This window comes from Balearica regulorum, chromosome Z, assembly GCF_011004875.1.
Source record: "Balearica regulorum gibbericeps isolate bBalReg1 chromosome Z, bBalReg1.pri, whole genome shotgun sequence".
NCBI classification, from domain to species: domain Eukaryota; kingdom Metazoa; phylum Chordata; class Aves; order Gruiformes; family Gruidae; genus Balearica; species Balearica regulorum.
In genome coordinates, this window is record NC_046220.1 from 57,816,595 (window position 1) to 57,928,364 (window position 111,770).

Sequence of the window (111,770 nt, forward strand, 5' to 3'; positions counted from 1 at the left end):
TAGTGGAAACAGCCCTGCCCTGTAAACAAAACATTCATACTAAAATTTTATAAACAGAATGTCTGGTTTTGCCAAAACAAAAAGTTGAAATGTTCTTTCCATAGGAAATGGCTATGCTTTCCTATGCCTTATTTTATACTTACATGAAAAAAAACCCCAAACCAAAAACCCCAATATTTTTACTGAAAAGAAGCTTTGGCTTGTAGCAAGCACTGTTCACAGCACCTGCCTAAGCCTGACCAGAGGAGGACTACGATCCCCCTCCTCTCCCCCCTCCCCGAATTCCTCCCTGCCATTGTGGGATCTCACACAGAGAGGGGCTGAGAGGGGCAGGGCTGCACTGCTGGGAGTATCTCCCTTCAGGGGCCTGGGGTGCACTTCTGCCTGTGAGGGACACTTTGAAGTGCTGATCACTGCCAAGGAGCTGCACTTGCCAAAGCAGAGCAGCAACCTAAGGAGTTAAGTAAAACCCAATTTTAAAAGCACTGAATATTTTGTAAACCATTGTGAAAAGGCGGGGTAACACATTGCACTGGTGTGAATGAACCCACACAGTGGGCATGGCAGCTGAGGGCCAGAGTATTCCTCTCCGCTAGCAAGGCCATAAAAGCCCAGCTTCTTCCCTCTGGGCATCTACTGTTCTGGCTTGCTGTTGGGGAAACAGCTGTTTCAGTAGGTGTACACACTGTCACTCTTTCTTGGCGTAGCACACCACTAGCAAATCACAGCGCACGGCTTGTTTCCGAGCACCACCTGCAAAGGAGGGATGTTACACAAACACGAAAGAAGGCAGAGGACTTTTTCCTGCCCTGGTTCAGGACTCAGTTCAGTGGCAGCCTGGAAATTGTACCACATGCCTGCCTGCCAGTCCAAAGTGAAATGAAATGATGCAGCATGTGGCTGAGTTTCTACCACCTGAGTTTTCAGTGCTGGAGGGTACATGTTGCTGTTTGCCGCACATTGCCTTGGATCTCACCGTTAGGCCTATGGATATTTGAGGCACAACAGTGTTCTTGATTTGTGCATGAATGCACAGGAATGCAACTCCAGAAATCATTTACTAGATGAAATGTAGCACTTGCCTTTTCCCTTATCTTCAAAGGACTTGTGTCAAAATACTGTACTCTGCAAGGTTTGACCAGCTCTAATCTAGAGGAAAAGCTGCCATAACTGCCTTCTAGATTTTATCTACCTTTTATGATGGAAATATTTTAAAGAATGCTTGATTCTCCTGAACTCCCAGACCTGTATTTTACCTCCGAGTTGGGTGAAAAGGCCACTGCCGTTTAAGTTGAATCAACAGCATCATGCAGTTGTATTACCAACCTTAGTCTCCACAAAAAGCTCCACTTGGACTTGATGTCTGTCATGACTTCTCTGAGACATTAATACAATAATTTCCTTAATGCGTATGTGCATACAGCAACTGGGGTCTAGAACTACATTGGGGAATCATGCTAAAAGCTAAAATTATCACCAAAGGTCTATTCAGACACCTGTGTTGGGGGAGATGAGCAGGTCCACATGCCAGTTTATGAAAGGGAGAGTTGGCTTGGATGAGTTCATAGGATACCCTTCTCATAGGTGAGAGATAGGATACCCCTGTGCCAGGGCAGGCAGAAAACATTTCAGAGCATCCTAACAGCAAACGAGACGAGACCCATTGTAAAAGACAAAAGCAACAACTATAGGAAGAAAGCAGGCGATAAAAAGCTTTGGCAACTTCTTGCTGGAGCAAGGAATGTGTTAAATGAGCTCCCAAAGTTAGACTCAGTGTGATCCGAAATTTGTGCTTGTTCACCCCAGGGAATGGCAGAATCAGGAAATTAATGACGCCAGTATTTGTTTCCCTGATGCGAGGCTCCTTGGAGGAGTTCCTCCCTCATCGAGGATTTTGGCTCCACAGCAGGAACTAGATAGGACCTGAGGGACAACTTTGAAGGACGCCTGCATTTTACATACAAGACATTTGGAGTTTTCTTTCTGTCTTTCTATACTGCAAATTCTCAAATTAAAATGTGCTTTGTGCCAGAATTGGGCTAGCAAGGACCACTGTTATGCACATATGTGCTTACTTTGTATAAATGATGATTTGTTTTCTGTGATGATGATTTGATTTCATGAAATTCATTAGTCAATTGTCCTCTTAGAATGGGGTTTTTCAACCTTTGTCCTAGTTTCAAATTCAAAAGGGGATTTTAACTTAGAGGCATGGTACCTTTTTTAAAAAAAAATGTGATAAGGATATGGAGGGCCTTGACTACAAAACTGCCAGTGGAAAAAAATTATGTACTTGGGCATTTTATTGAGAAGGGTGGTCAAGCTATCTTCTCCTGTTTTTCTTGCCTGCTGACTGACTTAACATCTGATAGTTATTTAGTGACAACTCTGAACACTAATGCATCACCTTGACCAATGATGAAGCTGAGGAAGAGAACAGGTTCTTCATTCCTGTTTTGCAGACATCAGCATGAAGCTGCTTTGGCAGAGACTGGGGAAAGTTTTAGCTGTTCTTGAAAAGCATGCCTTGCTGATTAATCTGTGATTTATAGCACTGGAGATGGGTGTAGATCCTCTCTCATAGCTCACAGAGATTCTTCCGCCTGAAGCATCTGATACTGGCTGCTGCATGGGTAGGCAACTGGACGAGCTGAACGGCATGCCAGATCTAATAACACTATATTTATGTTTCAACAAACTCATGACTACCAATGGAAGTCTTCAGCCTTCAAATGTACTTCCTGACAATACAGCCTGGCACAGGCAGTAAGTATGGAGTCCTCCATAAACTAAGCTGATGTATCGCTTTATTTTTGCTAGCCAGAGGCTTCAACTGGGATCAGGCAGTTATTGCAGAGACGCAAGTACCCTCTCACTGTTTCAGACCATCCTGGACCGTATGAAGAGTCCCTGTTTTTAATGCATGTTGTGTAATTCCCATCTCTGCGAGTGCACTTTAGTGTTTTCAGAGATGCAGAGCACTGCTGAGGATTCAAAAAAAGGTGTTAATTCCCAAAGCATTTCTTGGGTTTGGACAGTTTTCTGCCCTCCTTCCAACAGTGTCATTGAGCAGTCCCCTCAGTGGCATGTGCTGGTATGTCCCAACTCTGCGGTGCAGTGCCCGCAGCACTCTCCTGCAGCCGTGCCTGCAGAGCTGTGACCCACACTGACACCTTCATGGCTGCTCCTTCCTATGCTGGACTGTCCTACTCAACCCACGTGTAGGTTCACAGCAGTTGGGTACAGGGGTCTTGGGCAGGGTTGAGTTACAGCAGCATCGTGGAGAGCGGAGATGGGAACGGTTTAAAAGCGAGCTGCTGAAGTTAAACAGAGGATTAAACGAGCACGGGTTTTGCAGCCACGAATACCATGTGTTAAATGCTTTTCCTTACCAGGCTGTGGGAATGATCAGCAGTGGAGGAAGGCTTAGCTGGCCTTTCTAGGGAGATTGCCTCTGTCAGTGAAACTCTCTGAGTGCCGGCATGGCAGCTGATGCCACAGGGTCAGTACCCCCGTGGTGGTGCCTGGCTTATGAGTGGGATCCCAGTAACTGTGAAGCCACTGGTGGGTGCATTTGGGTGCATTCTCCATCGGTTAGTAAAAGAGAAAATGAGCAGTGAACCAAAACTAGCAGAAATATCAGGGTATTCTGCCTTTGCCTTCTGTTTCCTCAAACTGTGCCTGTCTGTGGCTGAATAATTTCTGTCTGCAGCATCCCTTTTGTGCACAGGCCATGGAACCAGTGGTCACTCTTGGCACCTGTTGCCGCAGGAGGCGTGCGGGGCCGTGTGCTGCTCCCAGCCAGCCTGGATCCCACTCTGGAAGTAACAATTCTGACACTTTGCCTCCTTCAAAGGAGCGATGGGAAAGCACAGTGTGCCTTTTGTTTGCTGCTTTTGCAGTTCCCCAGTTCTGGATGGAAAGTAGCAAAATGCAGGCAGTCAGCATTAAAAAAAACCAAAAAACCTCACCCCCAAAATCCATTAAATCCCCCCAAAACCTAAGAATATTTTTATTAGAAAAATTAGAGGTTTTCCTATTTTATTATTATTTTTAAATCTTGTGTGATTACTTTTTGCATGATATTTTCCATTAAAGCACAGCAGTCCTCAGTTTGGTGCTGAGTGCCTCACATGGTCTAGAAAGTGAGATGCATTCAGCACTTTAACCTGCCCTTAATTCCATTTCCATGGTACTACTCCCTTTGTTCCCCTCAGTGTGTTGGGTTTTTAATCTTTTGCTCTGTGATTGCTTATTTATTTCTTTATGGACGGATTTCTTTCACTCAGCTGCAGCCTTTGTCCCAGGCTGCAGCAGGCCTTGGGGGCAACAGGGTTTCTCTACAACCTGAGCTGAGCAATCCTTTCTATGCAGTCACAGAGGGCTGGTTTTATTCTCTTTAACCTGCCACAGATTGCAAGAGTTTTCTTCTTCCTAGTTTAACCGATGGTTGAAGTCTGTTACATAAGCCAACATCTTTGAAATCTTTTAGACCCCGTTGTTTTAATATTATTCTCCCAAAGTTAAAAGCTGGCAGCATGAAGTTACAGTGAAAATGGCATCCTTCCAGGCTGCTGAGAAATCTCCAACCTCTGAGGTGAGCGCTATCAGCTTAATTTTTGTAAAGCTGTTCTTGCTGGCAGTCCTTTCCCCTTCCCCTTGCCTTTCCCCTTGCCCTTCCCCTTCTCCCCCCCCCCCCCCCCCCCCCCCCCGGGAAAAATGCCACCCCAAGAGTTTTGAGCCCAGGACTTTATGCCTTAACTCCATAAGGAGCACACTCCTTTGTGAACACTTCCAACCTCTCTTTGATACCTGAGAAGGGATTGTTCATTTCTCTTAAAGCTGACCTGCAAACAAAGGAAAGGATATGGTTTTGTGCCTACTTCCTTTCCTCACTGTTCATTAAGTCCAGAAACACTTGTTTGCTTGAGGTTTTCAGATAGCTTTCTAGCACGTCCAAGTTCTAGATGTATCAGCAATGCTAAGCTTGCTTTTTCTCTTTTTTTTTTCATGGAGGTCTCCCTGGGGAACAGAAATTTGTACAGACATTCACATTTGGGAAAGTTGGAAATGTGTGGTAGGAAATCTTCCCTTCCAGTTGTTTTATAGGTGTTCGTTATATAGCGCAAGACATAGTCCTCCTGCCATGCAGCTGAAATACCCTGTACCGTTGGTTATTTGAGTTTAACTTTCTTTGTAATTTGGATTTCACTAGTCCTAGTAGGCATCCAATACATCTTTATAAATATTCCATGAATACAGACAGATAAGGAAAAACCTTATTCCTGTAAAAATAAATAGTTCTAAAGAAAGTGTTAGATCCACAGATAGACAGAAATATAAAATCAATTTTATAGCATAGGAAGAAAAAAGTGTGTAATGATTTAGAGCATTTACATTTGCATTTAGGTATCTTTTCATTCTGTACATGTGGCATTTAAACAAGTACGTACCAATTTTTCCTCTCACAACTGTTTCCATTGAGAAGATATATAGCTTATAAATAGTGCAGCTGTGTAGCATTTGGGACTAAATTCATGCTTCACTCTGGACACCACAGCATATGCTGTGTAAATTCATTAAGGGCAGTTAAAAAAAAAAAAAAAAGCAACTTTGCATTTTTTTCCTAAAGGGAAAATTTTGTTTTGAAGGGTGCAAAGCAGCAGATTGTTTAGAACAGACAAGCAGAACAAAATGTTACAACTTTCAAGGCTTTCTAAACTAAACCTAGAAAAACTACTCTTGAGGGTCTTTGGGTTTTTTGTTTGTTTGTTTTGATCAGCTAAACATTTACTTTGATATTTTCAGGATTTTTTACTGAGCAACATTGTGACTACATTATTTGCTAAAAAACTTCATCAAGGTTAGTTTTTAATTCTTGAATACTTGGAAAATGGTCAGTTTTTAAATAAAAATGCTCCATTTAAGCCAATCCCTCACTGAGAATACAAGGAGTTTCAGAAACATATTCAATTCACTATGTCAAGCACTCAATGCCAGATTTTACCTTCCCAAACACCAGTTGAGCTCTACTGTGAGTGTACATTGCCTTTATTCATGTAATCAAAAAAGACTTTTTCCAAAGGGGCCCCTTCTCCTTTCAGTGCACTGATTAGACCAGAGCATTACCCAACCTGAGATGACTTATTGAGACCTGTTGATTATTTTTTAATCACACCGTTTAACTGGTTTAAAAGATGGTTAAAACATAGTCAGCTGAGCTACTCCCCAAAGTACCCCGCTCCCGAATTCAGCACTAATGGCAACACCCTATGAACGCTACTTGTATGCGTTACCGTCTTCCAGAAGGCAGCAGCACTGTAGAGGAGTAAAACACAGTAAAACCCTGTTATCGTGCTTCATTTTCATAACAAGCATTGTTTTGAGAGATTATAACACCTTAAAGAGTCCTAGCTGGCTCTGTGTCAGGCTGTCTGCTAAGCTTTGATTCCCCTTTCTGAAATATTTGAGATGATGATACTTCAAACAGCCAAAAAGGAAAAACAGAAAAAGGAATTAAAATGTTCACTTTCCTTTTTTTCCAAGTCTTCACATTGGTGGGGAACCTACTGAGGAAGTGTTCAGCTTCTAGAGAGAGGTCGTGTAAGCCAGACCTGCCAGTTGCAAATGACTATGCTGAATTTCTTTTTACTTGGCGTAAGTGTGGCTACAGCTACTCACAGTCATACGCCTGTTCAGCCCATCACCTGCTGAAGCCTCGAACATGTGATTGTTTGCACGCCATCTGAAAGCTGTTCTCCCTTTACAGCTGCTGTTCTGCAAACCAGCAAGTCTAGCATCAGGGCTGCCCATGTAGGATCAGGTGTGCTAAGCAAAAGCACCCACCTGGACTGTTCAAACGTGTTCAAAATGTGCTGACAGGTCAATTGCTACTTCTGGGCATTGTTGTCGGTTTTCTCACAGACATCAGGACTCCTTATATATGTGTTGTCTGCACGCTGGCAAACGCATGAGTGTGCGCTGACACCTGATTTCGATCAGCTGTGCTCTGCTGGGTGATAGGGCTATCTACAGACTTGAGGTTCTGTGCTTCACATGCTGGTTCCCCTGTGACAGCCTCACAAGTTTAGCCCTGGACCTAACTAGTGTGGACACGCACAACTCTTCCTGGTCTGGAATCACCCAGATAGCGTGTCATTTAAGAATTGGTCATGTTTCTGCTCTATGCCTACACACTAGAGGAAGAAAGGAGGGCACTATTGTCACTAAGCTTCCCACTGCCATTTTTCACGGATACTGAATGAAAAAAGTTAGGAAGCAAGTTGTTGTCTGTTACCTCTATAACAGACACAATTTATCGTAAAGACACACTGACACCTCCCCTGCCCAAATCTTTGTATTTTCTACTGAATGATGCTCCTGCAAGGAAAGGTTGTTCCTACTGAAATTTTCTTTCCAGCTGGATTCTATTGAGGTATAAGGTGCAACACAAAGGCACTCCTGAACATCCTGTGAAAGTCACTTTATTGCAAAACAAGTATCGTAAGATAGGAAATTTACATTTCACATAGTTCAGCTCTTCAAAGAAATGTGCAAACCATGTTTCATTTGTAGAAGGGGCAACATGAGCTACAAACCGAGGGCAAGACTGGCCAACTGGTTGAGGAGCACTCAGCTTATAAAACGTGAGTGAAGTGTCCTTCAGTATTCATATTATCCTGAGTATTGTTTCAGTTCAAGGACTGCACATGAAAAGGAAACACTTGGTTACTTTTACCTAGTATATTGTACACCTGTAGGGGTTTTTTGTTTACCTGACGTTTTTGTTGTTTAGGCTATAAAGGATAACCATCTTGTAAACAATGAGGTTGGATTATGGGGGTGGTAAATGACAGTATTCTGACCTTCCTCCCCAACAGGCTGTTAAAAACAATAGATAAGGGCTAGGTTCTGATAGGCAGAGATCTCATAGCTTCAAAGCTTTCGGAAATTAATCATCTTTTCAACTTAGAACTGTTTTAAAGCAACTTGAATACACAGGAGCCACTCCATGGGGGCATCTTTTGAGCTTTTTATACCATTTGCTTATGTACTTTGGATGCACTTCAAAATCAGAGAGTACTTATTCCTGATTATTGCATTTAACAATACTATGAATGAGGAGGGAAATGCTTTCTTACACTCTGACTGCTGTATAAATACAGTGTTTATTTCACCCAATTCCACACCTCATCTTGTTCCATCATCCTTGTGAATCTTCTACATAGCACATTCAAAATCTGACTTGCTCAGATGTCAATGAAGTTCTGGAAAATTCCTATTATCAAATGGCAAGGCTGCAGATGACCATAAAAAAAATCAAAATTTTTCCACTAAAAGCAGCAGCCTCAATCTCCCTTGTACTTTCAGAGCAAAGAGGCTTTGCATTTAGAAACATGTGGCATCAGCTCTGAGAAAGTTCACCATAATTTTCTAAAATGAAGTACAAAGGAAAAAATTTCACTGTTTCATTTAACTTCAACATTAAATTGTGTTTGGGCAAATGGGATCAGTTATTTTAATCAACATTAAACTATAATTTCCAAAACACTGAAAAGGTGGAGGGAAGAAAGTAATATTGAGGGATGCTTTCATGAATCTTTGTTTCAAAATGCAAACATTACATGGTAAGCATGGTCACAACACAAATTGTGGCTCTGCTTTTGCCTCGCTAAATGAGTTCCAAAGACCTAATCTCTCTCTCTCTCTCTCTCTCCATATCCTCATCTGCAAAATTGCAATAGTATTTTCTTACTTCAGGGAAGTACTGTAAAGATTGTCTAGTAAAATGTTTGCTCAGGGTTCAGAAAATACTAAGCATTAGGTATTATAAATTATGTGCTAGTTTCTCTTAAGTTGCAGTAAGGCCTGAGTGAAGTGCTGTGTACAAAATTCTTGCTGTGTGCTTCTGTAGTTAATTTGGGATAAGGTTATCTACGTAAGAGCATTGTATAATAAAAGAATCACTCATAGCTTAGCATCTTCTTTTTAAACTATTACTTGTTAGCTCTGCTAAACATTACACTGATTATTAAGAAATCCAACTGCATGTCAAGTAGTAGTCCCTATACTTAGAAAAAAAATCAGAATTACTCATTGCTACTTCTTGCTTTCCAAGCTTTGGTTGAGAAAACTTGTGCAGAACTCTCCCTGCAGTTAAGGACCACGATAGAAACTGATAACAGAAACTGACTGAGGAAATTATTCTTTCCTACAGCTCCAGCTCAGCAAACACTGAGCAGGGGACCATATCCCTCCTCATTAAGACAGCATTTAAGCATGTGATTAACTTGCAGAATGTGGTCCATTGCCAAAAACACATGGATAAATGCTGTCTTGGAAAAGGACCATAAATAGACATAATTTGTCACCGTACCTTAGACACATTATTTAGTTTCATGTAACACCTCAACCAAACTGCACAGAGTTCTGTGCCTGTTAGCTAGTTGTGACTGACCTCATGCCACTAACTACTCTAATGGTCCACCCCTCCACATTATGTAATTATTTTACAATATATGCAAAAGTATCAAAAAAGCATCCCCTTCCTTCCCAAGCCCTCACGAGCTGTGGTTGATTAGGAGTCATCCCCTGGTTTTTGTTTAGTGATCTTGTGTAAATGCTTTACTGCATGCTGTCCAGAAAGCGCACATGCTGTCTTGTGACAGACTTCTGATTTCATAGATGTTGAATACCCCATCACTTCTGGCTTGCAGCAGGAAGCTCTTCCTTGGCCAAAGCAGCTAGTCCTTAGGTGCTTTGTGAAGAAGTTTGGGCATCGTATTTCCTAAAACTGTGGTTACGAAAAGATTCCCTGCAATGAAACGGATCCATAAATAAAGTTGGCAAATGAAAAAGAATCCAAGAAATACCTGCCTTGTGAAAAGGAGCTGCTGACAAATCATCAGATGAAACACATTATGTGTTGGCAGGTCAGAGGCATATTCCTTCTTCTGCTCCCACCCCACAAGACACAGTGGCTTTGTGAAAAACCGTATATTCGTTAAGTAAAGAACGTAAGTTAAACTCTTCTGTCTCAGCCATGGGACTAAACCAGACTATGTTATCTGGGCATTAAAGGATCACTCTTACGTCATGCTGGCTAACACCACATGGTGCCATGTGTTCAAAAGAAACACATAGCTAGTCTATCTCCTTCCTGGCTTCAAATATTGAAGAAATGGCAAGATGTTTCCAATATCTTTTCATTAGGGTGAGGGGGGAAGTATTCTCTAACGATGCATTAAAATGACATAAATCCTCTACCCCAGGAATGAGCAGTTAACACTACATTCACCTCCAGCGGAAGTCAGCAGACTTCTTTAATCAAGTATGAAGTTGGCAGTGTATATTATGGCCTGTTTTTACCTGCCAGTAAAACTGCCTTTCTTCCTTGCAAAAATGTCATCTTTTTGTATAGCTACAACAGATAACCTTCCCCTAACTGTACCTTGTGCTATGGACTTTCACTACAGGTTTGTACAGCTCTGGGATCTTCCTCTCAATCATGGGCCTCAGGTTCTCCTTCAGCTTCCCATAGTTCTTTCTGAGCTCTTGCTGATATTCCCGTTGGTCAGCAGTAATAAGGCGCTTGTTTTTCTCCACTGCTTCACCACATCTAGGCAAAAGAAAAGAAAAAAAGGCATGAGATGTATCACCTACTTCAGTTAAACTCATTAACTTTGTGTTAGATAATCTGAATGACCAAGGATCCAGCTCCTCTGGGCTAGGCGTTCCTCTGATAACTTGTCAAGTCCAAAATGATAATGAACTAATAACAATTCTCTATCTTTTCCATGCACAGAAATTGAGGTGGTATTTTTAAGACATTAGAAATGCATGAGGGAGCTAATAAAAAACCCCCCATGACTGCAGAATACTGAGCTACCTGCCTACTTACTATCAATGATGCAGTGACAATAGCAGAGAGTAAAGGCTGTATCTTTTGCACAAGGCTTGTTTTTATTTAACTCAAACTTATCCTTCAGCAATTATGCTTTGTTTGGACTAAGGAGATGAATATCTTGCTATGTGAGTATGCTTGTTAAGATTTACAAGCATATCTAAAGCAAAGGCCATATGTGTCTACCACTACCAATGTGTCTGCTTGATGGATACGGTCAAATGTTTTCTTATGAACATCTTCCTACTAAAAATGTCATTTTATTAAAAATAAAATCAAGGCATTAGTCTGAAATGCTTGATTTCTGTAAAATGTCAAAAGAGAACACAAATGGAAGATCTCAATTTCTACATAATTAGTTTGAAGTGCTAAAATTTGCTCCCATTTGGGATGCACAGCCTACCAAAGCATTGACCATGAAGCAGGTATAACAAGTCTGGACCAAGTGTCTAAAGCATGTGATGCCAGGATTCATGATGCTAACTGGCATAATTAATTACACAGTCATAGTATCATTGCCTTATTGCTATTATTTCCTTTATTGATGCAATTCAGCGTTTCAATTTTGTTTTACTGACCTCATTATAAACTCTTTGAAGCACAATCTCAGCTTGTTATGATGCCGATAAAGTTTGGGGTCTGCTGGAATTTCAGCCAGGAACACTTGCGCTACCTCTAGCGGTCCCTTATAGGAAAAACACAGGAAAATGTCAAAAACACCTGCTTAGACTGAAAACAGAGCACACGTTTGGTTAAGCTGTTTGTTATTTCATGAGCAGAATTATGAAAGAAAAGAAAACTATGCATAGTCACCATAACAGGATGGTTTTTTGCCCCCCTGCCCCCGATTTTTCCTTTGGCAGGCAGAATTTTTGCCCATTATATTTTATCATGTCCTGCTTTTCTTTCTCCTCTAGCCCCACAAAAAAGGGAACAAATTCTACTCAGCAGAGAAGAGCTGGGATAGCTCTACTGCCAAACCTGATTACATGAGAGAAACACAGCTCCTATGTGTGGCATTACAAGACCCCAAGGGAGTTAAATAAGCCCAGCGCAGAAAATGACCACACTTTCCAAAGCTTACAACAACTTGAGACAAGAGGCTTTGGTTGATGAAGAATCTGGAGAAACTGGGAGTATTTAGGCTTTCAGCAAAGAAACCAAGCTCTGTGCAACTGTGGATAATGCCAAGGTTTAGTACATATACTTATATTATAATTATTGCATTTCAACTTTCTTTTGGGGTACTCAGGTCTTGACCTCATGTATTTTCTGTGAAACAGAATTTTTTTGTGGTCCTACAGCAGAATTATTATTATTCCCATTCCCCAAGGATACAACTGGAGTGAACAAAATGTCTGAGAAAGCTAGTGTGCTAGAAATGGAAAATCCTTGGATACATTCACAAGGCTTCTGTGAGTTTCTGCACCTACAACCAAGACCGCACTTCCATGAGCTCTTTTACCAAAAGCATAGCTGATGAACAATATACAATGACTATATATTAAAGGATGAAGTTTAAATGCACATTGTGACTAAATGTGTATGATTAGACATACTTCTAGTGCAAGAGAAGAGAGCAAAAAAGAAAGCACAATAAGAAATGTATGCAGAAACTCTTCATCTGGCTTATTTGCATCTCTTACCTGATTTACAGTGGCTCCAACTGAGCCCTGCAAAACCATCTGGAGCATTTTGGCATCTGGTGGTTCTTGGTTGGTGGCTGCAGTTAGTTCCTGTGTTTTTTTCCGCATATCTTCAATAGCAACTTCAATTGGGGTTAAAATAAACTAATGAAAATGGAAGAAAAAATGCTTCATTACCTGAATCATGCATGCAGTTGACCTGTTCTAAATCTGGCTATACCACTATCATTTTTTCATGCCAAAACCAGTAGTTGTGAGACCCAGGAAGACAGCTGAATCTAACTGGCACCTTGGTAGATGCTGTATCTGATCCAAAGCTCTTTGACATCTTATGATTTGCAAGAATAGACTGTGGATCTGACTCCCTGCTTGCATAAATTATTATTATAATAATTATATTATTCTAAGTTACTGACTTCATGTCTGAAATGGTTTTGCACTTCCTACTTTTATAAAGCTTCCCTGTCTCTAAACCAGCTCTGAGCCCAGTTAGTTATTTGACTGTACTATCAGCTACAAGTACAGCCATAACTAGAGCTCCATGCATCCTCCTACATAGCACTACAACTGTGAGGTCAAAAGAAGAATATACACTTGCTATCCTCTCTTCTCCTAGTACATGTTGCATTTGTCTACCCATTCTACGCCATTCCTATTTATGAGTAACATGTCTGAGAAATTCAGCTTGCTTTTTTTCTGCCAAGCATAGAGTTTGAAAACTTTCCCACCCAGAAACTCCTGCAGCCCCTGAGAAACTAGTTTTGTCCTCAAAACCCAATTACCTCTTCTTTTTGGATGACATTGATTCTAGTTTTGATGTAGGGGAAAGCATGCATTGTGGTTAGGATGGTGTTCCTCTTGTACTGCTCGCTAAGCTCTCCTCTGGGGCGCCCATCCATGGTGAAAGGTGTAGTGTACATGAACCGACAGAGGTTGAAGTTCTTCTCAAAATAGGTTACCCTGTCTTTCATCTCATACTCATCAAAATATGGCTCCACAAAAGTAATTTGTATGTATGCCTGAGAAAAGAGGGAAGAACCATTATAGTGCTTTATAAACCAAGAAGTGTAAAAGGAACGGCATATGTGAAATATCCCATAGTTCATGCTGGCTAAGCATGGTCTGGAAGAGCACAGAGCTGCAAATCCTTCAGGATTTGTCTTCAGAGCTGACAAAACTTGCCTCTGGGGAGGACACAGCTTAATCCTAGAGATCAGATCCATAGCAGGGACCAGAGACTGGAACTTCTAATTTCCACACTCTCTGACAAGCTACCAAACTAAGCCTTTCACAGAGGACATCTTTGGAGACAGAGATCCAGTACATTGTGGGATTTTTGGTGCCTTAAAGTTTGAGCATAAAAGCTTCAAGGGAATCCCCCTCTCTTCCTTTCTCTTCTGTAACAAAGCACTCAACACTCTCAGTAGTACTTTCCCTACCTTATTGGGATCCAGCTTTCTTTTGTCTACAGGAGCAGAGTCCTTAATCACTTCCACAGCATCCTCCCCAAAACACTGGCCATAAAATCCCTGAAAGGAAATAGAATTATCCTGAAGTGGTTTTAGTCCTTAATATAATGCTAATGATCTGTATGACTCTAGGACACAGGAGTAACCATGACAATTTCTGGGCTCCGTACAGTCAGTATACTGCTTCATGAATCACAGTTGGCCAGGTTAAGGCATCTTCTGACAAAGATCAGTGTAAGTTGCTCACAAAAAAGCACAAAACTCAAGATAAAGCGATCAGAAGGGAACATTGCAGTTCCATGAAAAAGCTGAAAAGATACCAAAGCAAGTATCTGGCATGCTCAAATCAAATCATTCAATATATTGCAGGCCTGCCTCAAGAGAATGGATCACTTTCACCATTATGCTGTAAAAAGGGCTACAATGGAAAGGATGTATACAAAGGAAATAACCTATGGTACAAATCAGTTTGTTACTGATTTTTATATAGCAATAATACTATTAGAACTGTGTGTGTTCATTAGAAAGTATAACATAACATCAGAGATCATATTAACAAAATGTTTTTTTCTTTACCTCTAACCTGTGAGAAATCTCAGGAAGTTTGGTAATTGCAGGCTCCTTATAAACAAATTCCTGTTCATCCAAGTCCCCGAATTTGGATCCATAGAAACCAACACGGAAGTAAGTTCCAAACATTCGCTTTTGACCCTAAATGATAAAAGGAAAGAGGAAACTTTCAATTACTTATTTTTCTACGTCAACATTGTAGTATTTGGATGCCTTTTTTTTTCCCCAACTGATGTACAAGAAAACCCACCACTCCTACATTTTCCCATATTTCAGAGCCAGTTTATGTATCATCAGTGCTGATGGATTACAAGCACATATTCATAAAGGAAAGCATACAAATTAAGGGGACACTTGACTGAAATCTAACTTAAGACTTAGGCTAATCATGAAGTGACTTTTGTAAAACAAAATAACTTACTATTTTTTAATTCCATTGGATACACGTTAACAAAATTAAAATTTTGCAATGAAAATTGGTAAGAATTTGAAACTGACTAGAATCAGCAATAAGATTCTTCTGGAGAAAGAGAAGAAAAGGGACAGTATGAGTGCTGAGAATTTAGCCAAGCTTTGGTATTCTGTTTTATAACTGAAAACACTAGTTAATTGACAATAAAGTTATTTGTCTTAGATGTGGTCAAATGGAATCATGCATGTTCGTATTCTAGGGTTGGCCTGTTCAGCTATTTTTCTGTAACTCTAAACCAGTTTTATATTAATATCTGCTTTTTCCTACAGAGAGGACAGAGCCTCTTTTCATTTGTAGACCCCTTTGTAGGTAGGCCAAAGCAGATGGAAGTTTTTGTTAGAAAAAAGAAACAAATCTATTTCACATGTACAGTTTTATTATCACCAGTCTTAAACAAACAGTGCAACCCAGCAATGTGTTTTGCTAGCAGTGTCTTGCCTCACGAGTACCTTATTAATAATGCTGTCAAAGGCCTTCTGTAGCTTGCTGTGTGTCAAGGTAAGCTTCCTGAAGTCTCGATGTGCTTCCAGTATGGGGATGACAATTTTGTACACCTCGTTCACAGTTTCATACAACCCCCCCTTGGGAGAAAAGAAAAAGAAAAAAAAAAAAGAAAAAAAAGAAAAAAAGGAAAAAAAAGAAAAATAGAAAAAAGAAAAAAAGAAAAAAAAGAAAAAAAAAAAGAAGAAAAGAAATGAGTTCTCATGCACTCTGAAAAGAAACTAGAACTCCATTAACAGCCTGGCTGAAAAAGGGATTTATGAGACTCATCTTTTATGAGACTCATATGAGACTTTTATTATGACTTATCATTTATGAGACTCATCTGCTATGTTGTTTGTTTTAGCTTTCTAAAAAGTAGTAATAGTAAATGAGTAGTTTGTAGCTGCAAACAACAAACTGGATCTAACTTGGATCTTTGATCTGTTAGGTTCTCAAGCCCAAATTCCTGTGTAAAACACATGGTTTCTACTTAGCAGCTAGAAGAGTTAGAACCACAGGTGAGCAGAAGGAAATGGATTTGTTTAGCATGTATGGTTCAGCGCAACCAGAGCTGCATCTGGAGAAAAGGAACCCAAATGATATCTTCAGAGATGCTAAATCATATATCTTCTTTAGCACTACTGTAATATGATGAGCTAATTGATATTAACATTATTACTCTTGACATGGTTAGTGTAGATTATGAGGCTGGTGATTGTATGCTGTGAAAAAGTACAGAGGTAACTCTCACATGCTTTCTAAAATATACAGTTTAAGCAAGATTTCTTTCTTAAATGTACTATCCCATGAAAATACCAACCAAAAGGCTTGGTTCATGCCTGGGACAATCTCTGCTGCTGCTGCCTGTAACCTGCACAGTAGAGACAGATATATGGCTGAGCTAGGCTACCTGAAAAGCCTTGCTAGCTAAGCTGTTTGAGGCAGGGCTGGGTCAGCCATAAGATGTGTCTCTGCCTCTTGCTGTTTGCAGTGGGGCAGATCTGTGGAGTCTGGTTTACCAGTAAGACTTCGTTTCCTCATGTGCAGGAAAATAAGCCATGGATCTGTCCCAGATATCCCCACTCCATCTCCCAGTGATTTTGGCCCTCACTCACCGTACTGAAGAGCTCTGCTGCTTGTTCCAGCAGCCCTACCAGGCCACTTTCTGAGAAATACCTCCCAGAACATATACCATCTTCATCTGGAGACAAAACGTCATCTGAAACAGCAGATTCCTCCAGCACATTGGACGAAATGTTCTAAAATACATTAGAGTAGAGAAATCAGAAACCTAGATCAACAGGATATCATAAAGATTGAGGCAGAAACAGTTTCTACATATTTACATGATGGGAAGAAGAATGAGATTATACAAGTCCAGCCAGGGGATACACAGTTAAATTCCATTTAGAAGCAAATGTAACATCATAAATCTCTGCAGATGGCAGATCAGGAGTTTTGCTACAAGAATCCTAAACTTTCTTTCTCGCCTCAGGTTTAAAAGACAGGCTCCAGTAGGTCGCAAATTGCCCCCCGCCCCTTTGCAAGCAGAGGAGAAGTAGGACATAGACAATACTCCTCTAAAAACTGCAATAAGTGAATGCTGCTTCTTATTTCAGCCTCTGCCATTACACCTTGATCCTGCAGAATTTACTTGGTTTCTTCTTAAAGTTACTGATCTTATCGTGCGTTTAAATAAAACTAGATAAAGTACACAATGTCAGGCACTCGTTGAGATTCTAGACCATGAAATAACATGTCCACAGTTCTTCAGGATCCCTTTGAATAAATGACACTGGGTAGAGTCAACATTAAAACATTTCTAATACGTAGAAATACATGTAAATGAACATTAAAATATGTGTACATTCAGTATGGAGCTAGCATGTGTGATGTTCAACAGCAGCAGAAATGCTAAGCTTCAATTTGCTAGTAATTAAAAGGAGTTAAATTAGTGTCATAGTGTCTCACTTCAGCAGAGACTGGCAATGACAATCTGTCTGAGTGCAGGACAGATACCAGCTGGCTAGCTAGCCGAGTCCTTAAAGACATCTTTATAAAATGGCAGAGACACTGAGGGCTGTTACTATTGATCAGATTTCAGATAAAGAATTGGCACTACACATCACTAGCAACACGGGCCTTTCGCCCTTAGGTTTTGTCAATGTATTTATTTCTCCATGGATGAAATTCACTCCAATCATGCTGCCACCACAGCGCCTAGTCTACACATCACATCAGCTCTACTGGAAGGATGAGCACAAAGCTCAGGACAGCATTCACAGGAGTTAAGAATATGTCTGCATTTCAGCCAGATGGAAAACTGCGGCATGTTTTAGCATACCCCTACCACTTTCTACCTATCAGTCTCTGTCATGGTTTAACCTGGCAGGCAGTTAAAACAACCACACAGCCTTTCACTCACTCCACCCAGCAGTGGGATGGGGGAGAGAACTGAAAAGGAAAAAAAACGGTAACACTTGGGGGTTGAGACAAAACAGTTTAACAGGACAGAAAAGGAAGTGAATAATGATAATAATGATGACAAAAGAATATACAAAACAAGTGATGCACAACACAATTGCTCACCACCTGAAATGAATGCTCAGCTATTTCTTGAGCCAAACCACCTTCTGGCCCACATCTCCAGTTATATACTGAGCATGACATCATATCGTATGGAATATCCCTTTGGCCACTTTGGGTCAGCTGACCTGGCTGTGTCCCTTCCCAGTTTCTTGGGGGTCCCCCCCCTTCTGGTTTGCAGGTCAATATGAGAAGCTGGAACATCTGCTAAGCAGCTGCTTAGCAACAATTAAAAACATCAGTGTGTTATCAACATTGTTCTCATCCTAAATCCAAAACACAGCACTCTACCAGCTGCTAGGAAAAAAATTAACTCTATCCCTGCCAAAACCAGGACAGTTGTATTGAAGAAAGTTACTTCCATCAGAGTTAGCCTCCCTGGAACATAGCTAGGGCAACTCATGCAACCCTTGCTGCAGCTCAATTTCTGGTTTTCCCTTTCTGTAACAGCAGCCATTAAGGACTGTTTTTACAGAATGGCTTGTGGCCTCTGGTGGATTATTTTTTTTTTTGGTAGCAAAGGGAAAAGAGTCCAGAGGAGTGATTTATTTATGAAAGTAACCAAGAAAGTCACAGACACCAATTATCTCTTCTTTGCCTTTAAACTTGTAATAACTATGTCAGGCATGTATTTCCATGTTTTACAGTCCATGCATTCTAGTAGTAGAGAGCCTTCCTGACATACTCCTGGTGCTTGCATGATCTTTTGCAAAGTGGACATGCCTCACCCACCTTTTGCCTTGATCTGCCTTTCATATTGAAGAATTTTATACTTCTCTTGCATAATAAAGACAATACATAAGTTACCATGTATATCATCAGCAATTCTTTTTGACCTCACAAGCCTAGTTTTCTTTAAGGGAAAGAAACACTTGTGTAAACTCAAGGAACTTTACCATCATCCCCAGCCCTTATCACATTAGGTATGGCTAGGGTAGCCTCAACCTAGGTCCCCAAAACAGTCGAATTAGGCTACCGCTGTGCCCAAGCTAGTTAGCCATGTGCCTCAGCAGATAGACATAAACATTAAGTCCTTGTCTGTCATAACATAAAGTGGCTTTAAAGTCAGTCCCTATGCAATTCATACTCTAAGTTTGCCTTATCTCTTGAAAAGGTAATTTAGTTTAAGCACAAATTAAGCTCAAAGGGAATTTCACTGAAAGTGATTCCGTTCTGATTTCAAGGGATAGTTTTGATTGCACAGGAGGAATAATATATAGTTTTGTCTGGCACAGTATAAGGAAAAGTGTTACTCTACTGACAGTTTTCAGACACTAACAGATTCACTGCAGAAGACCTAGGCCAACTGATTTAATCCTTTACTCATGTGTAAAAAGAAGATAACACTTCTGTTCATCCAGAATAATTTTTTTTATACACATTTTTCTCGCACTCAATTCCACAACTAAATGTATATCACCAATATTAGTTAATTTGATATCTGAGCTAAATGAAGAAACAGACACAGAAAGAGTCAGTAAGCAAGACCTGGAACTCCAGGTAAAGCCAAGGCAGTCTGAGTAGTGTTTCTCTCTTTTAACAAGTTCATCTGAACAAGGTCTTTACAGGTGCTACAAAACACAAACCTGTTTGTAAAGAAAGGGAGCTCTTCCCTTGAAAGGCTTTGTAAAAACACAAAGTGGTATTATAGTTAATCATCGTTATTGAGCAAACTGAAATTCAAAATTATGCTGTCAGATAAAGAGTTGTGTAACTTGGTTTCTGGTCATTAAGGCATTTCATTACTTCTCTCCTACGGAGCAACTGTTCCTTTGGCAAACGTGTATTTACACAAGCATTTTGATGACAGAGATTGATTTGTTGCTTTTAAACTTCTACTTTTTTGCTTGCCTAGTGCCCTGTTAGAATAGTTCTCTAAAATAACTGGAAACATGCCCATTCATGGCAATCTTCATAATCTGGGAGCAACTGAAGCAGGAATTGCATTAGGGTCAAGTGTGTGAGATTACAAGCATTCAAGGAAGCCTGGGAGCAGGACAACATTGGGAAGGGAATGCAGATTTCACCTGTATCTAAATGATGATAGTATGTAACAAGTAGGGAGAAAAGAAGAAAGAAGTAGTGAATGGCAGTTAAAAGTTAGGAAGAATACAAAACTGATAAGGGATGCAAAATGGCAGAAGCACAAATCTGTGACCAGAAGTTTAGCCAGTAAAAAGAGTATATACACAGCTATCTTAAGAGTAAAGGAATTTAAGAATAACAATAATCCATCACCTGATTGTTAAAATGCAATTGCAAATACTAATGCCCAACATACTAAATTCAATGCAAAATGCCAAGTGGTTCAATCAGGTTCACATATATGTGCTGGTTTTGGCTGGGATAGAGTTAATTTTCTTCATAGTAGCTGGTATGTGGCTGTGTTTTGGATTTGTGCTGAAAATGGTGTTGATAACACACAGATGTTTTTGTTACTGCTGAGCAGTGTTTACACAGGGTCAAGGGACCCCACTTGACCAAAGGGATAGTCTATACTATATGACATAATGCTCAGCTTATAAAGCTGGGGGAAGAAGAAGGAAGATGGGGACATTTGGAGTGATGGCATTTGTCTTCCCAATTAACTGTTACACATAATGGAGCCTGGCTTTCCTGGGGATGGCTGAACACCTGCTTGTCGGTGGGAAGTGGTGAATTAATTCCTTGGTTGGCTTTGCTCATATGTGCAGCTTTTGCTTTACTTATTAAACTGTCTTTACCTCAGCCCACAAGTTTTTTAACTTTTACTCTTCCAATTCTCTTCCCCATTCTGCTGGGTGGGAGTGAGCAAGCAGCTGCATGGGGCTTAGCTGCTGGCTGGGGTTAAACCACAATAATTAACTATTCTGAAGGGAACCTCTGCTCCGCAGGCGGTATAGTTATTTACTATTCTGAAGGAAAAAAAACCCACAGGTGGTATGGTTATATCAAGGGATGATGAATGTACCCAACTAATAGCGTTAGCCATTTCAAAATCACCTGCACCATAAAATGTGCTCCACATCAGTTTAAAAGAGCTAAGCAAAAGGGTATTCAGGCAGCAAACACTGAGTTTTAGAAACTTTTCTGTGTTTTAGAAAACTGGGGCAGTTCCAGAGGAGGAAATATTCTTTTGGGACCACATGTTTTTAAAAGTAAACAAAATAAGCAGATAGTGGTAGGTTTATCAGTCTGTATCCAGGACAAAGTGGTTGAAATACTGACACAAAATTTTGCTAAAGAAAAAATTAAAGGTATGGTAATTAATGTGAACCAACACCAGACTACAGAAACCTGATTTAAAGAGATTGCAATCTCATAAAGTCAATAATGCCCAAAACAGTAGATTTCTATACAATGTCTGAGTTTACTCTGCAAAACATTTCCACTAATTAGTTGGAATGATTCATAACCATTGCAGCAAACACTCTGTAAATGAACAACGGTCTTCACTAGTCTTCAAGAATAAAGGAGTCATCGACACATGGGAATATTTTAAGAGTTCAGCCATTTCTATTTTTAATAATGTGTGAAAAAAAGCAGTAAAATCACTGAATTTGCACATGAAGTCAGTTCAGGTAAGGAGAGCCAAAACTGCATTATCTGATAAACTATGTATAAATATCTACATTTCAAAATATCTGTTTGTTGTTGGAGTTATGCTTTCATCTATGTGATGCAGAAAAGAAGATGAAAAAAAAAAACCCAAGAAAACTCTCTGGAAAAGATCAACGTATTACTGAACAAAGAGCTCAACAACGCAAAAAATAACCAGTGGAGTCTGTGGAGACATAAACTGAGAGATACTTCCCAGGCTTAAAGAAGTTACGGGACATTTTTACTCGACTTTGATGTGACTGCATATAGATAACAGTGATTGTGTCATTCATAATCAAAAGGGTGTTGGTTAGTAACTGGAGGACAGTCAAAGAATTGGAGAACATGCCTAAAAGAACTGAGTAGCTCCAATTACCTAGACTATGAGAAAGAAGTTTGGAAGATGTGTCTGTCACAGTTGATAAGTAACAGCCCTAGGAAAAGGCATGTGATAATAGAGGGGTTCTACTTAGCAAACAAGAGATTACAGTATCCAACTGCTGGAAGTAGAAGCTAGAGACAGACAGATACTAAAGTACCGGTTTTCACTAGTAAACATAAATCATTGGGACAACCTACCAAGAGTGGTGATGGATACTCTGCCATTGTAACTTTTCCTGCCCATACATGCACTTCTACTCTGGTTAACACAAGAAGGAATATACACACCAGAACAGGCCATCCCAGCCTTATGCTGTCAGAGCTTGGGATTCTTTTCTTACCTGAAAGCTGACACTGCCCACTGGGAGATAGCTTCGATCTTCAAGCATGCTGAGGTACTCTGCCACAAGTGCTGCAGCATGGACCAGACACATGGCTGCTTCTGTGTAGCACTTCCTCTTGGTGTGCTTCTCTGCCATGTTCTGCAGCCAAGTCAGCCTCAAGTCAGGCGATGTCTGGTATCCTTTGGCAATTCTAACAACACAGGGCAGAAAGGAGGTATGAACGATTACTTCTTCTCAAACAACAGAAAGAACATTTATAATTCTCCAACTGGGTTGAATGGAAGGAGACATGCCTGTCTTTATCCTGTATGATTCACTAAGCACAGGGCAAAAGAAATGGTTAGGCAGGGATAGGCAGGACACACACGGGCTATGATGAGAGTAAAACTGCTGAATCCAAGACTCTTAGGTGTTCATCAGTCTCTGACTCCCATCCTTGCCCAAGTCTATGCCCGCTTCCCAGTGACTCCACTGCAACATGCTCACTCCAGCAGCCTGGGCCCCCTGTGACTGATCAGCTGTGCTAAGGTGGGAATGTACTAAACAGAACAGCTAGAGGGTGTGTCCACAGCTTGTCCCTAAAACACACAGTTCTTGTCCTCACCTCACTGCAGAATTCCCTCAGTAGCAATTCTAAATGGATTCACCTGTACATGAGATCCATAAGCATCTCTGGATCTTCTTGAAATTCCCTCATTTTCACTGTATCCGACAGGATGCTATTCAGATTACACAGCAGCTCCTCTACCTGCAGTCACACAAAGATCAACATGCATTTCTCAGGTGTTTATTTTTTCCCTTCTAGAAAAATAACAGCATCTGCACCAGATGATGTTAACTCTGTTATAGTCCCTCTTACCCAAGGAAATGTCAGGCTGCTACAAGTTACATTTTCCCAACTCTATTCAATGCAGTAAAGACTGCTGACATAGCAAATATTAGACACACATTTTCATTAATCAAAATTAGCTGGAATACTTTGATCTGTTTACTTCTGAAGGAAAAAATAATCAAACCTATGTGCTAATGGGGTTCAGCTTTAGTTGATTTGCGATCTGATAACAAAGCAGATGTTTTTGTAAGTTTTCAGCACAAGCTGAGTTACTGTAATAATTTTAGCAAAGCATCTGACAGTTGTCTGAAATGTTTTTCATTATTGCTTCTGCCCCATTATGAATTGACAAAGGGAGAGAAGTTTCCATGATGCTACCTGTCTGAAAAGATAACGAATCAAATTCCATCTTGGGAAACTCTTACAGGATATGGTTCCTGCTGGGGTCTAGAAGAAAGTGGCAAACAAAGCTAAGAGATGATTCTCCTGTAACGTGATTTCAATGGAACTTCTTAAGTTTATTCTATGGAATTATGTCCTCCACTTCTTCCCCACTTATTGTTGTGTTAGAAATAAACTCACACAACAACCCCTGCATCTTTATTTTCATTGTTTTAGAAGACCAAGATTCTAGGACTTCCTCCAAGCACATTCCTATGTGAAAGCTCCTAATAAAAACCACAGGTGTCATAAAAGATTTGACCTGAATGGGAAATGGAGTTGCCTGCATATCTGCATCTTCCTCTGCATAGGCTAGGATGGTTCTTAAGGACCGTCGAAGGAATTCCTCATTAAACTCGGGTGATTTTCCAACCAGAGAGGCTAGTGACATGGTCACCTGCATCTTCACTCTTGCAAAATTCTTTCAAAAGAAAAAGCAAAACCATGAAAGAATGATGGCTGCACTGCACCATACATATCAGTTCACATACCTTTGTCTACTGCACAAACCAAACCCACCTTCTCCTGCCCACACTGAGTGCATTAAACTCACTGCTCACACGAGCGGCCTCTGGTGCACCAAAGCCAGTCCTGTTTTACCTGGTTAAGTCAAAGTTCCCTAATTCTGACATGTCTGTACTTTGGGGCAAGAATGTTCCTTGGAATACATATGCTTGCTTGAGACAAGGGGAAGACCTCTTTCCCACTCTGCACAGGCCAGTGGGTGTGTAGATCAGGCCACTCACAGAGGAGAAGAGGAGGAAGCAGAACTGGGAAAACATTCTGGAAACAAGTCTGGGAAGCAAAAGGCCTCTGAGGGCTTCGCTTGGTAATGTACTATGCCTTGCTGATATTTTCCTCCTGCAAAGCCAACACTTTTTACATATTCAAGGCTTTTAAAGTAACAACTAGGGAAGAAAATGCTGTGCAAGATCAGATGCTATCCAAAATGCTAATGCATGTCCTTTTGTGCTAGAACATTGTGAATCTACATGCACAACATAAGTATTTTGTTTAGTATGTGTGGTAAGAATCAGAATCTAGTTCTGAGACCAAGGGGCTAGCAAAGAATTCCCATTAATACAAGCATACAGTAGTTCTAATGAGGTTGTAATTGCATCAGAATAGAACTCGTCTAAGTTTAAGTAGTTCTGACACGGGAATGAAAAAAAAAAAGGGACAAAATGAAGAATATTGCTTATGCGTAGTATCAGAGGCCTAATGCTGTTGCATTTGAAGATGCTTGTACAGATGGTGCAGAAAAAGTCACATTTTTCCTAAACAAAATCATGAACAATAATTAAAACAACTTTCCCCTACACTTCTAGTACTTATTCTAGCTCAAATGCATGAAACAGCATAACATATAACTATTTATCTGCAGATGCATTCCTTTTGCTATAACAACTTCAATTCCAGTTTCAATTGATCACAAAAAAAGGTGTTGCAAAACATACGGCTGTTCTTAAAATCTTACACTGGTAGAGCTGAAGCTGTATCTCATCAGGAGATAAAGAGTGGCACAGGCTTGAGTCCGTGTAATATCTATGCTGCTGCTACAGTGATGGAGAACTCTTTGACACAGGTCAGCACACTGTTCGACCTCCTCTTCAAACAGGAAATCTCCAAACTAAGGGAGATAGAGAAGAAAACATTCATTACTCTCATTTCTGGCCATTAAACCATCATTACTGCAGTGCACAAAAATCACAGAACTCAGACAAAGACTAAAATTTGCAAAAACTACATTTTATACTTCTTTTTATTTGGACTTCTGTTTCCTGTGATGCTATAGGTTCCATTTTCAAGCTTTTCTACAGAGAAGAAGGGTTTGAAACTAGTCTTTGTGTTTTGAAAAAGAACAGCAGAAAGAGAGAGAATAAAAAATTTCTCAGAGTCCTATGGCTCCAGGAGCTTTTGAAAACATCAGATATTGCAAAATTCTTAGAAGCATGGAGAGTTGCTATTTTCACAATACATAATGGTTGATGAAACATGCAAATACCTCCTTAAGCATAAGCAGCAATTACTAGATTTTTACATCAATGCCCTACCCTTCCCCAGCCCTCCAGTGTGTTCTTCCTCCTGCAGTGTCCCACAAAACTTCCACTGCCCAGCTTTCATGCCAGACCCTCCTTTGCAGTGTCTCCACAACACACCTAGCAGATAACTAACCCAGGGGGCAGGATGTCTGTCCTAAGTAATTCTCATTGTAGACAGCACAGATGCATCAGCACCATATGTACATACATAGGACTGATAGTGTGTGAGAAAACACAGGATATTATTTCTCATTTGCAGGCTCATTTCCCAGTTCTTAACCTTTCTTCACTCCATTATCTCAATGTTTTATGTCTAATTTATATTACAAGCCTGCTGGCACAGGGTTCTATCATTTTGATTTGTAAAATAATATCTATATACCTACAGTGTGATACATATAATTGGAATGATTGCTTCATAAAATGCAGAACTGAGTCAGCTTAACTAGAAGATCTATTTCAATGAGAATAATGATTGCTTCCCAAAATTCATTATTGTAATTGGAAGTTAGCTTTCAAAGATAAAGTACAATGCAAACATAATAATGAGTTTCATAACTACTCAGATATCTACCCTGTAATTAGGCTTTGTCAGCCAATCTGCATTTAACAGCAGATAGGCATTAATTGGACAGGAGTATCTTGTTTATTATTTGCATTTTAGAATAGTTTGGAGAAAAAAAATAATTTAATGGATTTTTCCTTTGTGGAACTGCTTTTCTTTGCAGGAGAATGAATCTTAAACAGATTTTAGAGTGTCCTCATGAAGCACCTAACCCATTATGACCCATATTATAAAAATGTTGGGTCGAATTCTGTCCTCATATACAGTTTGAAATATTTATTTTACTGGTGATACAGAAATGAAAGAGACATCAGGATTTGGCTTAGTTTTCAGGCAGAATGAAGATGAAATCTGCCAACATCTTAGATTCTACTTAGAATTTTGGAATCTATCTTAGAAGTAGAAACCTAGAATGATCCCCCTGATCTCTGGTGAGTTAGCTTTGACTTTTCTGCTGCCCAACTGGTTGGAAACTAGTCCTGATGATACAATAATTTAAATCTTGCAATGCCTGGCATTAAGATACCTAATTAAAAGCAGAATATATTTGAAATATAATGTGTGGCAATTTTTACCTTTTTATTAGTAAATCTTCTATATTTAAGAGTAGACTGCTAAACCCATAAGATTATTTAGAATCAGTTATTCCATCTTGTGTGGTCAATGAAATAACCTTGCAACAGCTGTAGAAGTCCCTTAACATCCCTACAGACAGGCATTTGTATTTAAATATGCAAAACATATTTAACAAATGCCAAAGGAAAAGTGGTAAGTGAATGCACACAGCTCTGCTCTAAAAATGCTGCTCTAATAACTTGATTGGAAGCATGAATACAGAAGTATGTCAAGAGCATACCTTAGCAATGAGCGCTCTGAGTGTAGCAAAGCAATGAGTCAGGTAAGTGGTGCTCTGATCACAGCCAAGAGAATTTACCAGGACCTTCAAAACTCCTCCCAAAAGATTATCTCTGCACTCTGCCGCAAAGCTTGCCTACACATGGAAGAGAAAAACAACAATAATTGCATGAGGTAATTCAGCAATGAACTGGCATACAGGAACTGAAGTTCTACTCTCCTGTCCATGAGACACATTCAGGAGTTTAGAGACTGCAGTTTTTTCATTTGTTAATATCTGCTTCAGAGGAATTTCAAAATATTTTTGTAGTGATCAGGAAGACAGAGGGGAAAATGTCCTATCTGCAGACCCTCCAATGCATTTTCAAGCTCAGCCAGCTTCTGCAGTGACTCTTGAAGCTTTGTCCACCTTCTGTCCAATCTTTCATGTACCTTGGATCAGGAAGTGATCCTGCAGTGAGCAAGCACCATCCTTCCCCTTGCCTCCTCATGCTCTGATTTCCTGGTAATATAGGCTAAATAGGCATACTGGTACACTTTGATCAAATCCACAACACAAATAGTGGGGAGACTAGGTGCTATGAATGGTGTCATGCAAAAATCATGCCTAGTAGTACATGAGTCTTGTAGCTAAATGCTTTTTTGCTAACAGGTTTTCAAGAATGAAGTTTTCTCCTTGCTATCAATGAATATGCATCAGGCTCAAACAGTAGTATTCCAATACCCTTGAATTTGGACTGTCTCTCCTAAACCAGGAGACGATGTCTAAGCAGAGTCAATTGTCTTGGTTCCACTGCTGTCAAAGGACCTGTGAAATTTTTCTGCATCTGACTCCTAGAAGTTAAGTTCTGCACATCACATTGCTCTAGGGAGCCTATCTCTTTTCAGAAGGAGAGGAAAATACAGGTGGAAAATACTTTCCTGCACTGAACGCTCTGTGGGAGTCAAAGTTAAATCTTGTCTCACAGGGTCATACTTGCAAGTATGACCAAAAGCTACCCAGAAGTCCAGTTCCAAATTACTAACATCTTCAGACACATTCCTAGCATAAATGAAGGTTTTTCTTCCTTCATCCTTTCCAAACTCCAGGATCATAGTAATACAGTGGAAATGGCTTTCAATGTGTACTGACAAAAAAGGTGATAGATTTCCCTTTCATTCGCAGTAGTGTAATGCCCTACAGTAGAAGGGGCTTGTGGCAACAGTGTAAGGCAGGCAGCAATTTCATCTTTGGATTCATTCTTCTTCATCTTTTTTTTTTTTTTTTCCCTTCAAGATTATACAGGTTTACAGAAGTTCTTTTATTAAAACATTTTGCACTGCCTAAGTAACAAAAGGAGAAATGAGTCTTGCTTCCACTGGCTTCTGAGGGAGCAAGGATTGGTACCAAGCCAGCTCTGCCGTTTCCCACCTGGATGATGTTCTCTTGCATATCAAGAATGATCAGGTTAGCTTCAGTTGCCAGGTTTCCACTGATCAGAGCTTCTTGATCTAGCTCAGCTTTTGTCCTGCAAAAAGGAGTTCTAATTAAAGCACACAGAGAGTACCCCAAGAGTCAGACAACCTGCTCTTTAAACAAAGCCAAAATACAAATTATACCATTCTGAACAATTCTGTAAGGGCAAACAATGAAAATAGTGTTCAAAGGTGTTTCTTAAGAACTATGGAGTCAAATGAGGAGAACTGATTCCGTAGTACAGAAATCTCAAAGGGGACACCTGAAACTAGGCCTCTGGATTGTTCAAATAGATGCTTCTGCTTCTTTAATAACGATATGTGTAATGGCTACTCTGCCCTCAATATCATGTTCTATTGTTGTTGTCCTGCTTTCAGCTGAGATAGAGCTAATTTAATTAAACCATGACAATTGTTCAATAAGCTATGCAGCAATTTCTGAATGCATTGGCTGTCACAGAACACCAAAACCCCAAATGGGATAAAAGGCAACTGATCTAACACTTCTAGGAAAAATAAAGTAAAAATAGCAGCCTTGGGCAAAGGGGAAATTGCTTCAATGCCCTAGCAGCAGTATTTAATGTAGGCAATTTAAAATGTTGATTCCTGAGACTGTTGACAACTTAAGACAGCAGGTCCAACAGCTGTGGGGTCAATACAGCAGTGCCCCAGGCCATTTAAGAGAGGACTGAAACATTTTTATAAAAGACAGAAGGTGGTGGTAAAGCAATGCATGATACCCTCTTAGGTAAGACTTAAGGACAAGGTCTGGAACACAGCTCCTCTGCAGCTGAATGCTCTAACCATAGTTGCAGTTCCTAATAAAAGTGTATTTTCAGAGATCCCTTCTATGCCAGGAACACAAAGAGGAGGCTTTGTTCTTTTTCCTAAACTGCTCAGAAAAAGGCTGTTGCATGGCCAGTGCTTGACATGGAGATTACAGCGGCTCTGACTTGGGCCAGAGCTCCTAAGGTGCATTTCTGTGGCTGGAGCAACACCCTTACAATCACGTTTCTGAGTGACTTCAAAATCTGAGGCTTTTCTGCTATGTTCACTTACCTTTTCTGCCCAGTGGAGTCTTACCCAAAAAGAAAACCAGAAAAGTAAAGTCAGGGCAGTCGTATGGTTACTAATTACAATGACTCAAAGCAATGAAGAACAGAAGGGTCTGCCAAAAGGCTGGTGCTATAATCAAGCCAGACATCGCTAAATATGAGTAAGAACTGAACAAATTAAGCAAACAGCACAGCTGTTGGAACCACTTCCAGCAAACACTCAGCCTTGCATGTTAACCATGCTGACTGGATCCTTTCTGACACCACATGTAGCTTGTAACTGCAACTACAATCCCAAAGCATGCTGGACTCAAGGAGAAGCAGGCTGAGTGAGGCTGAGTGGTGACCTGGGCAAGCCTGCTGTGCCACATACTAACTGCAAAGGCTGTATTTATGGGATCTATACACTAAAGGGATCCAAAACCAATGACAGCAAAGATCTTGCATACCACAGTGATGAACACTGGGTACAACAAAAAGGCCTGGACAACATGCAGAGTTTTTCTTATGTAACCAGAAGTTTTATTTTAAGTGGTTTAACTGAACTACTGTGGAGAGATACTGCAGAGCTGCTGCTTGAAGACTCTTTTATTCTGATTGCAATGAAACTGGCTGGGAGAAAGCAAGCTGCTTTCAGGGTGAAATAAAAATATCCACACAGGATCTGCACCTCTTCCAATCTAGCACAGAAGGTGGAAGGATTTTTTTTTTTTTTTTTAAGTTTGGATAAATTCCAAATTAACAATCCTATTTTCAAAAATGTATGTGAGAATCATGAATGAGTCACTGGCTACAACAATGTAGTTGCCACATAGCACAAGCCAGTGTTCTCAGCTCAAATTCACACATTTTAAAGGATATCATGGGAATTCAAAGCAGCTGGACTGGTGAGAGGCCCTGTCTCTATCTGATACACTGTGGTCCATTTAGGTAGTCAAAATTCAAGTAAGTATCTATGGACAAATGACACATCTCCTTTGCTTACAGAAACTTAGCACATACCACATGAAAATGCTGTTAGTAACACAAGCAATTCCTGAAAAAATAGTTTTCCATAAACCTAGACACTGACTTGTCTACTAGCATATAGTGCTTATAGGGTGAAATCTACCGAGACATCATAACTAAAACCTGCAACAAGAAAAATATTCACTACAGAATCATCTTCCCCTACTCCTGCTAATAACTCTTCTCAATTTTAACATAGTATATCAAACCCAGCTCAACTGATTTAATATGGGAAAACTTACACCACAGTGCTGTATACAGTGAGAAGCCATAGCAACACCAAAATACATGCTGTAGCAAGCCTCTGTGGAGTATTTGATACAACTTGTATCGATAACTAGTGTTTACCACATTGCTACTAAGAAGGAAAAAATGTGTAGATTACTATTTAAACTTCTCATTGAAGTATTTGTGATTTCTTTGTTATGTCATAGCAAGAGTGGGATACTTCTGCTACATAAACATTTTCTATTTCATTCTCTTTCACAGAAGAGGGAAAGGATGGAAACTGCTGGTTTTGTAATAAAACATCCTAGGAAAAAGAACAAAACATAAAACACCCAAACATCTTGGTTCTAATAAAAGCAATATATACTCATTAAATGACTTACTTATCTTGTCTCTCATTTGCCTGTCGCCAGTGAGTCTGCTCCTTTCTCCAGCGCAGGTTTTCATTTAGACCCACCGATCTGTCATTCCCTAAAAGCGCAACATATATCAGTGAGATTAAAGCAAAAGGGGACACCTGAAGTCTGATAGTTCACCAAAAGAAGGAGTTGTATGTCTGTAGCAGTCTGTCAGAACTAAACCCATTCAACTTCACAGCCTCAGGGCTCTAGTAAAAGGACAGGACCCCATAATTTTTTCATCTAGGATTTTTAGAACATTAGCTTGCTTAATGTCTTTGAAGACCAAAACACAAATTATTCCATTTATTAAATGAAACAACCTTTTCTGCTATGAACAATTTGCTCTTATTGATAGTTTTGACACAATTTTTTGAGTCTCAATTAGACACTAACACAATTTCTCAGAATGTCTTAGTTGGCCTCATATCATTCATCTGAGGAGAGCTCAGTCCTAGCTACACCTTGGACAGCTGAAAGCTAATGATATTTTTATCAAAATCAAGAAAGGCCTGCAAGGGAAAGGACTGTGGGTGAAAAATATAAGGATGAAAATGGGGAGTGCACATAAAACCCAACAAACTCATTTATGTCTACAACGTCTTGAGATCCTCTCATAATACAAGGGGGGAGACGAGTATGAAGTACCAGCTGGTATTCTGCAGCGCTTCATCATTTCTCCTCTGGCTCCTTCACCTCTCAGTAAAGCCTCTTCTAATCGGGCCTTAACATCTCGTGACTTCTGGAGTGCTTGGGTGCTAACTTTATCCGAGCTTTGTTTGCCCTGAAAGTAAAGTTAAAGCAATCAAGACCAACACCTCCGTCTTTGGACATGAGTCTAAATTACATTTCCAGAACCAGACACAACAGGAGAGATCTGTAGAGGGGGCAGAAAGCAATGAATATGATTGACTAATATATGAAGGCTAATTAAATGTGGCAGATGAGGAAAGAGGTAGTATACATACTGCTAATAAACACAAATATGTAGCTCAGTGCTACATATTAAAGTTAAGAGAGGAATTAAAGTTGAGAGAGAAGGTTATTTGATCCTTTTCAGAGAGATCCTGTCAGAGAGTGGAGTCCTAGTGTCCAGTCCCAGCTCTTAACTAAAGGGTCATCCTTAGTGTCCTGTCCAGTACTTGCAGGAGCTGTCTACATGTTGCCCATCAAAAATAGCCCTCAAATGCCCAGGAAAAGGAAAATAATAAAACAATTTAAATCAACTTCATAGGACTTCCTCAAAGGTTTTGTCTGCATTTTGCTTGAAGGCTAGTGTCAGTTATTTTTCTGAATTATTTTGTTGATTTGTAGTATAGATTAGGCAAAAGCTAATTTAACAACTGTCAATAACAAATTTCCCCTGGACAGCCAGAAGGTAAGGGAAAGAAAATTAAAACCAAAACAAGACAACAAAATCAGGCCATGTTTCACTTACCTTATACTCGAAGCATGAGACACAAATGAAGAGGAGGTCTAAAATCCTGTTCAGCTGCATGGATGGAAGGTCTGCAATCCATTTCTGTATTAGAGTCTGATCAGCATTTTTCATGATCCAGAGGTAACAGATCAAAAGGTTGCGAGTAGTATCAGGACCTAATGTGGCACTCTGTCTGTATGGCTTGTAGTAGATAAAGTAAATGTCAGTTGAAAGAAGAAAAAGGAGAGGGAGTTCATTCAGGTGAAGTAATGTTATTTCAATTTCAGTGAAATCAAATCTCAAGATTGGACTTCAGTAAGTTTAACTTCTTCCAGGTTAGAAGAAGCTATACTTATACTAATTGTATTTTTTGAATGTATGTATGTGTAATTAGTGACAGGACTTGTTGTATGCATGTGAAAGACAGAAAGAAGCACAAGAGCATTGTTTGCTAGATGCTTCTATTTTGATTTCCTTATAATAATGTAGAAAAAGAGTCTATAACTGTTTGGTCCCCTCTTGCCATGCAGTTGTGTCAGCCAAATTGTATAGAAGATAAAAACAACCATGAAGATATATAGAGAAAAATAAGGATCTTGAGTCCTAGATCCATGGATTCAGGTGAGACTGGGAGGCAACAGCAGTCATAGTGGCATTTGCTGATCTGGAAATCAGCAAACTAGGTTGGGTGTGGAAATGGAAATAGGTAGATGGGAGAAAACATGGAACTATGGTAAAGGAGTAAATAAATGACTAGAAGGGAAGAGGAGGAGATGACAGGAGGAATAAAAGGCATTCTTTGGGGCTGGAGGAAACAAGAAAACGCAGTTTCTCATGACTGTAGTTATTAGTGGCAAGAAAGGGTAAAAGGAGAAAACAAAGAAAGAGGAAAACAGATACAAGAAAGGAGATTGGCAGAGCACTGGACATACCAGGGACACCAGAGATATTCCAGAGTTCCGGAGGTTGAATTGATTTCCTGCAATGGCAAGGGCCACATTTTGGTTGATTGCACCTGCAGACTCTTGTTCTTCTTCTGGGTTTCCTGTGCGTCCCTTTCCGCTGCGGGCATCTGAAACTAGATTTGAAATATCCCATTGGAAATTTAGGAGCAATCCAGTTGTTGTTGCTCACATGTCACAGTCTTCTGTTGGGCTGTAACCTAACAAAACAATCAGCACCTCCATCCCTGAGACTATTGGTCTTGTTGATGTACCAAGCAATGACAGAGGTGCAGCATTAGCAAGACAGATTGCAGCCATCTGCAAAAGCTGCGAAATTGTTCAGATAAACACAAGGAAAGGAGATGTGTCCAATAAACTGCAGGTATTCAGAGAAGCTAATTTAAAAGCAAAGGCAGTAACGAACATGACATTGTCTGTGAAATTCAAAGCTAAGTCAGCACTTCATAAGACTTGGAACCATCCAGTTCCAGTCCATTTCAGGCAAGAGGATCAACGCAAAAGCCATATGTGTGTTTGGTGATACTCAACAAAGTGTGTAAGTCTGTTAACAGCTGACAGAGGCAGTATTGCCTGCTGGCTAAAGAACAAGTTCAATTTTAGGTATCTAACTGCTTCCATTCCCTGCTAGTTCTTGACATCACTTTCAGCAAATAAAGTTATCTATACCTAAGTTTTGTAAAAATCTCCTCTGATTCTGAGTGTCCGTTAAGTATTTTGCAAGTCCTGTTTTTCAGAGAAGCTGAATGACCAGCCAGTCCCAGTGTGTTCAGGTCAAGGTCAACAGCCTCTTGTAACATATACTCAAAAAGAAAAAAACTCTAAAATCTAGACATACTGATACACCTGGGCTTCCTCACAATGTCTCCTTTTCATTTGTGGTATAAAGATAATATTCAGATTAGAAGAATGGGGTGAGATCTGATTAGCCAATGTATAATAAATGCTTCCATCCTATTAGACTGAAAGTGCCAAATAATACTTCCATAGTATAAAGATTTTTGTCCAGACATGTAAATGAAAAATATTTTCAGAACCAGTGACAAAAGTATATTCTTCAAGGATTATACCTTTTTTCTTTATAGCCTTTATTTTATTTGTGGAAGTGAAATGTAGTTTTCCAAGTAGCAGAGATCTACTACCTTACAAAAAATGTGAAATAGCTACATATGAACACACATGTAGTAAAATGCAAGGAAACAGCTTAGATAATGCTATTTTAAAAGGCTTGATAATGTAGAGCAAAGTTTATAGTTATGATAGATGCTAAAACTATATTTCCTGTGTGATGAATACATTTGCCCAAGATTAATTGCGGTATCATGTTAAGAGCACTAAAGATCAACAGAAAAAGATAAAAAGAATACAATCCAATTTCTTTAATTGTGATGTAACACAGTGTCAGCATCAGTCTTGTTTTCTTCCCTACTGTCTGTTAAACATATCTACATCTCAATATTTCTCACAGATCTTGCAGGCTTTATTTGCAGGATCATAATAGTTACACAAAGAGACAAGGAGGAGTACTTATAGATACATCTCTAGTCTATCATTTGCTCAGGAAGTGAGGACACTGAAGTTTTTCCTGTCTTTAAAAATCCAGTTTACTTCTAAGTAAAGAAATATTCAACCTTACTAGACTGTGGGGAATTTCTGCACTTAGCACAATCTCTTTTATGTTTGATAGATTGTTTAGACAAGTCATTCTAAGAAGCTGAAAAATACAAAGAAAAAAGGTCTTACTTGTAAAATCATGGAGTTGTGGCAGTGAATCCAAAATGATACCAACCAAAGGGAGGTAGAGAGCTGCAATTTTAATCTTCACCTCTTTTTTTGAGCAACGTGGGTCTAGGTCATGGGAACTCAGCAGGCTAAGGATAGCACTGACAGCTTTTCTTTGCACCTTGCTAATCCTGTTAACACAAAAAACCACCCATGAGCTCCATTAATGGGTCATCCACAAATTATTTATAAATCAAAGATTTAAGAAACAGAGTGGAGGTGAAAGAAACAAGTTAATATGCCAATATTTGCTTGATAATCTCTTCCGTTCTGAGCAGAGACTCATGTTCTTTGCAAAAGATAGCTATCTTACATCTCCAAGCCACTTCACCACAATCAAAGATTACCCAAGTATTTCAAACTTCCCATAAAAATTGAGTAAGGTGAAGAGAGGTTCTTAAAGAAAAGCTTCAGACTCTGGCCAAAGTTTAGCTAAACTCTTAAGCTCAGACAAAGGCAGAGGTGTTTTAGAGAGAAAAGCAACTGAAATTTTAAGTTGTGTTCTCAATTCATGTATTTATCCAACATTGCTGTAACAAATAGTATACTTTTATTCACTGGAACCAACATACTGCAGATGAACCAATGACTGGGTTATTGCTATGTTACAGAGTGACTCACTGAAAAGAGTGGGGGAAATAGGACTGCCCTGGAATCAAACTATGACCTTGCCAAGAGTAATAGTGTGACTCAATCCCATTCTAAAATCTGCAAACTGGGATACCCACCCCTCGCTGTCTGCGTCCAGCGCTGCTGCCAATTCAGTGAAAAGTAAGCCGGTCAGGAAGTGCTGCTGACGGTATTCGGCTGAGAGGTCAAACATACCAGCAATTTTCTGGTCCTGGAAACTAGAGCAGGAACTAGAGTTCTGCAGAAGTATAATAGAAGTGTTACAGAATGATCACTGAAACCAAAGCTTCTTAAAGAGGTTGTAGTCACAGTCCATGTAGCTAACGGAAAAACTCTACCAGAGGAAAAGTACAGACTTTGAAAGAAGGTTGGACATTTTGGATGAAAACATCTGAGTGTGAAATAAAAAGCATCTAGTTTCAAATAAGTTGCTTGCTAGGATGCAATCTCATAATTTTCATTCTGTGTGAGCAACTCATTTGACATTTTTTGGGACATAAAATTAATTAATACAGTGATTAATTAATAATCACTGTATTAATTAGTATGGACAAGATACAAAGTCAGAATTTTCTCCATGTTTACAACACTTTACATTGCTCCTACTGTTGCAGAGCAGCCATCAGGCACCATACAGCAAGAGGCTACCCCTACGTTAAGAAGGACCTTGATGTGAGAAGCTCTGCACTGTGCCTTCTTCAGCATCCGTGATGTTTTGCATGGAAGTAAGGTCAGGAAAGACATACGAACAGTGTTTCCTTTCACCCTGGAAATCCTTGGCTGAGCTTGCTGGCAGCTGGCATAATTTAGAGCAGCCTTCAAACTGCTGTAACTTATGGCTATGACTGATATACAGCCAGCCCAGGAATGGAAAGTTGCTGCTATATATGTGTTGTGAACTTCTTAGCTTCTCCAATCATAGGTCTGTGCCACAGGTCACCTGGAATGTTTTTGTCCCCTGATCTGGTGAGCATAAGTCTTAGACTCTACTCCCCAGTGCAGCTACTGGGGTTTATGAGTCCAAATTTTGCTTTTAATTTATATTCTTCAATATTCTCTCCCAATATTTCTGTCAGTCACCTGGGAATAGTCCCAGAAAACAAACACATGAAGTAGCAGTATACCACACTGTGGCAGCTGTCTTCCAGCATACTGGGTCAAATGAAACTCATGTCTTTGAGCAGCCCCATATTTTGGATTCATATTCTTAAACCCACTCCCATTTCAACCTCAAGCAGACAGGCATTGGCTGTACTATGTGTGGAATAACGTTTAAAATGTAGAGCACCCAGCTAAGTGAATTTGGCTTCTCTCCAGGAATTCCAAAAGATTTATTCACAAGGCCACATTTCTTCCTGAAAATCTAACTCTAGCTGGGCAGCACTCCTGCGGACAGATCAAAATTACTGCAAGGGTGGTCAGCTAATGTATTAAATCATCCAAGGGCCACAAAAGCCTTATTGATTTGCGCAGGTTGCACTTCATAGGTTACTCCTAAAGGAGAAAAAAGTTGATGAAGTTGCTTGAAGGAAAGAATGATTAAACTGGTGTCTACCCAGCGCTGACTTGCTAGAACTAGTTGCAAGAGCTATGCTGAATTCTGTTTTTCCCCATAAGCAGAAGAGTCCCATTTCTAATTCTTTGGCATCCAGGATTAGCATTAAGCAAAACTATTGAGAAATCCTGACTCTAAAAGACCTTTATGCTTTGCTTTTAAGACCAGGAAAAACTTCAATAAAGTATTATTTACCTATCAGAACCCTTAAGGTTCTTAGCATCCAACCAATTCTTTGGCAATGACACTTGAAAATGAACCTGTGAATTTGAACTACTCCGTTACTCAGAGTGTTTTTGTACACACAACCATTCTTAGTCTCAGTTCCATTCCCCTGCATCCAAGGACTGTGGCAACTATGGGGCACTGCACTGAAATGCTTCATCCCAGTCCTAACCTCTGCAAGACCACTGAGGTGGAAAGCAGGCAGGCTAGCACCCTTTGTGAGGAGGTCTGCCCCATGGTAAAAGCAAGATACCATCTAAGTAGAACGTAGAGAAGAAGAGCACAAGACTGTAAAAATATAGTGTGTGGCACACCAGACAACAATTTCTTTATTGAATATGTTTGTGAACTCCATGCCCATGATGATGGATGGGAGGTCCTGACATTCAGGAAGTCTAGAGTTGTGTAAGCATCAGGTCAAGTCTGGAAAAATCTGCATGTATTGGGAATGACATCCTGGGAGAAATGAGAAGTGATGAGGAGGAGCATTCACAAAAATTGTGTGGAGAGTCTACTTAGGATACCTGAGTGTCTCCACATAGAAAAATCATAAAGTTAAAATAAAAGGGAAAACATTGTCCAGAAAACACAGAGAAATCATTGGCAAACTCATAGCATCATCTGTACCACTGGGGTGGGGAGGAACCTAGAACAAAGAATGCTACTAATGCTTATTTAAAAATGAATGCTTATTTAAAAGGAAAGCATGATCCTGCTCTGAACAACACTAGAGCTCAACAGGATATTGATTCCATGGCTCCATGATTCCAGGATATTGAAAATGGTAATGTTTTAGCCACTAACTTACATAGTGGTAGCATGTACATCCACTTGGAGAGCAAGAAGTTCAGCTAGAAGGCAAACACACAGAAAATTTGCTGTGCACTGCAGCATGGCATAATTCTCCAAAACAGATATTGAAATACGTATTTGTGGTTGAGTATGGATGAGATAAAGGTGTGCCTGTAAATTAGCCTTCAGAGCCATGTTCCTTTTAGACCTTGTATGTCTGCCTTAACAGTCACTTTCTGTTTGCCTCTTTCTAGAGGGGCACATATCTGTGTCATGTTACGTTTTAACTTGTGTAGATGCAGTTTTGCAGTAGTACTCCCTTAGCCTTTATTCTTCTGCCCTTTTCTTTCAAGGGGGAAGTTGTTCTTCCTGATCCAACAGTGGCTAATTCTAACCTAAGTATCTGAATACAGAGCAACATAAGTCTTTCTCTACATGCGTGCTTCATGTGACGTTCATGCAATATCATCTAATGGATGCCTACCTGGGAGGATAAGGAGGGAGAGGGGGATGCTGGAGCAGACGCGGAGGTCATGAAGAAGAGGTTCAGATTGAGGTAGTGCTCATGGCTGCAGAGAATTCTCAGGAACTCCAGTCTCATGGAAATCAGGGTGGAGAGTGAATTCAGCTTGTTTGAGAGCTAGAAAAGCAAACAAAAAAAGTGTCACGTGGTGGGCATGCACTATTTAAATTACCACGCAGTGAAATATCCTGCTTCCTGAAACAGAAATAGATGAATAGCTGAGCATGCATTAAAATGCTTACTGGTTCCTTGTACCTAACTAGTTTCCATCCCTTAGCTGCTCTTTGGCAGTGGTGGTGTCTCTCTCCCCCCTCCCCAGCTGACTTACCAACTTCACAAGAGATAATAATCAGTTGTGGGTTTTTTTTCCTCTCAAAAGAAAAACTTACAATATTTTTTTCCCTTTTGCATAACACAAAGATTAAAACGAAAGAAAACTCTGCTGAGTCTGTGGTAAATGCATAAGATGTCCTGCTAGGCAAGGCAGAGCATCAGTGGTCTTGTCATTTTCCTTCATATCAACGACATCAGTGGAGTATTGCATGTACTGTAGGAAACCAGGATGGTGGCCACCTTGCATTTTCCTACCTACTATCAGCTAAAGAGGGCCTGCCTTTGGCAGAAAACCTACAGCAGGTATATCAGGTCATAACCCAGAAGGAACACTTTACCCTTCAAATACAAGAAACATTTTCATAGCAACATCCTGCATCATCATTTATTTTTAATTTCGGAAGACTTGTAGAACAAGAAAATAGAGATGGATCATTTTGACTGAATCCCCCAAATCTAAATACTGTCCTCACAGCAGTGCATTGGAAGAGTCAGAGACCAAAAGCTGCTCTGTATGGTCTGCAGACCCTGCTGCTAGGGGATGTAAAAAAGTAAGGGAAGAAAAGTGGCTCCATGGATGCTCTGCAGCAGTGCAAGGTATGACATTTCTAAAAGAGTCTTAACCTCCATTCAATTTTTTTCTGCAGACCACAAATCAAAACAGGTTTAAAGTCTCTGCATATGCAATAGGAAATAGGAAATTTACCTGGCCCTTTAATACAGCTCAAAGGATCTTGATGGATAAATGAATCAAACAGAACACAACACCGGACTGGCCATAAGCCAAATGCAATCCCGATCATGCATGGTGCCTACCTGATTACAGTAATGTTTGATGAGATTAAACACAAATCCTCGGTCCATTAAAGAAAGAAGATCATACAAGAAAAATGCCAAGCTGATATTAATTTTTTCTGCTTGCTCACTTTCCTTAAAAAAAAAAAAAAAGGAAAAAAAGGAATTGCAGTTATGATGTATAAAACTTATATAAAGGTGGAAGACTTTTTAGAATCATTAAGAAATAGTGTAGGGGACAGGTCCCAGAACCATCTCATGGAACATATTGGACAAGATTTTTTCAGTTCTCCATTTTACAGGGTCTTCTTAAAAATATACAGAATCACTCCTCTAAATTATTTCAAGTGGTGTAGATTTCACAGGGGAATATCACAGGATGAATAAGTTTATCTACACAAACTTTGGGCTGACCACAATGAAACAGAATTTGACACCTGTTATGAATTCCCTATGGGCTGCAATCCTGCATATGACTTTTTTTTTTTTTTTTTTAATTGAAGCTTTAACATTAGAGAATGCTGGTTTAGGTACTTAAAAGAGGAAATATTGTTTTCAAATATTAATAAAAATTGGCATTGGCTCTGCTGATGGCATGCCAAGTATTTTGTTTAGAATTTTTAAATGTAAAACTGATAGTAAAAAAACCCTGGTAAGATAAATCTGTGGGTTTCACCATTCAGCAGCTAAGCTCTTGCATGCTTAGAATTGGACTGATTACCAGAGGTACGCAGCCCCCAAGTAAAAATCACAAAGAACTTCTCGTGCCCTCCAAAATGAGGCTACAGTTACTTCAATCACACCAATTTAAATAGTGAAATCTCAGTAGCATATGTAGCTCACCAAGAGCAATTTGTCGAGGTGCCTAAGGGATCTGCACACATTTAATGGTCAGAGCCCTCAGGTGGGTTCACTCAAGACTGACAGAGGAAATGACTGAGAAAAATGTTGTCCCTACCTGTGTCTCTGACTAGTGAGAACAAGTGTGCAGCACCTCGGGGTAGTTATGATTTAATTTTAAATTTTTCAACCTTTATGTTGCTGTTCAGGAATATATATATATATTTGCTATGATCTGGAATTTACACAGTAAAACATTTTTCTACTGTGAAGAAAAAATTAGTTTTCCACTACCTTATTGGGTAGGCTAAAATATGCCAGACATATCACTGTAGAATCCCAGGGCAATCTGACATGTTCAACCATGTACTGAAACATAGTTTATTATTGCTTGAATTTAAAAATCAGACACACATTACCTTCTGCTGCTCTGCACCACTAACCAATGGGCCTATTCTGCAAACACTGCAGGGGGATTTTCATACATAATCATGTTCTATATATTCACTCCATCAAAATCAAATTGAATTAACAGCCTATAAAACTCTGTATTTCTCATGAGGAAGCCATAAATACTAATCTCTTGGCAAAATGTACGGTTTCATTAAAACATTTTTAATGTAACAAATTTTTATTACACAATGTATTTTAAAAAATGATGATGCCTTAAATAAACACTTCTGTGGAAACGATTCCTCTGCACGTGGCTATCACAGAAGCACACCAAAGGATCCAGCAAAGGGTAAAGCTTCAGGAACAACTTTTTGGTGGACAGTGACAATCACTTCTGCCATTCTCTGCCCTCAGTTGTGTGGTCTTGGCACTTTCCCAGTTTCTGCTCCTCAACAGCACAGCAGGGCACACATGCAGAAGCGGATCACGAAACTGAGCGGGTTGAAGAGTGACCCAGTAGGCCAGCTCTCCAACGTGGTCTGCCCTGTGGCAGAGCACACTGCTGGGCTAACATGGTGCATTTGGCAGCTCTGAGGTGTGAAAACAAGTTGGTTGCAACAACTGAATGAACAAGTCACCCAGTGCCTAGATGTGGCCTTAACTTTATTTATTGGAGTGATGTAAGCTGACAATTAAAATATAAATCACATTTTGTGATCCTTTCAACTTTATAATCTGCTATACCAGTGCAACTTGTTAAAATATATCAGGAGAAAGAATTTCATGGGATTTAGGGCTTAGTTCTTGTCTTTAATTTTCATATGGCCAGTGCCTCTTTAAAGAGATCTGGGGTCAGATCACTCGTGGCTGGATTTTGCAACCCTCAGGAGGAATACTGCCTTCATATTGCATAGCCCACTACCGTCAGAGAAGTCAAATGTGAAATAAAACACTATGCAGTAGAAATGAGGTTAACAGGAAAGGGGGATAAAAGAAATAAGCCCTGCTTGGGCTGCAGTTTGATACCCTGGCTAATCTAGTATAAAGCATCACTGCCACTGAAAATAGGTGTCCAGCCTTTCCCGTTGATGTGAAAGGGGATTCTCTCCCTGCACTGTGCAGCCACACTGAAAAGCAGGCTGGGGAGCTGAGCTGAATAAAACCAGTCTGCCAGCAGAGCACAAGGCTGGCTGCCCCTTGCTCAGCTGGAACTCTTGCTTAAGGTCCATGTGAGAATACCACCTCAGTTTTGGCCTAATTCTAATGACACTGCTAAAGGTGAAATGAGATTAAATACAACTCAGTGTAACACAGTGCTTACGTCATGCGTTTACCTTCTGTGGTTTGACTAAAAGTGCAGCAATCTCTGAAGTAACCACATTAACTATAGTGGTGATATCATCTTTGAAGCGATCAGAGAACCGGCTTCTTCGTGGGTTGTCTTGCTTCTCTATGTTGTGAACATACTGAGCCATACTCTTGATCTAAAAAGCAGAAAAAAAACCTCATTAAAAAAATGCCCAAACTGAAGGTAAAACTACTGCTATAGATTAGTCCATGGGAATAAGATTCCTTACTTGTTTTTCCCTGAATGTAATTACTCTCATCTTCTCAGAGCTGCTCTGATAAATCCTACGTGTACTGGCAATGACAACAGAGAGCTTAAGACTCAAACACAGACTCTGACTCCTGTTCATGTTCACACAATTGGCTGCTCTCAGCACCCAAAATCAGAATCACCCTCCCCTGTACCTTGTATCTGCAGCTCTCAAATGCTGCTGTTTGCAACTCTTGCCCTTCATGATGACAGAGTCACACTTCTGGAATTAATTCTTATTTCTTGCCCTGCTACTAGGTTGCTTATATGCTGCCACTGACATCCATCCATCACCTCAGGGGTCTGTGAAACTGTGAGTTCAGGGAGCCTTGTCACTGCTCCCACGTTGTTAACAAGGTGAAAAAGACAAGAACAGGTATTCACAGAAAAGGACGGGCTCAGTCTGATGTCCGTCTTTCAGCCTTTTGCAAGCTGTGGACCACTGTGCATGTAGGACTTTGCCACCACAGGCTGTCAGTGGGGAATGGGGGTGAATATGGAGAATTCTGTAGTTGTACTTCCATTATTTGGGACCTCTCCTTTTCACACTGGGGGTGAATAGCTGAAGAGATCACCACCCAGCTCAATCTGTGCCTGGAGCACCTGCTACATTTCACCATTAACTTACTATAAAATACCACTGTCAAATCTTACCAGGAGCTCAAAGAAGAACCAGGCATACTTGAAGACAGATTCTCTCACCATACCCGTGCTGACCACCATCTGCAGTGCCAGCTCCTCATGGAAATGCTAGATAATAAACACAGAGTGTTGAGAAACGGCTTTTCTGTCAATTCATCTTCCAGTCTAAGCATTCCCCCTCTTCCCTGTGGGAAACTGCCCCATACTGAAGAGTCAGCAGCTGGATGGGGATGTGTAGACATCCCTGTGGGATCAGAAGGCAGATTTAACCAAGATGACATATAAGGAAGGTTGGTGGTAAACTGATTTTGGGACCCATTCTTCTGTGGATCCAGAACCCCAGATAACTAAACTAGGAAATGCCTTTGGTCTACCCTGAGGCAATTGGCTGTGTGCATGACAGGGAGCAGTCACATTCCCCACTCCCCGCTTAGTGTTTCCATTTACACATCCATGTTTTTTGAAAGAAGGTAGAAGTAAGATTGTCTCTATGGTGGGAGAGGACACAGCAATAACTACAGCAGAGCTTGTACAGAGGTTTGTAGTTGGAGACAATATTCTTTGCAGTGAGATCTGACCATAAGACACCCAATCCCAATGATCTAAACTTTTATGAAACTCAAACCTGGACTAAAAATTTATTGCAATGACTATTTTCTAGTCCTGACACAAACAACAAAGCTAATGAGCATCTTAAGCATATTTACGTTGAATAGGACATATAAATCCATCCAATATTCAGCTGGGTATAAACCTCTATGCTTTTTGGCAGAAATCAAACCAATAAACAGGAGTAAGAAAGGAGAGTTTCTTAACTGTAACTCAGATTCTTAACTGCTTGTAGCAGGGTTTTCCCCTGCTTCTTCATCCAAAGCCACTGCTGCTGATCAATACTGAATACAAGATACAGCTCCGCAAAAATTATCTATGGTATCTTCTATGTTGTTAAAAAGATATTTGGGAATACACAACCAAGATAGGAAGGAATTTCTTGGTTCTAACAGCTACAAAAAGGGGGAAATAAAAACATTCTTTATAAAAAAAAAAGAGATGGCAAACATTTCTGAATGCAGTTTACTGTAACATGTAAAGACAGGTATCCAAGGGTAAACAGCAGCAGAAAAAGACAGAGCCCATAACACCTTCAGAAAGAGAACAAAGGGAGGACCCAGGCAGGCTATTACTTGTCTAAATCTGTCCTGGAAAAAGAATCTAAAGACTATGGAGCAGAAACAGAAAGCTTTGTGTAATATTTACCCACTGATTCAATATTCCATCACAAACTCTTTGTTTGATAAAACTAGTTGTTATTTTGTTCTCTCTCCCAGCTCTCCTCATTTAGAAACACCAACTACCAGCACTGCCTCAGGAGGCTGCAAGCTCTGTTAATGTGCTCCCTCACACTTAGTGGTAGGGTACCTTTTTATTGGATGGCCGTGGGCTTGCACAAACGCTTGGCACATCATTTGTTCCTTCAACATAGAAAGACATCCGACTGGAGCTGTGATCCATAGGCTGGAGGGCATAGCCAGAAGAAATATGTAATAGTAAGTTAATACATATCTTAAGCTAATTAACAGAGAAGAAAGCAGCAGCGGCGGAATTTGTTTGAAAGGTCTGCACAAATGCCCACCTAAACAGCTCTTCTCTTCCCTTGTGCCCATCCCCCTTCCTAGCGGAGGCCAAGGACCACGTGAATGCAGCAGCAAGCGCGTACAAATGCCAACCCTGCCATCACGCGTCCAGTTTCAGCACTGCAGCTGTATTTTGGAAGCACTACAATTCACCCTTTCCAAGGTAACTGTCCTTTAACTTTATCCGGTGGCTCTACATCCGAAATTAACCAGCGTCTGGGAGTCTTCCTTCCATTAAAAGTAATGCCATTTTAAAAGGCAGTGAAATGGCGGCAGCTAATTATAAATTGCTACATTTATCAATGTGATGAAGCTGTAATATCAACCATTTAAATTTTGTATTAATTTGTGAAAAAAATGCCTGGTGCTCTGTTTTTTCATGACACAGTACATTAGAGTAAAATTCATAAAGCTCTTAAGTTCAAATATACATCATTAAAAATTGCCATGGATGAATATATATGCCCACATAAACAAATCAAAGATTGGCAACACCTGTGCATCTTACTAGTTCTGATTTAACTTGCTGAAGACAAGTACCCATTCACTTTAACTGGAGAGGCATGTGATTGTTCAATAGAGAAAAGACTTCAAAATGTTTCTGAAAATAACCTACTTCAGAAGCAGTATTTTACATATGTAACACTCAAAGAAAAGGGAGGGAGGATACAGTTCAGACCTCAGCAGACATGCTGCTGTGGAGCTCTGCCAGGGCTATAGCTAGGAGCAGGAGAAAAATCCTGCTTTTGTCAGAGGCACAGCTTCACAGCTTCTACTGAATGGGCAACTCTAGATTTTGGATTCCCCAGAGAGGAGCTGAGCACAGCCATTCTCATAAAGCTCTGAGATGAGCCTGGGATGCTGTAGACCAGCAAGCACCAGGTGTCAATCAAGGAAGCAAAATCCTGTTTCTTGGCTGTCATCATCCTTTCTATCCTGCAAGCTGTTGGTGGCATATGTAGTTGTGGATGAGAAAGACAGACAAAGTTTGTTTCACTTGGTGGTGGAATTAAGTATTGGGAAAGACCCCGTTACAAAATATGCACATGGCATCTGTACTATAGCTGACTCAAAATCATGGGGCTGCTGTCATATAAATTGCCTACTTTTTTTTTTTAAACAAGAAACTATTTAGGACCAAACAGGCTCTGTGATTTAAAAAAAAAAAAAAAAAAAAGTTTACAGGAGCAAGAATAAATTATCAGTGCATTTTAGGAAAACTATTTCCCCTTCGAGGACTCTTTTGTCCCTTTCAGAAAGTGAATCTGTTCCCAGTGAAATCAATAGTAGTCTTTTCTCACACTGACTCTGTGCAACTTGGACGAGCCCACATCACCAGACATGAACAGAACCTAAATGTCAGGAAGAACAGGAGAGTGAGGCACGTCAAAAAAGCAAAACCCTCTGTGGAGTGTCTAAGCCTCAAACAAGAGACAGAGTTCTTAAACCTCTTGCTTTCTTCATCGATAAGAGACATCAGAATTTAGCAATGGGATTTATTGTACCTGTGCCAAATCAGATAAACAGTAAATGCTTCTGGTGATACATACAGTGCATTTACAAGAAGCAAATCCAACTCTCAAAGAAGAAATCTAGATAGGTTTTGGCCCATACAATTCTCCAGATATTTGGCTTTGTTCTCTCACCTTGGATGACATGATGTTTTTGACCTCCTCATCATCAGCAGTTTGTGTAACAGTGATGTCAGGATTGCTGCAGCTTATTACACGGCTCTGCAGGAGTTTAGTCCCAACAGACGCTGCGGAAGTGCGTCCAAATGTGTAATAACGAGACTCTGTCAAAACAGCACTGCTGCCTGCACCTGCCAATAGCGAGATGTTTGAATTACGACTAAAAGACATATATGTGAGACAAACATGAGATCCAAGCCAGCTTTGCTCAGTGCTTTTACAGCATCAGCATTTTGAATAGCATAAAGCTCTTGAAAATCTCACCACCAACTGCTTCATTAACAAATTACACAGGCATTGAATGACAAGGTGCAGATGTTTTCCCTAACAACAACTCACAGAGTGATTGCACAAGCAGTAGCAAAAGATTAACAGGGTTTCCTGAGCAACAGCACTATTACAATAACTCTTTCTTCTCCCCATCAGCTCTTTTTAATTTGCTGTAGATTAAAACAAGATTCACAGGCCTAAACACAAAATACCACCTTCAACACATAACATTTAACACTATGTTCAAAGTATCCAGGGAAGCAGAGAGTGCTGCCAGCAGAAATTTCACTAAATGATTACATAGTTTTCAGCTTTCCCATGGACCTTAGTTTTCCAGGACAAAGAATTTCCAAGTGTAGGCAAGATCAGAGATTTTAGCATATCCTAACATAAGTCTAATGTCCCTCCAGGGGGATTTAAATGAATGTTTGAAAGAGAAAAGGGCTTACCTTTTTTCCCACAGCACAGCTGCTTGGTGGTAAGTCAGTTAATATGTAGCAATTGATCAAATGAATCCTATAGCCTTTAGGACAATAGGCTGCAGCAGAATAACAAATGGCTGAGGTTGGAAGGAACCTCTGGATGTCATCTGGTCCAACTCCTCTGCTCAAGTAGGGCCACCTAGAGCCGGTTGCCCACGACCACGTCCAGACAGCTTTCTAATACCTCCAAGGGGGGAGACTCCACCACCTCTCTGGGCAACCTGTGCCAGAGCTCAGTCACCCTCACAGGAAAAAAGTGTTTCCTGATGTTCAGAGGGAACCTCCTGTGTTTCTGTTTGTGCCCATTGCCTCTGGACCACTGGAAACAGCCTGGCTCTGTCTTCTTTGCACCCTCCCTTCAGGTCTTTGCATATATTGAAGATCCTTCCCGAGCCTTCCCTTCTCCAGGCTGAACAGCCCTAGCTCTCTCAGCCTTTCCTCATCGGAGAGATGTTCCAGTCCCTTCATCACCTTTGTCACCTGTGGCTGGTCTCTCTCCAGTAGGTCCATGTCTCTCTCGTACTGAGGAGCCCAAAAGTGGACACAGCAGTGCAGGTGTGGCCTCGCCAGTGCTGAGTAGAGGAGAAGGATCATCTCCCTCAATCTGCTGGCCAACATACAAGATTTTATCCTCTGATTACATCCCTAATGTGATGGAGAAATTGGCAGAGCTTGACCCTATGCCACTTGGCAGTAAGTTAGTTTGCACAGAAAGTATTTTACTGATGCAAATTCCTCTAAAGAAAGCCTCAGTTTAGGAGATGTCTCTTTCATCTTCATGAAGCTAGTGTTGTATACAGCTGTGGAGTTCTCTCACCTCAACCCTGCATCTGAAATGAATGACTGAGAGATAGAGATTGTGGGGGGCAAGTCCGTGTTGCTTTTTCCAGCACTGATATCCCTGACCTTCCTCTGAGAAAAATGATACATTGGATCAGTGCTGTGCTGAAACAGTATGTAGTCTGGGTCTGAGAAGTTGTGTTTGTTATTTTACAGGCCAGTTCCCTAAGTCCTCCTCTCAGAAGCACCATGCTGAATAGCATGTACCAAGAAAAAAAGAATACTTTTGCAACCCTAGCACCAATATTACCTGGTTTGACTACTTCTCTTTGAGGATCTGGCAGATGAAATACATAGTAGACATAAGACGCCAGGAGGCAGTTCCTCCCATGCTGGTCTTTGCTCAGGTCTTTGCTGTTGTGGAGACTGTTCACTATTGCAACCACAGATTCAAAGGCAAACTGTGAGAAGTTGGCTGTGAAACAAAGGCAGGAATTAGTCTCAGCACTGAAGGGTATAATATAATAAGGTAAGGGCATTCTTTGTACCAACAACAACTAATCCTGCGTGTTTTAATTCAGTTCTTAACAAATTCAGAGCTCGAGACAGCAATTGCTGTACCTGACCAGACCCAAGATCTACACAGGCCAATAACCACTCTTCACTGACTTTCAACCTCATCACTGCTTCTCCATCACTTCGTGTTACATAGAAGCAGACCATATCTGTTAATTACCATTTCTAGCAGCCTTCACACATTTCTTATAAAATACCTACTTGAAGAACACTTAGACTCATTATTCTCCACTTGACAGGCAAATACAAGCTAGCAGGCTTTTCCACAAATATTATAGTGGATGACAAGTATTGATTACCAAAATGAGATAAGAAATAAGCCACACCACTGTCTCCAACTATGCCTTCCCTCCAGAGTTAACATATGTGATGGGCAACTGGCAGGCTCAGTAACAGAAAAATCTGTGTGCCTTACTATATCCTCTCTGGTTTTGTGCTCACTCAATTCTGTCTAAAGATATTTGGGCAAAGGATATGGTGGAGTCAGCAATGTCAGCTGTAGGATAAGTGATTTTGCTGATTAAACCACAACCCACTTTCTGACCTATAGCTCTTTCTGAAGTAGACTACCCCAGATACTATACCTAAGCCTGGATATTTAGCAATTATTTCCCCCCCCCATTTCTAGGTTGCTTGCACTACCACTCCAAAGCCATGCACCAGTAAGTACCTGTCTGGCCAGCTATGACCATGGGCTGTACAGCCAGCTGGAAAAGTTTATCTAGTACCAAATGTAAAAACAAGACAAGAGGTTCAAGGCGTGAAGAATTCAAACAGATAATGCTGAGTTTCAATTCATGTTCCAGTGTAGCCTCTGTAATCTTGTGGTCCATCAGTCGAATGGGGAATGTCACTTGACTTTCCAGAGAATGGCACAGAGTGAAGAAGTTCTCCAGGTGATTGTCCTGCAAATACAGTGCACTCACAGTTAACAAAGCTGATACACCTGAGGGGATGAGAGAAATTATTTTCACCATTCTGGCTTGCAGTGGTGGCTAACACTGGAGATCAATTTGTAATGCAGCTGTCACAGCCTTTTGTTTGTTCCTTTTCATCTGGCTCAAATTCAGAGACTGGTTAGATCACATTAAAAGCAGAAAAATTAAAGGCCTCACTAAAGTGATTGCTTCATTTCATGAAAATACTGTTCCCTCTCTCTGATAAAACTCTGTCATGCTGTAGGTCTATAGGCCCTTTGCCATCCACACCTAAGTTCTGCTTCGTACAAGTTATGTGCCTTATGAGTGTGCCCTACTTGTATTTAAAAAGAATGCTGCAAAGGGGTGATGGACCTGCTTCAGACATAGGGCCTCCAGTTGTTAGGACATAGCTACCAGGGTTAACTAGAACAGGGTGCTGGGTGCACTGTAAAGCAGCAGAAACAAAATAAAGCTGCTCTGCCTCTAACCAGTGTCCCAGTAAGATGGGTGAAGCTCCCATTTCCTATCATATTTAAATCACCAGAATCATAGAGTCCTCATTCAGCACTAAGTTTGTGTCCGCACACCACACGGCATTGACGGTTGAGCTGCCTAAAACATTCTGGCAGTATAACCTGTCCCTGGAGGCGGGGAGGTCTCTGCAGATGTGGACACACTGTCTGAACTAACCTTGCAGAATAGAAGATGCAGACTGCAGAAACTGGCACTGTGCCCTGCCAGTGTCTTTCAAACACAGACTAAGCAGACCCCTACTGAGCCGAGAGGACACCAGGCTCCCTATTGCTTGATGTGACTCGCTGCTGAGAGTCCTCATTTGTTTACTTGTACCAGTGGATTTTATTTCACCAAAGGATATCATTCTCTGAGGATATCAGGTTATTTCCATAGCTGTTTGTTAGTTGTTTTTAAATCTATATGGGCTCAAACATCTCCATTTCATAAACCTCCTAAGTTGGCCTGGACATCTGAATTCTCTTTGAAATGAAACTATAGCTGTGTGTTGCTTCTGATGCATTACCTGAGTGTGAACAGATGAAACAGCTTGCACTTCAACACTGAAAACACCCTTGTGTCCTTCAACCCACTTAATAGGTGGTATCTGAGATGGAACTTTCTGTGATGGAAAAGAAATATAGGAACCGTTATCTTCGTTTCAATGATCAAACAGAAAGTCTGTTTACATAGGCTTCTACAGGTATTTGCACTATTCACTTCATTTTAGATATCCAAATTCAGTGCCATACAGAGGACCACAGCTAGGCATCTTCTTGTTCTCACAGACTAGATGGAGAGAAGTTGATGCATTGAACTGGGAAATTTGGAGCACTTCAGCTGGATGTCTAGCACAGACAGCACAAATACACATCTTCTGATGGGATATTTTTAAGGTTAGAAGTTCCCAGTTAAAGCACTGCCAAAGGCATTCCAGAGTGATGTGGTGCAGTTTTAAGCCTCTACTTGCCATATTTATTCAGAGGGCACAGTTTTCTGTTCCAGTATTAGCACCTGGTTCCATTTCTCCTCCCTCTCCCACATAGCCACAAAAAAAATGCGCAAATCATCGTATAGAAGAAAGCAAATTATTGACTTGACACCCTCTACAATTGTACAAATGTATCTCTGATTAGACAATTTACAAGGATTTGCTTGGATAACTAACTTTAACAAACACAATATAACAATATAAAATAATACTAAAAATAACACCAGTGACAATAATAACAACATTTTTCTCCAGTGCTTTCCCCTTTTAAAGTACAAAAACAAGGCATTGTCTACAAGCAGTCAGCAACATTAGTTTGTAAAACACTTATGCTGTTCTTCTACATCAGGAAAATATTATCTTTTCATAATTTTCTTTGTTACCTCAGGAGAGTGAATTGAATAGTGGAAAGGCAGCTTATCCAATGCAACAGGAAGACAATAATGTCCAGTTTGAAGACGATCATTTAATAGCATTGGCAGCCACTGAAACAAATGAAGAGAAAAGACAGCAATATTCATGACTATATATGATTAGAGCTATTTATCTAATTTGTTATGTATAGTCAACAAAACAACAAATGAGATATTGACCCAAGCTTCTCTGCTCTAACCCATTCAACAGTAATTTCTTTGCATTTTAAATTCACTGATAGCTACTGTAGAAAAATGTACAAGACAGCCTTACAAACCATCCTTTTTTGAAGAAAACAAACACAGAGCTTTTCATGTGTGACATATATTTTTCTAATAAATCCTACCAGAAGGATTTGGTAGAGCCCACATTTTATTTTAAAAAATCACGTATCTCAAATACACTGATCCTTGGCTTTGAAGCAAATCAACAGAGTTAAAGTTTTGCTAAGGATAAATTGAACATCTTGGTCATTGTGACCATGAGGGTTAAGGCCAGAATGACTCATCATAACTCTGTATTGATATTTGGAGACACTTAATTTTCTCCTATTCAAGTCTGAAAGAGGCTGTGCATCTGAGTATCACAGGGCAGAAACATTTTGTATTTAGTTGAACAGAAGCTTGATAATTAAGTCCTCACCTATGTGAACTCTTGCTCCTGAACTACAAACTAATTTACTTCTTACCAATCCCGTTGACATTGATTGGAGTATATCTGTCCATAAAAGAAAGCCCATTTAAAGGGATTCTCAGTATAGGGATCAAAACCAAATACAAACATCATAGCAAGAACACATGGAAAGCATGTGTCTGGCCCCACAGCTCAATTTCTGACAACAGCACTAGGATGTTTTCAAATCTGAATATTATCATCATTTATGCTTTCATCTTATTTTAAAATTTCTCCAGTTAAAAATATCAATTGATAAAAGAAAAGGTCAAAGAGACTATGCTACAATATTTATTTCTTAAGCTAAAACAACACAAAGGTAATGAATGCAATAGAATTACATTTTACCTTCTAGATACTTTCTGGTTTTTAATTTTGATGTAAAAGACACTTTAGAACATAAACCTAACTGAAAATATTATATTAGTTGTTACCTCATGTATGGACATGTTTGATACCAGTAAATAATTGTAATTGCATATATTTTAGTGGTTTATTATTTTTTCAATAAATATATCTAACAGAATTAGGCGATATGCTATAAAGCATTGCTATTGCAAATATTTAGGTGCATACTTAACTTCAGTTTCATCAGGTGAATTCATTAACTTCGAAGACACTTAACAATGAAAAATTATAGGACAAGGATGTAACATAGCATAGGTTGCATCTGGTTTCTGTAAATTAACATTAAGAACTTCTACTGGTTTTGATGTATTACCATAACCAGAAAGGGAATATATGACAAAATTCTCAACAAGCAAAGAGTCTGTTTGCATGGGATGTAGATACATATGTAGATACACATACATACGCTTATATATAACCTACTGAATAACCGAGGAGGGTTTCTACAGATGCTCCTTGCTTTGGCTGGCAGCTGATATGATAGAATGTGAACAATAGATGGTGTTTCTCTGTGAGTTTTGCAGGCAGCTTAATTTTCACTTCTTCATAAAAGTCAGGGGACCTGTTAAAAAAAAAAGCCAAGTACACTTCCAATGTAAATATAAGACTGAGCAGAAGGCAAATTTTCCAGTAGGCTTTTAAACACTATGGTTATAAAAACTGTATACATCCTGAAAACAGCCTCAGAGCCAAGTTAAACAAAGTACGTATGTATGTACAGCTATATTTATGAACCATCTACAGCTTTGAAACAGGAAGACCATAGATGATATCAGCTGGAATGTGTCAGCTTTCACCTATCTCTATACTTTCAAAAACATTCAGTCTTAATTTTGAGTTCCAGCGTATTTATTGTGTAAGTCCTAAATCCCAAGTCCACATTCATGAGAATGACAATGTCCCTTCAGCTCTTTCGGACCTGTGAATTCATCAAAGTGAATGCTCTTACAAAGGTGTGCCACTGCTTCCTGCTCCTGCTCTTTGATCTTCATATTAGGAATATTCTCAACTAACCTCTGAAAAGTTCCAAAAAAGAAAGGCAATGGTCGCTTATGCAATGTTCACTTATGCAAATGCATGTAGGAAACCAAATCAAATATGACAAATCTACATAAAATATAAATGTTTAAAATTGATTAGTACCAGCATTCCTTGATGAACTATGTAGGCTAAGAATTATGTAAAGAGGTCATGATTAATATTTCTGAAGTCATATAAATAGTAACAATACTTACTTATTATGATATGTGATAGCTGTGTACATTTCTTGCACAAATTCTGGACCTGAAGATTTCCCAAAAATTACCTACATTAAGAAGAAAAGAAAGTAACAGCAGTCAGGTCTAAAGCATTTAATTGTCATAATCTTGTATAAATTCTAAGACCGTATCTGAAGGCTGAAAATGACTTTTCAATTTTATCTTAGCACGTTGACACAAATGTCTTATTACCAAGCATCTTCCCCACACACCAGTCAGAGTAAAAAACATCAAGAAAATGGAGCAGAGGCCATTTCCAGAGCCACTGACTACCACACCTCATTCTCCAGTCATGCACTAAAAAGTTAGCAATTGCAGGAATAAAGTTATGGTGAGCCTCTTAAACATTATCACATTGCCTTTAAGTAAATGCTAAAAAGTTAAATTAAAATTATCTGTAGAAGTTTGTTTTTCAGCTGCAGCCTGCTCATTTAGGGTGAGAGTTATCTCACCTTACCTTAGAGGTCCAAAGTTTCTTTACAATCAATGAAGAAAAATAGGCATTTTTGGTGCTTGATTTGCTTTCCTCATTTCAGACACAGCCTCATGGTAAGGTCCTCAAATCCAGTAATTTTAAATGGAGCCCTGGCAGATAAGCTTAGACAAGGATATCTGTACAGCACAAGTCCATATGTATTGAGATAAAGCTCCCTTACAGTGGAGAAGGGTGCCAGATGAACTGTGTCTATCCTAAGCATTTGTCAAAACCTAGTCATAACACGGGCAGATTTTAAGGAAACCAACAATGCAGTATTGTGTAAAAGATGGTGTTACATTCACATGGCACAGCTCCAGCTCTGGATGAAACATGGCTTGGGAAAACACTGTGTCGATGCTCTGATTTCAATTCCAGAGCTCAGGTGGAGGAAGGCAGCGAAGTATGCCCTGTGCAGTGTCAGCATGCTGATAAAGGCTGGTCAGGTGTCAGTCCTTGCTCCAACATATTGTTCCTCAACAATATGTGCTCCAACATATTCCTCAAAGTAATATTTCCACTCACTTTTTCCCCCTCTAACACATAAAATCACAAAAGATTTTATCCCAGTGTCATTCTCAAACAGCCAGTTACACTGGCTGAAAAATTCCCCAAAAATTCAGGCTGAAGCAGATGTCTGGGTCAGAACACTTCAAGCAGAACATGTGAAGCTAGTTAAAGCTGAAGAGAGGATCTTAAAATGAGACAATAACCTGAAAATAGACAGTGCTGCCTGCTCTGCTAGTAGTGCACATATATGCCCCAATACACAGTGTGTTTCAAACATGGAAAACTCTGCCCACATTGCATGATTGTGCACCTGTACAGATTCAGGCAATGCAGATCCCAACTTCTACCTTCCAGTGTTACACCTGAGTATTTGTGTACACATACTGCATACGAGGAGTAACACTGGAAGACAGACTGTATCATTCTTAAAAGGTCTCTGAAGCTCTGTCAATTTTACCATTAGAGTTTCCAACACAGCATTGATTTAATACGATGCCACTTTACTGAAAATAAGGTCAGAAGACTTAGATAAGAGGAAGTAATATTCCTCTGTTCCACTTGAGTGACAAGTCTTTCCTGTTGTGGGTAAGGACTACAGCCCTGCTTTCTGATGAGAATGACAAGCTTCTCCAGGTCTCTGATGCTAGACTTCTTAAGGCCTCACTAGAAACTGTGGTGATGGGAAGTAAAAAAAGAGCTATCTCTTCAGACAGTCCTCAGGTTTGCACGTAAGCAAAAGTCTGTTAAGAAATCTCAGCATTTATTACCGGCATTGCACAGGACGGGTCTTCACCACACATAAACTGGATCTTGATGGTAATGTTTCTTGCAGAAGCCAGTCGGTTAGCAAAATTCAGCCTCTGAGGGTAAACATAGAGGAGATTTCTGGAAGAAAGAAAAGGAACAATAAAATGGGTTAACGGCATGAATTTGCATCTCAAAATGAAGTGCACAAGCTAGAATTTTTGCTGATTCCTCCCTCTGTCCTTCAATTACACCTAGATAGTGAAAGCTTTGCCAGTACTCCATTTCAAAAGTTCACAAGGAAAAGGTAAGTTCTTGCTGTGACACAGAAAACATCCCATGTTTAAGGTTTCTCATACAGTAAGCCATGTCTTTGAGAAGGTGGTCTTTCTCTCTCTCTCTTTTTTTTTTTTTAATGAATATGTAATTCCCAGTTATATATGAATTAATATCTTTGCTCAATGTAATGAAAAGCAGGAATCTCTCAACAAAGCAGCTTCCTTCTCAGCTGTGAAGAATCACATTTTGGAAGGGGTAAGGAATCACTCAGGGATGATAAAAACAAGTAAACCAGCAAATAAAATCAACAACTGAAATTCATACATTCCTAGTTTATAGCAACAAAATGGCATAGATTATGCAAATCAAAAGGCACTATCAATGAACCTGAGTAAATACAAACAAGAAATTTGCAACTATAATTCTAGAAACTGACATTTTTTAGTAACGGATATGAATAATGCCTTAAAATATGGCATACTTTGCTGTTTACTAGCTTCTGTATATGGACAGATCACTAATCTTAAAAAGCACCTTTAATTTTTGTGAAGAATTTAGCAGCATAGGTGGTCTTTCAAGTTCAAAACCCAACAATTCTGGTAGAAGAGTCAAAATGCTAATAGAAAGCTTTTTCTCCGGTGAAGTCTATGGCAAGCCTGAGATTTCAGCCAGACCTGAATTACACATGTTCTGGTATGATGATTATGTCTATTTAATATCTCATTTTCCCAGTCTGGTACAGAATTCTCACTGTTTGTGCTCTGAGTGTAAGGAATAAAACTAGTGTTGGTGGAAGCGTGCTGGCTTCCACTGAGAAACAATGAAAACTACTCATGGGGTTTCTTTTTGTTTGTGAGAGTTGGAAGCTGCACACAAAATCACCCTGTCTTTATCGCAGATATCTCCTCAGCACCTTTGTCAGCTGAAAAGGTGGAGTAGCTTTGGAGAATGTTGTCATTAAATCAGACAGTCCATCTTCCATTTGTTGTATCCCAAGACCTGGAAAACTGTGGTTGATTGTCCTTATGGCCATGTGTCACAATGTGACAATGATCTTTAAAGACACAAGCTACTTTGCTAACCAACAGATGCTACATGGGCCATGGCATGCCTTAGCAAACAAACCAGCATGTAACTTGCCTTTCCCTTTGTTCAGGATAGTGCTCCTTCCTGCCACACTAATGCACTTCCTTCCTTACCTTCTTAAATGCAATTTCTGCTCTGCCAAATTCTCTCCAAGATGATATTAGGAAAAGCTAAGTGAAAGAAAGAAATATATTGGTAACCTCCACTGAATTATGCTTGGGGGAATGACATATTAAATGAAGGATATTATCAATATTACATCTGCCAGAGGTGAAGAAATACATGTAGGGGAGGCTGCATAATCCAGTCATTGCTTCATTAATCTGCAGCCCAGCAGAAGATGTCACAAATCCATATAATGTCCCTGAGTACTGGATTTTATATTTAGATGTGACTTGAGATGAAAGATATGTAAAATCACAAACAGAGAGCTCTCTGCTGACTACACAACCAAGGAAGCATTTTTCCAGCAAGTACTATACTGAAGAGCTAAAGCTTGTGCCATTTATGCTCAAGCAGTTTTAGGGATCTTGCTTACGTGTGTATTAAGCCCATCAGCACTGAGGAAGAACAGAGGCAAATGCTGACTCTGGATAGAGATGAAAGTGATGACTGATTTTTGAAAATAGGAAGGTTGGGAGGTGATCAAAAGAGGTTCCTTCACACAGGTATGAACTGTATACCTGTTGCTGACCACCACATAAGTGCTACTGCTTGCCAGTGTCTGTACCTTCCAAAAGCCTGAGAAGAAGCAATGACAAGGAGCATTTCCATATGGGAGTTAGCAGGTGTGTCAGGGCAGCACATACTGCTGTGTATTAAATAATAGGACACCTAGCATGCCCATAAGGACATGGTGAGCTCCAGAAGGCACTGTGTCTCCCCTGAGGCTCTGCACTGAGCACAAATATTCAAACAACATGCCACAGCAATTACTTCTGGTCAGTGTGATCAAACTTGTCCCCTCACTCCCACTACAGAAAGTGCAGGGCTCTATCTCCAGATATAGCCAGATGTGATTACAAAAAGCAAAAGAGCTATTCAGGAGTCAGTGTGAGTCTACAAAAGCCATGGCAGAGCATCCAGCTTCACTGAGACCAGGGTCCCACAGGACAGCAGAGTCCTGGGTAAGGCATGGGTCCAGACAGCTTCTCTGGCAGAGGCTATTTCAGAATCAGCTATTTGCTGGGAAAGCTAAGGGCCCACCTAGCCTGACACAGGACACCATGCAGCAATTCTCATTTGAATTTGCTGACCTTCCTACACTTTCATGGGACTTAATGGTGATTTGATCACTTCCCATGGCCAAAGCAATGCACACCTATCTTCTGTCAAAACAAAATCTATGCAGAGTTTCAAGTCTGTGACCTTTCTCATTGAATGTTACTGTTTGTAATTATTGGTTGTGCATATGTGTGACATAATAAAACCCTTCTCCTTGCTAAATTACATGTGTGAGAAATCAACAAGTGCATCTCAAACTTCTAATGAATATTAGGCATATTCACTGGTGACTCTGACAAGAACCCATACACAGCTAAAGCCAATATATGTACAAATAGTCGCTACTGATACAAACCACAAATGTTCTATAGATGAAGAGTGATGGATAGATTAACATTGCCATTTAATATTTATGGTACTGGAAACAAAAATTGATACACTCATTAGTTATAATTTTCAACTTTTGTTGATTCCTCTATCTTTTGTCAGGTTGGTCAGGGTTTTCAGAAAAAATGGTTGAAAATTACAATGCAGTCAGAAACACTTTACCAAATGTGGAAACCTGTCCTAGTCAGCCACTGACTACAACAAATGCCACAATGACAGAACTTCAACACGTCATGTTCAAGAGCATGTATATGTGTCATGTATTCTGTATCTTGGCATGGGTAATTTGGATAATAGTTTGAACGATTTTTCTCATGTTGCTAAAATTAGGAATCATCTAAAGAGTCAGTGGTCAGATCCTCATTAAATTTAGGCTAAGAGCGATTGTCACGTTATTCTACCATTAGCATTGGCGTGAAAACCTTACTAAATTTTCTAATAAAGGTTTAGTCAACACATGAAAAAATATTTCCAGAAGATGGAAGGCTGACTCAAAACATCAGATTTCTGCAGGTTCAAATCACAAAATTATGCCAAGAAAATAGATATTTCTAAATTTAAATGTGACCTACAGCTTAGAGTCAAGTCAGAATAAAATTTTAATAGCTTTCTCTCCAGGACTCATAGTTGTTCATTATACATCATTGAACTGACCTACCATTACTTCAAATATCAAATGTTGCAGACATAATGTGCTTGAAAATCAAGACCAAAGGCAAATGACCGAGATTTTGTGAATCATAAAAATCACCAACAAAATAATTTCTTACCTGTCATATTGATTTTCTGGTGTGCAAATGTAGGGAACTTTCTTACTCACAATTGCCTACTTTACATCTTTTTCAGAAGTTACTCTTAAAATGGATTTTAAATTTTCAAATATGAAAATCAAAGTGATTATATCACCTTCCGATGTCTCTGTCCTCCATGCTTTCCAGTCCTCTACCAAACTAAACCTACTGTTCCATTGATAATACCCTCACTTGCCCTGGTGGTTCCAGTATTACTAAATCCTGAGTGGCAGTGTTATCGACTAGATATCAACTATTGTAATGTCAAGACACTGTAATAACAAGATGCTAGGTCACACATGAGGCATTGCCCAGTTGCCCAAAGTAAGTATAAAAAGCTGAAAAAAGGAAGATAGTAACTATACCATAGAGCTGTATTTTATACATCCATTCACTATCCCAGCACCTGTGATTCCTCCAGCTGTGTAAACAGAGGTAAAGCTCTATCCCAAAATTCGTATTGAATCCTGATAATCAAAGAGTGAAATTTCTGACATACCAGATTTTTACACATAATAGTAAATCTATTTGTTTAGATTTACAGCTGAGAATTGTGGTGAGATGATTTTGTCCTGATATACTTAATTAATAAATGACACAGTGAAGGAGTGCTAGTAAATACAATAGCACACCATATCTTCCCAAAATACTGGTAACATGCCCCCCTGAAGTTAAATGTGTGAGATAATGCTAGGCAATAATTCATATCTACCAGCATCTTCTTGTTGCCACAGACACAATACATTACTAAAACTTCAGTTGAAAATGCTTAAAAACCCTAGTGAACGACATAGGATTCAGCAGCACTCAAGATCTATGCAGCTAGAAGTCAACATGTGGAACTTGGATTTGTTTTAATTGTCTCATTGATGCATTTACACACTCCACCATCCTTACCTGGGAAGCTGGAAGCTATGGTGACAAACTGCACTGCTCTTGAGCAATGCTTCTTGTCTAAACTGTACACCTCAAAGTAATCATTTATCAGGCAAGAGGAAAATAAAAATCCAGTGAGAAAACTGATGTCCTGTCTCTCTAAATGCCCTGCAGACCTAAGCAAAAGAAGTCACCTCTTCTTACCAAAAGGGAAGCCACCTACTACTACCAGTAATACAGCACTATTAACAATTCTTGGATGAAGTTAATGGAGCATTTTCATTCTGGTGAAAAGTAGACAGATGGTTTGAAGGAGAAAGCACAATGTCCAGAGGTTAGTAAAAAAGATCTGCAAGCTTGGAAAGGAATGTTTTGGTTCTAAGAGTCCTGGCTGGGAGCTTAAAAAGGGCAATATTCAGCACCCTACTACCTAACCACGGGCAGTATCAGTGATCAGAGTAGCTTCATATTTCTTAAGACATTTATGCAAGAACAGAGCATAAGCCACTGCCTGCTGAAGTGGAGCTGCAGCAAAACCAAATCAGTGAAGATGATGTTTTCATTCAAAATCATCAGGAAAGGTAGGCCTCTCAACTTACATCTTTTGTGCATTCAGTTATAGCTTCTTTCTTGAGAGGAAGGTGAGCATTCAGTGTTGCACTGATGGCTAATGATAACAATTAACGAGCAGCCCAGTGTTTCTGGGAAGCCATTGTGCTAGATAATGAAGTGCTTTTATCTCTACATCCTAGAGGAGAAGCAATAGTGATACCCTTTACAAGACAGCAAAAAAGAAGTGGGAAAAAATGGACTCAAGTTTGGGGGATTAAACCACATCAAAAATGGCCAGCATTGTTTGAACACAGTGTATAAACATCAGTCTAAATCTTCTAACATTCCTGCATGGTAGGTATCTTGATGTGGATGTGAATGTGCAGTTGGAAATATGAGATACAATCAATACAGCCAAGGCTTTGCAGAAAGTCCGTGGTAGAACTGGAACTGGATTTAAGAACTGCCATTCAGTCCCACATTCCTTATACTTCAGGAAGTTGCTTGAACTGAGATACCTACATGTTAATTTCAATCTTTAAATCCTACAGGTCTCTGGAAGACTCAATTTAGCTTCTTACAAAAGAAAAGAGCACTAGTGTACTTGGTATACGCTATAAAGAATTTGCATTTACTTTCTGCCATTTTAAAAGCTGTCCTTACCAAGATTTTCTTACTGATAGTGATGGTTTTTGTTTCCATACAGTAGACCAAAGAACAAACTAATACTGAAGCTGAAGAACAATCAGATTTGTTTGAAAGGCAAAACACAGTATTTATCAGTATATGATAGATTCTTAAATAGTATAAAAGTGCTCAGCAGAATGTGAAAGCAGATATTATGATTTTCATACAGAGAACTAGCAGCTATTCAAGACACCAAATTGTCAAGATTTTTTTAAAATGTTGTTGCATTTTCAATTATACTTACTTAAAAGTCTGCTGAAATTATAGTTTTCAACAATCTAATTTATGATGTTGAATTACAATTAACCAAAATATTTTGAAGAACCCCCAAACACCCTCTAATTAAACCACTTGCATTTGATTTTTTTTTTTAATAATTACATATATCTTTAAAGGATTTGCTTTCATCTGGAAGTTTAGACAAATCCATATTTTATTCAGAGTCTCTGCTCAGTTACTACACAGAGATCACCATGCCATGGTGGCAAGTTTTCCTCTCTGCCTGTATTACATAATTAATGAAGTTTGCTATGAGAAGTCAGATGTAATACCTCATCTGAAAGCACTGTGACAAACAAGGTGCCTATGGGACAGAGGTGTGCACTTCCAGAATTCTGTTTGTGAAGTTTTTGTTTTAATTGTTTCTGCTTTGTTATGCAGTATTTGACAAAGTCATTTTTATCTGAGTAAAAAGCAAAGAAAAATTAGGAAATCTTCCACAAAACCTGTTACTGCTGAGATAGTATAGTAGATACCCAGGAAAGATTATGGAGCTTGGAAAAGGGCAGGCAGCTATTTGCACTGGGATGAAAACACGTGTATTGAGGAGCAGAATAAACTGGGACACACTCACATCTCTGTCCGAAACTGTAGTAGCCAGCTTAAGCTGTTTCCTTCAACTGTGCACAACATTGCAACACTAATATCCACTTTGTTTACTCTGAAAAATAAGTTACAAGTGCTAGTATCTCCACTGGCACAAAACTAGAGCAACGGCCCTGTAGATACACAGGGCTATCGTGCTCAATCCAGATCCCATGGGCAGAGAGGAAGAAAGGAGTAAACGCTGTGATGGCATCTGAGCACAGTGACAAGTGGTTTGCAATTAAATGAAACCAAACAGCAAAAGAAAGGGGTTTTTTTCATAGAATCATCATATAATCATCGAATGCTTTGGGTTGGAAGGGACCTTAAAGACCATCTAGTTCCAACCCCCCTGCCCTGGGCAAGGACACCCAACTACACCAGGTTGCCCAAAGCCCCATCCAACCTGGCCTTGAACACTTCCAGGGATAGAGCATCCACAACTTCTCTGGGCAACCTGGTCCAGCATTTCACCACCCTCATAATGAAAAATTTCTTCTTTATAGCTGATCTAAATCTGCCCTCTTTTAGTTTAAAGCCATTACCCCTTGTCCTGTCACTCCATGCCCTTGTAAACCGTCCCTCCCCAGCTTTCCTGTAGGCCCCCTGGAGGTACTGGAAGGCTGCTATAAGGTCTCCCCAGAGCCTTCTCTTCTCCTGGCTTTCTCAGCCTGTCCTCATAGGAGAGGTTCTCCAGCCATCTCATCATCTTCATGGCCCTTCTCTGGACTCTCTCCAACAGCTCCATGTCTTTCTTGTACTGAGGACCCCAGAGCTGGATGCAGTACTCCAGGTGGGGTCTCACGAGAGACAAGTAGAGGGGCAGAATCACCTCACTTGACCTGCTGGTCACACCTCTTTTGATGCAGCCGAGGACATGGTTGGCTTTCTGGCCTGCAAGTGCATGCTGCCAGGTCATGTGGAGCTTCTTGTCCATCAACATCCCCAAGTCCTTCTCCTCAGGGCTGCTCTCAATCCATTCTCTGCGCAGCCTGTAGTTGTGCTTGGGATTGCTGTGACCCATGTGCAGAACCTTGCACTTGGCCTTGTGGAACTTCATGCAGTTCACATGGGCCTACCTCTCAAGCCTGTCAAGGTCCCTCTGGATGGCATCCCTTCCCTCCAGTGTGTTGACTGCACCACACAGCTTGGTGTCATCAGCAAACTTGCTGAGGATGCACTCAATCCCACTGTCTATGTTGCTGATAAAGATGCTAAACAGTGCTGGTCCCAATACCAACTCCTGAGGAACACCACTCATCACTGATCTCCACTTGGACATTGACCACATTGACCACAACACTTTGAGTGTGACCATCCAACCAATTTTTATCCACTGAGGGGTCCATCCTTTGAATCCATGGCCCTCCAATTTAGAAACAAATTGTCATGCAGGACAGTGTCAAATGCTTTGCACAAGTCCAGGTAGATGATATCAGTTGCTCTTCCCTTATCCACCAACGCTGTAACCCCATCATAGAAGGCCACCAAATTTGTCAGGCATGATTTGCCCTTAGTAAAGGCATGTTGGCTGTCACCAATCACCTCCTTATTTTCCATGTGCCTGAGCATAGTCTCCAGGAGGGTCTGCTCCATAATCTTGCCAGGCACAGAGGTGAGACTGACCAGCCTGTAGTTCCCTGGGTCTTCCTTTTTTCCCTTCTTAAAAATGGGGGTTATGTTTCCTCTTTTCCAGTCAGTGGAAACTTTACCAGACTGCCACAACTTCTCAAATACTATGGAGATTGACTTAGCAACTTCATCCGCCAGTTCCCTCAGGACACACAGATGCATCTTCGATGGTCTTGAACCTGTTCTTCTTCTACAGTTGGAGCTTCTTCATTCTCCCAGTCCCTGCCTTTGCCTTCTGCGATTTGGGTGGTGTGGCTAGAGCACTTGCTGGTGAGGACTGAAGGCAAAAAAGTCATTGAGTACCTCAGCCTTCTCCATATCCTGAGTAACCAGGATATGTCTCCTGTTTCCTTCCGGAGAGGGCCCACATTTTCCCTAGTCTTCCTTTTATCACTCATGTACCTATAGAAGCTTTTCTAGTTGGCCTTGACGTCCCTGGCCAGATTTAACTCTTATCAGGGCTTTTGCTTTCCTAACCTGATCCGTGGCTGCTTGGATACAGTTTCTCTGTATTCCTCCCAGGCTACCTGCCCTTGCTTCCTCCCTCTGTAGGCTTCCTTTTTGTGTTTGAGTTTGTACAGGAGCTCTGTGTTCATCCATGCAGGCCTCTTGGCTTTTTTTCTGGACTTCCTTTTTGTTGGGATCATCATTCCTGAGCTTGGAAGAGGTGATCCTTGAATACTAACCAGCTTTCTTGGGCTGCTCTTCCCAGGGATTTGTCCAATGGTACTCTACCAAGCAGATCCCTGAAGAGGCCAAAGGCTGCTCTCCTGAAGTTCACAGTAATGAGCTTGCTGTGTGCCCTCCTTGCTGCCCTAAGGATCTTGAACTTGACTTGCATGGTCACTGCAGCAAAGGCTGTCCCTGAGCTTCACATTCCCCGCCAGCCCCTCCTTGTTGGTGAGAACAAGGTCCAGCATGGCACCTCTCCTCATTGGCTCCTCTGTCCCTTGGAGATGGATGCCTATGACTGAAGACGCTCTTCCCCTTCTCTGCAGATGGATCCCATCAGCCCCCAGTAGACCAGGTTTCTCAATGTGAGTTCCTTAGTCTAAGTAGATGAATCCTTGGCTGTGGCACCAGCCCTGTAACCATTTGTTGACTCACCAGATTTGACTGGCCCTTTCAAATCCCTTCCCTTTGACTGGGAGGATTGATGAAAAAACTACCTGTGCTCCAGAGTCCCTTACCACCACTCCCAGGGCTCTGTAATCCTTCTTGATACTGCTCAGACTGCTCCTGGCAGTATCACTGGTGCCCATGTGAAAAAACAGCAGCAGATAATAGTCAGTGGACTGTTTCCCCCCCACTCCCTCTGAAAATCCCCTAAGTGTTTGGCACTTCCCCTATCAAAGACAGGACTTCCTGGGCCTGGTTAAGCTGAGTTACTGTTGAAGCAATGGGACAAATCCCTCCTCCTCAGCACCAACATTTCATAGTGGCAGTAAGCAGCATAATTTTCATTCATATTTCATGAGAAAATAAAATGATAAACAAACTTTAAATTATATGATTTTTCCTATTAAGAAGGGTATTGAAAGAAATAAATCTTGGAATGTTTTGACATTTTCAGGGAGCTATTTTTATTAAAGAAATGTAGGTACACAACAAAAAGAAGTGCTCAGTTTCACAGTGCACAAGGAAAGGGGGCTGGCTGATCTCTCTGGCATAAATCAGAAATAGTATCATTTAAAATAATGGCCTAACACCAGTTTAAAAACTAGCAAGAGCTAAGTTCAAAGACTGTAACAGAAGACTCTGCTTCTCCTATCACAAAGGAAAAAGCTATTACTTAAAATAAAAGAGTATTTGTTTCCCTTGGAAGAGCTTCATTGGCAAAAAAAAACCCCAAGTAAACAAAATCTTAGCATTTCTTTTAAACATTCAGGAGAAAATCTGAAGCTAGATGTTTCACTAGTATTTGTCTGGACTTGTGTAGAGGTATTATTATGCCAGTAAGAACTTACCAGACAGTTTTTTTATAAGTTTTCATTATTTGTTATTCAAGTACATTTCTATATGTAACCCGTTCCTACCATTCATGGTAATGTTAATAAAACCCAGGTAATTATTTTATTCATTTTTCACCCTTTTAACATATAAATCTATAGCACTATTAAATAATTTGCACACTTACAATCAAATATAAGGAAACATTAAATCATCTGTAACACACTAGCAGGCCATGACACTCAGTTATGACTACATGCTAGCACATTGTTTAACTAAGACAGGATGGTTCTACTTTTCAGATTAGAGGAAAGGGAATAAAATAACATGAAACACTTCATATTTGGCTCTATTCAAATTCGGAGTTACTTTGCATAGGTTAGTTTAACCTCAGGCTCAAAACAGTATTCACCATGCTGAGAACCAAGCAAGGAGAATTGCATGATAGTTAAATTAAGCAAATATATTGGCCTACATTCTCGAACTTGCTTTTGCTCGCCAAATGGAGCATGATTGTGTGGCCAAAGTGTCTCAGACATGGTAAGGTGATTCTGGTTGGTGGGAAAAGGAGACGCTTCCAATGGCACTGCACAAACACAAGTGTTACTTCCTGGACACCACCAAGTTCCAGATTCCACTGTTTCATAATGTTTGCAAAGGTGCCTCATCTGACTTTCTGGGGAACTATTGCTGGAGTTCATTAACAATTTCAGTTGGCACCTCCCCTTTCTCCTTCCAAACGTGTTTGTTATCACAAGGTAGTTGAAACATGACCTAGCATTTCTGCCTTTTTTCACCATTTCCCCAGTATAATTGAGTTTCCACTGTACAGCACAACACTACTTATAGCATGTTAGTTGTGTAATCATTAATTAAGGTAAAGATTAATGAGGGAAAATATTCTTATAGATATTCTCTTCATTATTACAAGTTGGGCTGGACAGATCCTACTTTGTTTTGTTACCACAACTTTTACTTTGGGTGAAAATCAAAACAGAGCCCAAAGAGCCTGAAGAGATTAAGCATACTGGGTGTGAACTCTTGCACAAAGAGTGTAACTGTTGAGCTATAGCAAGCATTTCTTCTAATGTGGAAGAATTGAATGATAGTGTGGAGACACTCAAATTTGCTTCAGGAGATGCACAAATTATCTTTCAGCATGGTAGCTTTGATATTCATGATGTCTGGCTGCAGAAGTTTACCTTGGTGAGAACTAAAGGAGAATATTCTGTGCAGACTCAACCCCCTTTCTAGCTCAGCAACACAGCCATTGCTAATGCTTTTCATTTTCAAAAACCAGTCCTTTAGATGCTACCAGGCAGCACACTGAAGTTGACACATGCTACTCCTTACTGGGGCCAGACAATGAATAGGAAAGTTAAAATTCTGTCTTATTTTTTCATTTAAAAAAAAGAAAAGGTGTAATGACTCAAGTTCATTTACATCTGCACTTTCAATTGTATACAAATTACTTCCCCTATAGAAATGTCAGCATAAACCCGTTAAAAACTGGGGGGGGGGAGACAAAAAAAAAAGACATTCACTTCTATCTTTGATACACAGAGAAGACAGAGGTACCATAACACTCTGCATTTTAGCATTCTGGTGCCAATAGCACGAAGAGCTGCCCTCAGGAGTTTGAATATCACAGATGCATGACACAGCCCAGGAATAACTCCTCCAAAACTTCTAATGAGGCTCTACCCAAACTGGCTTACTTACTCATTTCCCTGCTGACACCACATTGCAAGTTGTTATGATAAGATGCCACTTCCTGGTTTTGCTTTCCTTAAAAGCTGAAACCCAAATCCAGGTGCCACCAACAGCCCCAATGGCTCTCCATACAGCCAGTTTGAATTATTGCTAGTTAGCTATTAACAATATCGCTGCTCACTAGCACTACTATGCTGCACAAACAAGTTGAAGTACATTCTTTTGATATTCATTTCTTCTTAAGAGACTCAGATGTGCTAAACCACTAAGAAATGATAGGAATTGCTCAGCTGCATGCTACTGAACACTGTGGTCTCCTCAAAACAACCAGAATAGCACAGATTTAAGAAAAGTAACAACATAGCCCAGAGTCCTTGTTGATGGTGAAAAAGTACACAGAGCAACACATTACTTCCTCAGATGGTCAGACTCAAATTAACAGTAGAAACCACCCAGCACAAATATTTACCAAAACTGTTAAAAATTCTGATAAGATCTACTGGGAAAAAAAACACAAAAGAGGAAAAATACATATGTATGCCAAGTCAATGAGAGCTGTTAGGGGTTTTTTTTGACATTTTAGAAAAAAATTTCAAAGGACAACGTCATTAGATTAGTAAATACACTACAGAACACCCTATAGGCATTTTATCTTATAACAGCTAGTAAGATCAAATCATCCTAATGTGTAGTTTCTAACATTTTAAAAAATAGTTTCTATTTCTGACAAAAAAAAATCTAAATCATAATTATTTTGAAAATGGATCTTAAGACATTTTTTAAAAAAAGTTATTTCTTACCTATAAATGGTATGGGGAACATACACTTCTCTAATTGGGAATTCCAAAATCTCTTTGTGAGGACGATTACGGTTTTCTGGAAATGGTTTTACTGGTAGTAATTCTGGTGTCAGACAATAACCAAGGTTTTCTGGAGCTGGGGAAATCTCCACTTTAAGTGTTCCTTTAAAAAAAATCAGGAAATCTCAGCAAAAATATAAAAAATAACCAATGTATAATACAAAAAACCCAAAACAATGTGTAAGGTTATATAGCAACAGTGCAGAAATAAGAACCGAATCTTCGGCTTGAAGGCTGAGTGAGAACGAAAGCATAGATGTAGAAAGATACACAGGAAGTAACCTACACACATCCCCACACATCAGGCCAATATATAGCTCTTTGTGTCTACCCTGTACAATTTCAAAGAAACAGGAAAGAAAGAAAGAAAGAAAGAAAGAAAGAAAGAAAGAAAGAAAGAAAGAAAGAAAGAAAGAAAGAAAGAAAGAAAGAAAGAAAGAAAGAAAGAAAGAAAGAAAGAAAGAGAAAGAAAGAAAGAAAGAAAGAAAGAAAGAAAGAAAGAAAGAAAGAAAGAAAGAAAGAAAGAAAGAAAGAAAGAAAGAAAGAAAGAAAGAAAGAAAGAAAGAAAGAAAGAAAGAAAGAAAGAAAGGAAGAAGGAATACTGTATGCTGGGTTGATGTTCTAGTATCTTTAACACACAAATAACATAAAATTTGTCTGGGAGACAAAGAAAAGATGATAAAAGTGTTGCTGTCTAATACAGTTCTCTCTCTGTCTCCCCACTCAGATTCTACTCTGATTAATCTCTGCCAAAGTAGACACCACCCACCAGGAAAGCCAGGCTTGCTGTGGTAAGCCGTTAAACTGTTAATTCTGATAACATTTACCCAAGTATAACTAGACTTTCAATTTAAATTCTCTGTTGTGATAAGTGAGAACCATTTGGGGAACTCAGACTTGTCATTTCTGGCAATCAGCTAAAAAGGCAAAACAGCTTTGCGCTCAGTTCATATTTTTTAAGGTTCCTCTACAATCCAGAAGAGCTTGAGCTGTAATTTATGTAAAAAGAAAAAATAAGCTGGTCAGGTTTTTGACAGTAGCCAAACACTATCTCTGCCTCTCTACTTTATTAACTAACACTGACCCAAATACTGAAATAAGATGAAATGTGTACACATTTTAATCTCCCTCTGTAAAATACAATCCATTTAAAAACTTTGCAGGGAAACAGCAAGGATTTGAGAAATTTGCTTTAAAGCACTGTCTTCAAACATTTTGAATAATAACAAAAGACACCCAGTAGATACACTGTAAATTAGGGAGGAAAACAAACAATTTTAGAATATCAAGCTAAATATAAATCTCCATTGTCACTTATACAGAAGAAAACCTCAAAAACATCTGTGCTTAGGTAGACACTGGAAACCCAGGAACTTCCACAATAGCACATTCTATAGACTTAAAATCCAAGTTAATTATATTTTGGGGTTGGAATTTACAGAACAATGTAGTGGAGAAAAGTACATATATCCTTTTCTATCCAAAATTCATTATGTACCTGGTAAAGTCTTAATCCGTCTCTGCAAGGAAGATGATCTTTTGAAATCAGCTAAAAATTTGAACAGATCTTCATCACTGAGCCTGTCTCCTTCCTACAGGAGAAAGACAAAAATCAATACCTTTACAACAATACTCCATAACACTGAGAAAAGCTTCTGAGTGAACCATATCCTTGAGGCAGGCAAAGCAAGTGGGTTACTGCCTACTTGACAGCAGTTATCCTCTGTCCCCACACAGACATCACTGGTAACTTTTCCCAACACAGTTTACACGACGTAGATTACAAATGTCTTAGGCAATCAGAAATAAATAGTATCCAGTACCTGTTTAAAGAAGGTGCTGAGGGTCAGAGAGGTTGTTTTGAAATTTGATACTGGATAGCTGTCCTCCGAGCTGAGACTTCTCTCAGAAAGTCTTCTCGCCTGTAGCAGTGTTGCCTTCTTGTCACTAGTGGATCCCTTCCCTTCAAAGGGAAATTAAATGAAACACCAACTTGCTTTGTGTTGCTTCAGTACAAAGATTATCAGAATACACTAGAAATCCACAACTTCACAGGAACATCAGAGGATAGAGAGAGTACTTAGAACATTCCACTACTTTTATTTCAGACTATGTGAAATAGTGGAATGCCAGGACACACCTAGTGAAGTGACATAATTTCTGCTGCAGAGCACAAGCTCATTCGAATTTTTAGTTCATGAGTTCTAAAGCACACTGGTCAATGTTGTTGACAATGGTCCTGTATACTCTAGAAACTAAGATAATATGTATTTTGATTGCACTGTATTGCAAACGAACTTCATATGGCAAAGGGAGTTTTACTTCTACAAAGCCAGCGTTCAACGAAAATTGGAAGAATATTTAGCATGTATAAAAATAAATACGCAGAGTTGAAACAGTGAGCATATTAAGTTGTAAGTGTTTGTAGCACTGAAAATGAAAGCTGAGAAGACGTGACTGAATCTGTTGTTCACTCTTGATGCCAGAGTGAATGACATTGTTTCCTATGTACAATCCTACCAAAAAGTGACTTTGTATTAGTTAGTATAGTTAGACAGCTACCGTTTAAACCTTCGGCCTCAGGTACTTCTCGTTCAAGTGTTGAAAGGTTGAAGAAATTAGTTAGGCTTATTGGAATCCAGGCAAATGGCATTCTGTATTTCCCCAACCGCTGACAAAAAGATTCAGCTTGGGCTTTCAGTTTTTCAATCTTTTCTTTTGTCTAAGACAAAGAAAATAATGACTGTTTAAAAAGCAATCAGTTATTTTAATGCTACTATAGATAAAAAATAAAAATTACATATTTACACCAGTAAATAATTCGCATTCTTATCTCTGGTGTTTTCTTGCTACATCAGTGTCAGAATAGTAGCTGTTTTGATATGTATATTCACTTCTCATTTCTTTTCAATGAGTTCATTATTATCACAGAAAAGGAGAACGAAGATCTTTTTGCAGTGACCCTCAAGCCCAGCATGAACAACCACCATGAAATGTTAGCAGGTTCTACTTCCTTGATCAGGTACAGAAACAATATTCTGCTGAAAGCAATACACTAAAGGTGAGAGATGTGTGGAAGTCCAGCAAACATTGTCAGTCTGCTCCAGGGAGATAAATGACCATGAATTCCTTGAACAGAGCTCATGTTACCTATGGATGACAGCACTGAACTGGTCCCGTACACACTGCAAGAAGTTGTTTGCCTGTCCAAATCAATAGCATGTCTCTGAGGTGCAATTATTTCTGCTAAGTCCACATTGCATTGTCATCTCCTTTGCTCACCCCTATCTGCTTCGTGACTCAAGACTTTGTCACTACTCATTTCCAAAGGGGTCAGTAATGAAAGTGCACCTTGCCTTCTCATGACTTTTTCCCATTGGTCGCAGACACCAGACTGCCTGCACCATGGATGCACCAACTTGCTTCCTCCCCCGTGTTCTTGGGATTCTGTCCAAAGGGTCTGCTCTTTCTCTGTTTTTTACTTTTGTGCATGCATTTTTTGATCTAAACACTCTTTATAATTATTTACTTACCTTGCCAGCCTCACTTTCTTTAAGAACCATGTAGGGTTCTGCACAGTCCCCAATTTCTCCTTGCTGAAGCACTTTTTCTATCTACAAAAAGCAGTAAAATAAGACAATCACAAAGAAAAAATATCACCCAAATAGTAACATGTGGCTTCTCTAGCAATACAAAATGCCTTAATGTGCAATATAGAATTCTTAAAATTGTCTTTATGGCATAACCAATACTAAATCTCCTAGTTTTCCATCTGGTTTGTTAGAAAGTAGAAAATAACATATGTGACAATGCTGTCAATCAGGTACTACTACATTTTCTCTGAAATCAGGAAAATTAACTCATTCCAAATGAAGTGGTTCAGGCTAACTCAGTTTCAGAATTAAATAAACAAAATGATGTAAAATGCACTATACCAAAGCCAAAAAACGTCCACAGAATGCAATTAAAATTTTTTTTAAATGGCATATTTCACGTTACTTTAAAGTTCCCTTGGCCAGAGATAGGAAATACTAAATACCTAGTGGAACTAGAACACAGGGTATCAATATAACTTCCTAGCTTGGGAGTGAGATACACCAGTGGACACCTGCACATGTACTAGTAAAAACTACCAGAATTTATCTCAGCTACAGGAAATTCATGTTTGTCAGCTCCACAAACTCAGACAACAGGCACAGCTGGGAACAGGAAGAATTATGTTGAAGCAGCACTGTAACATACCTTTATTACTAGGTATATATCCGATGAGGGATAAGTGACAGAAAATACTGCTGATCTTGCCTGAGTAGACAAGTCAATGGAGGGTGTATGAGAACGCAAGAATCCTCTTAATGAATCAGGGTTAAGGTCACAATGAAAATTTTCTGAGATCTTGAAAAGAAGAAGAATTAAAATTTATTGTAAAGGAAAAATACATCAAATTTTATTTTAAAATAATTCAAAAGTAGTAACTAGAATTACAAAACAAAGAATTGCAAGACCGTGACTTTGGCTGCATAAGAAGAATCCTGGATCGGACTGCATGTGTGAAAAAGTTGCATTTTTTCCAAGTTTTTCTAAATTGTTACTCCAGAGGTAAAAACCTAAGCCAACTGAACAAAAATACTGTATGCACACTTACCTTTTTTCTTTCTTTTATATCATAGAGAGCTATGCATGCAAACAGAGGTTCGATCTCTATATCAAACCTGTTAAGGAAACACACACAGTACACTGATTAATACTGCACTCTTATGACTCTGTATAATAAAAAAAATGAAAGGGCTATATTTTGACTGGCACTTCCATTAGAAATTAAGGAGAAATATTTAGTTCCAGACCTCAGCTCTCTCAAAGTCTGGAGGATTTTTTTATTAGTACATTTTATTAGATGATTGAAAGAGGAAAAGAAGGAAAATAAATTGCATGCAATTTCTAAATTTGTCAGAAAGGTGGTCTCAGATATCATTTAAAAATGATCATACCTTCCTTGAATTTTTTTTTCTGTTTATCAAGTCCAGTAGTGTGCACGGAGACCAATCTAGTTTGTTGGAAATATATAATTTGGGCTCATTCCCAACTCCTTTTCAGCCTGACAGGTTAAAGACTTCTGTAATGATGGATAGAAATAGTCCTCTGCTACACTAAGAAAGAACAAGCAAGCATGCAAACACTTGCTGAACAGGACACTTGGGGCAGTGTAGCACGGTTGGCAGCAGGACACTGGTATGAACCGAGAAACAATGAGCAAGGCCTGTGGAAGGTACTTACTTCAAGGTCTGCAGCTTCACCAAAATCCGGTTGCCCAGATGTTCCTTTGGGCGATCCGGCACCGGCCGTATCTCCACTGCATCTTCCTATCATTAAACAGTTATGCTGGTCATCATCAATTAAAACAACTGTAAATTTACATACTTACATGTGTCGTTAACTGAGCCACTGCTACAGACTAGCACCTTCCCTCACTCTGCAGGCATTTCATCTCTTCAGAGATGAAAGAAAATGGATTTGTATTTCTGAATATTTACACATCTGACCCCCACCTGGCATTTACACTGAATATTTACACTTCTGGCCCCCAAGTGTAACAGTGAAGGGTAATGCCCTGACACAGCCATATCACCAGCACGGGGCTTGACCTGCACCGAGGGGGTGTAGCGAAGCCTCAGGCAACACCATGAGTCCAAGTACAACCCCCTGAGCGCATGTTCAAGATAGCTGCCAGGACCCCACAGTGAAATGCCTTCACCATGTTATTATCCAAGGGAGACACATATCCAGACCACAAACACTGTTTTTTTGACTGCAGTTGCAGCTTTAACCTTCAGCATGCTGGAACAGCCAGCTTGGGAAGGCTTGCGGGCCACTCAGCCTCCAAGCTCACCTCATCCACAGAGGGGTAGAGTGCAAGGAGCTCGGCGTGCCTGTTGGTGCGCCGCGCCTCCTCGTTCTGCCTCTCGAACTCCTCGGCACTGACGTGCCGCAGCAGGTTTTCCAGGCGGGGGTCCGGCTGTAGGCTGCGCAGGTCAAAGTCGGAGGAGGCAAGGGTCGTCCTGGAGGCCTCCTCGGGGAGTGCATGGATGTGTCGGGGCCCCACCTGTTGGAAAACAACAAAATGGCGACTGGTGGCTTAGGCACCCAACAAAATGGTGAGCTGTGGCTTGGACATCGGGGTGTCATGAAACATATCTTGCTTGTCTGACAGAGAGGGCCTTAATGCCACTGCTGCCATGAGGCCTAACGGCAAGCATGGCTCTCCGCTTGATGCCGTTACAGAGATCGTAGGATGCTTACTTTGAGGAGAGCTGCTATATTTGATCTCTTTTCCCAAAGTGAAGAACATATACCTGAAAGTTTGCATCGCCGGAATCCAATGTTTCCGATTCAAATGTTTGTTTTTGAAGCGTCTTGTGAAAATCTTTTCGAGATCCCTTGTTTTTCAGGCTACAAGTATCTGAATTCCCTTGGTTCCTTTCACAGAAAGGCCCGAGCAAGTCAGTACAGCACGAGGAACAATTAAGGGAAAATAAAACAGAAAAGACAAATTTAAAAAAAACTATTAAGCAACTGGGAAAAATATAGTGCAAAAGAGCAGCGCAGCATGGCTTTTATGCAAAAACGTGACATCTCACAACGTTTAATTTTTTTATCACACCACTGCAACTCTAGCATGTATATCAAGAGTGGTTTTAAAAGGAAGAAAATTCATTCAGATCACTTTTCCAGAGACTGTGAGCCTGAGACAGCAGCAAAACCTGACCTAGGTGCAAATTCAGCTCTGAGCTCCTCATCAGACACAGCAATTACTTCAGTGACCTTAAGGACACGGATCAGGATTGCTTATCTCTTGGCAGGCTCTTTGCTCCTGCAATTATACATCAAGGAGCTTAGTGCTCTTGTTCTAGACCTAGCTGGGATCCCAAGTTAATCACATACAGCACTCTACACCTTTCAAACAGTGCCTGGTTTGGAAGAAGGGTATTGCTGTGGCACAATGTAATCCTCACTGCTGGCAACTTCCTAAAATTTTACAGCAAGGTAACAATTTGAAGTTACATTTTTATGGCAGATGAAAAAACCCCGCAGATACCCTGAAAAAAGATACCAGATGCACGCAGAACTCTATTTTTTCTACTCCAGCATGAAATTTGCTAAATACCGTGATGGCCTTTTTGCCATCAGCCTCCTTAGTTACAGTAATGTGCTTCATTCATTTTCCTTTCCATAACACTCCCAAAGCAATATCTAAACATCTGAGCACTTTCATAAAACAATTCACAATAAGCAATTATTGATCAGGGAGACACTTTTTTATTACATTTTGGGAGTAACTGAATTATATGCTCTGATGTGTTTTAATTTTAATTGTTTGCATTTTAATCGTTTACCAGTTCACTGCAAATGAAAACTGAAGTCATAAAAGAGACAATCCCAGCTCTCCTTGGATGTGACCTTGTTCTGGAACCACCTAAATCATCCAGAATGAAAGACACAAATTCTGCACAAGTTTATTTTAAGACATTTCAGCATCCAAAAGAGGCTTTGTTGATTATTTTTTCACTACCTCTGGTGGCAAACAAATGATTAATGGAGAGATTTATGTACCTGAAATCACACTTTCCCTGTGGTGTACTAGCTACACTAGAGACGCTGTCCTGGTTTTGGGTGCGATAGAGTTAATTTTCTTCCTAGTAGTGGGTATAGTGCTATGGTTTGGATTTAGGATGAGAATCATGTTGATAACACACTGATGGTTTGGTTGTTTACACGAAGATAAGGACTTTTCTACTTCTCAAACCACCCCGCCAGCAAGGAGACTGGCGGTGCACAAGAAGCTGGGAGGGGACATGGCCAGGACAGCTGACCTGAACTGACCAAGGGATATTCCATACCATACAATGTCATACTCTGTATATAACTTGGCTGGGGGGTTTGGACTGCGGCTTGGGAACTAGCTGGGCATTGGTGGTCTGTGGGTGGTGAGCAATTGTACTGTGTATCAATTGTTTTGTGTATTCTAATTCTTATTCTTCTTCTCACTATTATTATTATTATTATTATTATTATCCTTTTCTGTCACATTAAACCATATTTATCTCAAACCATGAGTTTTAACTTTTTTTTCCTGATTTTCTGCCTCATGGCACTGAGGGGAGGAGTGAGCAAACAGCTGTGTGCTTGTTTTAGCTGCCTGCCAGGTTAAACCATGTATTCCTGGAAAATTTATTTATATTGTTTATTTATTTTGATAAGCACAGTAGCTATTAAAACTCATCAAGAGGCAAACCCTGCGCACACGTCAATTTAATGGCCATGCACTGAATTAAGAAAATGGGATAAGGAGAAGGAACAAAGGACAACTGAAAGAACCTGATGGGCACAGGAACAAGCCTGTCACAGCCTGTTTTTCAAGGCAAAAACAAGCCTGTTTTTCAGGCAAAAACACATGGACGCCTCAGCTGTGTCCAGCCCCTCAGTTGCATACCTCTCCGCTCTGAGGCACGAGGACCACCTCTGCTTATGCCACCCACTGAAGACTCTTCAGTCTCCTCTTCTGAACCTTCACATCCATGAAAGGATGAAAGTCACTTACACACTCCTCTCACTGTAGCTCACCAGACCATACCTTCAGCAACCTGTCCTGTGAATCTTTGTCTCCCAAGTAGGCAACTACAGTTTTTCCAGCCTTTCTCAAAATAATGCAGTGCTTTCTGCAGCTAGTCTTCCTCACTTGTCTCTTAACATCTTTTCTTCCTCTCATATCTGTTTTGAGATTAGTGTCTAAGCGTAACATGAGCCTCCCAATAACAATCTATTGCTAGTTTATGTGACACTGCAACACGTCTTATTCTTTGCAATTTTTAATAACTTGCTTGCTTTCTTAGCCACAGCAATCAAAGCTCGGCTTTCTGGCAGGGCCCTTTATCATGTTTACCACAGACTCAACTGCTCAATAAAGTTTTTGAATGCAAATTTGCCTCACCTGAATGAACGAAATATAGTAAAACATATGACAAGTCTTTTCACGCATGTGTATTTCTACAGCTCCATTCACATTTCTACAAGCACATGTAAGTGCAAAAATAGCCATGTTCTATTGTTCACCTCACCTACTTTACTGCTTGCTCCCTCCTGGTGCGCACAAAGCTGCACGCTGGCTCTTTACAGCGCACTCGGAAAAACGCTGGGTGAAAAAGCTAGCGCCCGTGCTCTAAGCGGTGCAGGTGGAGAGCCTGCAAAACCCGCTAGCTTATTTTTAGTGACTCACTGTGGAACAGTTCCGAGAACTCAATCAATTTCATCATCACCCCTGGAGGAAGTCTCTTAATAACCCTCAGCGGTTGCTCCGTCCCTGCACCAAACTGCACAATTAAACGATGCCATTCCTTTACAATCTCCAGGAGTCAACCTGTAATGCACTGACTGACAATGTACATCAGGTCACAAAAACAGAGAGCAGCAAGGGCAGGTGAAGGGGCACAACGAAATGACAGCAAATGTGCCAGCACTCTACCAACGGCTGCTACTACTCCTTCTCAAGAATGGGGCATGAGGGCAGGAGGGGATGAGCAGGAAGCAGCACAGAAAAACAGAGCTCCAAAAACCTCTTTCTGAAGAACAGGAGGGGGTGATGGGGAAGGAGGCGAGCTCCACTGGCACAGTGCATCCCTGAGAGTCTGGGGACAGACACCCTTGCACATAAAACACTGACTGAGAGTTGTCTTCTCATTCAATACATGAAATGGAATGAAATAAATAAAATAAAAAAATCAAATCAAATCAAATAAAAAAATAAAGTAAAATCACTTGTAATGACTACAGGTCCAACTCTGTGTGCTGAATTACACTGACCCCAAATGCAGAAATTGCTAACTGATGTAAAATAGTAAAGTTGGAATTTGCAGTTATAATCCCGTACATACAATCACTGCTGGGAAAAAACATAATCTTTGGGTTTTTGCTACTAGCACTCTGTTTTGTTTCCAGACACCATTAAAAATCAGAACATGTTGAATTTTCAGGGCATGGAGGGGAAAATGAAGAGCATACAAATGTAATCTATATCCCTGTTATCTTTCCTTTTAGTGTGATGAAATAGTAGTAGTATTCCTGATTTAGATAAATCATCATTACAGACAGTTGGTGTGAACTTCTTCTCAGTTAATGCCTAGAGTCCCTGATAATTAAGAAGCAGATCCAACAATAGCCCAGCAGCTGAAACAAAACAATATAGTTATATATACCACTGAAAAGTCAGTTCTTGTCTTCAGTCTCTGATTCAAATCATTATTCTGTAGGATTACTTATAACAGCATGTATCTCCTCTCTGACAAATAAGATGCAAGGTATTTTCTGGTTTATTTACTTGTATGTTGCTTACTTTCGATTCACAATGACCCACTCCCGGATATACGTCTGAACACAGTCTCTGACATGTGAGTCCAGCTCAACCCTGGGGAAAAAGCAACATATTGTAAATATTTTTTGTACCTAGGTCATACCTTAAGGACAAAGAAATTTATCTTAGCATGCCATTCAGATAAAGTCCTCTCTATTAGTCCTCTCCTGTGTATTTATTTTACTGCTAAACTATTGTTTGAGGTTAAAAGATTTCTGTGTGTACTGCATGAATTCCGTGATGCAGGTTTTTGTTACTGTGTTTATAAATTAACAACATATATTTAACAGAAGTAACCATTTGCCACACTATGCATTTCATGAATATAACACTGATGTTGCTACAAAATACAGCAAAATAAGAGAAATTACACCAGGTACCCATCTTTTTGATTTTCAAAACTTGGTAACAAGTGACAACATATAGAGATACTTTTCTAGTGGCCTCAGCTCCTGGACTTTTGCAAGTACATAGTCTATTGTTTGGTTTTGGTGTAATTTTCTCTTTCTTATAGAAACAAAGAAAATTCTAAAAAGGGACCTCAAGCTTTTAATCAGATAGCATAATAAAACTTTAAGATCTAAGAATATGTTATAATTTAATTTTATGATTTTCAAATAAGTCTCACTTAATGTAGGGGGCTGTCAGTGCTGCCTGATAGCCTGGATACTTATTGGAACTCAAATATTATAAGCTAAAGTCGATGTCTGTGAATTTGCTGTCATGACGTTGTAGCATAAAACCCCTGCCCCTATTCTAAAAAATGTTAGTGACCTGCGCTGAAATCACTTGTTACGTTCTCCAATTCAAGTGAGTAAAAGAGTAGAAACACATGCAATGCAGGGATGGGTGAAAGGTATGATACTTTTCAGCACTTTTTACCCAGAACTGTTAACAGATCTGCAAGCAATTACCAGCAACTGATTTAGCTTTGTGTGTGCCCTGCAGGATGGAGCCTTGGCCGATACCAGACCGCTGAGTGCCCCTGCCACCGTTGGACTGACACAGCACATGGTCACTTCCTGTGCCTGGTTCAGGTGGGATGTATGTTTGCAAGCAGGCAGCACTGCACGTTAACCCAGTTTGGTGGGTGGTATCTGTTTCCTGCTCTCGGTGCAGGAAGGCACCACAGACTGCATTGCCTGCAGGCGAATCTCTGTTGCATGCCTCTCCCATGCTCTCATCTTCGCTAACACACCCTGGCATCCTTGGCTGGGATTTTCTGTGAAAGCACTAACATTGATAACAGTGGTGTGAAAGGCTAAATGGGAAGCTGCTACGTAAAAAAAAAAAAAAAATCCGCTGAGAGTGTATTTGTTGGTATTGACTTTTTGAGCTTTGCCACAGACTCCTTACAAAATCCTTAATGTCACTGTGATGCAGATCAGGCCTAAAACTGATCATACAGCATGAGTCTACACATTCTCCTACTGGAAAAACAAATACATAACTGCTATTTTAAACAGCAGTCATGCTAGGAAGTAACCTTGGAAACAAGGGAGAAATGGTCATCTTATCTTTTAAATTTCATTTCTAAGTAAGTTGGATAATTTTTTGCTATTTTCGTCCATAATTTAAATAAATGGAAACTTCAAGCACCAAAATATTCACTGTCTCCCACATCTGTTCTCTCCTCCCCAGTCCACAAGAAATCATGATAAAGATTGGAACATTTTCTATGAGTAACTTCAAGTGAAAATCGCCTTTTGTGCAAATGTTACAAAATCTCCTCGGAGCTGCATGATTCAAACAGTTCTCAGGTGACCTACCATGGTACCTCATCTCTACCACCTTTACTCTCCTGAATTTCCTGAGAGATGCGTTGGGCCAAGATGGAACTTGCAGGCTGAGACCTTGGTTAGAGAGAGGGTTCTCAGCTAATCCACAGCTGGCAAAAATCATATAAACTGTGGTTTAAACTGTGCCTCATTGCATTTGGTACATTGGGCAGATCACACTGAACAAATACTGCTCTGGTATAGGGCTCTAGTTTATACAGGTGGCTGGTATAAATCAGAGCAGGCTGTAACAACTTTTGCAGGAACAGAGGGGGATGCAGGTCTACCCTGTGAGCCAGGACACCATAAACTTAGCCTATTTGTCCCTTCAGCGTTCAGGTTCAGCACAGCAGAGAATATAGACTGTGCTGTTCATTTCCTGAATATACTGGAAGGAGCCAGCCACCCACCCCAAACACATTGCACAGTTAGCCATTTTTGCAGATATAGCAGTTTGGGGCTAAACTGGTGCCGACTTCACGCTTATCTGGCTGTTAACCCAATCGGTGGTTCTACTTGAAGGTACCATTTACAATGAAACAATCTTTGAAGGGTATTTTGTATTCAATGCATAGGACTTTCCTAAACCACGTCAGAAAACTCTCCAATGCATCCCTTTTTCTCATTCTGAAAAATTTTGTTGCCCATAGTTTGCCTGTTTATCAAACCAACTTAAATATTTCCAGGATGGCTGAGCACCAGTATTAACACATGCTACTTATTTTAATTTAAAAGCTGTTCAAAATAGTGGAATTATTTCATAACTGCCATCCTGAAATCAAAAGTGACTCCTACACTAGAAATTAACACTTTTCCCTCCTCCCTCCCCCAAACCTTGTAAAGTATGATTATTTCCCCTCATTTAAGCAAGAAAGGTACTGAGAAAGAGATGCTTAGTGATCTGATGAATGCCATGTAACACATAGTGGACAAAACAAGTGAGGGTGTCTTGATCAACATCTTCAAAACTATTTTTAAGCCTGCAGCATTTCAGAGGGAGAGAAAGTTTCCTTACCCATCTTCTGGCATAGAGGGCTGCGAAGTCCTGCACTCTTTGGGTGTAAAGACAATGTCCAAGTCATCTTCAGGAAAGTCACCAAGTTCTTGTGCTAGTTCTGAGTCCAAGTTGTTCAGCCGCGTCATTAGGAAGCCTTCAAAATCTACTGGGTCTACTGCGTCATAAAAGGAAGGCTAAAAGAAGAAATAAAAAGGTGTTTATTTTAGCAATAGAAGGTTTTTCTTACTAGTGTAATTTAGGCCTATTTGTTTAATTCTTGTCATTGTCCCATTATTTATCAAACATCAGAAACAGACTTCTAACCTTATATACAGTGCCACTGCATTTAATGCAGGGAAAAGTTGCTAACAAAACATTCAGCTGAAAAAAGAAAGGGAACAAAGAGAGAAAAGTTTTAAAACACAAAGAAGAAATGGAAGATACTACACTTAACTCCAAATTTGCACCTATTTTCTCTGTTGAGCTTTCCTAGTTGCTGGTAGAAGGAGGACTGACTGAGGTACATTTCCATGAAGTGCACCCAGTCCCCCTTGCCCAATTCATGGTATTCATCAGAGTTATGACAAAGGCAGCAGTGCGTAAGTATGACAGAAGACAAGACCAAAATGATAGTGACAGGCAGCGCCAGCTGTCAGGGAACAGCCAATGGACTCTACAGCACACGTGACGAAAGGCACTAGCAATGAGGCCAAGGCAGTAAGTCTCAGAAGTTACACCGAGCTGAGGACCACTTCTATGCACCATGGCTGCCATCATGAAGATGCCACTCATTTGAGGTGCTGTGCCTGAAAGATACTGACTAGTAGAAATGCTTTGTGCTTTCGACTCCAAACAAAGTAGAGGGCAAGATATACCCTGAATCAGAAGAAATTACTGTTTTCCAGCTCTGAATGTTAGTGGTTTGCATCTTACTGGAGTTCTAATTTTATTGGATTTCTCAAGGATTGGTACAGTAACTACATAAAAGATTACATGAAACTACTAAAGTTATTATTGCAAACCTTAGATATCCACCATTTCTACAGCAAATCGCATTGCACCTTGATAGAGAGCAGTTGGATGTGATTACATTTCATCAGCCATTCTTACACAGAACATCTGATTAGAACAAAGTTAAACAAGTACAAGCTCTGCCACTCATACACGCTATGAAGCTGTCTGGCTCTTTTTATCTGCGTAGTCTCAAAAACAGAGGCAGATAATTGTGTTTGATATGGTACTTAGAAGTGTTCTACATACACATAAATGTGACTTCACATGTTAAAAGTATGTGTTATTCTATGTATAGATAAAACTGAAAATTATTTTACTTGCTATATAGCCAACAAAAATAGCCTTATATCTTTAGAAAATAAAACATCTGTCCAGTTGAGTACAGACCAGCATCTCAAATTGTTCGTTTTCTTCACAAGTAACAAATAGATCTAAAAGCTGTATCTTTAGAAACCCTGTATTTTATGTTCTGTGAGTTCCATAAAGGTGAAGGACACCTCAGCACAGTAAGAACACAGAAAAACAGAGCATTAGAATAATAGCACTGGAATAATTAATTTACTAGGAGGAAGAATTCTAGCAAAAAATAGCTATCAAATCATCCTCGGCTGTAAAGAGCAAGGATTTCATTGCAGTGATTAGCCCAAATACCTTCACAAGACTGCCTTCTGAAGCTGCCAGCAATAAATAGTCTGAACACAGATCAGATAATCTACCCCTATGGTGCTGTTGATGGGGTGTAGGCAAAACAGAGCACCCAGTGTCCTGGATACCACCACTGCCTTTATATTCAATGTTACTGGGGCTACTGTCTCATCCAATGTGCATTCTGGAGCTATCTTCCTCATACTCCAGTGTTCTTCTCCACAAATAAAATCTGTGGGCCAAAATCACGAAGCCTTCACTCATTATTACTGAGTCCTACTCGTGCAAGGCTCTCATGGAAGTTGACAGGATTTTCACCTGAGCATGAAGCGACCTCTGCACGTAACAGCGATACACCCACAACAACAGAAATTTTAGCTCAATAGGACAATGAGGAATTCCACAATTTATGAAACATGCAAAGGTGCTCAACAGTGGCAAAGCTCCTGGTAACTCTGAACTAAAATGGCTCACACATAATATGCCACGTCAGTCACTGTAGATAGGAAGATGAGTTAAAGCTGATTAGTGGTAAATATGAGTTTTGGAGCCTTTTTAGTGTTCTGGAAATATAAGTGAGAAAGTTATTCAGCTAATAAAAATCCAGAAACATCATGCAGAAAGTGAAGCATATTTAGAAGAAATGTTCTAAAAACATATAGGAGAAGCAAACCATTTAAAACTTTTGGGAAAAAAAAAAAAGATGCGGTAAATACTCCTGCAAATCATGTAGTAGAGACCTTTGAACACAACCAGCTACCACCCCCCACCCCAAGTTCCCCTTTTATAGGGAAACTGTATTGGTCTCTGCATAAATAAAGTCTCTGAGCTCACAGCTCTGCCTTCATATTTAAGGGCTCAATTGAATTCTCTGAAAATACTTTTGGGAAAATCTCTCTCTTTCATTGCTCTTTCTATCCAAAGGGAAAACCTAAAACTGACACTAGTTCCAGCAAATAATGAGGCAGCCAGCTGAAGAAATACACTGTGCTGTTAATAAACTTTTACGTTAAGCACTATCTCTGGTTTGTACCGAGTGTAGTGCTGAGCATATTGGATCAACAGTTATGAGTAAATAGTGATCTTTATAGCTTTTCATTTTTTTTTAATTGCCAGTATAATATCCTTGAAGTTTACTTACTGTACTGCCAGTGGGTAAAACATTACATGTTAGTGTATATACATATATATATATATGAATATCTACTAAAAAAAAAAAATTCACAAAAGATTAAACTAAATCACATCTTAAAGTATACAAAAGCATATTATATATTTTCAATTGCTGAAGATGTCATGTTTCACATGCAAAATATTTTTCCTTAATACAATCTAATTTTTGAATAAGAATTGCACTTCCTTTCAGAAATCCCACTTTTCCATTCTGACAAGTCAAATCCTTCACTTTTCATTGTGTGTTCTTTTTCCAGTTGAGGTGTTAATAATAAACTTTAATCACTAGAAATGTGTGCTCTTGACTATCATAAACTAGACACAACTATAAAAAAGACGGTGAAAAAGGTGAATGCACATGGAGGGTAATGGTCTCCCTAGCAATTTGTGCAAATTATCAAAGGCAACAGAGATACTGTTTCAACCAAGAAGTCAACACTCCTTTTCACACCTCATACAAGTGTGCAAACCAATTATTCTACAGAAAATGCCACAAATCATTACTGAAAACATACCTTTTTAAGGATGATGGATTAGAGGCATGTAGATTGTGACAGCACACAAAATGGCAGCTACAGCGTAATACTCGGTAAATGAAATGTCACCAAGTTTCTCAAGACCAAAAGCAGTTGTCTGCATGTAGATGAAGGGACCTAGCCTCCCCAGGCTGAACCGCAAGGAATGAGTTAAAACACCACAGTATGTCAGATTAAGGAAGTGAGTTACACACAGGAAGTAAGCGCTTACATGTAGTGTTTTACATTTTTCACAATCACTGGTGCACAAAGACTTTTCCTGCTTCTAATTATTGGGTCTCACAAAATAAGAAAACAATTAAAAGGGCAGGAAAAAAGAGAGTATAAAAATCTTAGTTTTATTTATGACATAGTGGGAATACTCATCTTCCTGAAAGGCAATTAAGAAGATCTGGCAATTTTTCCCTTTGTCATAAGGGCAGCGTCATACGGTCTGACTTCTTTAGAGAGGGGATTACATGTGGAAGGCTTAAGATGGTTTGGAGACACATAACAGTTGACTCAATTATATCTATGCCAATCAGGGCATACTTTGGCATTTCTCATTTCACTTGCTTCCTCTACAGCACTGAAAAACAGGTCAGCGTGCTCTCTCTGCTGCTACCTCTGGACACTGTGTATTAAGCTAACTGAGCCTCTACCTTACCTTTTTTCTCTCTATTCACTGACCTCCTTTTGCAAATCATCTGTGATCACCACACCAAGCATTTACTTGATGAAGTTGAATGTTTCCAGCAAGGAAAGGATGTAAAATAATCCAACACTGACTAATTAACTCTTATTTATAGTAGTATGCAGAAAAACTGTCTATTTCAGGCTCCAAGGACCATTCTCAGGTTTTTTTTCAAATGCATAATTTCCTCAGCTCACCAGGCAGTATATTTTAACGGCTTCAGGCAGAAGTCAGTGGAAAGCAAGACAACTTAAGAAGATAATTCAATTTACCCTAAAAACATTAAACAATGTAGATGTCAAACCTGTGTAAAGAAGATAAACCTGGAACTTACCAGATGAAGAGTAGAAAAGCCAGGGGTACTTAAGCTTCGTTGACAGAACTGTGCAAAGCCTGGTTGGAGGGTAAATTGCTTTCTTATTTCTGCAGAGGAGTGCCTTTAATTAAGCAGAGAAACACAATTATTCCCATACAAATTCCAAATGTCAGACTTTAGCCACTTTAGTCTCCTGTCCCACTGTTTAGAAATTTATTTTGATGATGTTCTAGACTCCTCGTGTTTTGTAGTTGATGCAAACCTCAAAAAACATTTGCAATCATATATAATTAAGATTCTGACACTCTTCCAACAGATTTATATCATTACATTGCAGTTCTTGTGAATGGGAAAGGCTATGCAAGCAAGAATAACCTTGCCTTTACGTGAAATGTGACTGCAACCTGTACAGCAATACTTGCAGATTCATTTCTGCAAAGCAAAGATACAGGACAATAGAGCAGAGAAAGAAAAATTAACATCATGAAGGTAAATATTTTAATGAACTAGTAACTGACCATGGGATAAAAACAAGACACGACCACTCACTGAACAGTGTAAGCCCAGACTTAATAATGCAGTCTGCTGTGAAAAGAACAAGACAAACCAAAGTGTGAATTTAAAAATCAGCCTATACTGTATCAGCTGAACATTTGAGGAAAAGACTTCTAAAGTGCTAATTAACTGATTTCAATGGGAGCAGAAAGAGGCCAGTACTGAATTCTTCAGAAATCCCAGGGTGACAGTACAGTTGCATGTACCCAGTCTGAAAATTCAGTAATCAGAGTAGCTTGGTCATTTTTCATGGAGACAAATCAATTAATATTTAATATGATTTGAGAATAATCAGCCATGAAGTGGTAACAAAACATCTACAATATATTTCACCATGAATATTCAGGACAAATTTTTTAAAAGATCGAGATGCAGATTACAAGTGAAAAAAAACCCATATGGTAGCCCACCAGGGCAGCCACTTGGGAGACAGGAAAACATAGCGGTAAGAAGACTTTTCCTTCCACATGAGGCTCTTTCAACTCCAGCAAGCATTAATAGGCATCTTAGAATTACCAGATGCCACAGGACAGTTTGCCTGTTTGGTCTGCACCTTCTCTTCTCTGTGGCCTCTTGTTTTCTATGACTACTATACCTGTTCCGTGACACTTAATCTCCTACTACTGCTTTTCTTAACAATCATGACAAAAACCTAAACTCCGCTCAGTGCAGTTCTGCTTGTGTTAAGAGATAGGTATTTCACAGAAGGTATTATGGGTATTAGGCCTGACTTCTAAAGTAAAAGATGCATAAATAAGAGTAGTTGCTCGTAGGTCAAAAGGCCACGCCAGGTATGAGTGGGACATTGCTCCAATCTGAAGGCAGCAGCATTTGTAGACAGACCATAACCAGAGTTACAGAGAAAAAAAAAAGAATTCTATTTTGAAGAGAAATTCCTACTCATCAGTGGTATTCCAAAAATCTGACAGGATGAAATGGGAATTTTTTAAAGGTTATTCAATAATTATATAAGCACTGCGGATTGTAGGAAGCTATGGTCCAAAAAGCTTGGCAGTTATTGGTATATTATTGGCAATTATGAGGTAATGATGATCAGCCAATATGGATTTATCAAAGGGCAGTCATGTAAAATAAAATCTAATAGTTTTCTGTGATAGTTTAACTGGCTTCAGTAAGGCTTTTGATAGTGTCCTTCATGACACTCCTATAAGCAAAGTAAAGAGACAGTGGCTAGAATGAATCATCATAGCTGGTTCCAAAACTGGTTAAAAAAACATATTCAAGGCATAGTCATCAATAGTTCAAAAGAAGATTGTGAAGAGATTTCGAACTCTACTGTAGTACTGTAAGTGAGAAGCGAGTTATTCATTCCTCAGTCTGGTTCCTGTCCATATTTTGTTTTACATCACTGGCAATGGTATAGGTAACAGTAATAAAATTTGTGGATCACATCAGACTGGAAGGAATTGTGAGTGCTCTGAAAGGCAGGACTAGCAGTCAAAATGATCTTGTATTTTAGAAACAGTCTGAAATCAGCACAGTTAGATTCAATAAAAATAAATGTAAACCCCTTCCTAAACTTAGGAAGAAAAAAAAAAATCAAATGCATAAAAATAAAAACGGAAAAGAAATAGCCATGCCACAGAAGAGGCTCAGAGACTATACTGGGATACTTACTAACAAAGTATCATAAGTGAGGAAAAAGAGAAGTTATTTCTGGTTATTTAAGCCACTGGGACAGTGCTTAGGCTGATGTACACACTTAGAACACCACAGAGTAAGATGCAGTGAAATTTAAAAGGCTTCAAAACAGGGCAATCAGAATGCTAAAAATTTTGGGAAGGATGATCCATGAGGAAAGATTGAAAAAAACGTGTTACAAAAGAGATGACTATGGGTCACGGCAGTTGTCCTCGACTATGTAAAAGGTAGCAATCTGTAAAGAAATCAGTGAGCAATTCATGTGCATAAGGGGAAGAAGAAGAACTAATTTTCTTAAATTGAAGCAAGAAAGAAAGATTTAATAAGCTATTAGGAAAAATATTCCCACCGCAATGGCAGCAGGACACTGAGAGTGGCCATCTGGTGATGTCACAGAGACAAGAGCACAACTGGCGACGTAGATCATGTCTCTGAACTACCTGGAGAACAGCATCTGGGCAATTGCAAGCCTTTCAGAGACTGGCAATAGGACTCAGCAGTGTTAATAGCTCTACAGACCTCTCATATTAGCACCTGTCCCTTTGTTTAGGATAAAGAGGAAACACTAGCCGAAAAGAAAGCGGTGTAGATTTGGAGGAGTTTTTTTCCACAAAAGTCACTGCTGAATTCACAGTTAGTCAGTGTTCGCATGGCATGTTGCCAGATAGTGTAAACCTGTGGAAAGATGGGAGATGATGGCAGCCTAAGTCTCTTCTGGACTTTTTACATCCTTGGCTGCAAAATAATGCCAATTGGAATTCATTGCTTCACTCTGTGTTGCCTTGACCATACCTGAGTGATGATGCTGTACTTCTCTGGTGTAAATCTTGAAAAAGCCGGAAGTCACCAGACTTCCTGATCCACCCAGATGGGATTAGAGGGTAGCAAAACAAACCAAAACGAAACTACCCAAACCCCCTAAACTGGTGCTGCTTAATCAGAATTTCACCAGTGTCTGTCCCACTGGTAGATGCAATCCTCTAGCAATTCTCCTGAATTGCTAACAAAAAGTTGAGACGTAATATGTATTTCACAAATACTCTCCAATGCAAAGTGTACAGTTTGCATAATATATTAAAACAACAGTGTAACCAAAGTAACAGACTACACCTGGAGGTTCTTAAAATTGATTTTAACTTGTAGGTCAAATTCTGAGATGTTTCTCATGGCAGAGCTTATTGCAGGATTGGGAACTTGGAGATTTGGGTTATTGGTTGGGCCTAGAGGAGGTATCAGGAAAGGAAGACAAAACAGCCATTTATTTTCTCTCTCTAACATATGTTAAATCTGAAACTGCTGGGTTCTGTAATTAAAATTATACCTATAATGCATAAAACCGGTTCTGTAGTTTCACTGTAAATTCTGCTCAGCAATATAGTTCTTTGAAATAGATAGTTTAAAAGCAGGCACAATGGATATTTTGCTAGTATATAGATAATATGAAAATTTAAACACAGAACAGCAATTTAGATATAAAGGAAAACAGAAAGATAACAGCTTTAAAGATCATCTATTAACTGGAAATCCATAACTTTTTAAGAAAAAACCTGATTTTTAAAAGTATGCTTCACACACCTACTGGATCAAGTTATCCAAAGTCACCTGCTATTAGAAGTTACCTACTAGAGGGAGGCAGAAAAGTAATCCCTAACACCTTTACAAACCTTACCAACAGACTCTGAGGAACAGTAAGCTGTCTTCTGCAAGAGCTGCATACACAATTAGACAGCAAGGAAAGATGAAAAAATGAAATAAAAGGAGACTATAAAAACTATCCCCAAGGATGGGGAAACATTCACATTTAAATGTATACAGATGATGGAATCATAAAGTAAAATAGTGAAAACTTTTGCTTAACAGGTAAAATATTCAGTCTTGGCTACCCTGAGGAGTAATCTCTTTCATCTGACACTGACATAGAAAATTCTCAACTAGCTTTTGTTCTTTTTCTGAACTTAACATGAAACTTCTCTAGTTACAACTGAAAACAAGCAACAAAAATCGCTGGAATAGAAAAAGGTAACAATTACATATCCCCCTCCTCCACTCCCACACATAAACACACCCAAAGTTTTGGGCAACAATCCAGATCTTTAACTAGCAAATATGGGAATCTTGCTTAGAGTCCTTTTCTTACCGCCAGTGGAACTGCCTGTTTTTCTTCTCAGCTTCTGATTAGTCCTTAAGGCACTAGAGCTCTGCTTTGTTAGTCACTGTTCACAGCAGTGGTCGATCTGAACTAGCTGCTATTTCCTTGATGGCTCAGGTAGGCTATACAACCTCTGGCACACCCCTACTTTGGGGTCTACTACATTAAGACTCTATATCAGCTAGGGCAATAAACATTCTATCTGAGACAGTTGAAATTTAACCACAGTCTTCTCAAAGGAGATGGTGCAGGAGCAAAGAAAGAAGACTACGAGAGGAAATCGTTGAATTTGTTATGCTGGCAGCTTGTTATAAAGTAAAACGGGCAAGAAGTCAATTTTTATTTTTGTCCCAGGTGATGTATGCCATTCATTCAGTGAAGATTTTTCAGGGCTGCTCAGTTTTGCTCTTTCTCCATCAGCAAGAAACATAAGCACACATAAGAAATAATTTTCTAATCCTGGTGGTAGAAGAAAAGAACAACCATATTTTCATTCCATGCAAAGAAACTGAAGACTAGGATTAGGATTTGGTCCTGATGAACTATGCTTTCATGTGCTTTTTGATCACTGTGCTCTATGGATAATACTGAAAAGCTATGATGCAACATTTGAGAAGACATTGTGTATGCACTGTTGACCAGTTAGCTCTTGCAATGAAGGTGGGTTTAGGTGTAATGTTTCATATGATAGTTTAGTGGTACTTCTTGGAAAGCAGAGAGTATAAATCAATCCTATGCCTCATCCTAATATAGACTTAAACTGATCATGATAGTTTATATATATGATACAAAGTTTCTAATGAATATTTTACATGATGCTAATTGATGCTAACAGAAGATGAATTTGTGTGAAAACAACAGAATTCGTTTTCTCCATTAACTAAAAATCTATCAGCATACAGCAATATATACACAAATCTTTCATACTGAAGGTATTAACCTCAATTTATCTAAGGATAATTTTCTGTGGTTAGCTCAGAGCACTCTCTGCTTGAAGTACTAAAGCTTGCATTGGTTCCTCGTTAAATGTTCATTTCAACTGAGATGAAGAAAAGCTTTCTGACAAATATGCCGTTGAAGTCTCCAGAAGACTCTACAGGTCTATATTCCAGGGCAAAACTTTGTAGTTAGGGCCTACCTCTCTTTATTTTTTTCTTTTTTTTTTTCTTTTTTTTTTCTTTTTTCTTTTTTCTTTTTTTTTTTTTTTTGACTTGTTTCTTGCTAAACTGTTTAAATGTCTTCCAAAATCTTAGATCCTCTACCACAACAACAATAAGGGCAATTTCAAAAGCATTAGTGATCATACATGCAATCTTCCTTTTATACTGTGACTTGACATGTAATACAACAGTATCAGGTTGTGGTTTTAGATTTTTGTTCTGTCTGCACTATCCTAACAATTCACAAGAGGGTGATTATGAAATAAATGCAAGGATTTCTCTTCCAGCTCATATGTATTCTCTGAGCTTCACAAGGATTTCACTAAGAAAATGCTACCATAATGCCAACAATTTTGTAAAACCTGTACCAAGTTTAATATTTTATGCACTTTATTTTTACTTTCTTCGTAATAAACAAGTATTAGTAATAAGTGGGGAAAAAAAGTCAGGCTATTAATAGTAATAATAAAGACCACGTAACTGTTATTCTAGGGAATTTTTTCTTTTTTTGCTCCTACAGGGTTGGTTTTATTTTTATCAGGGTCACAGCTGGTATTTTTATCAACAAGGTAAGAAATGTGTATTTAGTCTCATGACTGACAACTTCAAAGAAATTCACAATATATTCACAGCTGGGTCTTTAGTACTGTGAGTACTTCAAAAGACAGAGGAGGAGATCATGCAAATGGCATAGAGCTGGGAAAAAAATTGTGTTAATATTTTGGCTCCTCATCTCCTAAGAATACAGATTTGTGGAGCTTTAGTGTGACCTTTCTGTGACAGGAAAACCACGAGTTGGGATTTTTCTAGTTATTACTTAGAATAACATTTTTTTCTCTAGAGATGTAAGTTTAAATAGAAAAAGTAGGATCTTTTATTAGGGCAGTGTACCTGGAAAAAATGGTCCAATTTCAAGTACGTGAAAAGGTACTGCCACTTTTAGAACAGGGAATTTTTATTCAATTTCAGTGGGAACCAGAGCAGTAACTAAGATACACTTGAAAGCTGGATTTTCCACTCACACTTTTAAAAATAAGAATGTCCATAGAATTTGGCATATGTTAACAACTATGCTGTTAAAAATAATGTATTTTTGTATCTGCTGGCTATCAATACAGGTACAAATTCCATAGAAATTACATTACATACCCTCAGAAATACATTTGGATGATGCAAGATATTTTATATCATAAGTTACAAACTGAATTTCACTTTGTGATTTATCTGGAAAATTTCAAGCTTGGAGAAAGGTAAAATTTTACTCTAACGATGTTCTAAACATGAGGTTTTGTTATTACAATGACTGTAAAGCTCAGATCATGTGACAATTGAAACAAAATAAACTCTTACCTAATCCAGTTTGCTCGACTTTAGGGAAAAATACTAATATTGAGTCCAGGCGTGCTGACTTGTTATAAAAAGCCTCCAGGTCGTTATTACTGAAGCTCAGGAAACTGTGTGCTTCATCATGTGCAAGTATTATTCTACAAAGGTCATGAGGAAAAATATTGTGGGCTTTTTATATGAACTTGGCTGATTTAGGCCTGGACCTATTTTTTTGCAACTGCATTCATGATGGCAAACATTTAGTGTGAGTATGATATCAGGTAAGCACTTTTCACAAGCTATCCCTTTTCCTACTGCTACAAACAACAGTATAGTCTGGTGTGTGCTTTTCAAATCAAATAAAAAAAGAAATAAGGTCATAATAGAAAAAAGGACAACTACGCTGAACTATGCTCACTAACTGTAATCTTTAATGATCATAAAATCTTAAAGTGGTAGAGGGTATAAAATACAACATTAAATATTTCTTCCTGGCTGGTTTTCACTTCACATCTGAAAATGAAAACTGTTTCGAAAGATAAATAGGGAATGTTAATACGCAGGACCTGGTGGACATAAAGATGTTTCTCATTTGCAACTACATTTTTCTTGGGTAAGCTTAGGATTTCCTGTACTATGAAAAAAGAACCTCATCATAAATTGCGGTCTAGACTTCACAATGCACATAGATGTCTGAAGTCTAAGAGGGATAAAAGATCTTAAAAAAGGATTTTAAAATGCAGCTTTTCTGCTCAGAACCTGCTCACCAGCCATCTTCCAGAGAAAAAGTGAAACCATCAGTACTCTAATCATGTAGCAGGGATTATTATGTCTGATTACAATGATTGCAGAGATATGAAAGTACAGTATAATACCAGTCTTCAACAATTGTAATAGAAAATAGGTGGTTATATTTTAAACACAATTTGAGTACTCAGTCAGATGAAAAGATTAGCTTCCTGCTAAGAACAGCTGTCAATAACATCTGTGTCAACAGTAAAAACTGTATTCTGCTTGCATGACCAACTGCTTTTTCTACAGCTGCCTACTTGCTGATAAAGAATACAGTTGTGTTACAAAGCCTATCTTTCCTGCACTTGTAATTTTTGATAGAGATTTGGCTGGATGAGCCTCTGTTTGCCATCAATCCCCTACCTACGTGGCTACTATCACCTTGACTCTATAGCAGGTAATCATGAAGTTCAGGGTGAATGATACAAACCAAAAGTAAACCACTGTGAATAACCAGAGGCACTAGTGTCTTCTGAAAAGTAGTTAAGAGGACATTTTCTTACTCTTTCTTTTCTACTTCCTAAAAGTTAGATGCATTTCAGGCAGGAAATGTTGTAATCTTTCACACAGTCTACCAGAGGAAAGGTCTGTGCATTTAGTCTTTGTGATGGACAATAGGATGTCAAATCTAGTAAGAGCATCCTGAATAATCTTACCTTTGAAAAATGAGCAGATACTTACAGGAATCTATATTAGCACTATGCATTAATACCCTATGGCATAATCTTCATATATAATATTGCTTCTTCCTCAACTTACTCCTGTAACTGATTTACAATCCAGGAGGAAGCAATGTTCACACAGCTCCCCATCAGAATTAGAAACATCTTAAGGACACACACACACTTTTAGACAGACAAGCATGGCTTTGCGCATTGTTTGCTTTTCTTTTTATTAACTTTGTGCTTGTATAAAACATGATAGCTTGCAAACTAAGCCTAGTCTATAACAAATATTATAGCAGTGTTTTCCTTCAATGATGCAGTTGTCTCTCTTACGGCCTCCAGTTACATTCTAGCTTATAGGGTCTACAGCACAGCTTACTCCCAGGTATAATTCAGCAGGCTGTGTAGATGCAGACAGGCTTTGATATAGTTGGGCTTAAATGCAACAGTTATCAATGCCAGCATGTGAGATGCAAATCAGCTGATACTGGTTTTAATTATACATAGTGACCAGCCAAACTGTATACTGCTTAAATTTGTCATTTGCTCAAGCGTAGTTGTAAACCATGTTAAGAAGCGCTGCACTGACATAGATTTAGTCTAATTTGACTGCTCACTGGAAACACCTAGCAAAGGCAAATGAATTATCTTTAGGGCTGATGAAAAGATAACCTCACAGGCATTAGTAAGTTCCCTCTATTATCTTTATTGCTATTTACAATAGATAGCATCCATCCCTAGCCAGCTTTAATATTCTTGACTATGTAGTAAATTTAGAAGGTTGTTATTCCTGCAGATTATATCTCTCCCTTGAAGTGAAGGAGTAACTGTAAAAATGTCCCAAAAGAAGAGAGACAGGTTAATATACCTAAGGAAAAGGCCACATGGGGCATTTAATGGCTGTTTAGTCGTTCACATGCAGTGAACAGTCATAACTGATACAACAGGGATGAAACCATGGTCTCAACTCCTCATCTTTTCTGCTCACTCAGATTGCCTTGAATCCAAATAGTGGTGGGATGGGAGGTAAAGCATCTATGTGCAGAGGCTGCAGTGGGGGCTGGTCTTTATGAGTGGCATGTGAAGGAGCAGAGCTCCCTGTCTTCTTTTCCTGCTCTGCACCTGCATTAGAGCCATGTACAATATATTCCTTATGCTGAATACAAATCCAGAACACACCAAGACAATGATGCCATAAAAAGCTAGGAGAAATTGGCTTGCAGTAAGTCAGGAAGTGACCGAGCGCACCCTCAGCAAGTTTGCTGATGACACCAAGCTGTGTGGTGCAGTCAACACACTGGAGAGAAGGGATGCCATCCAGAGGGACCTTGACAGGCTGGAGAGGTGGGTCCATGTGAACCTCATGAGGCTCAACAAGGCCAAGTGCAAGGTCCTGCACATGGGTCAAGGCAACCCTAAATATCAGTACAGGCTAGGGGATGAAGGAATTGAGAGCAGCCCTCCAGGGAAGGACCTGGGGGTATGGGTGGATGAAGAAGTGGATATGAGCCGGCAATGCACACTTGCAGCCCAGAAAGCCAACCGTATCCTGGGCTGCATCAAAAGGAGCATGACCAGCATGCTCCCCTTCTACTCTGCTCTTGTGAGACCCCTGTGTCCAGCTCTGGGGTCCCCAGCACAAGATAGACATGGAGCTGTTGGAGAGAGTCCAGAGGAGGGCCATAAAGATGACCAGAGGGCTGGAGCACCTCTCCTGTGAAGACTAGTTTAGAGACTTGGGGTTGTTCCGCCTGGAGAAGAGAAGGGGCTGGGAAGACTTCTTGCAGCCTTTCAATACTTAAAGGGGGATTATAAGAAAGACGGAGAGAGACTTTTTAGTTGGGTCTGTAGTGATAGGACAAGGGGTAATGGTTTTAAGCTAAAAGAGGGTAAATTCAGACTAGATATAAGAGGATTTTTTTTACGATGGGGGTGGTGAAATGCTGGACCAGGTTGCCCAGGGAAGTTGTGGATGCCCCATCCCTGGAAGAGTTCAAGCTCAGGTTGGATGGAGCTTTGGGCAACCTGATCTTGCGAAAGATGTCCTTGCCTCACATGGCCTTTTCCTTAGGTATATTAACCTCTCTCTTTTCTTTAGGGTCCCTTCCAACCCAAACCTTTCCTCTGTTTCTAAGATACAAACCTGATCTTTATACTTCCTACACATGCAACTCCAAGTAATTTTCTCAGAAGGATTTAAAAAATCAGCTTCTCATTTATTTTTATGGAAGTCTAAGAAAACTGGTCATTTACTATAAACTGTTATTAACAGATTGTTAATATATACATAACATATGAAACATATACATCCTGATTTTTTATCTTTAATCTGTTATTAGTGTTTAATATTCTCTGTAACAAATACAAACCCACTACTATTTCACACATCTAGTATGTAAGAAGTAGTCTTTTCCAATAGCAATTACAAACTGGAATTTTTTAACCTCTCTTAAAAGCCATAGTGCACTGTATATTTATGGTATGGATTTTAGATTAATTCAAATGGGTTATTATTTGATCATTTGAAAAACCTGTCTTGAATATAAACCTGCAAAGGCTTATTAACTTGAGTTATCCTCACTTAGATTCCCAGCATGCAACTGATTAGAGTAAAGCAGGATACAACCCTTTCATCAAGTGTGCTCTCCTTTGTGACTCTCTTTCTTGAATTAGGTTGACTCAGTAAAAATGAACACAGGATTTGTTTAATACTACCACTGAACTGACATTACATATTATAAGGCTATGGTCATACTTGATAAGGATATATCTACAAGCAGCTTTTAGAAGTTGATAAAGTATGAATGTGCATTTTAGGTATGCAGCGGAACATATGGAAACACACGGAACTGTTCCGTGAACACACGGAAAATGCTATTATCAGACTGGTAGTTTTATTAAGGTTTTTATAATGTATTACTTTATTTAAGAAAATGACTATGAGAATTTACCACATTCTTTTAAAAATGCACTAGATCTTTATTCTTATTACGTAAATCTATTGTACTTATGAAGGACTGAGGTTGGCCTTGCAGCTTATTTAATATATTCAAAGTTTAAAAAGAAAAATTAATTAAAAGAAATACAAGAGAGTCTGGACAAATTGTGAGTAATTAGCATTTTATTATATCCATATAACAAGGGGTTTATTGAAATTCAATCAAAAGATGCTGGCCTCAGCCCCATAAAGGGATTGCACTGAACAGAAATCTGCCACCAGAGTACATAGGAAACGGCCTGTCCTGCCACTGAAACTGTCTTGCACCGTACCTGACCCCTCTGTAACAGCCTTTCCCATTTAGGGTAATTTCTTGTAAACCTTCAGAACCAAAATTTTGTAGAATATAAGATCTAAGCTGACCTTTTCATTTCAGGTAGAAATAATTCAAATATGTTGTCATCATTAATGTAAAGTAGAATTCATGGTACAATTTGAGAATTAGGTAGGGGTTTGTCTTTTATCATAGGCTTTTTTGAATTTGAAATCTTTAGCTAAATGCTTGCTTTAATATTGGTACTGTAGGTTGCTTGGGTTTGGGTTTGTTTTTTTTTTAATATAATCTATGCATGTAAAGTCATCCCTAAGTGTACTTCTTAAAACTAGAACAGGAAAAGAAAATTTTGTTTGGCAACTGGACAATTTCAGGGACAAGACAATGAAATGATAGAAGTAAATGCTAAAAATTTGTTTTATAACACTTGTAAAATGCAGACATTGGTTGTCTATAGAGACAGTTGAGGAGTTTGCCTATTGGGAGAGGTTTTAATTGCATGAGTCACATCACTGAATGTTAAGTGATATGTTAGGGAGCTGTATTGCTGCTCTTGATAGTTTTCCAGTTTGTAATTTATGTGTTGAAATGTTTCAAATGTATAGCAGTGGTGGACAGGGCCCCAGGTAGGTGCCTAAAGCACAATTTTCTTCACTTGAAGTCAAAACAAATATCTGCTACTTCAAAATCTATGTCGAAGATAAAATAGTAAACTACACTAGCTAAATAAAAGTAATAAAAATAGAAAATGTCTTCCGTGAATGCTGTGTTTATCCTAACACACTGCTGAGGCAAACTGATTAAAATTCAGCTTTTATGGTCTCTCAAACATGCACTGCTCAGCTGGTAAACATTAGAGCCCACACTTTGAGCAATGATGAGCTGCTTTTCCTCAGCAGTTCAGCTTTCTTGGTTTCTGAGTATAAATACTGCAACTGGAAAATAGACACATTTGCAACATGCAACCAGATTCCTTCTAATTACTATGTAGGACTCAATTCCACAAGGATGATCTGCTTTTTCATGTCCCATGCTGGCTTCCAACCACCACAGACACCTAGCATGCTCAGAAAGTGCCACAGAGGTCTCTCAGTGTTGCACATTAATGAGGGTTTTCTTCCCTTCCTTTGTCCAATGCGAGAGGCCATTTGGAAAGACAGTTACAACTTACTTTTAAGAGATACTTTAGGCTTCATTTCAAAGAACATATGAAGTTGGACAGGAGTTTAATTTCTCATGTAATAAAACCAATGTTATTTCAAGAGGATGTTTTCTGAGGTCCTGCTCAGTTTTCAGCAACTTAGGTCCAAGTCATACACAGGTAAGCAGTAGGAATGCTGCCTAACACGAGGGACAGTAAGGACTTGCTCCTTCACTTCTACGTATGAGATGATAAACATAATTATGTATAAAAGTTATCCCATTAAAACAGAAGGAGCTACTAATATACATGCATTAAAACCATATGTACAAGTGTTTGCAGGATTAAAAAAGGCAGAAAGCAACAGATCAGGACAACAGACACCAGATGGGTGGAAGGAAGAATAAAGTGATAGCAAGACACGGTTATGTAGGCAGGTTGCATACGCAACTTACAAGTTCTCAGGCATCTGAAGGCTTGATTTTAAAGTTTTACCTTGTTTTCAACAAATGTGATGCTTGTCAGGTAACAACTGTCCCTGAAGTATCTACAGCTCCAGTGCTCATGATCGATAACTCACAATAACTTTAAATCATGATGAGATACCACTAACAGACCATTTCAGATCATGTCATTGCCATTTTTTTACAGAACAGTGTTCAGCACAGTTCACCAGGTGGTCAGATATCTATCATGCTTTTCTGAACACACCAGGGTACACCTTATGTAACCAGCAGGGAGGCGGCTGACGTCATTCTGCTGAGGAACCGGTACAGAGCCTAAAATGCTGCTGGTCCTCATAAAAACAGTATATAGCTTAGTCAAGTCACTGGCAAGAGAACAAGTGAGAAAGAGAAGAGCCTGCATGTGAATCTGTAGTGAACGGAGAGTAATTGCACAGGCAATGTAATAACGCCTGTGAATGATGCCTTGCCAGTAACGTCCAACTTTCACTAAGAGTTGCATTTTGAAGAAGTGAACTCAGGAACTCTGAAGAAAGAGGAACAAAATTTTATCACTGTGAATTAGCCTTTTGTGTACAAGCAAGAAAGCTAACATGCTGACCTATTATTCCTCTTATTCTGAAAATTCCTTTTTAAAAAAACCCAAAACACCACATTAAAGACAGTTCTTGTGAAGATATATCACTCCACTGTCAGTGAGACTCTACTCACTTGAGTCATGTAAAAATGACATGCTACTTTTGAAGAAAGGGAAACATGTTCTGCTAGTAATTCTTACTTGCAAAATAAACATGCAGATTGTTAAATTGGAATCATATTCAGAACATGATGAGTAACATATTTGAACATTCCATTTGCTACAAAAAATACTGAATATTTCACTATCAAATCAAAAGAAAAAAATTTTAAAAAATATATCAAGTTGAAAAACTAGCAAAACTTTTGTGAGCCTTCGTGAAATGAAGCCAGATAAATTGTTATGATTCCACTACTTAGTAAGGCTTTAGTCATACAGATGAACAGTGACCATCACCACAGCTGGGAAAAGCTGCCAGAAGGCTGACCCTAAAAATAGGAAGAAAGAAAATAACCCAAACCCTCTAAATATCAGCCAGTTACGCTCTTTATTCAAGCAAATCTCCAAATTATCAGGAATCGTGGCAGGGTCCTGTAGTGAACTGCTCATCTGATGGCTTCTCAATATGATGTCTCACTCTTGCGAATGTTCCACCACAAATTTAAAATGAATTCCCAAAGGATACAGAAAGGTACACTGATGTGTATTCTGCCATGGGAAAGGCACATCACAGAGCAGCTAATTTTATCCTCTGTGACTGCAAACCCCATGTCTTCCAATAAATTGCTGAGGAGGTGGAGTTTCTCTGCATACTTTTCTCTCTGGCACAGAGACCTATCCTCAGTTTATATTACCATTATTTTATTTGTTCTTTTATGTGTCAGCAAACTGAGTTACCTTGTACTTATATCAACACCCTGGAAACACAGTTTTTGTCTCAAATGACAAGAATCTTTAAAAGAAGGCCTGTCTGTTCCTTTAACCTAACAATATGAAAATAATTGTCTTGGTTTCTTACTGCCACCACAGGGCACAGACCAGCTGAGAGTCAGCACTTCCCTGGGAACAGACACCAAAGTCTTGCAGACAGCAAGCTCAGCTGCAAGAGTATGGTGTTCCATACTCCAATTTGTTTGGTTTATTGAGGGAAGGGAGGAGATACATTTGTTTTAAATCAGAAGGATTTTTTTCTTTCCATAGATGAAAGGGTGAAAAGAAAAAAAAAATATTCCCAGGGATGTATATCACTGCAATATTGATGCCCTACATAAAACCTTTATTTCCCAGGAGCACTAATTTAGGCACCAGGTTGTTTTGCTGCTGTGTGCGGAGGAGGAACCCCAACCCTCTGCCCTGCCGCCAGCGAGAAGCCCCCCCAGGAGCCTCGGGGCTTGGTCGGACAGAACAAATGGGGAACAAACTCCTGGGGTGACACTGGACGTTTCCTCCCAGCCAGGGGACAGGAACCCATAGCCGGCTTTGTCTGTGTGCACTTTGTCAGCGCAAACTTAATCTGCAGAAGCGCAAGCTAGAGCTGCACCTCCGCGGGGCCGGGAGAAGACCGGCGGGGCGCGCCGAGGGTCGCCGCTTGCCGGCCGCAGGAGCAGGCAGGCAGAGGACCGGGGGTGCCCGCCCGAAGGCTGCCCGGCAGCGGGCGGCGGCGGCGGCACAGCCAGCCCGGCTATCTGGAGCTGGCAGATGGCTCCACGCCCCAGGGGTCTCCCGGGGAGGAGCTGTCCCGTCCCCGCTCCCACAGCCCGATCGCCTGCCTTGGCCGGGTCTCAGGCTAAGACTGGCGAAGAATAGCTGCGAGGTACGAGGAAAGCCCCTTACCTGTTGATTTTCAGGGCGAACGCCCTCCTGTCAGCGGCGGGTAAAGTCGCCATGCGGGAGAGCAGCCGCGGCTGTCGGCTGCCGAGGAGGACCGACGCCGGCTGTACGCACGAAGGGCGGCTTTATTTTATTTATTTATTTTTCTTAATTGCATGCTCCGGGCTAAAAACCCGACGGTCTTCTGACAGTTCTGGGTGGCAACTTCCGCATTTCACCTTCCTCACCGAAATCGGCCGGAGTGGGAGGGATCTGCCCCTGTGCACAGCTGGCTTCTCAACCCCGCCGCCGTCTGCCCCTCCGGCCGGCAGCGCCCAGCCCCTGCACCCCGGGCGCCCTGCGCCTCTCCCCGATGGCTCTACGGGCCGTAGCGCACCCGGTCACTGGGAGGGGACAGGAATTTCACCTCCCTGTATAACACAGGCGACACCCATCCGTGGACGTTTTGGAGGGATCCAGAGGGAAGCAGCGGGGAAGGCTAGCGTTTAGGCAAGCGCTATACAGAGAGACGACACCTTGCACCCGTGAAAGCGCACAGCTGCGAAAATCCTTGCGCACCCCCCCAACGCCTTTTCTTCTGGAAACCGCGGTGTGGGTGTCAAACACCCCCGCCCCGGGGGTCGAACGCTGCCCTGCGGAGGCAGGCGAGGAGGCAGCGGGCATCGCTGGGCACCGCTGGGCGCCGCCGGTCCAGCCCGCCCTCCCCTGGCCGAGCAGGCGCGGCCGCCGGGCAGGGCCGGGCAGCTCCGGGCAGGGCCGGGCAGGGCCGGGCAGCTCCGGGCAGCGCTGCGCCGGGCAGGGCAGAGCGGCGCCCACCGCCCTTCAGGCAGAGGAAATCGCCAGGGTCCTTCGGCCCCGCTGGCACACGGGTGGGGCTGTTCGGGCAGACAGAGGGTGTAAGGTGTAAGGCGTAAGGAGATGCCAGCTCTTTACTTGGGACGATATTTTGCCAAAACACACGTGCACCCAGGATATATGTTTCTCTTACTCCTAAACTAAGTGTGTAAGGAAAACACATGTACCAACCCCAGGTACCAGGTCAGCTCGGCACAAAGCGGGCCCTACTGCTGTTCGCTTCACCTGCACGTACAGCTCAACTTTGTTAAAAGTCCTTTTTTATTAAGTATCTTGTGGTCGTGTTACAAAGTGCTGTTTCCTGACTGGTATTTTTCTCTCCCCCTTGGTGCAGATTTCACTGCTTCTGCGGACAAGCAGAACTCAGGTTTCATTTGCAAGGTGAAACAGAAGCCAAACACAATTTCTACAGATGAATTCTGGGGTAGCAGAGGCAATTCAGTTTTAGGTTGTCCTACTTTTATTAAATCCATGGCTCGGTGGCAACAACATTAGGATTCCATTGAAAGGCAGTTTTAGCTGATCTCTCCATTCCCAGTGAGCTGGAGGGTATCTAGAGGAAAATAGCATGATTTGAGGCAAGGAATGGAAGATTGTCAAACAGTGAAGGCCTAAAATTGTGCTGCTAACAACTACCTTTTACTCTGCAGGATTCACCATTCTTTGGAACAGTGTTAATATGGGTGGTCTCAAGTATGAATGTTAATCCCTACAGTCTTTGAGGACCACTGGCTATGTGCCCTTAGGGAGGTGCAGAAAGGCTGAGGAGGTGAAAGATTAAACACAAAACAGAAGTAAATAAAAAAACCGTCAAAATGGAAACAAATATGGATGTATTTTGAGGGAAAAAACCCACAAGGATCTGCTGCAGAATAAGATCTCAGATAGAAGTATGAAAACTTCAGAAAGAAAATATTAACATCTACTATTAATAGAATAGTATTAACTAACAAACATTTGCATTGTGAAGAATAAATTAGGTACTTTATTGCACAGAACTTACCCACCACACCCATCCTTTCTTTACGTCACCAAATTAAAGCTAAAGCCACTTACCTATGTGTAATTTGAACTTAAATATCACTTAGTTAGAAATCAGCGATACGTAGCTATGATCTGGCATGCATGTTGGTGACCAGAAAACTCTTGAGTGTCAGAGTTACTGGCCGTGGCAAGACACTGCTTCACACCACCTTCTTGTCTGCACTTGCATGTGTCTGTTGAAAGAGAGTCGCTGCCTACACAACTCTCTTCAGTGCACAAACTGGCCGTGGTTTTAATAGAAGTTACTGCTCTACGAAAACTCAAAGTGTGCAACAGGCCTTCTGACAGGCAGCTGTGATCACTTTGCGTCAACAGTGGAAAGAAACAAGAAAAATGTAACTTCTTTTAATTTTAGTAGACCCATGTAATTTAAATGGACACATACAATTTTGAGCGCCTAATCTGAGACACCCAATATTTGATTTTTTTCCTGGATCAGTGGTGAGCATTTCTTACCTACTGCACTTGAAGTCGTGGGCTTCAGCACCATTGAAGGCTATGCATCCAAAATCCAGCTGAAATATTTATTTTAACATCTTGGCCTTTCTAGTATACTTATTCTCTTTTATCTCACAGGAAATTGGTGGACAGAGCAGCTTTTTCTCTCCTATTTGCTTTTCAGAGTTTTAACTTAGACATTAATATAAACCATGCTCTCCTTAAGATGCCATGAAATAGCCATGAAATAAACACCAGTTTGTCAATTTTCTGTGCTGTCTAGACCACTGCCAAAACACTTATGTACTCTTTGCACCCATCAAGGTGGTCTCTCAGTTCCACCTCATTCTGTCTCCTGTACAAAAGAAGGGAAATTGGAGGAAAAAAAATCTTATGCAGTTCTCCACCAGTACAGTAGGTCCTTGCTATAACATGAAATTGCTTTCTGGTAGCTTAACCATGCTTTATAGATAAGCTGTCACTAGAAGAGCTGCTCCTCCACAGTAGGAAGTCAGGTCTTTTCTGTTTCTCAAAATACTGCTTTTGAAAACTATAACCATCCTTCTCATTGTTTAATTTCAAAAGCTCCCATGAAGTGCTATGCCTCTGTTTCTAGCAACTTACAAGGTAAGAAGGAGAAAAGTAAGTGATGAAAAAATAAGCAGGTAGCTCCATTAACCATTCTGTACATTGTCCGGTTGTAGAGACAGTAAGTCAACAGTTCTGGTATTAGGTTTCACACCCATCTTTCTGTTCAGGTCCCATGAAAGGAACATTCTTCCTTTACTGAAGTCTGTGCTTAATTGGGTTTGGGGTGTTGTTTTTTGTTTGTTTGTTTTTTTAAGAGAGGAAGATCTTTCTTCTTGTAGCTGTATCTCCAGAACTGCTAAGAACTCAAGAAGAAACCACTACCTCATTTTTTGTTGAAGCTATATAAAAAAGAGTCCAGGCTTAATCTTAACAGCTCTTGTGGCATGAAGTAGGATCTTGCCTGACTGCCAAATCTGGCGACGCAAATCAAGCTAGCAGATTGCAGATAACATCCCAACCTACACAAATACACCCATTTATGAATGATACAACTATTTATTTTGCAGTTTCATACATTCTTGGTAAGCACAGATGAAAGGATTACTCAAAAATATTTTGTGACATGCAGGAAAAAATGCCTGAGGAGGCACAGAAAAGTAAGGTTTCCAAAACTGCTAGTATATTCAGCAAGTACAGACCAAACACTTAGATCGTTGTAAATTTTCATCTTTTTGGATGAACTGAATTATCAGCAGCCTACTTCAGCATATGAGCAGCAAAACTCACCACATACTCTTTTTCATCTATTATGTCAGCAATTCCATTGCCTTTTTTGGGGGAAGAAGAAGGAAAAAAAAAAAGAAAAAAAAAAAGGAATTTTATCAAGAAAGTTTACATGGTTTTAAGTCATTGGAGTGCTACCAGATGAGATGTTGGTCAACTGATTTCTTTAAGCTATCTTATCCCATTAAGTATGGTCTTTAGTACTGCTCCAGCTTATTGTTAAACACTATTGTTTGAATTCCTGCAACAAACCAACTTACTATATACAAGGTCATGAAGTCTAATCATGCCTTTAGAACAAGAAGTAGAACAAGATCTTTCTGGTCACAAGATTAAAAAAAATATCAAACCAGCTGCCAGTGAAGGCAGCATGAAATCAAAACTGAAGAAAACAATGCAACTCAGAACAGACCACATTTTCCCAAACCTAGCTTGCTTGGATGGCAGCAGCTGTTGGTGAGTCTTGTATATGATACAGCAGAAAGCATGCTTACATTCCCCATTTCCTCATCCCCATCCTCCTGTCACACACACATTCATCCCAAATGGTGGTCCTAATCATTACTGCATCACTTCAGCCCTAGAATCAGTCATAAAGCTGTGCTTCCCTCTCATTCCACTTGGGCTTCAAATGCTCTCACCATGCTTTGGTCTTCCTCCTGCAACCTGACCTGGAGGTGGTGGATCCACAGGTGGTTGTTGGGCAGGCTGAGGAGCTGCAGGCCCAGCCACAAAGAGCAGCTGAGTGGTGGTAACGACAGCACAGGTTGGGTATGCACATCAGGGCAGAACTGCTGCTGCTGCGTATTGTTTTGAAGGAGTTTGCAAGCTGGGGTTGGGGAAACGCTGGAAGACACAATAATTGGCACACACCACTACAGTATACACCACCTATCAGGGGATTTTTTTTTTTTTCTCTTGAGACACACATTCCCAAACATCTTTTTTCTTAAAAGAGTAAATTAGCAGTCACTCCTTCACCAGCAGTGGTATCCCTGCAAAGAAGCTACTGCATGATTGTGGTGGGTTGACCCTGGCTGAGGGCCAGGTGCCCACCAGAGCCGCTCTATCACTCCCCTCTTTCATTAGACAGGGGAGAAAAGGTACAATGAAAAAAAAACTTATGGGTCGAGATAAGGACAGGCAGAGATCATTCACTAATTATCATCACGAGCAAAACAGACCGAACTTAGAGAGGGAATTCATCTTATTTATTACTAAGCAAAACAGAGTAGAGGAATGAGAAATAAAACCAAATCTTAAAACACCTCTCCCCACCCCTCCCATCTTCCCAGGCTCAACTTCACTCCTGGCTTCAACCTCCGCCCCCCTCAGCGGCACAGGGGGACGGGGAATGGGGGTTGTGGTCAGTTCATCACACGGTGTCTCTGCCGCTTCTTCATCCTCAGGGGGAGGACTCCTCTCATCGTTCCCCTGCTCCAGCGTGGGGTCCCTCTCACAGGCTACAGTCCTTCATGAACTGCTGCAGCATGGTCTCTTCCATGGGGTGCAGACCTTCAGGAGCAAACTGCTCCAGCGTGGGTCCCCCACGGGGTCACAAGTCCTGTCAGCAAACCTGCTCTGGCGTGGGCTCCTCTCTCCACGGATCCACAGGTCCTGCCAGGAGCTTGCTCCAGCGTGGGCTTCCCATGGGCCACAGCCTCCTTCAGGTGCCTCCACCTGCTCTGGCGTGGGGTCCTCCATGGGCTGCAGGTGGAATCTCTACACCCCCTCATCCTCCTCCATGGGCTGCAGGGGGACAGCCTGCCTCACCATGGTCTTCTCCACGGGCTGCAGGGGAATCTTGCTCCGGCGCCTGGAGCACCTCCTCCCCCTCCTTCTGCACTGACCTTGGTGTCTGCAGAGTTTCTTACATCTTCTCACTCCTCTCTCTGGCTACAAAAGCTCTCTCTAGCTGTTTTTCTCTTTCTTAAATATGTTATCACAGAGGCACTGATTGGCTTGGCCTTGGCCAGCGGCGGGTCCGTCTTGGAGCCAGCTGGCATTGGCTCTGTCAGACACAGGGGAAGCTTCTAGCAGCTTCTTACAGAAGCCACCCCTGTAGCCCCCCCCCCCGCTACCAAAACCTTGCCACACAAAACCAACACAATGATAGAGCATTACAGCATCACACCCATTAAACACAACTTTGTATCCCAGGATAGGCACAGACAAGAAAGCCCTGCTGAAACTTAGCATCACCTGCTTATTTGCAGAGGATTTACCTTTCATGCTTGACCAGCAACTCAGTTAAGCCCATGGAGTTTTCTCAATATCTTTTATAATGATAAGTTTGCATCCTTGGCAAAATACACTAGGAATATACAGCTTCAGTAATGAATAACTGTTATCTGATTACCTCATAGGAATATCTAGAGGTTCACACCAAGAGGAAAACTGTGGTGATCTCAGTATCTGCCAGCAACACACAACGGCTGTTAATGTTTGCTCATATTCCACCTTCCTACAACATCAGTCTAGAAAAGTATAATGTAGCCAGTACAACTAGACACTCTCTCCTTAAAGGAAGCTGATACACCTTCAAGTTCAATGCTCTTGCTGGTATAGGTCTCAACCATATCCAATACCGTCGAAGCAATTTATTCAAGATTGTTTTAAACAAAAAGTGTTATATGAAATTTAGTAGGCTAAATCTCAGAAAAATAAGTGTAATTTTCCATTATGCCATTGACACTTTCTAGTGGAGGGTGTCCTTGTCCCTGCCCATAGCAGGGGGGTTGGAGCTAGATGGTCTTTAAGGTCCCTTCCAACTGAAACCATTCTATGATTCTATGATTCTGTGATTGATGTATTAAATAGATTGGCAACGAAATTCTGAACCTTCCTTAAAAAAAAAAAAATAAAAAAAATCACTCCTAGGTTTAAGTTTCATTTCCGTGTTGGTGAAACAGGAGAAAAGGAACTTAGAACATTTTGCAGCCTTCTGTTTTTTCATAAAACACTTTAAAAAAAGAAAAAAGATTATGTGAAAGCATATCTTGTTTTCCCATTTGTCTGTGCAAATTCTTCCGAAGAAATAAAAATGTTACTGGCCAGATCCTCAACTGAGAGTTTCTCAAAGAGAAACGTTACTTTGCTGACCTTCACAGTAAACAGAACTTAAACAGAGACAACACTGATGAAATTTTCCCTTACTGTCACCATCTTCTTACATACAATTAGGCAACTTGCTAGATGATGGTTGCTATTTAAATCCTGACTATAAGCCATACCTTTATTCTAATGTTCTCAGTTTCACTAAGTCTCACATCATAACAGCACATTGAGCATGTAAGTCATAAAAAGGAGCAGTGTTAAAAAACAGGCGTGCTGACTGAAATAATGTTGGTGTTTTTAAAAGATCTTCCTTCTCTTACACAACATGCAAATAATCAGCATTCTTCAAAAACAAACAAAATCCAGTTGACAGGAGAAGCTGTCAATCCAAGTACAGATAAGAAAATAGTTTAATACAGAAATAGTTAAACACAGATAACAGGCAAGAACGAAGTAAATGTTCCCAGGGGAGTATGCAAATCTTACTAAAGTTATGCCTTTGCTTATCAGCTTATATTTTGAGATATACATGGGCCTGCTCAGCACCAACTGAGTTGATCACAAAACTGAACTTAATTTCTGTTTCCGCATTGTTTTGCAGGTTAACTAGCATGCAAAATATGTGGCATCATGTATGAATTGGCAGCAACTCCTTTCCCTGTGACTCTGAACTATACAGACTTACACTATACAGACTAGTAGTACCTGAAAGGAACCTCCTCCAGCAGCCATGATGCTTTAAGGCTGTTACAGTCCACATATTATTGAAATACAAAATGATTTTATTTTCCCATTGTTTCAAACAGATCATGCTCCCCTTGCTGCTGCATCAGGAATCAGTAAGTTGCAATGCTCTGCAGTGCATCCTCTTCTTTATTTTCGTGGCTCTTCTTCCCCAATTCTCCTCAAAGACTAACAGCCTTAAATATTTTTGTCCATCATCAAAATCAGTCTGAAGCAAATGGCTTTGCTTGCACTGAGATCTTCAGTCTTTGGGAAGGGACTAGCTTATTTTAATTGCAGCCACCTAAAGTAATAATTAAATACAACTCATGGTACCCATCAACACTTTACTGCTTTCTGGTGTTGTATGTCCGGTCTACAAATATCTTAGAATAAAGATTTAGGTTTGCTATACTCATTTTAGGTGCCACCACAATAAAATACACAGGTTTTGCATCTATCTTTACAAAGTAGGCTTTATTACACAGTTCAGTAGAAACACAAGGACAGTTAATACTTACAGCAAAATTCTAATGTTTGAATATAAATTTTAAAGAAACCAAAAGGAAACCCAGAAACCACAGTATTTATTTTAGGTAATTTTGTTCAAAAGGAAAATAATGAGCAGTGTCATGTGAACCGATGAAAAGCAGAACAGCTTAAAGAACCAGGACACTGGTTTCATCACCTTTTTCTTCCCTAATACCAGATGTCTTATTGAACTGCAAATGAAATTTCAGTATTATAAGTAGTCTCATTTTTGAAAGACAACTTACAGCCTTTTATATCCTCTAAGATGCTAGTTCCCAATACCTTTCTGATTTTTTCTTCCTTTACCCTACAGCATTCTTGCAGTGAAAATCTGAAAATTTTTCTCCATCCCTTAATAACAGAACTATGTGAGGTGGAGCAGTCTCAGGACAGCAAAACCATATACCATCGGTCAGTGTTCTAATGGATATATCTTTGAAAAACTAATCAGGTTTTTCCTTTAAAACAGGATGTGCCATACAAGGGGATGACCCGAGTGGCTGAAACAAGAACACAAAAAGATGCATTTTACCACGTATTGGTCCTAAAACTCTACAAATCAACAGACTATATACTTAGACCCTCTAATGAATGGATGAGATTTACTGCCTTCCACAGCTAGGGCAACTCCACAACCGATTCTTGCCAGCTACCCTTATTTACTAAAGACACCTAAGCCTGTCATCTTGTTAAACTCGAAAGTTTCGTGCTTGTGCTGCTGCTAACATTCCACAGAGCTGGCAGAAGATTTTAACTACAAGGAAAGCAAAACCCCAAACTTCTCTCAAAAATCAAGATTTTAATAATTTGCTTTTGAACTTATTATCTGGACAATCATGTGTCTGTAAGTACTTCTGCTGGAGTAAATATGGTTGCATCTCCACGGACCAGCTGAATTAATGGATTATATAAGTTATTTTATCATATTTTTACACTGGACTTTCACATGCTTAGAATGACTAAAGCAAAAGCAAACAATTTACAGTGCAGTATCATCAAATATCATTCGTATTAAAGGAATGTTTTAACCTACACAAGTATAACAAGATTCAAGGATAAATACTACGTCTATTTATTGCCATACAAACCAACAAGCATATAAACAAGATGAAGCCCAACATACTTTATCAGTCTGTACTCAAACCTGTGTTAATAGACCTTATGTTGAGAGCAGAGAACCACACCCGGATTTTGAGAAGTTTGCGTCAGGCAAACCTCTTCTCCATATCTTTGCCAACACAATTACATTTCCTCCTTTTGACGTGAAGAAATGGAAGACGTATTACCAACTGCTGAACCTACGGTCCACAAAAAGCTAGGGAGTTCACAACACTGTTAAAATTAACCATACATATGTCTTATACAGATAAACACGTCCTCACGGCATCTGATGGAAAACAGGGGAAGCTAACATCCCAATTTGCAGCTTAACTTTATTTGATTATGAAAGCACATCCACCCTGCACAAGGTTTGCTGACCAGACCGGGACGTCTTCAGCGTTCCCCGTGGGTCAGAACAGACACTTCTTTTCCTGAGACCGGGCTGAGGCGGCCCAGCGGACGGCACAACCCAGCCCCCTGGAGCCGTGTCGGACGGGAGGCGTGCCGCCACTAACACTCACCTCAGGCCGCCCAGCCACCGG

The 111,770-nt window shown here is 40.0% G+C and overlaps 1 protein-coding gene across 2 annotated transcripts; it reads right to left on the reverse strand.

Annotated features, from left to right (window-relative positions):
* Window positions 1–7,468: 7,468 nt before the first annotated feature.
* On the reverse strand, window positions 7,469–102,374 carry DOCK8 (dedicator of cytokinesis 8). 2 transcript variants are annotated; one of them, XM_075740177.1, is made up of 48 exons: window positions 102,169–102,374; window positions 86,591–86,693; window positions 82,234–82,409; window positions 79,423–79,494; window positions 75,389–75,512; window positions 74,926–75,138; window positions 74,313–74,398; window positions 73,684–73,750; window positions 73,284–73,433; window positions 72,575–72,655; window positions 71,604–71,763; window positions 70,865–71,004; window positions 70,540–70,633; window positions 68,982–69,144; window positions 56,164–56,281; window positions 54,388–54,458; window positions 53,576–53,714; window positions 52,042–52,143; window positions 51,194–51,289; window positions 49,905–50,139; window positions 48,969–49,133; window positions 47,082–47,257; window positions 45,221–45,316; window positions 43,814–43,909; window positions 42,897–43,046; window positions 40,351–40,464; window positions 39,163–39,318; window positions 36,205–36,344; window positions 35,438–35,607; window positions 33,665–33,810; window positions 32,751–32,933; window positions 31,961–32,096; window positions 31,298–31,385; window positions 28,580–28,676; window positions 27,170–27,304; window positions 25,184–25,336; window positions 23,969–24,127; window positions 23,081–23,181; window positions 22,431–22,623; window positions 16,659–16,802; window positions 15,510–15,641; window positions 14,595–14,729; window positions 13,989–14,078; window positions 13,332–13,568; window positions 12,550–12,693; window positions 11,482–11,588; window positions 10,451–10,618; window positions 7,469–9,814 (listed from the first exon to the last, which is right to left on the reverse strand). In XM_075740177.1, exons 1-48 carry the CDS (start codon window positions 102,219–102,221, stop codon window positions 9,751–9,753), a joined length of 6,318 nt encoding a protein of 2,105 aa, XP_075596292.1. In that variant the 5' UTR covers window positions 102,222–102,374; the 3' UTR covers window positions 7,469–9,750. The 2 variants fall into 2 exon arrangements, with proteins under 2 accessions (XP_075596292.1, XP_075596293.1); XM_075740178.1 differs by lacking the exons at window positions 86,591–86,693; window positions 102,169–102,374 and adding an exon at window positions 85,563–85,703.
* Window positions 102,375–111,770: the final 9,396 nt, after the last annotated feature.

What these genes read in the sequence shown, in the direction of transcription:
- DOCK8 (XM_075740177.1), bottom strand. Translation starts at nt 102,221, where the DNA reads ATGGCGACTTTACCCGCCGCTGACAGGAGGGCGTTCGCCCTGAAAATC. An exon ending in ATTCAATTCACTCTCCTGAG is followed by an intron (nt 51,290 to 52,041) that starts GTAACAAAGAAA and finishes TTTCCATCACAG; the next exon opens with AAAGTTCCATCTCAGATACC. An exon ending in TCAGAGCGCTCATTGCTAAG is followed by an intron (nt 25,337 to 27,169) that starts GTATGCTCTTGA and finishes TATCTCCCTTAG; the next exon opens with TTTGGAGATTTCCTGTTTGA.